The 136,589-nt window shown below is 56.6% G+C and overlaps 8 protein-coding genes across 9 annotated transcripts; 4 read left to right on the top strand and 4 right to left on the bottom strand.

The window, feature by feature from the left end:
- Positions 1 to 21,187: 21,187 nt before the first annotated feature.
- On the bottom strand, positions 21,188 to 22,356 carry CRYBA4 (crystallin beta A4). The gene is made up of 5 exons (XM_062504561.1): positions 22,318 to 22,356; positions 22,087 to 22,205; positions 21,745 to 21,886; positions 21,499 to 21,641; positions 21,188 to 21,335 (listed from the first exon to the last, which is right to left on the bottom strand). Exons 1-5 carry the CDS (start codon positions 22,354 to 22,356, stop codon positions 21,188 to 21,190), a joined length of 591 nt encoding a protein of 196 aa, XP_062360545.1.
- Positions 22,357 to 26,578: 4,222 nt separating this feature from the next.
- Positions 26,579 to 29,991, top strand: CRYBB1 (crystallin beta B1). Its single transcript, XM_062504511.1, has 5 exons — positions 26,579 to 26,719; positions 27,429 to 27,547; positions 29,119 to 29,251; positions 29,382 to 29,524; positions 29,811 to 29,991. Exons 1-5 carry the CDS (start codon positions 26,579 to 26,581, stop codon positions 29,989 to 29,991), a joined length of 717 nt encoding a protein of 238 aa, XP_062360495.1.
- An 11,770-nt stretch (positions 29,992 to 41,761) lies between these two features.
- Positions 41,762 to 45,173, top strand: TPST2 (tyrosylprotein sulfotransferase 2). The gene is made up of 4 exons (XM_062504421.1): positions 41,762 to 42,618; positions 44,063 to 44,261; positions 44,979 to 45,029; positions 45,144 to 45,173. Exons 1-4 carry the CDS (start codon positions 41,783 to 41,785, stop codon positions 45,171 to 45,173), a joined length of 1,116 nt encoding a protein of 371 aa, XP_062360405.1. The 5' UTR covers positions 41,762 to 41,782.
- Positions 45,174 to 46,714: 1,541 nt separating this feature from the next.
- TFIP11 (tuftelin interacting protein 11) lies at positions 46,715 to 54,882 on the top strand. Of its 2 annotated transcripts, XM_062504262.1 has the most exons (12): positions 46,715 to 46,977; positions 47,321 to 47,474; positions 48,148 to 48,304; positions 48,801 to 48,928; positions 49,393 to 49,545; positions 50,259 to 50,768; positions 51,555 to 51,661; positions 51,894 to 52,062; positions 52,260 to 52,503; positions 53,091 to 53,233; positions 53,698 to 53,863; positions 54,496 to 54,882. In XM_062504262.1, exons 1-12 carry the CDS (start codon positions 46,781 to 46,783, stop codon positions 54,849 to 54,851), a joined length of 2,484 nt encoding a protein of 827 aa, XP_062360246.1. In that variant the 5' UTR covers positions 46,715 to 46,780; the 3' UTR covers positions 54,852 to 54,882. The 2 variants fall into 2 exon arrangements, with proteins under 2 accessions (XP_062360246.1, XP_062360247.1); XM_062504263.1 differs by lacking the exon at positions 49,393 to 49,545.
- Positions 54,883 to 56,095: 1,213 nt separating this feature from the next.
- On the bottom strand, positions 56,096 to 57,892 carry SRRD (SRR1 domain containing). Its single transcript, XM_062504265.1, has 7 exons — positions 57,756 to 57,892; positions 57,641 to 57,681; positions 57,424 to 57,560; positions 57,246 to 57,344; positions 57,001 to 57,155; positions 56,742 to 56,787; positions 56,096 to 56,466 (listed from the first exon to the last, which is right to left on the bottom strand). The coding sequence occupies exons 1-7, from the start codon at positions 57,890 to 57,892 to the stop codon at positions 56,260 to 56,262; spliced, it is 822 nt and encodes a 273-aa protein (XP_062360249.1). The 3' UTR covers positions 56,096 to 56,259.
- A 136-nt stretch (positions 57,893 to 58,028) lies between these two features.
- HPS4 (HPS4 biogenesis of lysosomal organelles complex 3 subunit 2) lies at positions 58,029 to 71,118 on the top strand. Its single transcript, XM_062504264.1, has 13 exons — positions 58,029 to 58,063; positions 59,238 to 59,328; positions 60,006 to 60,149; positions 61,157 to 61,264; positions 62,268 to 62,384; positions 62,510 to 62,604; positions 63,839 to 63,911; positions 64,565 to 64,598; positions 65,168 to 65,264; positions 65,699 to 66,578; positions 68,838 to 68,970; positions 69,256 to 69,364; positions 70,947 to 71,118. Exons 1-13 carry the CDS (start codon positions 58,029 to 58,031, stop codon positions 71,116 to 71,118), a joined length of 2,088 nt encoding a protein of 695 aa, XP_062360248.1.
- A 4,448-nt stretch (positions 71,119 to 75,566) lies between these two features.
- Positions 75,567 to 79,727, bottom strand: ASPHD2 (aspartate beta-hydroxylase domain containing 2). Its single transcript, XM_062504617.1, has 3 exons — positions 78,848 to 79,727; positions 76,502 to 76,615; positions 75,567 to 75,676 (listed from the first exon to the last, which is right to left on the bottom strand). Exons 1-3 carry the CDS (start codon positions 79,725 to 79,727, stop codon positions 75,567 to 75,569), a joined length of 1,104 nt encoding a protein of 367 aa, XP_062360601.1.
- An 8,014-nt stretch (positions 79,728 to 87,741) lies between these two features.
- On the bottom strand, positions 87,742 to 102,591 carry SEZ6L (seizure related 6 homolog like). The gene is given in 18 exon segments (XM_062504667.1): positions 87,742 to 87,771; positions 88,055 to 88,157; positions 88,326 to 88,440; positions 88,559 to 88,591; positions 88,928 to 89,122; positions 89,358 to 89,549; positions 89,669 to 89,863; positions 90,960 to 91,156; positions 92,839 to 92,977; positions 93,062 to 93,256; positions 93,749 to 93,915; positions 94,603 to 94,768; positions 95,141 to 95,326; positions 95,812 to 96,004; positions 99,240 to 99,373; positions 99,990 to 100,743; positions 100,745 to 100,839; positions 102,567 to 102,591. Coding segments are annotated over 18 exon segments (3,114 nt in total).
- Positions 102,592 to 136,589: the final 33,998 nt, after the last annotated feature.

The following is a 136,589-nucleotide window of genomic DNA, read 5'->3' as shown; positions in this document are numbered from 1 at the left end:
CCTGGGGGTGTGAGTGCCCAGGGAGCCACGGTGGGAGCCGTGCCCGTGCTGGTCCTGAGCTGTGCCCGTGCCAGGGGAGCAGTGACGCTGCAGCTCTGTGGCAATGCAGAACTCGCTTCTTCCTTGCTCCCTAATGAGACAAAATAAATTTACGTGGTGCTGCATCCCCCCCTCCCTCCCCTCACTGAGGCAAAGGCATCTGATGGTGGTTTAGACAACCCCAGCTCTCGCCTGAGCCTCCACGCTCTGAGCTGCCTGCATTTTTATGAGCAGACTTGTTATATGGGGTGAAAGTATGCAAAATATGTCAAGCCCAAGCAGAGATTTGAATCAAAATGACTCTAATTACTTGTAATATTTTTTTGCATTCCAACATAAAGCAATGTTAAAAAAAAAAATCCATTACAATGGTTAAAAGACAAATCATTTAGTGAGTCCCTCACTTTATCGCTTTATTAGACAATTTCCTTTGCCACATTTGGAACATGCGGCTGGGTGATTGCCCAGGGCTATTCCAGTGCAGGCAGCACCGACAGAGAGTTCATCCTGTCATTAGTCAAACACCATCACTGCAGGACCAACGGCCTTGTCAAATTAGACACCATCTCCAGGCGTCAGTGTGGCACCAAATTGGGAGGAAAATTGGGTTCTCTCCCTTCTCTCCTTCCTTTCTTCATCTCTAAAATAAACCAGTTCGATTCTTCCTTTGGGTGAGCCCCGGCGTGGGACGTGTGAGCAGGGATGGACCCAATTTACTGTCACTGGTGTGATCCCTGGGGATTCTGTGCAGCTGGGAGCTGACGTGGGCGAGAGGAAGAAATTCTCTACTAAGAAGAAGAAATTCTCCACCTTGCACGGATCAGTTTACTCCAAGACCTGTCCAGCCTGGCCTTGAGCACTTTTAGGGATGGGGCAGCCACAGCTTCTCTGGACAAGCTGTGCCAAGCCCTCACTGCCCTCTGAACACCTTCCCAACACCAAATCTAAATCTCTCTTCTTTTAATTTAAAACCATCCCCTCTATTCCTATCGCTGCCTGCCCACGCCACTCTCCATCTCTTCTTAAAGCTCCTTTAAACACTGGAACTCCTAGAAAACCCCAGGGACACACTGTCAGAGCCGGGGCAGGACCCACGCCCCCCAGCCTGCCCATACCCATTCCAGCAGCCCCATCCTGGGGTCCGGCACCCCGGGAGCTGCTCGGGGGATGTGACCCCGCTGTCGCGCTGGGAGGTGCCGGGCAGGACACGATGGGGACAGAGCTGTCCCGGGGTGACCGTGAGCACCAGCTCGTGTCAGCGCTGCCACCCCGGCCGCGGCTTTGGGTAGATGAAGCAAGTCGCTCATTGCCTGTGACATAATTTAGATGAATGGGGTGGGTAATCCATCAGGCAGAGAGCCCCAGAGCAGCCGGAGGAGGGGGGATCCCATTACCTTACACGTGTTAACAGCCCAACTCCTTTGTACAAACAACAAAGTGTGGCTCCTGAAAAAGCCCGATTTTCCCTCATTGTGTGCGGGAGGAGCGGCGGGCCGGCGGTGATGGATGGAGGCGCTGGCGGGGCCGTGCCGCGGGGGAAGAGGGACACCGTGTGGGGACACACCGCGACACCTGGGCAAGGCAGAGCAGCGGGCACTGCTGGCGGTGTCCGCAACCCCGAGAGCCGGATGGCCGCGGAGCCAGCCGAGGATGGCTGGGAACAGCGTGCTGTGAGAAAGAACAGGATGCGACTGGAGAAGGAGCCGCAGGGAGGGGGGACAGCACTTTCCGGGACAAACATCCTTGTTCTGGCTCCTGGAGATAAGCGCAGGAGAAGGAGTTGGGTAGAGAAGCAGCCTGGAATGTAGGAGGGACCCTTTTTTATCTCTGCAGCTCCCTGGAAAGGGGTTGGAGCCGTGTGGGGGTCGGGCTCTTCTCCCAAGAAACAAATGACGGGAGAAGAGGAAACGGCCTCAGGAAGAATTTCTTAATGGAAAAGGTGGAAGGGGGTAGTGGTGTCCCCATCCCTGGAGGTGTTCACAAAACGTGCTGGACGTGGCCCTTGGGGATACAGGTTAGTGGTGAGCCTGGGCTGATGGTTGGATTTGATGGATTTCATGATCTTGACCTTTCCTGGGCACCCCAGCTCACAAGGACCCCCAGACTGGCACCCCTGCTAGTGGAAACACCCCCGGACATCCCAGCTCAAACCATCCCCAGGAGCTGAGACCTCTCTGGGGTCTTGGGGAAATGTGATCCCTGTGCCAACAAGGATGTTTCCCCCGTGCCAAGCCTTCATCCTGTGAAAGGTCATCTCCATCAGCAGAGTCCTTAAAACCAGCCTAAAAAGCCATTTCTTGCTCCTCAACTCCCCACCAGGAGCATTATCCCTTAATTGCTGCATTTATCCAGACTTATTCTGTATATCTCCCAATAATGAGTATTTTAGAGATGTAATTATTGCTGTCATAAACGTAATAGTGACAAAACAAGAATTGAAATAGTGGCAATGAGAATAATTCACCGTTGCAATTAATACTGCCCCGCTTAGTTAATATGTCACCACTTCAAATAAATGCTGTCATTATCCCATTACTAATTCTGTGGTATAATAATTATTGAGGTCATAATTAAGTGTCTATAATCATCATGGGGTCGGGATGGGTGTGAGGATGCATGGAATTCACAGGATCCTTGCTTTCCTGGGATGCCCAGGGGGTATCTGGGCATCCCAGGAAAACATGAACCATGGGATAGGATGGCAAGATACTGGGAATTGCTGGATTAATTCTCAGCTTGACTGGTTGCTCCCAATGAATCTTTAAAGCGCCTGGTGCTGCCAACATTATCAATTCTTCCATTTTTTTTACTCTTTTTGGTATGAAAACATCAATATAATCCCTGTTGCTGCTCCACCCCTTTTCCCACCCTTTCCTTTCATCCCTCAGCCAAGTGCATTTCTTACCCAATGCAGGTAACTCCACGTTAACTCAACTTTTACTGGAGTTCAACTCAATTTTCCTCAGATTAAATAAAATTTCCAAGTGTCACTCAGCAGCAAATGATCAGTGGGAAGGGGGTGGATTTTTCTAACCCTATCTCTGGTCCAATTACAATTTTTAATCTATATGTAGATAATGGTGGAGAAAACCCCTGTAGAAATGTCAGGAGTGAGGAGGTTATTAGCTGAGTTTTAATTACTGTCTATCATTCAGAGAAAACCACTGTGCCCTGAGAAATTGGGTGACAGCTCTGGCTGTAGGAATTTAGGTGTGTTTTGAAGGCAGGTGAGTTTCAGCAGAGGTGTTTGGGAGGGTTTGTCCTTCCAGGTGGGCAGCACCAAGGCCAGCAGGTTTTTTAGGTCTCCTGTCACCTCCCCATCCCTGGAGGGTGCACTGGTCCCACACACAGCCCTGATGGCTGGGAAATCCTGGAATGACCTGGGTTGGAATGGGCCTTAAAGCCCATCCTGCCATGGGCAGGGACACCTCCCACTGTCCCAGGTTGCTCCAAACCTCATCCAGCCTGACCTTGGACACTTCCAGGAATCCAAGGGCAGCCACAGCTTCTCTGGGCAATCTGTGCCAGGGCCTCAGCACACTCACAGGGAAGGATTTTTTCCAAATACCTGGAGTTGGAAGGGGCCCACAAGGATCCTCAATCCAGCTGCTGGCCCTGCTCAGGGCACTCAGGAATCCCACCAGCAGCACATGGAGAGCAGAACTGACACAGAGCCTGCAATCAGAACATGGCACCAGAGGAGAAAACCCCACTGGACCCCAGATGTCTTCCAGGTTTTATTCACCAAATTAAAGGCTAAATCCAGCTCTGGGGGTGCAAAGACCTGGCTGGGGCAGGAGCCCATTGCCAGGAGCACACGGGAGCTATGCCAGATCTGGCACAGTGACTCCCCACTCTCTGTACCCCATCCCGGGGCATCCCCTCGGAGCACGGGGTGAGTGTGGCCACCCCTTCAGCTCCAGACCCTGCTCCTCCACCTCCCAGGAGCTCTGGTGTAAATAACCAAGTATTACAGGCTGTGATCTGCCATCAGCTCTGCTCCTGTGCCTCCTGCTAGGAACAATGTCTGTGTTAGAGCCGACGCCAATGCCAGTGGAGATAATTCCCTCCTGCAATGAGCTGTTTATTGGCTGATGGATACAGCTCTGTCAGGAAGGGTGGTCCCCACAGCCCAGCCAGCCCCTGCCTGGGGACAGGAGCATGGGGTGTGCTGGCTGGGGCCGGAGCATCCCCTGATATCCCTCAGCAGCCCTGGCAGCCTGGCCCCAGGCAAGGAGTGGAATGAGATGGGCTTCAAGATCCCTTCCAACCCAAACCAGTCTGGAATTCCATGGTTCTGTGATTTATGAAAATCTCAGTGGCCAAGCACCCAGCAGCCAGCAGGGGTGGCTCAGCTGGTGCTCAGGAAGCCAAGATCCCTCCAGGAATTTTCCAGAAACAGCCTTCATGGCATTAAGTCCCATTTTTGTCTGAATCCAACATAAATGACCACGTGCACCCTGCCCTGCCGCTCCCTCCGAGCCCCATGGGACAGCAAGAGCCCAGAGGGGTCAGGAACCTGCTGCCACCCGGCCACCTGCCATTGTCATGGAAATCCTGACGCCCTTCTGCGCTTCCTGAAATTAAAATGTGCCTCCGCTATAAGTTGTTATCAAAAATAGAAGCATTTTATCTATCTTTAATGCAGAACACAGATTGCATGGAGACATTCAATTTGGAGTCAATTTAAATTTCAATTGTCTGTGAAATCTAAATCAATAGGCTATAGTTCAATGGTGCTTTAATAAAACAGGACATAACGGAGGAATCATTAGGGATTACATATGATAAGAGATGGAAAACAGAGTCTGTGTAATGGTGGAGGAGCCATTAGAGAATTACCTCGAGCATTTGCAAGTAAACCAACAGCCTCCTTCTCCTCCTGAGACTAACGAGAAGACTTAATTGTGCTGCAGCAGCTAAAAATACATCTCTGACAGCCCTGGGATTGGTGGGTGGGTTACAGAGAAGTACAAGCACCAGGATGTTCCATGGCTCCTTGGTGTGGGTCGGACATCTCCAGCCACTTCCTGTCGCCTTGTCCCCCTGGCCACCTCCCTGCACTGTCCCCAGGCTGTGTCAGAGCTGTGACTTCCCCCCACATCCCCCACAGTGTCATCACTGTCCCTGTTAACAGGGAGCTAACGAGGGTCTGGGTAGCTCTGGACACCTGAGCAGGCGTTCCAGTGATGCATTTGCCCCTGATTGATGTGGATGGTCCATCACAGAACAGCTCCCAAACAGCTTTATTTAACTTTTATTTGCATTCAATAATAATTCCCCTTTGCTTAGCTCGTGGTGAATTATCCCGATCAGACTGAAGAGGAGATTTGGTCAGCCTCAGCTTCCTGAATGAAGGAATCACCTGCACAGAAATGACATTCAGGGGTGTGCAAGGACTGAATAATCACACAATATCCATCACTGCAATCCCTGTCCCTCAATCCTCGTCGCTCAATCCCCATCCCTCAATCCCCATCCCTCAATCCCTATCCCTGCAATCCCCATCCCTCAGTCCCCATCCCTCAATCCCCAATCCCTGCAATCCCCATCCCTCAATCCCTATCCCTGCAATCCCCATCCCTCAATCCCTATCCCTGCAATCCCCATCCCTGCAATCCCCATCCCTGCAATCCCCATCCCTCAATCCCCATCCCTGTAATCCCCATCCCTCAACCCCCATCCCTGCAATCCCCATCCCTGCAATCCACATCCCTCAATCCCCATCCCTCAATCCCCATCCCTGCAATCCCCATCCCTCCCACACAATGTGGAGCAGTTTCACGACCTTGGGAAGACTCCAAGCTCCAGGGGCAGAGTGCTCTACAGGACAGGGAAGGGCCAGATTTCCCTGTTTTACCCCAATGTGATAAGGAAAACCCCTCAATCCAAAATGAATAGTGTCAATAACAAGCCACGCAAAGTTAAGGGTGTTAGAAAAGTGTTTTTACAACCTTTGGTTAACCTGCAGTAACAGCTGGTGGAGTGCAGATAAATAAAACTATTCTGTGGAGGAGACAGGAAAAATTGGTTTGATTTTAAAGGACACTGCCTGGCTCCTGCAGTGCTGTGGCATCCCAGGAAATATTGTGTGGTGGCGGCTGCGCGTCGTGTTTAATACTCAGGGATGCAGCCATGAGAGCAATACATCTGCTGGCTCCTGACAGCTGCAAAGCTGGGCTGGGTTTTAACAGCAGCTTTTCTCTTAGAAGGAAAATTCTGGGAGGGATGTGGATGAAAAAAAAAAAGAACAACAACCTTTGGAATAGCTAGGTTGTGCACTGCCAGGCAGGGATGAAAGGGTTTGGGTTCTTAGGGGCACAGAGGGGGTTTGGGAGGGACTGCCACACTCTGCCCTTCCAGCCATCTCATCCTTCCCCCACCCTCTGGCACTGCCACCCACAACAGCCCCTGGAAATGCATTCCCTGGAAAATCTGCTGTAAAATGCAAATAATCCCCATCACCCCTTTTGTAAGAAAAACTCCTGGCCCAAGCTTGGAGCCAGAGAAATTCTTTTCTCCACCTGAAAATCCAAGTGTCTCACTGCTCAGCACTTCCAGCCTGCTGTGGAGGACCCAAGAGCCCACTAAAGGGGAGGCTTTCAGCCTCGCCATTAAGAATTCCAAGAGATCCGCTGGGCAGCATGGAAATGCAAGAAATACTACAATGCCAGTGCTAAAACCTAATGAGAAATGGAACAAGCTGAGACAGAAGCTTAACAAGAAATACTGGACAAGTCCCCTAAGAAAAACTACAGGCAGCAGCAGCAGCAAGGAGCTGCCAGTCGGCTCTGCAGCTGTATTGATCCAGGCCAGAGAAATAGGGGGAGGCCTTTGGAAAGTAGATAAACAGGGAGATATACAGCAGGAGAGGGCCAGAACTGATGAAAACAGGAGAAAATGCAGCTTAAATCAAAGGGCAAATACACAGAAAGAGAAAAGGCAATAGGATTTGTGTTCATGGCTAAAGAGGAGAGTTGTGAGGTGGTGATCCACCCTGGGTAATTGAAAAGAAATGGAAAATGGAGCTCAGGATAAATATTTTCTTCAGAGGAAGTGAGCTGAAAGCTTGAAACAAGCCATTATTAATATCAGCCTGAATCTGGGGAGAATATGCAGGGAGTGGGTTGTGGGTGAGAGATGTGGAGTGGAGGTGAGGGATCAGGGTATAGAATGGCTTCTACCTTCCCAAGGAGCCCCACCTCTGAGCTGGGCTGGGGCCAGGTGGGAAGGTCTCCTCTGGCTGGCCAGAAGGCTGAGGATGTCCTTCACCTGCTCAACAGCAGTGGCCTTGTGCCCCTGTCCCAGCCTGTGTGCACAGCTCCCTGCCTGCCCTGCAGCTCAGGGCATCCTCCACAGCAGCTCCTGGGGCAGGGATGGTGTGGGACAGAGAGGGTGTGGGACAGGGAGGGTGTGGGACAGGGAGGGTGTGGGACAGGGATGGTGTGGGACAGGGAGGGTGTAGGGCTGGAATTTTGTGCAGCAGGCCCACGGGACCCTCTGCCCACCCTGGGGCAGGAGATGAGCACACACCCTGATCCCTGACCCCTCTAACCATGCAGGGGGACACTGGTGGCTCTGGTGACCAAACCCCAGGGTTGGGTTCCAGTGCTCAGGACTGAGTGGAGGATCCCTGTCCCTCATTCAGGGACACAGTGGGGCCAGGGGACACAGTGCCAGCACCTGCCTCCTCCAGCTTCCAGCCCCTGGTGACACCAAGCAGGGAGCCTGTACACAAATTCTCCAGCTCCTGTCTATTAAATCTCCCCTGTCTGTGCCTGCTGCAAGGTGCTCTCTCCAGCAGGCAGAAAATACGGGCTGGATGTGGGAATTTGCAGCCACCCGGCTCTGATCGGTGCCAGGCAGGGCAGGGGCTCTATGCAGGGGTGAGGGGGCATGGCACAGGGGCTGGGGGCTCAGCCTGGCACCTTGCACTCCTTTTCCAGGAGGAAGAGATGCAGCCAGCTCTGCCTGCTGTCCCAAGGATGGATCTCCCATCCTACCTGGCTGTTTCCAGGGGGTTCTGAGCCCCAGGTGGGCTGGGTCTGGCTGATGGAGGCCCTTGACATCCCAGAGGGTGTAGCCCATCCATCCCTATCTCAAAAGGGGTTTTGGGGGTGTCTCAGCAGCCACCCCTGCCAGGGGTCTGTGTACCAGGAGGGATGCATCCCCCCAGGCCCCTCAGCTCTCCATCCCTGTGCACGGTTGCTATGGCAATGAGGGATGAAGGCTCCCTCGCTCCCTGGCGTTCCTCCGCATGGCCGTGGCCGCTGCTGAAATACTCGTCAGAGATAATTGCCAGGGAGCCACCTCCGTGCTCTGGGCCAAACGTCGTTCCCAGCCCGCGGCTTGTTCTCCGTGGCACTGCACTGTCCCCAGCGCTGTGGGGTGTCCCCAAACCTGGCTCAGACCAGAGCCAGCATCATCAGGCTGATCCCATCACTCCTAAACATCACCAGACCTCCACACACCCACTGCCAGAGAGCCGAGGCATTTCCCACATGTAAAAAAAAAAGTAATTAAACGGAAAGGTCGTTCTTATTTATTCTTTTGTTACACAACCCCCGAGCTACCAAATGGTGAAATTAAGTCTTGGAGTGTTTAATGAAGTATCAGGGAAAACAGCTCATCGGTTCAAACAGCCGTTCCCAGAGCGAAGGCACCACACGGAGCGGGGCTGCTCCGCTGGGCACTGCGGGGGCACCGGGGAATCTGCCCCGGGCACCGGGCAGGGCTGGGCACCGGCAGCGCCACGGCCGCAGCCCGGTGCGTTCCCTGTTATAGTCACAGGGGAAGGATTTTTTTTTAATAGGGCCCCATGGAGACATCAGAGCAATTTTCAAGGAGGTTTGAAGCCACCGGGAAGCTTATTAGATCCGTTCTGCAGAGTTAATTTGATGTTGGTAATCAGCGAGCAAGTTAAGCAGTTAAGGAGATGGTGGCTGCTGAAGGGTTGGGCTGTTTAACCGCCTTGTAAGCAGTGGTTACTAATGAGAGGCTCATGAATAGAGATGAGGGATGATTACAGCATGGAAAGGGCAGTCGGCAAACCATAAACCTAATTTTAATCTTTTTATTATCAAAGTCACGTTATTAATAATAGACTTTACCTTGAGACCGAGCTGCATCAGGCAATTCTTGTGCTCAGCAATGCCCAGCACCAGGCTCCAGGAGGGACAAGGATGGGAGCCACCACAATGTGATGAACCCCCATGATTTGGGACCTCTTCCATCAGCACAGGATGGACCACCAGGGACCCTCACCCACCTTCCTTCCCGGGCTGGTGCTTGGACAGAGGCACAAGGAGCTGGACACTGAGACCTCCCTGTCCCTCTCCTTGCCCCAAGCACAGCACCCCTGTCCCACCAGCCACAAGCCACTGCCACCATGGTGGTGGCATTTCACAGCTGGGCACTGTCCCTCAGCCCTGGAAAAGGACAATCCTAATTGTCTCCATATCTAATTAATTGTAATTATTCTCTTATGGCACCGCTCATATGGCACTGGTGTAACGAGGCAGCAGCTCCTGTGTGAAATGCTGAAGCAAGGGATGTAGAACATGTTAAAAGATATTAATCTACAAATGAAAATGATTTTAATTGGATTCTGCTTTTGGGGTCGGGTCACTGCTCCATTTTCAATCAGAGTTGTCCAGTCAGCAAAGCAGCAGCACAGCCCTTTCATAGGGAAACAGCGAGTGGCTCGCAGAGGTTAATAGGAATGTTGGAAAATAAATAGGTTATTGATTGATAATAACAATAAGCTGACTCCAGTCCTACCTTGGTGACCTTCCCTCACCCAACTTAGAGAAAACTCAGTTAGCATCTAATTATGGATCGCCTCACAATCCCACATATTAATGAGAGTGTGGCAGTGCAAGCCTGGAGCTGCTCCCAGTGGAGGCAAGAGCCCAAACATGGTTGATCCTAGAGAAATCAGGATCTGCGACCCTTTGGCATGACATGGAATCTCAGAATGGTTTGGAAAGGACCTTAAAGCCCATCCATTGCCACCCCTGCCATGGGCAGGGACACTTCCCAGGTTGTTCCAAGCCCCATCCAACCTGGCCTTGGACATTTCCAGAGATGGGGCAGATAGAGCCAGGGCTTCACCACCCTCACAGGGAAGAATTTTTCCCTGATACTCAATCTAAACCTGCCCTCTGCCAGCTGAAAGCTTTATCCTGGTGCTCAACCAAGCCCCAGCCTGTGTCTTGTTCTGCAGGATGGAAGAGGGAAGGACGGCAGCTCAGAGCTCTGTAACTGATACTTTAATTGCTTCAAGACGTGCCAGGATGTCCTGCCTTCAGCTCCAGCTTCACTCAGTATTCCACATGTGACTCTTGGCTCTGCTTGCTGCAAGATATGGAATATGCAGAGCTAGCTGGGAGAAAAGAAGGTTGCAGACGATGGGCACTGATGGAGTTAAGGAGGCTTTTCCTTGCCCCAGGTGAACAGCCACGCTGCCTGCCCATCCTCACCTCACCGGCCCCACAGGGAGATGCCGGCAGGCTGTGACAGAGGTGATGCCCACAGTTAGCAAGTTTTCCCACTTAAGGTGGACCAAACACCAGCTGTGTCCCTGTGAGGTGCTGGGGACAGCAAACACACGATGCTTCCCGGGATGGAGCTCCAAGATCACAGAAAAACCTGGATAAGGTGCGACTGTGGTGAGCTACAGCTACATTTGCCTTCTGGTTAAAAGAGAGGGAGGGGAGAATGGAGGATGTGTGGGGGTTTTTAATGTCCTGTTGGTAGAAGTGGGGACGGAGACACTGAAGCTCCCCGTGCAGCGCAAGACCTGGGCAGAGCTGTGGACACGGACCTGCTCCCTGCGCTGGCTCCCTGCCTGCTTCCCTGGCTCCCTCGGCAGCTCCATGGCCAGCGTTGGGGCATTTGGGAAAGGCACTCGGGGCATTCACAATCCCTCCGGCAAAGCCCTTCCCTCTGCGGCAGAGAGCCCCCCGCTCCCCAAAATCCCCCGGATCCATTTCACAGAAGCGCGGCGCAATTTGATGTAAATGAACATCATTTCTCCTGCTCGTACGCATTCCCTGTCAACACGGGCTGGGGGCACACGCTGTGACAAAACAAACAAACAAAAAAATTCTGGGAAAATAAGCACGACAGTTCGGTTCCTGTCCTCCCGCTCCGCCGGGAGCAGCCGGAGCCAGGACCCCTCCCCACAGCCAGGGGTGTCCAACCTTCCCCTTCGGAAAAAGGCAGGCAGGAGCCGTGTCCTGCTCACTGTGGCCGTCGTGTCGCAGTCTGGAATCGCAGAATCTTGGAATGGTTTGTGGCCGAAGGCGCTAGAAGCTCGTTCGTTCCATTTCCCGGCCATGGGCAGGAGGGACAGTTTCCACTATCGCAGGGCGCTCCAAGCCCCGTCCAGCCTGGCCTTGGACACTTCCAGGGACTCAGCCGGGCCATGGCTTTGTTGGAGCACGAGCTCCACCTGCCGCCGCCCTCCGAGCCCGGCCCGGTACCGGGGAGTGCCCCCCTCATCTCCCGCATCCCCCTCATCTCCCGCATCTCCCGCATCCCCCGCAACTCCCGCATCCCCCGCATCTCCCGCGGCTCCCCCCGGCGGTCCCCGGGACTGCGGGCTCGGTCCCGGCTGAGAGGCAGCGTGGGCTCCGTGCCCGCCCTGCTCCCCGCACTGGGCGATGGCTCCGTGCCCCCAGAGCCACCAACCGGGGGTGCCCGGGGGTGCCCGGGGGTGCCCCCGCTCCTGCGCCCCGTGGGGCCCTGCCCGACACGAAACCCTTTCTCGCCATCGCCCAGCCAGGGCAGCTCCGGTCCCGCCACACCCCCAGTGACTCCGGACCCTTAGCAGGATGACAAGGAGGCTGCAATGAGAATGGCCTGTCCTGGTCACCCCATGTTCCCATGGGAGCACCCCCAGCCCAGCCTCACACGGTTCCCCCAGACCCCCACACCGCACAAAGACAGAAGACCGTGAAGTGGTTGCACACTTGCCATGTTCACAGTAGACATTACAGGCAGTGGGGACATCATCGGGGCTGTGGGGACATCCTTGGGGCTGTGGTGACTTATGGGGCTCCTGGCCAGTGCTCAGCCCCACCGTGCCCGCAGAGCAGGGGCGGCCCTGACCAGCTTGTCTGGAGCACCCTGGGCAGGACGGTGCACCCAAGGCTGGACCTCTGCCCATGTCGCTGCTGGGGTGCCCATCCAGCACCACAGCAGAAGGAGGATCTTCACATTTTGCCCCTCTCCAGACAGCTTTGGGGACACCAGCAAAGGGGCATGGACAGACAGAGAGATCAACTCCTGCCTGCCACGGGAATCTGGGAGCAGGGACAGGGAGCCCTGAGGTGCAGGAGCAGAGCTGGATGTTGGTGGAGCCTCTCTGCTGTCCTGCCCTGCTCTGAGGGGGGAGCAGCCACCCATGGGCACTGGTGACCTGTCCCCACAGAGGGGTCTGTGCAGGGTGACACTTGCCAAGTGCATCCTTTGGGCCATCGAGGTGACTTGTGGTCCCGTGGCTTCCCCGGGTGACCAGCCTGGGGAGGTCCCCCTGTGCACAGAGGGGCTGCTCTGGAGCAGAAGGGGGGGGGGGGGGAATCTGTGGGGCAGGGAGGAGAGTCTCTCACAGTGGTGGGCTCTGACAATTCCAGCCCAGGGCTTGTGGTGTTCCTGTTCTGTGCAGGAGCCCTGAATCTGCCCACCCCATCCCCAGCTGGCTTGTCCTCCTGTCCCATTCCTGTCCTTGTGCTCCCCACTGTGCCCTGTCTCTCCCTCCATCAAACACAGGATCTTCAGCCCAAAAACCCATCCTGGTGCCAGCCGTGCAGAGGAAGGGGAGTTGAGGGATTAGTAGGATAAGGTGGAGGTTGGACAGACGCAGAGCTGAGTGGGGAGGGAACCCCCATCAGCCTGAGACAGATCCCCCAGCTAAAGGAGCAGGCTGGGGTTAGTGCATAGCAGGGGTGGTGGCAGTGCCATAGGGCCACCCAGGAGACTCCACTCAGCTCTGCCTTCCAGTGCAGGCAGGAGAGCTGCTGTGAGGGGACAGTGACATCAGTCAGTGACACCAGGTGGTCTGGGAAGCCCACGACACAGGAGCAGTGAGCACAAGGCAAAGCCACGAGACAGCAGCCAGAGCTGGGCCCTGCTTGGATCTCCCTCTGACAGAGCTGCCGTGACCCTTGGTTGAGGGGTGCTGTGTCCCCACAACAGCCACAGTCTGGGATGTCCTCGTGAGCCAGCCTGTCCCTGCCAGCAGCACAGGGCCACCATCCTCTGCTGGCACACAGAACTTGGCTGGTCATGGCAGCCCTGAATGTTGTCAGTGCTTTGCCATGTGCCAAACCCACACCAGCAGCCCAGAGCCAGGATCCTTCACTCTGGCAGGATCCCTGCAGAAGCCAGGGACATTGATCTGGCTGACAGACGGACAGAAAGCAAAGCTGTGCTGTGCCCCCATGACCTGATGGCAGAGCCTGCTGTGACACCCACTGCCCACCCCTGCCCTTGGCTGAGGACAGGGGACCCTGCAGGTACCGACACAGAGCTGTGTTTGTCAGGGCCACGCTGCCAGCAGCAGCTTCCACATGCACCAGGCACAAGATAAACTGTGAAGAGACAAAGGGGGTGAAGAGAGGAGCCCAGGGGCACCAATGCTGGGAGCAGCACGAGAACATTCCCCATGACAGGTGATTCAGGGCCTCAGAAGTGCCCCAAGCTCAGGCTCATGGCAATAACTTTGCTCTGTGGCTGAATCTCTTTGCAAACTGGGTTTGCTGGGCCTCTACAGCCATTACTAGTCATTATTAATGGGTTTGTACTTTCCTATTGCCACTCAGCCTCTTTTCCTCATTGTGCCAAGTGAAATTTGTTGGAAAAAAGGCCGAGAGGGAAATATTCAAAGTGGCCCAGCCTGAGCATCTTCTTTCCCATGGTACCAAATGGGAGACAGGGATGTTCAGCAGCATGAAAAATCAGGTGCTGCAGGTGAGTAAGTCCAGGAGGAGCCACCATCACTTGTCATGGCAAATAGCACTCGAAAGGCAAAGTGCAAAAAGAATTGTTAGTAGCAAGAGAGAAACAGTCAGGGAGGATTAGTAAAGTGGGAACAGAAGTACGGGTTAGTAACAGAAGCAGGGCACTGGTCTACCTTAGAGGACACACACACTGGAAGAGAAATGAAGAGAAAAGCAGCAATGGTTAGTTTGTTTAATTCAGTTCAGGAATGTGTTAGTAACAGAGATCTACTGGCTTAAAAAGGAACTGAAAAGCTTCTGCTGATAAAACCGTTTTAGGCTCCTAGTCAGCAACAGGCTCCACAGGCAGAGCTGGACAGGGCATGTGGGGAGAAACCCTCTCCTCGTGCTGCCGAGGGCTGCCCAGGGCAGGGGCTGCTGGTCCCCTCTGCTGCCCAGGGCAGGGGCTGCTGGTCCCCTCTGCTGCCCAGGGCAGGGGCTGCTGGTCCCCTCTGCTGCCCAGGGCTGGGGCTGATGGTCCCCTCTGCTGCCCAGGGCAGGGGCTGCTGGTCCCCTCTCCTGTCCAGGGCAGGGGCTGCTGGTCCCCTCTCCTGTCCAGGGCAGGGGCTGCTGGTCCCCTCTCCTGCCCAGGGCTGGGGCTGCTGGTCCCCTCTGCTGCCCAGGGCAGGGGCTGCTGGTCCCCTCTGCTGCCCAGGGCAGGGGCTGATGGTCCCCTCTGCTGCCCAGGGCAGGGGCTGATGGTCCCCTCTCCTGTCCAGGACTGGGGCAGCCTGCACAGGCAGGAGCTGCCTGATCCCACTCCTGCCCAGTGCTGGGCAACCAAATAACCTCTCTCTCCTGCCTGCAGCCAGGGCTGTCCCTGCCTGTCCCTGCCTGTGCAGCCTGGAACCAACGCCTGGCACTTCCAAACCCCTTTTCCAGCTTTTCTGTTCCCCTTTAAAGGCAGCGCTGCTGCCATGGTTAGTGGGCATGAGGCAGGGCCGCTGTGGGTTAGTAGGGCATGCGCTGGGCTGGTTAGTGGGTTAGTCTGTGTGTCAGGGGCTCTGGCAGCCCCAGGGAGGGCACAGGGGTCCCAGCAGGTTAGTATTAGGTTAATATTGGCAGCATGCAGAGCCAGGCCCATCAGCAGCAGGGCTCTGGCTCAAAAGAGCAGGAGGTGTTTTTGGGCTTTGATACTTGGGAAGGTGTTAGTGGAGGGTTTAGCTGGTGAAAGAGAACCTGTCTCTGAATTAAATGCTCAGCAGGCATCTGCCCCTCTGATCCCTGCCAGGGAGGTACCAAAGGCCCCAGCATGAGTGTCCCACCACAGAATGTACTTCCCACCCCTGGGACTGGGAAAGGTGAGAGTCAGGATGCATGGAGGACACAGTCCCAGCAGTGCCTAAAGGACTCTTAAGGAGGTGGAAGAAGAGAAGGAGGGGGTGAAATAATCACTGACAATGTTTGGATTAAGGCTTCAGCCAGCTCTGCAAGAGCAGGGCTCCAGCAGAGACCATGACAGATGTCCAGGTCTGCACCAAGCTCCCACTGCAGGTGCAGGGAGGAGGAGGTCCAGCAGGGAAAACCACCATGGAGCAGAGGAAAGGTGTCCCACATCTTACCCCCTCCTCATCAGAAGCTGCCTCTCCATGGAGCTGAGCAGCGCTCCAAAGGCTGCAGGAACACTGTACCCCAAGAAACAGGGCTGTGATGGGGTACCCAAAAAAATCTCTGCCCTGTGTCCCTTTGGGTCACCTCCTCCCAAAACACGAGCTCCTCTGGTCCCCAAGAGGATACTTTTCCAGTTTGGACTTCAAGGCTGTAACCCCTGCCATGAGCTGTGCCTGCCCTCAGCCCCCAGCCCACTGCAGCCCCTGCCCTTCTGCCAGTTTGGGGTCATGGGCCCGAGTGGCTGCTTGGGCAGAACATGGAGACAATTCATGGGGCCACTGCAGAGCCCACAGGAGGAGGATTCACTGCCCATGTTCCTCCCCAGGCTCAAGGATTCTCCACAAACCGAGTGTTTCTCCAAGGGGAGCAAAGGCAGGATCCTGCCAAGACATGGTGCCTCCAGAGCAGAAAGCACCAGGACTTCACCAACAGAGGGAAGGGCAGGATCAGAGGGGACAGAGTCCCTTTGGGCTCTGGCCATCATGTCACCATGAGGAGCTGACACAGCTTCATCCCCACTCCTTTTTCCTTCTCCCTCCTCCTACACTGTGCTCAGGGAAAGGGACAGGCCTGGGGGGGCAGCAGCAGAAGGCCAGGACACCCCAGCACCTTGCAGGGAAAAGGCGTGCATGTGCAGCCCCGTGTCCTCAGGTGTCACCACCGCAGTCTCCCGGGCTGTGTCCCCCGCAGTGGCAGGGCTCGTGGCTCCATGCCATGGCAGTGGCTACTGGGGTGCTGTGCTGAGGCCAACCCCGCTCTGGCATCGTGTGCTGGTCGTGATGGCAGCTCCTGAGCCCGGCTCCCTTCTGGATATGGTCAATCAGGCCAGGCAGGAGCTGGGGCTGTGCCTCTGGGGTGGTGGCACTGAGGAGCAGAGATTCTGTGAGACTCTGGGCTGCGGCAGCCGCCCCCTCCCCACTGCTGGGCACACATGGGTGACACATCCTCTCATGCAGGTGGCCCTGGGGATGGTGCAAACCCCTGCACCCCACTGGGGCCTGGTGAGAACCCTCAGGGAATGAGGCCCTGGGGAGGAAGGCTGGTCCCAACAACCCAGCACCCTCCGTGCTCACAAGGGGTGGAAGAGCATGAGGCTGGCACTAGCTGTGTCCCCTCCCCAGAGTCCTACCTGTGGTCGCCAGCTACAGGAGTGCTGTGCAATGTCCCCTGTTCCTTGTTGCTCTGTGCCGTGGAGGCAGCGAGGGGACTGTGTGAACAGACCTCAGGTCAGTCATTAGCAGCTGCAAAAGAAACAACCAACGCAGCAAGGGAGAGAAACCGGGCACTGTCCTCAGGAACAGCCCAGCCGAGCTGGCAGGAGACTGGCAGGAGGGTTTGTCACGGACCTTCCTGTCCCTGTCCCTTGCAGAGTGGAGGAGCTGAACCAGGCACAGGGGGGCATCGGAACCACCACACCAGGAATGGTGGTAACGCCCCAAAGCGTCCCTGCCTGTCCCCATGCTGGAGACAAAGACTGATTGCCACTGCAACTTCTGCTGCCGCCTCTGCCCCTGCCGTGTGGTGAAGCTGAGTCATCGGGACCCTGCGGTTCCACGGGCACTGGTCAAACTGGGGTCACTGGTGATCACAGCCGGGCTGCGGTGGGTGGGTGCTGTTCCACCTCCTCTGGGATTTGGGGACACGTGGCCGGTGCCAGCAGCCAGCCCATGTCTGTGGCCTGCCCTGTCCTGTCCTGCCCTGCCCGCCTGGGCAAACCGGGACGGCAGCAGGTCCCGAGGGAGTGGGGGCCGTGATGAGTCTGCAGTTCAGCTGCGGAGCCGTTCCTACTTCCCACGGCTCATTGTCACCACACGCCGCAGGCACTGCCGGCAGGACAGTCCCTCCCGTGGGGACAGCACGTCCAGGCGGCATTTGCAACCCAGCTGGGGTGGGACCGAGCAGCGGGAATGAGCTGCGGAGATGCCACTGAGCATCTGGCAAATGGATGCCCTGCCTGGATCCGAGCGGGAGGTGCCTGTGGTGGGGCAGGAGGGACGTGATGGCAGCAGGGTGGCGTCTCTGGCCTGGGAACGAAGCACATCCCAGAGGACAGAGGGGGAAGAACAATTTTGTGCAGACAGAACTCACCTAAACACTCGTCTTGGGCACGAGCTTGAGCTGCCTTTGCCACATTCCTGGGTGGCACATACAGTGGCCCTGGGGGGTTGGACACCCGAATAAAATGGGAGCTAAACCCCTTCCTTGAGTGAGGAGGGAGGGAGAAGAGAACAAGCTCCACCGCAGGCAGGAGCATGGCAGGAGATGAGGGCACAGCACTGCCGCGAGAGATCCCAGAGAAATGATCTCTGGGATGCGGCATCCGGGCACCCTGACCACATCCCAGAGGGGTGGGCAGACACCAAAGCCCTGTGCCCTGGCAGCACTTCCCGACCCTCACTGCCATGCAGCAGAGCCCAGGCTCCGGCACAGCCCAGGCTCCGGTGCTGCTGCATCGGTGCCAGGCACTGCTGCCTTTGTCTGCAGCTCTGGGGCTGGGCACTCTGGGAGAAGGGGGGTGTGAGGGTGTGAAAGGCTCCTTGCAAACCCACAGAGACTGAAAATCTGACTATTTCTGGGCTCCCTCTGGCTCGCAGGGCAGGACCTACCCGCACACACAAAAGGCTGGGAGACAATGAGGGAGAGAAAATGGCTCCGCAAGAAGAACATCTGCCAGGTTAACTCTAAGAGGGGAGGAAGGGCTGTGCTGTGCCTTGGGGCTGCTGGCCCCAGCCTCGCCTCTAACCCCCGCCTAGGATCATCAGCTTTAGGAGAAAATGGGGGCTTCGAAACAATGCAGTAAAACACCATTTTGGCTACGAATTCTCCCGGGAGCATTGATTATCAGGCAAGAATCCATTTACCTGGCAGAAGCCCTATTCCTGATGAGGATTCTGAAAAAAAAAAAATACAAACAAGCGGTGCAGCAGTTAGTTCTGATTTGGGCCGGGGGCTGCAGGCAGTGTCGGGGGGGGGGGGGCAGGCAGGCTGCCCAATGCTGCCTCCAGACCGGGATCACCGGGATCACCCTCCGGGCCGGGATGTGGCCGGGAACACACTGCGGGATGCGCGGCTGCTCCTGCCCTAACAAAGGGAGGGGGCCCGGGCTGACCCGGCCTGGCATCCCCAGGGAAGTGAGGGTGGGGGGTCCTGCCGAGGGGGGCCTCTTGGGGGATTATTTATAACCAATATATTTATTGAGAAGGGGGGTATTTTTTGGGCATGGAGAGGAGGCAGAAGCGGCGTCCGCCGGCTCCGCACCTCCTGCAGCGATGCCCCCAGCACCTCCCGAGTCCCGGGGCGACATCGCCTGCCCGGAGACGGGGGCAGCCCCCGGGCTCCCCAGACCCCACCGACGCCCCATCCCCGTCCGCAGGGAGCGGAGCCATGTCCGCGGTGCTTTACCTGCTCCCGGGGGATCGGGCTGGGGCTGGGGGCGCCGGCTCCGCTCGCTCCTGCCCGCCGCGCCGCTCCTTTGTGCTGGAGCTTTCCCAGAGCATCCCTGAGGAAGAGGCGGCCAAGCAAACTCCTCCTCCAGCAGCCCCCGACCCCCCCGGCCCTACCTACGGCGCAGGAGGATGCTGCAACTCGCATTAAATTTTAATGGTGGAAATGCGGCCGAGTCACCTTTACCCCGCACCGCTCCCGCATCACTCCCCGCACCGCTCCCGCATCACTCCCAGCACCGCTCCCTCATCACTCCCCGCACCGCTCCCGCATCACTCCCAGCACCGCTCCCGCATCACTCCCAGCACCGCTCCCGCATCACTCCCCGCACCGCTCCCGCATCACTCCCCGCACCGCTCCCGCATCACTCCCAGCACCGCTCCCTCATCACTCCCCGCACCGCTCCCGCATCACTCCCAGCACCGCTCCCTCATCACTCCCCGCACCGCTCCCTCATCACTCCCCGCACCGCTCCCGCATCACTCCCCGCACCGCTCCCGCATCATTCCCCGCACTGCTCCCGCATCATTCCCAGCACCGCTCCCGCATCACTCCCCGCACCGCTCCCTCATCACTCCCCGCACCGCTCCCGCATCACTCCCCGCACCGCTCCCGCATCATTCCCCGCACTGCTCCCGCATCATTCCCAGCACCGCTCCCGCATCACTCCCCGCACCGCTCCCTCATCACTCCCAGCACCTCTCCCGCATCACTCCCCGCACCGCTCCCGCATCACTCCCCGCACCGCTCCCGCATCATTCCCAGCACCGCTCCCGCATCACTCCCCGCACCGCTCCCGCATCATTCCCAGCACCGCTCCCGCATCACTCCCAGCACCGCTCCCGCATCATTCCCAGCACCGCTCCCGCATCATTCCCAACACCGCTCCCGCTGCGGAAGACCCTGAGAATGCCTTTGCGGCGCCAGCCGCTGCAAAAGCCGCTGTCAGCCCCTGCCAGGACAGCCATGGGTGTGACCCAGGGGACACGGGACAAAGGGCGCTGGGCAGGGGCTGTCGGGCACACCCCTGGGGACACGGTGGGCAGCATGCGGCCGGGCTCCGTGGGGACGGATGGCAGACAGGCCAGCCTGGCTTGGGGACACATCCCCGTCCGAGGACAGCCCCACACGCCGGGGATAGCTCCCCTCCCGTCCGAGGGTTGTGACAGCCCCTCCGCAGCGCTGTGCAGCTGCTGAGTTCACTCATTGTTCTCCAAGTCCGCGAGGGTCCCCGGGGACCTTTGGCTTCTCCGCCAGCTGCCCACCGTGCCTGGCCATGTGTTGGCCCCGCTTCTGGGCCCTGCGTCCCCCCAGGGCTCTGGAGCTGCGCAGGGACAGGGAGGTACCCAGGATGGGGGTCCAGCCCAGCTGCGACTGTGGATGGAGGTGACAGGAAGCTCTGTTCCTCGGGTCTCCCTGTCTGCCGGCCCCGGACGGGTTTGCCCTGGGGCGCAGGAGGGTTCCATTCAACCCATCCCAAAACTTTTTGTTTCTTCTATTTTGCCTTTTTAATTGTGATTTCCTGTGGAGAGAATCCCTCCCTGGGCAGCATTTCCTCTGCTGGTGGCCTTGCTGCTGCAAATGTCATGGATGGGACATTTTCACCATATCAAACCTTTTCTCCAGAGCTCCTCTGAAATGAGGAATTGTTCCAGACCAGTCTTTCCCTGCTGCATTTCCAGCTTTGGCTAGGTGTGCGGGAGTGAGGGGTGGGTGCTGGGGTTTGTACAGGAGTGTGAGAGTGCTGGGATGGGTGCAGGGTGTGCACGGATGTGGGGAGAGGTGCACACTTGCTTGATCCTGCAGCTCTTTTCAACCCCTGTCAAGTGCTGGAAGAGCAGATGGTGTCTGCGGGGTGGTGGGGTGTAGCACTTGTAGCCGGGCAGAAAAATTCTGCTCCACCTCACCCCTGCCCCTGAAGAGCCCCTCTCTGCCTCCGAGAATGGCATCGCTCCCGGCCACGCACCCCCATGTTCCTCATCCCCAACTGCCAGCGCCGCCTTGGACAACCGAGCCTTTATTGAGCTTTGTCCCCACCGCGCCCCGGGACAGACGGACGGTGCCCGGGCGCGGGGGCTGCGGCACCGCGGTCACTGCTGGACCCTGCGGATGGACTGGACCTGGCCCGTCTGCGCGTGGGACCCCCACTCCCGCACGTGCTTGTACTCGCCCGCGGGGCTGTCGCTCTCCAGGAGGTACTGGAAGCCCCGGTACCCCGGGTACTGCGAGCAGACCCACCTGCGACAGAGCAGAGAGCGGCGGTGACTCGGGGCTGCCGGCACCGCGGAGCCCCCACGCTGCGGGCACCGGGCAGAGGGAGGGTCCCGGCAGCTCCCAGAGCATCCTCGGCTCTGCTGCGTGCCCCGGTGGTCCCGGCAGGCTGCAAGCCCAGGGTACTCACGCGCCGGAGCGGACAAGGAAGGAGCCCACGGTGCTGCTGCCCCAGCCCAGGGCGGGCAGCGAGGGACAGTCGTCGCTCATCTCTGCCCGCTTGCCCTGGAAGTTCTCCTGCTCAAAGAGCATCAGCCTGCTCCGTCCGTGGTCCTGCGGCCGAGACGGGCACGGCTTTGGCACTGCCATCCTGTCCGTGGCCACCGGTGGGCTCCGGGGGTCGCCCCGCGGAGCGAGCCGGGGCGGGGGGACTCACGGCACAGGCGATGGGGCGGAAGGAGCACATCCTCTCCACGTGGTAGGCGTTGCTGCCGCTCCACGCCTCCCAGCACGGGTACTCGCCGCGCTCCAGCACGAACTGCTGCCCCTGGAAGCCGCAGTGCTCGAAGCCTGCCCACCTGCCGGGGCGGGAGGGGTGAGACCCCCGGGCTGCCCACCGCCCCACTCACAGCCGGGCTGTGCTCGCTGCACCCAGCGGTGCCCAGAGGAGGCAGCTCAGCTACCAAAAGGCACTGGAGGCCTCCATCCTCCAACCCCCACGCTATCCGTGGGGTCCCGCAGCACCGTGGGGTGGCAGTGCCCCGGGACCCCCACTCACGCCCCGCTCTCGATCTTGCAGGAGCGGACGGTGCTGAAGCCGTGCTCCGGGGTGCTGTAGCAGTCCGTGGTGAACTCGTGCTTCTTGCCCTGGAAGAAAGGCTCATCCCACACCACGATCTGGTGGGGGGGGGGGAATAGGGGGAGTCAGGGGGCTCTGGGGGTGCCGAGGCCCCCAGCAGATACTGCAGCCCCCTTCCCGGGTGTTCACAGGGCACGGTGCCACTCCTACCTTCCAGAGACCGGAGGACTTCTTGCAGCGGTGGGTCATGGTGGCTCTGCCAGAGCACAGGGGATGTGGACAGTTAAAGCTGCCTCTCTGTCCAGATGAAAATGACCTCATGAGCCCAAGCACATCCCTTCAGCAACAGCATGGGGGACAACAAGGGCGTTGCTCCATGCTGGAGCAGATAAAGAACTCTGTGGCTCTCCCTGCCTGGCTGGAGCTGCCACCAGGGCCATGTGGAGCGGCGGGAATCTGGCCCAGTGGGCACCTGGCCCTGGCAGACATCCCTGCCCGTGCCCAGGGAAACTCCTCCTCCCACTGGCAGCTCCCTGAGCCAAAGCCCCGGCGCTGACAGCCGGCGCAGGCAGGGCAGTGCTGAGCCGGGCAGTGCTGAGCCGGGAGCGCTGAGGAGGCGGCTGCGTGCCCACACTGAGCATTAACACCCTGCCACTGCCACAGGCAGGGACAGCCCCCGATCCCCCAGTCCCCCACCACAGTTCCCGGTGATGAGGAGAGGTCTAGCCCCGGATCTTGGATGCTCCTCCACCTGATCCCACAGCTGCTTGATCCCAGGCCCCAGCCATGGGCACGGGGCAGCTGCCCCAGGCTCCAGCGCTTACCTGGGGTGAGACACTGGTGCCCAGGGAGGTGACATGTCCGGCAGCCTCCCGCTGGGTTTTTATAGCCTCCAGATAGAGACAGAGCCCAGGGGAGCATTACTGAAACCCCTAACTCAGCACATGGCGGGGAGGAGGGACCGGGCAGAACAAAGGCACCGTGTCAGAGACGCTGATGAGCAGGGACATCGAGCTGGCCCACCGGGCACAGGCTCTGACCCCCGCCCCACAGCTCCAGAGCTGGGGCATCGCCCCCAGGCTCTGCCAGCGCTCCTGCCATGTGCCCTCCCTGATGTGGGGCTGGGCTGGGGCCGTGTCCCAGCTCTGGCAGCGCTCCCCCTGCCCGCAGCCAGCATTGCCTGCACTGGGGGCACAGAGAGGTTTCCTCACCTATTTCTGGGAAGTGGGACGAGGGACACGTCTCCACTTGCTCTCCCTGAAAGGGCAGAACACCTCTCCCTGAAATCTGGGGCAGCTCGTTGGAGGTTGGGCACACAACAGCCATGGACACCGTAAGAAGTGGGGACCAGGGACATGGAAAGGGGTGAGGGGTGTTTGCAAAGGTATGGGAGGAACTGGCTTGGGAAGAGCTGCAGCAGCCTCATGCCTCTGTGCACTGGAAAGAGTCTGCTGCCACCACATTTTGGGGACCTTCCAGTTTTGCTTACAGTGACCCATGCACCTCACAAATCATCCCAGGGTGGTGCCAGGGCTCCAAAGGCCAGGCAGAGGCACTCACACACCCTGTCCCTTGGAGCAGGCAGCAGGCAATGGACGCTCTTGATCTCAATGGGAAAACCCATGTTCCCAGGGAATGCTGCGTTTAGGGATAGAATTTGCCAGAAAACTGCCAGGAGGCTGAGCCAGAGTTCCCCTCATGCAGCTGTAGCAGCCCTGTGAGCCTCGGGCACCCTGGGGGAGGCAGAGCAGGGCAGCTGGGGAGGCTCAGCACAACCGGCTGCCCCAGGGCACAGCGGGGCTGCACGAGCTGTCCCTGCCACCTGCAACCCCAGCAAAAGCACTCTTGGCACTGGCACTATTTTTCCCTGGCCTCTCACTGTGGCCTGAGCTCAACTCAGCTCACACTGGCCACCAGCACGGTGAGCACCACTCTCTTGCTGTCCACGCCGTGTCCTGGCAGTGGGACACAGGGCATTGAACCTGAGCTGTGCCCCCACGGTGCCACTCAGTGCCAGGCAGGGATGCAGCAGCAGGAGATCTGAGGGAAATGGGACTCACCAGGGCAGAACAAACCCTCGTGCCCATGCTCTCCATGGCCTCCTCTGGCTGTCTGCTGCTGGGGCAGCTCTTTGCTGCGCTGGAGCTGTGCATCCCACAGGCTTTACCCATGCCAGGGAGGGATGGTGCAGTGAGGGGCTTTACAGGGTCCATGGCAGGGAAGAGATTTTGTGTCTGGGGGGCTCAGGAATGGCCAAGGATCAATCCAGAAAAACCCACAGAGATGCTGAGTGCTCAGTAAGGAGCAAAGCAGTCATCAGGAGCAGAGCTTGGCTCCCTCGAGCTGGTGTTCCAATGCCTGGGTTCAAAGGTGCTGGGGGTTGGGAGGGGAAGCAGAGTCAGGAGCAGGAGGTGGGTGAGACCAGCTGAATAATGCCCAGAAGACACAGGGGAGGCAGCACAGGGAGAACACCCACGCTGGCTCTGGGAGGAAGAGAGGGCAGGTTGAATTAGAAAACCATGGAAACGAGCACAAATTGAAATCGTGAATCATAAAACACTGCCCAGTATCAAGGTGAGAACCAGACTGGGCCAGTGCCCAGGGTAATGGGGCATCAGACCTAGCACCCAGCCATGTCACAAGCACAGCACACCTCCTCAAAAACCTCGGGAAAAGAATACATCAGTACATTCTTTTTGTTCTGGATTTTGCGCAATAGCCCAGAGGGTGCAGCTGGATCCCACCATTGCTGGGTGACACATGAGAGGAACAAAAGAGGAGGGCAGCACATGGGGCTCTGAGCCCTCTGCCCACACAACCGCAGGCTTGGCACCATTGGTGCTGGATGCTGCGGGAAGCTGGGGATGTTGGGCAGGGGTGTGGAGGTGCAGAAGAGCTGATCAAAGGCTCAGAGAGACTCAGGGGAAAGTCCCTCCGAGGTGCAATGGGGTGGGGGGCATGTGGCACCAGAGGCTGAGCTGCTGCAGGACTGCTGCCAGCGTGTCCCCAGCCAGTTACCTCACGACCCTCCTGTGCCAGTCAGACAGAGCTGACGCCCTAAAACCATGAGTGTGGTGGTGGCAGAACCAGGTGTGGTACAGGGTGACTGCAGCATGGGGAAAATGAGCTAAAAAGCACAAGAAGAGCCCTGGCAGTGAGCAGGGACATTCCCAAGGGAGAGCAAACACTATTTTCAGGCACTTGGGTGGTTGGGAAAGTGTCAGCTTCGATTACACATCATTCTGGAAAAACCTAACTCCTTTTCATTTCAGAACACTCAGGTCTCGCTTTCTGGCATCTCCAGGGCAGCGCTGCCGGCGCTTGCAGAGGCACGGAGTGATACTCAAAGCGAGAGGTTCAGTGTTTGGAGGGGACAAACGAGCCCAGCGCGGCTGCAGGGTGGCCAAGGCACGGCTGCCGCACCCTCCGCGGTGGCACCGGCACGGGAGCGGGGTGTCACGGCGGGCCCGGGGCCGGGGCGCTGGGCAGGGGACGCGTTCCTGTGCTGGTGCCGGAGCCGGCCGGGCCGTGCCAGGGCTATATATGCCCTGTCGGGGCGGCCGCACGAGGGGCAGCGGGTGCCGGGCGCGCTGCAAAGTGGCACGGTCAGGTCTTCTGTTGTGCCGGGGGCACAAAGGAAAGTGCTGGGTTCAGCGGCTGGGCACGGGGCCGGGGAGAGGCTTCCAGCTCGCCCAGCGCTTTGCAGGATGTGATGACTGGGCGGCCGCGCAGACACTGATGAGCTGGCAGTTCCTTTGTGCGCCCGCCTGGGGGTCTGCCCTTGCCAGGCTATAAAGTGGGGGCCTCGCGGCGCCCCGAAACACAAGCCCGCTCACTCCAACAAGAAGCAGCAGCTGCCCAGGTAAGAGGACAAAGTCGCCGGGCATCGGGCTGCAGCCGGACCCGAGGTGGGGAGAGGGAAACTCAGGGTCTAAGCCGTGGCCACCGCTGTGGTTGTCATGTCTGGGAGCAGCTCTGTGCTCAGCATCCCACTGCCCTCCACTCCTCGGGGAGCTGCTGGTGACACTCACCTGCGGGGTCACAGCAGAGTGCCAGCTGCAGGGCCTCAGCAGACCAGGGTTGTCCCCTTCCCACCCCTCACACGCTGCCTCAGTGCCCCCTGGGCTTCCAGGTGCACCCCATGCGGGACATCCCCCCCATGCCTGGCACAGTATCAGGCCCTATCCCTGGGCACCCCTACAGTGCTGGGACCATGCTCAGGGCTCTCCTGACCACAGAAGGAGGATGTTGACTCCAGGACCTCCTGTGATCCCCCTTGGTGAAGGCAGGACCCCTGCCTGTGCCTGCTGGAGAACCTTCCAGCAGCATCTCTCCTGGTCCTTCTCACCCACCCCATTGACAGTGCCCATCCAGATGTTACCATTCCAGGGGTGGGTTGTGGGTGCCCACATCCACGCCTCCCTCTAACCTGCTGCTGGTGCCCTGACACAGACTTGAGCCCACCACCGCGATGTCTGAGACCACAAAACCCGCTGCTCCCAGCCAGGCTGTGGATGAGAAGGAGAAGGCGGCTCCTGCGCCAACTCCATCCCTCGACCCCGCTCCTGTCGCAAACAGCAAGGGCGAGGAGCCCTCCCCAGAAGCCTTCAGGGTAAGCCCTGTGTGTCCCCATGTGAAGGAACATGCTCTGGACTGAGGGACAAGGGCAGCATCTTTGGGGCAGGAGGAGATTGTTCCAGGGGGAAAGAACATAGAAGTGTGGGTGATGCCATCCCTGCTGTGTCCCTCTGGCAGCAGGCACGAGATTTGGGCATCTGCTCCAGGAGGAACAGCTGAAGGTCCCTTGGCCAGGACAGCTTGTTGGGGACCATGGGCTTTGGAAGTGCTCTCACCCGTTGTCAGTGCTGGCTGCTGTCACCTGCTCCCTCTGGTCACCCCCTGCATGCAGGGGTCCTGTGGGGAGGTGGAGGGGACACTAGACATGACAGGGCCAGCACTGAATTGCCACAGTGGTGCCAGGTCAATGTGCCACCAAGGCACTGCAGCAGGGCTGGCATGGGGGGCGGGTGATGCAAGGGCTCCGGTGACACCATGCTAGGTTGAGAAGGTCACAGTGCAGACAGAGCACCTGGAGAAACAGCTCCTTCCCACCAGCGTGGGCACCGGCAGCAGCAAAACCAGGGGCAGGTTGAGGCTGTATTGGAGCAGGAACAGCTCAGCATGGGCGGGCACCAGACCTGAGAAGCTGCAGGAAGGCTTGGAGAGCCAAGGGGGACACATGGAGCAGTGGGGTCACACAGCAGCAGCCTGCTCTCCCTGAGAATGCCTGTCCTCATCCAGCCCTTTCTTTGCACCTCCAGATCATTGTCTTCGACCAGGAGAACTTCCAGGGCAGGCAGATGGAGTTCACTGCCGAGTGCCTGAACCTGGCTGACCGTGGCTTCGACCGGGTGCGCAGTGTCATTGTCACCTCTGGACCGTAAGTGACCCCAGCCACGGAGGGGGCCGTGTCCCTGGGGGTGTTCCTGGCGGGTGGGGACACGGCCCTGGGGGCGTCCTGGGCACAATGTGATGTGCAGGGGGATTTCCCTGCTACCTGGGCAGAGTGCAGCAGGGCCAGCACAGGAGCAGAGCGGGCATGCTGGATCTCCTTCGAGAAGGACAGGAGGGCCAGGATGGGTGGGAAGGATGCCAGGGCCACGTGCAAAGCAAAGGGCACCAGAGGCAAAGCTGAGGGCTGAGGAAACATGTTCATCATTTCAGCCACCTGGAGCTGTGCATGGAATACAAAGGACCTGCAGATTTTAGAGAAGTTAAGGTGAAATGATGTGGGATCCTTGAACCAGGTTGGAGCAGGCAGGGATGGGAGGGGACAAGCACATGCCTGCACCCAGGCAGCTGAGCAGCAGCAAGGGGGCTGGGCAGGTCTCAAAGCCGTGGGAACAGTTGACACAGGCAGGGACAAAAACGATCCCCAAAGCAGATAACTGAGCAGACAGATGATCTCCATGCTGAAAGAGCATCCCACCGTGCCATGCCTGGCTGGAAAGGGCATGCCCAGGAATGCAGGGGTAGTGCTGTGGGGAGGATGCACAGGACATGGCTTGTCCTGACAGCATCCCTGAGGGACTGGGAGGGTGACGTGGAATGACACCATGCAGCGACGATGACTATTTTATTAGGAACCTAGGATATTCAACTATTCGTGAAACAAATGGGGGATGAAGCAGCCTGGAAGGAGCTCAGATATGATACTTGAGAAGCTGCACAAGACATAGAAGGGGTGAAACTGGGAGGACAGAGAACTTGGGTGTCACTGGGGCCCCTGGAAGCTTCTTGAGAGTCACAAATGGGACTCTGCACCCAAAAATGTGCTTAGGGAAAGATAAAAGCAAAGCAACCAAGCTGACCTTTAGCAGTCAGCTTGAGGCCGTGCAGCCTGGGGTACCTGAACATATCTCCTGCCAGCAGGAAAATCCCTCCTGGCATTTGCAGGAAGAGCTGTTTTGCAGGGAAAGGGGAAGCAACAAATGCAGGACTGTTGTGGTGCTGGGGGCTTCTGAGGCCCCACACCCGTGATATTCCCAGCACTGCAGCACCTCGTGGTTCTGCTAAAGAGGTGACATTGCAGCTGAGCAAGCCCCATGCTCGGCAGTGGGACTGGTGCCAGCGCTGGCTGGCGCTGGAGCAGTGAGGCGTGCCAGGATTACACAGCCAGGGAAGGAGGGACAACAGAGTCCTGAGCTGACTCTGTGGGGTCACCAGCTGTGCAGGGGTCCTGCTGCTTCCCAGCTGAGGAAGAGGAGCACTGTGAGTGCTGGTGCCTGGTGCAAGTTTGGGCACACACACACCAGTGAGCTTCCAGCCCAGAGTCCATGTATAAGTGCTGGCTCTGCACAGGCCACAGTGCCTGGGCTGGGAGAAAGGTGGGAGCAGGGTGGTGGGGCCACAGCCTTTTTGGAGACTCCTCCAGTGTCCTGCAATCTGGCTGAGCAGGAGGGAAACTGCTGGGTAGCACCTGACCCGCCCTTTGCCCACCTCTCTCCCCAGCTGGGTGGCCTACGAGCAGGCCAACATGCGTGGGGAGATGTTCATCCTGGAGAAGGGCGAGTACCCTCGCTGGGACACCTGGTCCAGCAGCTACCGGAGCGACTGCTTCATGTCCATGCGTCCCATCAAAATGGTGAGTGCTCGGGAGCAGAGAGCCCCGCTGGGGTCTGCCCAGGGCTGGGCTGGGCTGCTCAATGCCTCGCTGCAGCAAAGTTCCAGGGCTTCAGCCACACTGCCCAGCATCCTCCCTCTGTCTTCCCCAGGAGGCTGAGGACCACAAAATCTCCCTCTATGAGTCTGCTGACTTCAAGGGCAACAAGATGGAAATCCAGGAGGATGATGTGCCCAGCCTCTGGGCTTACGGCTTCTGCGACCGCGTGGGCAGCGTGCAGGTGCCCAGTGGAACGTAAGCTGGGCTGCAGTGGCAGCTGCCTCATGCCAGGCTCCCTGTCCTCCCCAGCCAGCTGCCATGGGCTCTCAGGCAGACAGAAAGTGCTGCATGGCTGGTTTTGGTGGCACGGCTGTTTTGGTGGCATGGCTATTTTGGATGGTGTGGCTGTTTTGGTTTGTGTGACCCATCCCCCAGAGGTTGGTGCCCAGCACAGGGAGGCCCCACCAGCCCCCTGAGCGTGTGGCTGCTGCCTAGAGAGGCCAACCCCGCTCAGGTTCCCTGTTGTTTGCTTTTCCCGCAGTTGGGTCGGGTACCAGTACCCTGGCTACAGAGGCTACCAGTACCTCTTTGAGACCGGAGACTTCCGACACTGGAATGAGTGGTCTGCCTTCCAGCCCCAGATCCAGTCCATCCGCCGCATCCGGGACATGCAGTGGGACCAGAAGAGCACCTTTGTCACTCCCGACGCGCCCTCCGACTGAGCGTGCTGCCTGCTAGCTACGAGTCCCGGGCCCCGTGGGGCACCCCCGCCTCCCCTCGCGCTCGCCTGCCCAGCACTTTCCTTGTACATTGCACATTCCCTGGATGTACTCTACCTTGTGAGGCAAATTAAAAAAAAAACCAGAAGATTAGAACCGCTCGGGGGTCGGTGGTGCATGAACGCGGCTTTGCTCGGCCGGGGTGTGCCAGCCTGGCGCTGGAGCCGGGTGGGACACGGTGGAGGGTGGTTTTGCCGGGGAATTTGTCTCATGCAGGAGCTCCCCGCGCTAGGGCTGGCACACAGGAGACCCCGGGTGTGGGAGAAGGGGGTGCCAGAGTGCAGCCCCCGTGGGAACCCTCTCAGATGGGGGGTCAGGGTGCCCCAGGAGCCGCGGAACCAGGGTGGGCACCACGCCTGCGGGATCGGGGGACTGCGAGGGGTCCCTGCCGATGGGATCCACCTGGGTACTAATCAACAGCCGGCATTGCAGTCAAAGACCAATTCACTTTCAAGGAGTTTATTTTTTTTTTTCCACTCGGACGCTGTCCCTCCCCACCGGACACTTCTTTGCGGCTTCATTCCCCCTTTCCCATACCGTTGCTTCCCGGTGGGGCACCTCGGGCGGCATTTCCACGCGCTCCCACGCCGCTAATTAACGACGGCGGTGATTAATTACAGCGATAGCAGTGACGGCAGCGCTGCCGGGCGCTGCACACAGGCAGCACCGGGACCGGGGGCGGGGGGACAGGGGGATAACGGTGAGGCCGCGGGCAGCGCGGTGCGGAGCAACTCGCGGGGACGGCTGGTACCGGAACGGGAACGGGCAACAGCACGGGCACGGGGACGGGTACGGGCACGGGCGGGGACACGGGCTCGGGTCCGGGTTCGGGTCCGGGTTCCGGTTCGGGTTCGCGTTCGGGTTCGGGTCCGGTTCGGGTTCGCGTTCGGGTTCGCGTTCGGGTTCGCGTTCGGGTTCGCGTTCGGGTCCGCGTTCGGGTCCGGGTTCGCGTCCGGGTTCGGGTCCGGGTTCGAGTTCGGGTTCGGGTTCGGGTTCGGGTCTGGGTCCGGGTTCGAGTCCGGGTTCGGGTTCGGGTCCGGGTTCGGGTTCGGGTTCGGGTTCGGGTCCGGGTTCGGGTTCGGGTTCGGGTTCGGGCTCGGTCCCCCGGTGCCCGGCGCGCGCGGCGCACGCGCGGAGCGGCGGGCGGGGATCCCGGCCCCGCGTGCGCGTGACGTCGCCGCGTCTCGCGCCGCTCCGGGCCGGCGGCGGCCCCGGTGAGTGCTGGGGGACACGGGGGACACCGCGGGGACACCGCGGGGAGCGGCCCGGCCCGGGTACCGACTGCACCCCTGCCGTTTGTCCCCTCCAGCCGCGCCGGCCGGCAGGTGACAGCGGCCGAGCTGCGCGGCGCGGGCGGTGCCTGGTACCGGCTCGGGGCTCGGTGGGTGGTGCGGGCGAAGGGAACGGGGCACGGAGCGGCGGGGGATGCTCGGTGCGCAGTGCGGGGGGTGCGCGGTGCTGGGGACACCGGGCGGTGATGCGTGATCGGAGCGGTGCTGGGTGTGCGGTGCTGGGGACACAGAACGGTGCTCGGGTGTTGGGTACAGAGTGCTCAGAATAGTGCTGGGTGCCCAGTACAGGAAGCTCGGTGCAGGGTGCTCCGGGCAGGATGCTCAGTGCTGGGTTCACAGAGTGGTGCTGGATGCAGGGTGCTCAGTGCTGGGTTCACAGAGTGGTGCTGGGTGCAGGGTGTTCAGTGCTGGGTTCACAGAGTGGTGCTGGGTGCAGGGTGCTCAGTGCTGGGTTCACAGAGTGGTGCTGGGTGCAGGGTGTTCAGTGCTGGGTTCAGAGAGTGGTGCTGGGTGCAGGGTGCCCAGTGCTGGGTTCACAGAGTGGTGCTGGGTGCAGGGTGCTCAGTGCTGGGTTCACAGAGTGGTGCTGGGTGCAGGGTGTTCAGTGCTGGGTTCACAGAGTGGTGCTGGGTGCAGGGTGCTCAGTGCTGGGTTCACAGAGTGGTGCTGGATGCAGGGTGCTCAGTGCTGGGTTCAGAGAGTGGTGCTGGGTGCAGGGTGCTCAGTGCTGGGTTCAGAGAGTGGTGCTGGGTGCAGGGTGCTCAGTGCTGGGTTCAGAGAGTGGTGCTGGGTGCAGGGTGCTCAGTGCTGGGTTCAGAGAGTGGTGCTGGATGCAGGGTGCTCAGTGCTGGGTTCACAGAGTGGTGCTGGGTGCAATATGCTCAGTGCTGGGTTCAGAAGAGCTGCTCAGTGTAGTGCTGAGGTTGCCCCAGGGATGCTCCGTGCACAGAACACAGTGCAGGATGCACGTCAGGTGGGATAAGGTGCTCAGCACAGGGTCCTTCTTGTACCTTTGTCCTCTCATTCTGCTCTTTGGCACACCGTCTCCTCTTCCCCCTCCCATGGCACTCCTTTGGGAGCCCAGCACTGAGCCGTGCCCCCATAACCTGAGCACTGCCATACACAGAGGCACCCATGGGCTGGGGCTGTCCATCTGTCCAGGTGTCCAGAGCTCAGTCAGGATTGGGACTGCTCTCCTATACCACAGTGAGTGTGGTGGCCTGGACAGGTGGGTGCCCAGTGAGAGGCTGTGCCTGTGAGTCTTGGGCAGCGTCAGCCTCTGGTGAGGCTCGAGATGTGTTGTCAGCACCGAGGTCGGGGTGGCTGCAGGATGTAGGTCCCTTGGCAGGGGGTGCAGACAGGCTCCTGAGCAGCTGCACTGGCACCTTGCAGCCCACCCAAAGCACTGGCACTCTGCTGGCAGTGCCCATCTGTTACTCGGCTGTGCCCTGCATGGCAGGGATGTGACATCCATGCTTTGTCCAGCTCAAGTTCCTTGGGATTCGTGGCTGGAGTTGCTGGCATCAGGGCCGGCAGCGTGAGCTGGGCTGCCCTCCTCTGCAGGCAGGGGATGGTTTGCATCACAGAGGCCTTTGCTCTGTCCCTCGCTGTGTTTGTTTGCATGCTCGGGCTCTGTCCAAAAATCATCTCACAGCTTGAAACCCCTTCAGACACCTTCCTCTGCCAGGCCCTGCCGGCTGCTTGGACCCGGTTTGGGGAGGCAAGTCCCTGCTTGGCACAGCTGTGCTGCTCCCTCCTGCTCAGGCACTGAGCAGCGGTGAGTTGGGAGATCCGAATGATTGGTGCTAACAGGTTTCCAGATTTGCCGTGTGTTTTGTGGGAATGCTGTGGGGAGCTGTCAAGAGCCAACGTGAGCGCCTGCGAGCAGGGTTTGCCATCCGTGCCCTGAGGCTGCTGCATGTGGCACCACAGAAGCAGCTGTGCTGCAGAGCCCAAAGGGATCCCAGGGATCACACGAGGGAGGCAGCCCGGAATGTGGGGGGAAGCAGCTGAACTGGGCACTGTGTGGGTCCTTCCCAGTATCACCCACAGCAGCTGGCATTGAGGGGCTTCACTGAGGGGGATGTGGCAGGCTGGGGCCTGGGTCTCTGCAGGACACTGGTGGGCTCAGCAGCATGGGCAGGCTCATGCCACCACCATCCTCTGCCTGTAGGTTTTACAAACTGTATTATTAATTTCTGTCGCTAATTTAAGGAGATTTTTTCCAAAGGCAGTTTGCATTACGAGTGCGCTGAGCCTTCAGGGATGTGTGGGATGGCAGGAGCACTGTTGAAACGCGGGGACTGTCAAGAAGATTTTTGGAGAGAGAAAACAAACCCCCAGCAGGTGGTTTTATTTGGCACCGTGCAGATGCGCCTTGTGATGAATTTGTGATGCCTTGAGGAACCTCAGCCTCATGCCTCAGCTGAGCACGCTTCCCTCCAGATTCCACAGGCAGCAGGCGTACAGAACCCGGGAGAAGCTTGCCCTGCTGCCTGCTTTGCTTCATTGTTTTCCACGCCTTTAGTGCCCTGTCTGCCTCCGGAATTCCTGCAGGAATTCTCTCAAAGATTTCCTCTCTCAAGGTGAGAGGTGCCTTTCATCCCCAGTCTGTGTCGTGGTGCCTCGTGGTGTGGGTGCAGGCAGGAGGGTGGTCAGGGCTGGCCCTGCTGCAGGAGCCCCTTGTCCCCTCCCAGGACAGTAAACAAGAGCAGCAGCGGGGGTTGCTCAATGCGCAGCGCTCGGAAGTGAAGCAAGCGGCTGCTTCCCACCACACATTCCCAGACAGTGACCCCAGACTGAGACTGGGGGTTCTGAAGGGGCTGAAGCACACAGGTGCTTCTCCACGGAGGAATGACCACAGGCATGTTGGCTCCAGAGCCACAGGCTGCTCTGCTGGGGCAGGAGAAGCTTTTCCAGGCTCCTGTTGCTGCTGGGTGCTGGGAGGGATCCTGTGGTGTGAGTGGTTGTTGCTGGCACTGGCTGAGCTGCAAGGAGGGTGGGAAAGCAGCCACCCCTCCCAAGCAGCTGTGCTCACAGCTGGGCCAAAGTGGCTAGGTGGCACTCAGGGCACGAGCACAGGCCTTGGTGGCCCAGCGTTTGCAGACGCAAGTGGCAGCAGAGGAGAAGCAGGGCTCCCAGCTGGGCTGGTGCAGACAGGAAGGCGCTCGGATGTTCCGTGCAGGGTGGTTTGGCTGACAAGGCAGCAGCGGCGCAGGCTCGGAAGGACCCGGTTCCGTTTCTTCCTTCGGTGGTTTCACAAGGGCTTCTCCCGTGCCAGGGCTTGGGGGTGGTCATTGCCCGTCCTCGCTGGGGCTGGGAGTGGGAGGCCGCAAACTCACACATAGCTGAAGTGGATGCTGTTGCTTCCCGAAGTTTCTGGCTTTGTGGAGATGCCAAATGCTTGCCTTTATGGCGTCTGTTGTGCCAAGCATGGCTGGGCATTGCTGGAGACCCTGGGGCTGGTCCGTGCTCGGGATTGTTCCTGAGGGAGCTGCAGGAAACAGGACAAGAAGGAGCAGAGGAGCTGGGGAAGATGGGGAGGTGCAGCAGTGTCCCCTCTCCCCTCCCTGCCTGCCGGGTGAGCAGCGTCACCTCCGTCCTTGCTGTCTTGCCTTACCCTGCCGTCAGGCAGTGCCTCCAGGGCTGCTGCTGCTGCACGGGGAAATAAAACACTTTGATTTTGTTTCTTAAGCAAATTTGAGGTTTTGGGGTTTGTCTTGCAGAAACAATTTTTTATTTGCAGATCCTGATCTTTGTGCGTGCAAGAATGGTGTTTGTTGAGACTTAGGGTTTGGCGTGTGGATTGGGAAAATATTTTTTGAAGATACTTAGTGTTTTTTCTAGCAGTTCCTCTGACTTCTCTTCCTCCCTGTTGTATGGCAGGCTCTGACCACCCACATTCCTGCAAGGGAATATTTGTCCAGTTTTGTGAGGGGAGAGCTGTGTTTGCATCAAGCATGGGGAGTGAACAGGGGGGCTGCAACCCTCAGCTCCCCTTGCCAGTGCCCCTCTCCTGTGGGAATCCCCAGGACATGCCCTGAATGAGGGGTGAGAGTTGGAGGGACCTGATCAGAAGCATAGAGAGGAATCATAGAATTGTCACGGAATCATGGAATGGTTTGGGCTGGAAGGGATCTTGAAGATCTTCTAGTTCCACCTTCCTTCCATGGGTAGAGACACCTTCCACTAGACCGAGTTGCTCAGAGCTCCATCCAGCCTGGCCTTGGACACTTCCCCAGGGATGGGGCAGCCACAGCTTCCCTGTGCAAGAGGGGCTGAGGGAGAGCTCAGTGCTTTCCCAGAGCACCATCCTCCAGCAGGACAGTGGAGTCACTGGCCAGGCACAAGTGGGAGGAGGGAGTGTCACCAGCAGTGACACCTGTGCTGGCTTTGCCTTTGTTCCCCTGAGGCAGCAACTGCAGAGTAATTAAGGAAGGGTGAAGCTCTGTGAGTTAATTAAAACTCAGGAGCTCCCTCTGAAGTGCAGAGCTGGTGTCCCATTTCAGCACAAGCATGTCTGACATGCTGGAGCCTTGCTGCAGTGTGGGGACACGGTGCCAGGTGCTGGGGAGTGGGTGGGTGTCTCCATCCCCGTGTCCTGCCAGCAGCTTTGCCCTCGGGCATTCCATAATTCATTTACCACTGTGAGCTGAAGGCTGTATCCCTGTGGGTTTGGCAGGGTGAATGCTGAGGTTTACATCTCCAGATGCCGTGTTTGGAACGAGGAATGGGCAGAGGGGACTTACTGTAAATAGGCGGGATTTTTATTGTTTGAGGAGCACTGTACCATCGAGCAGGATAATAAAATGTTTCGCTGATCGTAACAGCCTTGAGGCAATAAACCAACAGTCTGTTTGTGCTGTGCAATGTCTGTGGATTCTCTGCTGATAGCTGGAGCTGGCTGGCACACAGTGCCCATATCCCTGGCTGGGCTCTCTGGGACACAGGACAGGGATACTCAGCTGGAATGGGTGGTGTGGCTCAGGGCTATCACCTTGCAGGCTTTTCTGAGCCAGAGATGATTGAAGCTGGCACATGCTGCCTTAATCCTCGGGGCAGCAGGTTCTACTGGTTAATTTTTCTAGGTCCTCAGCAGTGAGAATAAATTCCCCTTTGCCCCCTGAGCCTGTTGGTTGCTAAGATGCAGGTGGAGCAGCCTCTGTGTGGTTTCGGTGCTGAGGTGGTTGCTTGAACACTCATCCCTGAACTCTTTTGACTGTTAGTTTTTCCCTGGGATGATGGCAGCGGTGCAAGTGTAAACCACAGGGCTGCCAGTGCTGTTTGGGGATTTTCCAAGGGACACAGAACTCCAAAGTGCTCCCGATCCCAGGTGTTTTTGCTGGGATTGGTTGTGTTTTCACTGGAATTGGCCTCTGTTCCAGTGGATGCCCTGAGTTCATGACCTGCAGTGCAGCTTCAGTTTTAGTCACCAAACCTGTCCTGCTCTCAGCGGTGCCGCTCTTGCCACGTGGTGGCTGACAGCAGCTTCGTTTTTGTTGTGGGGCTTTTTTTGAGTGCTGCAGCTTCATTTTCATATCTTCCCTCCGAGACTTAGGGCCATGGCTCAGCTGCAGCAGAGGTACGTGCTGAGCCCCTGTCCTAACACTGGGGTGGGTGGGTTGAATCCTGTTCCTGCTGTCCTGTGGGATCGATCCCAGTCTGGCCAGTGCTGGGGTAGAGGAGCAACAGGGCTGGGAGTTGTGCAACAGGGCTGACACCGCTCTCAGTGACCACAGCCACCCCCGAGGTGCTTCTGTAGGCTCCTGGTGGAGACTGGGGCTGGCCCCATGCCCCATGCTCAGTGAATTCCAGTCCTGCTGAGAGAGATCATTTGGAAATGTGCCATACAAGTTGACAGCAGGAGCATCCAGGAGGAACAGAGCTGCCATCAACAGTGCCAACGTTGAATTGAGCTCAGGTTGGGATGAAGCAGCAGCCCTCAGGCAAGCTGTGTTTATTTTTGTAAATGAACTGGAGACTATCAATTCAGTAATTAAATATTGCTGATTTGTAAAGATGCTAGTTGGATATGTTGGGACATTTCTTGCTGACCACAGTTTCTGCTGCTGTTCCGCCACAAGGGCGCCTGCAGATCCTCATCCTTTTATTAAGCACCAACAAATTGAGCTCAAATTTTCCAAGCCACACCTACATCTTTTGGGGAGGCTGCACTTAATGACAGTCATTTCTGGGAATGGTTTAAATAAAAATGCAGCTTTTGATCATATGGGGCTTCAGAAGCTGTTTTTGTGGTTGTTTATAGCATTTTAACAAATGGTGTTTCCTCACTGCTGAGGGTGCTGTGCAGGCACAGGGGCTGTTCTGGGGGTGGTTTTTACCCGTTCCTAGCACAGGTGCCAAGGTCAGGGGTTTCACTCAGGGGTTTTGGTTGGGGTTTCGGTCAGAGCTGTTGTTGGAGCCCAGCTGGTGGTGAAGTCCTGCAGAGGCATCAGGAAGGAAGTCACAAACAAGTGTGTGTCTGTGTGTCTGTCCGTGTGTCTGTGCCCAGGCAGGATCTGGAGCTGTTTCTGGAGCAGGATGAATCAGGTGGGCTCTTAAACCACCTCTGTCCCTGCACCTTGGCACTTGTGGCACTGCAGAAGCACATCCAGGGATGCAGTGGAGCTGCAGCCTGGTCTAGAGCTGGAATCCTGCTGTCCAGGGAGGCCATGCTGAGCAGGAAGCCTCGCAGGGAAGGCCTTGCAGAGTTCATGCTGGGTGGAGTTTCCCTCTGGTTTCTCCTTTGTGCTGAGGCAGAGGGGCCGGTGACACGCCGTGGCAGGAGAGGAGACTCGGGTGACTGGAATAGCCATTAGTGTCACTACTGGAAATGTTCTCAGGAACGCCCTGCGAGACCAGGACCTGCTGTGCAGCCAGGAGGAGCTGACCGGGAATGTCCCAGCAGCAGTGACCCCCTGATGGTCCCATGTCCATGCTGTGGCCCTGGAAGCAGAGTGACATTGGTGATCTGCCAGGTCCTGGCCCCTTGGGGTGCTCTGCTGCAGCTCTATGTCCTAGACTGTCCCCAGGATGCTCTGTGCTTGCAGGATGGCTTCAGCCAAGGCTGCTGGGCTCCCTGGCATGGAGCAGTCCTTGTGGGTGCAGGTGCTGTGTCCTTGTGGGAAACCTGGTGTCCAGGGGTTTGGTTCCAAACCTGGAAGGATTTCCATGCTGTGAGGAGCTGGTGCTGCTGCCTTGGCAGGTGGTGAGGCTGGAAAGAGCTTTATTCCTTGGGCTGGAATTGGGAGGTCTTGCCAGGCCCGCAGGTCCTCTGGGCTCTGTCTCCTTTCACTGTCACTGATTTTCGGGCTCTGGTCATAATCTGATTTGTGCCTGATTTCAGCATTTGCAGCAGGTGAGTCTGGAGCTGCTTCCTCTGGTCAAGGCTGGTGTGCTGGACTTGTGCCCTGTTGGATTGTCGTCCCTTGAGCCTTAAACATTCCGACTGCTTGAGTTCCCCTGAGGTCTCTCCCTTCCAGAAGGCTGCATTTCCTAAAAGAGCAGCTGTCCTGTTGCTTCCCTCTGTGTGTCCTGGCTTGGCTGTGCTCTGTGAGCAGTGCTGGTCTCTCAGGGCATGTGTGCCAAGCTCAGTTGCTAGCAGGGCCCATGAGCTGGGACCACCAGCTCCAGCAGGAACATCTTTCCCTGGGGCTCAGAGAGCAGGAGGGGAAGGTGCTGAGGAGGAGAGCAGATATATGTGCTAAATAAACAAACCAACACTGTGGCTTCTCTTCCTCATCAGGTGTTTTGGTGGCCACGGGTGCAGCATGAAGCTCAACTAACAGCACAATGACCTTAGAGGGGAAAGGTAAGAGCAAGCAGATGGATGTGTGGTTCCCCTGGCATGCTGGGTGGCTGCTGCACATCTGTCTGATGATGTTTCACATCTGTCCGTGCCCCCACTGGTGTCCCATTGATCCTGTGTTGCTTTCACAAGCTGGCAGGACACAGTGTCAACCTTGTTCATGCTCAAGTCCCATCAGCATGTGAAAACTTGCTGCCTGTAAGATCTCTTGTCACCCCGCTGTCACTTCCCCACTGATTCCCATCCTCCTCCATGCTTTGGGTGCCAGTCTTGCCCTGATGCTAGCCAGGGACAGAGCCCCTGGCCCTGAGTCACATCCCTGTCCTGTTGTGTGCAAGCTGCACTCAGGAGCTTCAGCCCTGGATTGCTGCTGGCACTTTGATTTCTGCTCCCATGTCAGCATCCCCTGCCACCATGTGCCAGAGTAGCCTCTGAGAGCTCCCTAATTCCTGCTGGAGTGGGAAGGTCTCAGACCCAGCTTGGGCATTTGAAGGGATGTTGTCTCTGGAAGGGCTGTCTCTGCTCAGACAGCCCTGCACCTAATTACACCATGTTTCCAGCATAGTGTCTGCTGGGGAGGAAATGACCCATCCGCCTTCCCTCATAGACTAATGAGACCCATAAATTTTAGGAAATTCCCAGTGGAGAATTGCACAAAAGAGCTGAGAACCAGCTGGGCTGTTTGTGGTTTCTTCCAGTCCACAGCCAGACACGCTCTGGGTGTTGTTCAGCCCTCCCAGCACATTGGGGTGATCCCAGTGGAGAGGTTTGTCCCATTCCAGCCCTCCCAGGGGCTGCTGTACAGGGGCAGAGCCAGAGCCCAGAGCTCAGCAGTGAGGAGAAGCCATGCTCCTGCCTTTCCCATTCCCCACACAGGGGAGCTTCCCCATGCTGGTGGGATTGGGTGGGAGCAGTGGGGCTGTGTCCCTACCTGCTGGACAGTCAGGGACTCACAGAATCCCAGGATCATTCAGGTTGGAAAAGCTCTCCCAAGCTATCCAAGCTGTGCCCGGTCCCCACCTTGTCACCAGCCCAGAGCACTGAGTGCCACATCCAGCCATTCCATGGACACCTCCAGGGATGGGGACTCCACCACCTCCCTGGGCAGCCCCTTCCAAAGTCTGACCACTCTTACCATGAAGAAATTCCTCCTGATGTCTGACCTGAACCTCCCCTGGCACAGCTGGCAGCCCCATCCACCCTCCCATCACACACAATATGAGAGTCCCTTTGTTCCCTCCGCAATTCTGCCGGTGGGAACTGCTCCCTGTCAGCTGATTCTCCTGGAGAACAGAGCACTTCTGTGCTCCAGCCTCCTTTCCCGATACAGCCTTTGCTGCTAATTAGCCTGTCTTGGTCTGCATCACCCTAATTATTCCAATTTGCCCTAAATCCTGCCTGCTCCTCTGCCATCTATTGAAATGGATCTTGTGGCATTTGCAATTATTTTAGGGTGAACATTTTAATATATTTACATGACTGAAACAGATGAAGAGAGCAGGAAGGAGCAGCACTTGTCTTGTTAATGGCTCTGACTCTGCTTTGTGCCACAAAAATGCCAGAGCTGTTGGGTGTCCCTCTGATCTACATCCCAACAAATCCACCCACTTTATCTCATACCTGGGGATGCAGTTGAGGATGTTTAGCTTTGGTATGGAGCAGCTCTTTGGCCTGTCAGCAAAACAGAATCCATGCACAGCCCGTTCCTTCCACTCCATTCAGCTCCTACCCCAGCCACATAATCACAAAGAACTGGAAATCCCGGGGTGAGCCCAGGGGAGGATTGCAAAACCTGCACTCGCAACTGGGGCGGACGGGGGGGAGGGGGTGGGAAGCGGTGCCAGCATTCCCGGGAGTCCCTCTGGGCACGCAGCTGAGCTGGGCATTTCCAGAGGCTGCAGCCTTCCTGATGGATGTCCTGCCGAGCCGTGGAAAGCCCTAAAAAGTCTTGGCGCCAGATGAAGTTTCACGGATTTCTCCATCAGGTCAGTTTCTGAGGCAGGGCAGGGCGGTGAACGTGTGGCTGTTCACTCTCAGATGGTTGAATTTCTCAGTGTTTCATTCTAATGGTTTCTCTCGACTCAGACCCTTAAAGCCGGCATGAGAGGCTTTTGTTTTTCTCTTACTTCAGCTTTCCCCTCCCCTGTGACCGCAGGGTTAAACTAAACTAAACGTAGGGAGGATGTAGGTGGCTGAGAGGTGAGCAGTGCTGACTTGGGTTTGGGAGGAATAACCTCACCAAGTGTCTGAGCTTCATCTGGGATGGAACAGGCTCACTGTAAAGATTTTGTTTTAAGGAGTCCCTGAGTAAACATGGCCTCTCCCCTCCAAAACGTTCCTGGAGCTTTGCTCCAGCTGTAAACTTGTGTTTCTGGGAGCACAAACAGTGCAGAAATTCTCTGTTTGGGTGTGCACCGAGGCAGACTTTAATTACCTGCTGGGTGTAAGGCACCAAGCCTGGGAGGTGCTGATAAGTGAAGGAGGTGATGAAATCCTGGGATGGTGTCAGCATCCCGTGGGAGCAGGGCCTGCCCCGCTGCTCTGACTGACAGTGCTGTTCTCTTGCAGATGCCCATGGGGTTGGACACTCACTAGCAGAGAGCTGAAGCCCCCAGCCTGCGCCCGGGAGAGCAGGATGAGGGTCACCACGCGCAGGGTTCTGCTGCTGGTGGGCTCGGTGGCGGCCCTGATGGTGACCCTGCACCTCGGGCAGCAAGTCCTGGAGTGCCAGCAGGTCCTGAGCGAGAGGAGGCACAGGCTGATGAGGCCCGAGAACGAGGAGCTGGTGATGGTGGACGCCAACCACGTGGAGTACCGGTACAGCAAGGACATGCCCCTGATCTTCATCGGCGGCGTCCCCCGCAGCGGCACCACGCTGATGAGGGCCATGCTGGACGCCCACCCCGAGGTGCGCTGCGGGGAGGAGACCCGCATCATCCCCCGCGTGCTGGCCATGCGCCAGGCCTGGTCCAAGTCCAGCCGCGAGAAGATGCGCCTGGACGAGGCGGGGGTGACGGATCAGGTGCTGGACGCGGCCATGCAGGCCTTCATCCTGGAAGTGATCGCCAAGCACGGCGAGCCCGCCAGGTACCTGTGCAACAAGGATCCCTTCACGCTCAAGTCCTCCGTGTACCTGTCCCGGCTGTTCCCCAACTCCAAGTTCCTGCTGATGGTGCGGGACGGGCGCGCCTCGGTGCACTCCATGATCACGCGCAAGGTGACGATCGCCGGCTTCGACCTGAGCAGCTACCGGGACTGCCTGACCAAGTGGAACAAGGCCATCGAGGTGATGTATTCCCAGTGCCTGGAGATCGGCCGTGCCCGCTGCCTGCCCGTCTACTACGAGCAGCTGGTGCTGCACCCCGAGCAGTCTATGCACAACATCATGAGGTTCCTGGACATTTCCTGGAGTGACACGGTGCTGCACCATGAGGAGCTCATCGGGAAGCCCGGTGGTGTGTCCCTTTCCAAGTGAGTCTCGGCTCCTTCCTCAGCTTTTCGAGGAGTATTTTCATTGCACAAAGCAGGCTGAAACTGGGGACAGAGCTGCGTTGCTGGTGTTTGTGTGTGATTTTAAGGGCAGAGGGACAGCACGTTGTACCGCAGTGGGGTTTGTGTTCCTGAGTAAGAAATGGCTTTAATGCTCCCAGTCTGCTGTACTCCGCAGAACAGCTTGTCAAGCAAGGATTTCAGGAGCAGGTGACTGTTTAATCTCTCTTGACACTGCAGAAATTATTTCAGTCTCTAATTTGCAAAGAGCTGCTTGCTCTGAAACGTGAGCTCTTTAATGCCTTTCTCCACCCGTCCTCAGATGCCTCCTTGGTGTGATTAGTTGTGCTGCTAATGATGATGAGCTGCAGTTCTTGGCCAGGTCTGGGGCTGGTATTGCAGAGTAAAAGCAATACCTGCCTAGTGGAGGCACACCCAGCACTCCCTCCTGGCCTCTCTGTGTTGGTGGGGGTGGTGTTTACCTTCTCCCACTTTCTTTTTCCTCTTTTAATGCTGTTTCTTTTCTAAATGGAGGCTTAAGTCAGGCTTAGCAAAATTTAATCAGCCATGTACGGGAATTATCCAAGTCTCCGTATCAGTTGCTGGTGCCCTGATGGTGAGGGCACAGGAGCCACAGGGGATGTGCAGCTGCTCTGGTTTTCTGGGTTGCCCTAGGAATGCAGCCGGCTCTGCTTCCCTGTTTGCTCACAGTAAATAGGTCCAGGTTGCTTTAATCAGGTTTTGAATATTCATAGGGGTCACCGGGTGTATCTGTGCTACAGCCCACACATCTTACACTGTTTTCCTCTGATAAGCAGAGGTGTCCTGGTGGAACCCCCTGTCCCGGTGCAGGATGGATCCCTTCTGTAGGGAAAGAGGAAGCAGCCTCAAGTTGTGCCAGAGGAGGTTTAGGTTGGATAAAAAGGAAAATTCCTTCCCTGAAAGGGTAGTTAGTCATTGGAACAGAAGAGTGGTAGAGTCACCATCCCTGAAGGAATTTAAAAGCTGTGTGGATGTGGCAGCTGGGGACATGGGTCAGTGGTGGCCTAAGCAGTGCTGTGGCGATGGTTGGACTCCCTGATCTTAGAGGGCTTTTCCAACCTCAATGATTCCATGATTCTAAACAGGAGGACCCAGCCTCTGGAGCTGTGGAACCCCCTGCCAGGGTCTGCTTCCCCAGAGCAGGGCTGTGAGGGACAGAAGCTGTGGCTATCCCACCCGAGGAAGTGCCCAAGACCAGGTGGAACAGGACTTGGAGCAACCTGGGATAGTGGAAGGTGTCCCAGGGAGTAGGACAGGTTGGGATTTAAGGTCCCATCCCATGGTTCTCTGTGGAGGTGGCAGCAAATTGTGCATTAGCTCAGCGCATGCATGAAATCCAACCATTGTGTCTTTCTTTTTTTTTTTTTTCCTTTATTTTCCCCAGGATAGAAAGATCAACAGACCAGGTGATCAAGCCGGTGAACATGGAGGCGTTATCCAAATGGATCGGGCACATCCCGGGGGATGTGCTGCAGGACATGGCCCACATTGCCCCCATGCTTGCCAGGCTCGGCTACGACCCCTACGCCAACCCCCCCAACTACGGCCACCCCGACCCCCTGGTTGTCAACAACACGCACAGAGTGAGTGGCACTGCCGTGGTGGGGACGGGAGAGGGGTCATGGAGCCCTCCAGAGCAAGGGGAGCTCCTGAGCTGGGTCGGGGCGGGGGGGGGAAACAGGCACGCAGAGGGGAAATGGAATCGCAGAACTCTGGGAACATTCAGGTTGGAAAAACCCTCCCAGAACCATCGAGTCCCCCCTGTGCCTGATCCCCACCTTGTCACCCAGCCCAGAGCACGGAGTGCCACATCAAACACATTCCTTGAACACCTCCAGGGATGGCGTCTCCAAACTGCCCTGGGCAGTTCCAAGCCCTGACCACCCTTTCCATGAGGAAATTTCTCCAGATGTCCAACCTGAACCTCCCCTGGCACAGTTTGATGCAGTTTCCTCTCCTCCTGTCCCTGTTCCTTGGGAGAAGAACCCAACTGCCCCTTACTGCCTGTCCTGTCAGGGAGTTGTGCAGAGCCACAAAGTCCCTCCTGAGCCTCCTTTTCTCCAGGCTGAGCCCCTTTCCTAGCTCCCACAGCTGCTCATGTTGTTCCAGCCCCTTCCCCAGCTCTGTTCCCTGCACATGCTCCAGCCCCTCCATGTCTGTCCTGGAGAGAGGGGCCCAGAGCAGGACAGAGCACTCAAGGTGTAGCCTTTTCCCTTGGAAGGTTGGGAATGGCTGACAGCAGTGACCCAGGGGTGATTCCACTGCCCCAGAGGGTCACTCCAGCTTTCTCTTTCCCACAGGTTTTAAAGGGGGATTATAAAACTCCAGCCAATCTCAAAGGTCACCTGCAGGTAAAAGCTGGGCGTACCCTGAGGGTGTGGGACACACTGGGGTGCCTAATCCCTGCTCCCTTCCCTGAGGAGTACTGGCTCAGAGCTGACCCTTCTCTTTTGGGGCTCTTCCAGGTGACTCAGAACACGTCATCTTCTCACTAAGAAAATTAATGATTTCCAGGTAAGACCTTGTTTACTTAATTTTGGGATTTGGGCAAATCTGCTTGCGTTGGTCCAGGACCAGCACTTGGTTTGTGTGATTTCTGTGGATCAGCTGGGGTTCCAGGCACACTCCTGGTGCCAGGGATCCTTCACAGTCGCCTCAGATCTTCCCACACAATGCTGCTGTGTGGGACCATTTGTAAGGAATTCTTTTCCTGAGCTCTGGGAACAGGATTAAAGCTGCAAAATGAAACTCAGCCGCTTGGGAGGGTTATTGCAGCCCATCCCTGCGGGCAGCAGGGACACATGGAATGTGTGGATGAGCTGAGCTGCTCCCCAGCTGCTTCCAAGGACGTGCCATGGACCTGAGGAAGGGGATAGAAAACAAAGGAAAACATGATGGAAAACAAAGCTGCTGCCTTGGGCTTCTACTCCAGAGACAACTGTTGATGTGTTGGATGTTCTTCCTCCATGCTAAAGGATAAAATAACATTCTTGGTACTAAAATCAATCCTTTAAGAGCAAGTTTCTGTGTACAAGCAGATGGTTGGGCTAGAAAAAAGATCAGAAGCACTGAGGGAAGATCAGAAATTGTGTGTCCCCTATCCTGGGCTGAGAATTGGTTCCTTTATGACCATTTTTGTGTCACAGGGGCTTTAAACCCTCAGTCGGGTATTGCTGTCTAGTCTGAAGGGATTCTGCTCCTGAGGGGATCCTGCTCCTGAAGGCATCATGCCCCTGAGGGGATCCTGTTCCCGAAGGGATCCTACTCCCGAGGCGATCCTGTCTCTGAGGTTCTGTGTTTTGTCTCTTCCAGAACGCTGCCAATGGCCTTTCGTTGCTCGAGAAGGAAGAGTGTGCAGTGGGCCCGTGGAAATCGGTTCTCCAAGCATATTGCTTGCTCCTAGTGTTGCCAAATGACTGCGCTCCAGGAATGTATTTGCATTTATTTGCAAAGGCCAAGCGTGCTCCACGGCGGGAACATCCCTGGCCTCTCCCAGCGCTCCCTGGGGAAGGCAGCTGTGGAAATCCGGACTCGGGATGGGGCGGGAGGAGATTCCCTGTGCCGTGCCTGGAGGACTCCGTACATCGCGTTTGTGTCTCGTGATCTGTCCCCCGTTCCCTGTGGGGGGAACGGCCCTCCCATCCCTGCTGTTCCGTATTCCTGGGATCGGGAAGAGCCACCCTGGTCCTGCTGTTCCCAATTCCCAGGGTCAGGAATGGCTGCCTGGCCCTGCACAGACTTTGTGGTGCGTGTGCCCTCCTCCCCACCCCAACCCTGACCCTGCAGAGGCTATTGCAGAGTTAATATATGACCCCACCCCCGGTGTCGGACACCATTAAAGTGTTGATTTGATATTTAATATCTTAATTATTAATCGCGCGGGCCCCGCCCCCTCTACCCCGCCGGGCCACAGGGCGGCTCTGCCGGCGCGGCCGCTCCGCTCCTCCTGACTCTATGGTTTGGGGGCGGAGCTTGCGCTACCGGAAGCGGACCGGAAGTGAATGGGGCACATCCGGTTTGGCGGTGCGGCCGGGCCTCCCGGGTCGAGGGTCGAGCGGGCCGAGGGTCCCTGAACGGGCCGGAGCATCTCGGCTGTGCCACGATGTCGATGTCGCACTTGTACGGCACGGACGGAGACGATGGCGTGGAGATGGAGAGCTTCGAGGTGTCGGACTGGGACCTGCAGAACGAATTCAACCCGCACCGGCAGCGGCACCGCCAGACCAAGGAGGAGGCGACCTACGGCGTGTGGGCCGAGCGCGATTCGGACGAGGAGCGGCCCAGCTTCGGCGGGAAGCGGTACGGCTGGGCTGGGACTCACGACCCGCTCTGGGACCCCAGGACCGGTGCCGGCCGCGTAGCTCTGGAGCTTTGCCCCGTTCCTTGGGCCTTTCCCTGGCGTAAACATCCACCCGAGCAGCCCATCCCGCGCAGGGCTGCCCTCGGAACCCCCTCAGCTGTAAAGATTTTCGCTGTGTTTGCTCCCTGCCATGTGCTTGGGGGAGGATGGGAATTGCCAGGGAAAGCAGGGTTAAACAGCTCGACAGCCTTTAATATCGCATTTTTGGGGGGTGTAAGGCACAGCAGCCCCCATGCTCCTGCAGGAATGTTCTCTGGAGCAGAATTCCCTCTCGTTTTGCAGCTCCAGGGATTACTCGGCCCCCGTGAGCTTTGTCAGTGCTGGGCTGAGGAAGGCGGCGGCCGAGGAGCTCTCGGACGAAGATTCCGATGACGATGAGAAGCCTGTGAAGCAGGAGGAGATTCCCAAGGAGTTTGTGCCCAAGAAGTTAAAAACAGTGAGTTCTCCCGGAAATGTACTGTTTTATGTTTATGAAACTCAGTCTGTGGTCGAGGGCAGTGAAACTGTAATGGAGCAGTAGAAGGGGGAAGTCATTAAACCAGAGGCCCAAATGTGTCATTAAGGGAAGTGTTTGCACTGGATTTTGTAGCACTGATAAAACAAAAATCAGAATAATAGATCACTGGTACAACTGTACATTGATATGATGATTATGAGTCCTTGTGAGTCAGTCCTTTCATTTTTGTCAATATTCCCTTTGGTCATTGGAGGTTTAACAAAGAGAATTCCTGTGGTTTCCTTCCCTTCAGAGACTTTATTTTTACAATGTCACAGAATGGACAAACCCAGGCATGTCACAGATTAAAACTCAAACCCTTATTTTCAGTTAAAACCCAAAAGAATCAGGAATCAGCTTCAGATAAATCTGACTGTGGAACCTGAGAACTGTCAGGTTGTCAGCCAGAGTTTTTTAGGACTTTGCTTTCCCATTTGAGGAATTTCAGCAGTCTCCATAGCACTTCATGGATGCACAGGTGAGGTTCCAGTGAGCTGGGAAGTGTGGGGACAGCAGAATCACATCTGGGAAGAACGTTCTGAGGGGAGTTTTGCACCCTTTGGTTATTTGAAGCCTCAGAGCTACAGGTTTTTATTGTGTTTGCTTTTGACAGGGTGGAAATTTCAAGCCCAGCCAGAAAGGCTTTGCAGGAGGCTCCAAGTCCTTCGTGGATTTTGGCAGCTGGGAGAGACACACTAAAGGAATTGGGCAGAAGCTTCTCCAGAAGATGGGATACGTCCCTGGAAGGGGTCTGGGGAAGAATGCTCAAGGTACTGTCAGTGTGTTTGGTGGTTTATTATTAACTGGGGGTTTGGAGGAGAGGTTGGATTCCTTAAAGAACTGCCAGCCCCAGGTGGCTTAAACTCCCTTCTTTTCCTTCCAGTGATCCAGGCCCTGTGGTAGAGTCAGGGGTGTTCAAACTGACCTGTGGCCATTTCCTCCTCTGGTTATTTTGCAAGAGAAAAAGAACAAGAAAAAAGGCAGTAAATTCCAAAGGTCATCCTGTGGAAAATGAGATGCTGTTTTACATGGCAGAATAGAAAGGCAGTGAAATGTGGTTGGGAGCAGGGCTGTGCTTTGGCAGTTTGGAGTGTGCTGGGATGAAGTGGTTTTCTAGAGAATTGTCATATTGGAAGGACCACAGTGGTGGAGGCAGTGCCAGGGAGGATGTTGGTGCAGATCTGGTAACTTGTAGGGAAAGCCTGGCTGTTCTGCTCTCTCCCAGCACACAAACTGGTCCTCCTGACCCCTTTCCCATCCTGCCAGGAATCATCAATCCCATCGAGGCCAAGCAGAGGAAAGGCAAAGGTGCTGTGGGTGCTTACGGCTCCGAGAGGACCCCGCAGTCTTTGCAGGACTTCCCTGTGGTGGACTCAGAAGAGGAAACTGAGGAGGTATTTCTAGGGTTCTTGCTGTTTCTTTGCTGTGTGTACAAAATTCAGTTTTCTTAATTGCTGTGTCAGAGAAGACTGTTTGGGCTCATTTTAGATAAGAAGCCAAACACAGAACATGTTGATTTTGTTTAGGCAAATCTTTCTTGTCAGTGTAATGTTCTTTGTTGTTTCTGGCTCACTCTATTTCAGTAGCTTTGCTAGAATCCCTCCTCTGAAGAGTCCCCCACGTAAATAGCCTTTGTCTTTTGTTTAAATAAAAAAAAGATCAGGAACATCCTGTTCATTTAATCCATAGGATGGGTGACTGGCCCACAGCATCTGAGCTGGTTTGGCATGAGCTTTTTTACTTCCCAGTTATTTCCTGTACATATTCCTCTTTGGTCTGATGGTTATTTTCTTGTAAAAAGAGGCAGATTTGGGGTGTGACAAAGAGCAGCCACCACAGCTCTGCTGTTTTTGTCCAGGAATTTCAAAAGGAGCTCAGCCAGTGGCGGAAGGACCCAAATGGAGGCAAGAAAAAGCCCAAGTACAGCTACAAGACAGTGGAAGAACTGAAAGCCAAGGGCAGGATCAGGAAGCAGCTTGCAGCCCCTCAGAAGGAGCTGTCCCAGGTCAAGGTGAGGTTGATAAGCCAGGATTGATAACCCCTGAGGAGCAGTTTGGGCCCTTTGGTGTCACCAGCACATTTTAGCCACCAGTAACCTCAGTAAAGCCAGTCCTAGGAACTGCCTGTGCAGCCTCATGGAACTCATCCCCGAGTCATGTAATAGCTCTGTGTCACCTGGATGTGGTGACAGATTAAATGTGAGTGTGTGTAGAGGGTTAATTGCAGTTTAAGTTCAGTTATTTCACATTTGTCATAATCAACATGCACCTACTTCTAAAAGCACAGTTGTCCTTTTTGGGGTTGTTTGAACCATCTTTTACCTCAGAGGGATGGTAAAGCATTTGTCTGGTGTGCGCTCAATATAAAACTATAAATCTGAAATTAAAGTGTCTTTATAAAATTATAAAAGTTCTAAGTGAAGTAACTAATAGTGTAACTAATGGCAAGATCACTGCTTGTAGAATCATTCAGTGGAATTGGGATGTGGTGAGGAGATTCTTCCTTTGATTCCAGATTGTCTCTTATTCTTTCTAACTCCTTGTGTCTGGAGAAGGCTATTGTGGAGGCAGTCCCTTCATTCAAATACAGTGTATGTTAGCAGCCTCTTGGACTAATTAAGATCCTTGGAAATCTCCAGAATTCAATTTGGAGTCATGGATTTTCTCCTTTTGCAAAGATGAAAGAGGGGTTTTTGTAAGAGAGTTCATTGTTGCGTGCTGGCAGGTGATCGACATGACGGGCCGGGAGCAGAAGGTTTATTACAGCTACAGCCAGATCAGCCACAAGCACAACATCCCAGATGACAGCCCCCAGCAGCCCCTGGGCAAGGACTCCAAGCCCCAGGGCTTTGCCCTGCCCGAGCTGGAGCACAACCTGCAGCTGCTCATCGACATCACGGAGCAGGAGATCATCCAGAGCGACCGGCAGCTGCAGTACGAGAGGGACATGGTGGTCAACCTGAGCCACGAGATCCAGAAGATGGCTGAGGTGCTGTCCCACGAGGAGAAAGCCATCAGCAACCTCAGCAAGGTGCTGGACATGGTGGAGGAGTGTGAGAGGCGGATGCAGCCGGGCTGTGAGAACCCTCTGACCCTGGATGAATGTGCAAAGATCTTTGAGACCCTGCAGGACAAGTACTACGAGGAGTACAGGATGTCAGACAGGGTGGATCTGGCAGTGGCCATAGTTTATCCTCTCATGAAGGAATACTTCAAGAACTGGGATCCCCTCAAGGTGTGTGTTGGTTTGAGTTATCTGTAGTTCTCACTTGATGGCTCCAGTAATCTTTGTTGCCTTATCCCAAGTGTCCTGGTCTAGTGGGAAGTGTCCCTGCCCATGGCAGGGGGTGGAATGAGATGAGCTTTAAGGTCCCTTCAAATCCCAACCAGTCTGGGATTCTAAATTCCTGATCAGTCTGGAGAAAAAGAAAAAAGAAAAGAGAAAAATGAAACCCTGTACTGTCCTCACTCTTACGACATTTGCTGGGTAAAAATTTAGGAGTTTGTAAGGTTAAAACCAATCCCTTTTATGAGTGTTGAGATGAAAAATTTGATGAAAAACAAATCTCTAGTTGTTTTTTAGCAAAAGAAGGAAGTGTTTGTCAGGTCTCTGAGATGCACAGTCTAAGTGCCATTTAGGCTGGGGTAGAGTCTGGATCTCTCTGTACACCTGGAAAAGTTCAAACTGTCCTCTCCCTGGAGGTGTATTAATACTGTAAGGTGGGATGTTTCTCTGGCAGGACTTTACTAAAAGTCATTTAAGAAATTAGAGCGGTGGCACTCGGTGCTTTGGGCTGGTGACAGGGTGGGGAGGGGTCACAGGTTGGGCTCAATGGTCTGGGAGTTCTTTTCCAACTTCAATGATTGTGGGATTCTGGAATTAGAACTGCAAGCTCCTGGTTTGCCCTGAGAGGAGGTGAGAAGGCTGGCTGTGCTCAGCACACCAACAGCCTGCTCCATGCAGATCCTAGCTGGAATTAATGGAAAAGGATAAGGACCATTTGTGCTCTGCCATTCCCAGGACTGTACATATGGCACAGAGATCATAGCCAAGTGGAAAAGCCTTCTGGAAAACGATCAGCTATTATCCCACAGTGGGCAGGACTTGTCAACAGATGCTTTTCACAGGTAAAGAACAAATGATTTGTACTTTGTGCAGCATCTTCCTGTGCTGCTTCCTCGGGGAGGGAAAAGAACAGACACAAGGGAGCTTTTCCCAAGGATTGCCTTTCTGGGCCTCCTTAAAATCCAGTTTGCAGCTACAGAAAAGAAGCAGCTTTAACTATCAGCTTCCATTTGGTTTATTTAGGCCTGGGCTGTAGCTTTGAGCTTTACTTTGATTAATTTGGTTTCTTCCCAGACTGATGTGGGAGATCTGGATGCCATATGTCAGAAACATCGTGGCGCGGTGGCAGCCAAGGAACTGTGGATCCATGGTGGATTTCTTGGATAGCTGGGTGAACGTTGTTCCTGTGTGGATACTGGATAACATCCTGGATCAGCTCATCTTCCCCAAGCTGCAGAAGGAGGTGAGAGAAGAGGGCTGGGTAGAGCAAAGCCATGCTCTGAACCGGTGTTAGAATTCCAGCTGGAACTCCCAAACGCTGGTGTGCAGCCTCTGCCAACGGAATGAGGAGTCGGAGGCCACATCAGAGCTCTTTGTGCTTCTGCACAAAACTTGCTGCTGGTGGCTGGACTCAGTTAATCATTCCTGTTGTGCCCCAAGGTGGAGAGCTGGAACCCACTGACGGACACGGTGCCGATCCACTCGTGGATCCACCCCTGGCTGCCGCTGATGCAGGCGCGGCTGGAGCCGCTGTACTCGCCCATCCGCAACAAGCTGGCCAATGCCCTGCAGAAGTGGCACCCCAGCGACTCCTCTGCCAAGCTCATCCTTCAGCCCTGGAAGGATGTGTTCACTCCTGGCTCCTGGGAGGCTTTCATGGTCAAGAACATCGTGCCTAAACTCGGTGAGACAGTAGGCAGTGCTGGATTGGTGGCACCTTTGCCTTTACACCAAGAAAAGATCCTTGCTAATGTGGGGGCCAGTGTTACATCAGATTGTTGTTAGTGAGGTTAGACCAAGCTTGCCTCTGATTTTCTGCTACCAGTCCTGTGCAGAGGCAGAAAGATTGGAGAAATGTGAGGAATTACTCTGGTTATGCTCCAGGTTTTTTGGTCTTATTTTTTATAAATTATCTGTCTTCAGCTGATAGGAATATTTGAGAGCTGTCAGGTAGGACCAGGCTGTAAGATGACTCCCTGTTTCTCCTGAATTCCTTGGTCTGTTCTTATGTTTCACCATGAGTTTTGTAATGTAAAGTGGCTCAAAGGTCCAAAAATAGTCAAGTGTTTTCTAGTTCCTCACTTCTGGCAGCAAATTGTAATCACTGGATGTGGTAATGTTCCCTTTTGTGGCAGGATCACCCAAAGATTCCCACTGTCCCTTAGGATAACAAAAAGGTGCTGCTCAAGTTATGTGTCTTGGTAGTGAAAGAGGTCAGGGAACTGATAAAACTGAGTGAGGCTCTTTTCTAACTGTCCTCTCCTTTCCCAGGAATGTGTCTGAATGAGCTCATCATTAACCCCCACCAGCAGCACATGGATGCCTTTTACTGGGTGATTGACTGGGAGGGGATGATTTCTGTCTCCAGCCTGGTTGGGCTGCTGGAGAAACACTTCTTCCCAAAGTGGCTGCAGGTGAGACGCCGAAGGCTGAGGAAAGAGGTTTGGTTATCTGGGGAGTGATTCCTGTCCAGGAATTGCTGCCCTGGTACTGAACTGGGCTGGTTCCCACTCCCAGCTCAGCAGTCATTGGAATGGTTCCTCCTTTTACTGACACTCACTAATAAACCAAGTGGTAAATCATGCCAGGGGAGATTCAGGTCAGACATCAGGAGGAATTTCCTCATGGAAAGGGTGGTCAGGCAGTGGAAGGGGCTGCCCAGGGAGGTTTGGAGTCCCCATCCGTGAAGGTGTCCAAGGAATGCCTGGATGTGGCACTCAGTGCTCTGGGCTGGTTAATAAGGGGGGGATTGGTCACACGTTAGACTCAATACTCTTGGAGTCTTTTCCATGTTAAATGGCCCTGGGATTCTGTGGCAGAGAGGCCTCTCCTGCACGAACATCCCTGTGCTGCCTTTGACCTGTCCCTTGCTCTGCAGGTGCTCTGCTCTTGGCTCAGTAACAGCCCCAACTACGAAGAGATCACCAAGTGGTACCTGGGCTGGAAGTCCATGTTCTCAGACCAGGTGCTGGCACATCCCTCCATCAAAGACAAGTTCAATGAAGCCCTTGACATCATGAACCGGGCTGTGTCCTCCAGTGTAGGTAGGTGGCTCATGGGGGTGGCTCTGCTGCTCTGGGCTGGCAGCACAGTCATGTGTGACTCCTGGGAGGCTGACTGGGGCATGGCCCTGCTGGCAGCATGGCAGCAGCTCCCATGAGCAGTGAAAGTCAGTAGGCTCTGTCTTGCTCTGTCCTTAAAGAACACCTCTGAGGTGCTGCTCAACAGTTCTGGACTGCACTGAAGCAGAAACAGATTTTTGGTGGCTTCCTGGACCACTGAACAAGTGATCCCCTTCCAGTCTTGCCCTGTCAGTCAGACATCATCCTTTAGGGCTTGACTTCTAAAACTATCATTATTGGGTATTTTTTTCTTTATGCTGAGATACCGGCTCTTTTCCTTATCTTTAGAGCAGTTCCCTTCCTTTCCACATGACTCTCCCTATCACCTAAAAGTGATTGTTGGGAATTCACTGAGAATTACACTGTATAAAAAGAGAAGGGCATGCCTGAGGGAGCAGCACCTGAAATATGCCCTCTTTCCAAAAGTGAGAACTCCCTTCCAGAGCCCAGATTTGAACACAACACTCCAAACATCTTGACTGACTGTGTCCTGGATGGAGCTGCTTCCCTCTGGGAACAGCTCAGGACCGTGTTCTCCCCTTTCTCTCCCCCAGGTGGGTACATGCAGCCGGGTGCCCGGGAGAACATCGCGTACCTGACGCACACGGAGCGGCGCAAGGACTTCCAGTACGAGGCCATGCAGGAGCGGCGCGAGGCAGAGAACATGGCCCAGCGTGGCATCGGCGCCGCCGCCGGCTCCGTGCCCATGAACTTCAAGGATCTCATCCAGACCAAGGCTGAGGAGCACAACATCGTCTTCATGCCCGTCATTGGGAAGCGGCACGAGGGCAAGCAGCTCTACACCTTCGGCAGGATCGTCATCTACATCGACCGGGGAGTGGTGTTCGTGCAAGGGGAGAAGACCTGGGTGCCCACCTCGCTGCAGAGCCTCATCGACATGGCCAAGTGAGGCAGCTGGGTGCCCACCTCGCTGCAGAGCCTCATCGACATGGCCAAGTGAGGCAGCTGGGTGCCCACCTCGCTGCAGAGCCTCATCGACATGGCCAAGTGAGGCAGCTGGGTGCTCACCTCGCTGCAGAGCCTCACAGACATGGCCAAGTGAGGCAGCTGGGTGCCCACCTCGCTGCAGAGCCTCATCGACATGGCCAAGTGAGGCAGCTGGGTGCTCACCTCGCTGCAGAGCCTCACAGACATGGCCAAGTGAGGCAGCTGGGTGCCCACCTCACTGCAGAGCCTCACAGACATGGCCAAGTGAGGCAGCTGGGTGCTCACCTCGCTGCAGAGCCTCATCGACATGGCCAAGTGAGGCAGCTGGGTGCCCACCTCGCTGAGGAGCCTCACAGACATGGCCAAGTGAGGCAGCTGGGTGCCCACCTCGCTGCAGAGCCTCACAGACATGGCCAAGTGAGGCCCTGCTGGATTGAGTCACCCCCCAGGAAAAGCCTCCAGGTAAACCTTAGAATAAACAAGTTCCAGGTCTGTAAATAGTTACAGTGGAGCTGGATGCCAGGTTTTATTGGAAGAGCTGTTCAGGCAGTGGCAAGAGGATGGAGGGCTGGACTTCCTGACCTCAGAGCCCAGGCTAAGGGAGAAAAAGCAGTGCTGAGACTGGTAATTGCCACTTGAGATAGATGTTTACCAGCAGGTTTGGAGGGATCACATTCCCTGCTCCAGCCAGAGTGAGGGCTGGCCTAGCTGAGTCCCCTGAGTCTAGTGACAGATGTCACAGCTTGTGCTGCCCGTGTGCTGTGCTGGCAGTGAGTTACTGTCCCCACAACATCCCTCACACAGTGGGCTCCTCTTTGCTGCACACAGCCAGGTCCTGTCCCAGCTCCCTCTGCTTGCTGTAGGATTGCAGTGGTTTAAGAGCACAGAGGTGAGGGAAGGAGTCCTAAGGCTTTTTTTTCCTGGAGGGAGCTGACCTGGTTGTTCTCAGAACTGATCAAGAGCTGATCTTGGCAGCTGAGAGCTTTTTCCAAGCATGCACTGGGAACTAGACCTAAATACCTCCCACTGCACAGCCCTCAAATAATTTCCCCTTCCTGATGCATTGAAATGTGTTTAGGACAGGGAAATACCTTGAATTGTTATGGAAGGGGAGGTCATCAAAGAGCAGTCACTGCAGTGCAGATGGTTCTCAAGGCAGGTTTTGGAGGAATTAGGTTGCTGTATTCAGTGGGTGTAAATCAAAGCTCAGCTTTACTTTTTATTAAACAAGATACAAAAATGTCCCATCACCTCAGAATTCAGGTGCTGCCACTTTTGACAGAGCCTGATGCCACTTGAGCTCCACATCAGCTGCACAGAAGCTTCCATGGGAAGAGATATGGATCCCAGCCCTGCCACCACAGGCATGGTCAGGACTTGGCAGTAGGTCCTTCCCCCTTCCTGATGATCTCCAGGTCTTCACAATCTTGGTACATTGGCTCCTCCACAAAGTCCCAGACCTCCGGGGAGAGCTCCTGCAGTTTATCCAAGGGAAACCAGTGCACGGAGGTGTCATTGAAGGTGTCCAGGTAGCGGGGGTGACTGGGGAATGCCACTTCCTCCACTCCTTTCAAGACCTAAAGATCATTTGGGGAAAAAACCGACAGTGCAGAAGCCCCTTCCTGCAAAGCTGAGCCAGTGAGGATAAGAATGGTGTTACATTACCCTCAGCCCCTGTGTGCAGGATGTTCTGCAGATGTTCAGCAATCCTAAAGTGATTAGCTTTTATATTACAGTGTCTAGGAAAAAGGTTTTAAAAAGAATCCTCCTTTCCAATTGCATTTCATTTCCTTTCTCATTAAAAGGTGTGTTGTCAACATGAAACAATGATGTTAAAACTGTTGCCTCATACCTTTGCTATGTAAGTGTAATCTCTCTCCAATATTCTGGACAGCAATCTGCAATAACAGAAGATGTCCACGTTACACACGATGTTCCTGTGGATTTAGATAGGTTTTCTACAGGGGACAGAGAAGGGGGGAGTGGGGTGACGACTGAAAACTTTATAGCAACGAAAATGCGCAGAACAGGGGAACTGCTGTCGGAAGCAATAAAAATCAAGAGGAAAGCAGGGTGGGAGACATTAGAGCTTGACCAGGGTCTGCCCAGACCTCTCCTCGATTCCTCGGAAGCTGTTCCCGATGATGACCAGCTTGGAGAGCGCCGCTGGGCTCCAGTTGCTCCACAGCAGGTTATTGTACAGGGCCTTCCCGCAGTGCACCATGTAGAACAGCGTGGCCGCACCCTGCACGCCGTGTTTCCCCTCCTGCCCGGGAACGGCCGAGCCCGTCACGGCCCGAACGCTGTCCGCAGTGCCCCGCGGATCCCGGGCGGTCTTACCCGGGGCTCTCCTCACCTCATTCTCCTGGAGCAGGCACAGCCCCAGCGCTCGCAGCGCCGTTGCCTCCCGCGCCGAGAAGGCTGGGTCAAACAGGGCACAGCGGGCGGGCGGCACCTACCGGGACACGGCGGTGTGAGCGGGGACCGGCCCGCTGCTCACCCCGCTGTTCCCCCCTCCCGGTGCCGGTGCTCACCCGCAGCTCGTCCAGCAGCAGCAGCAGGAAGGCGAGCTGGTACCGTGCGGCGGGGCAGCGCCCGAACCGGCCCAGCCCGTAGCACACGCAGCGGGCGGGCGGCTCCGCGGGGCCGCTCAGCGGGGCCCGCACGGCTCCTGCGGGCGGCGGGGTCAGCGCGGCGGTGCCGGGGCTCGCTGGCCCCGCTGTTCCCGCACCCCCCTCTCCCCGCACTCACCGGCGCTCGCCGCCCAGAAGCCGGAGCTCAGCAGATCGTCCCTGCGGGGAGAGCGCGGCGTTAGCGGGGCCAGACAGCGCCCAGCGGAGAGCGGACACGCGGACCGGGCACTCACCGCGCCTCTCGCAGCCGCCGCAGCACCGCTTCGGTTCCGGGACCACCTTCCTCTTCTTCTTCCTCCTCCTCCTCCTCCTCGCCCCGGCCCCGCCGCCGCCGCGCACGCCCCACTCGCCACCCCCCCGCCGCCGCCATGCCGTGCGCGGTCACGTGCGCGGTCACGGGACCGGGGGCGCTCCCGGAACCGGCGGCGGGAGCGAGCGGCGGGATCCCCGGAGCATCCCGGAACCGCCCGCAGCATCCCCGAGCCGGGCCGGAGCCTCCCGCAGCCATGGCCCGTCCCGCCGCGCCCGGCCCCGCGCCATGGTGAGCCCCTTCCCGTTCCCCGCTCCCCGCTCCCAGCCCCGTTCCCCGCTCCCAGCCCCGTTCCCCGCTCCCCTCTCCCAGCCCCGTTCCCCACTCCCAGCCCCGTTCCCTGTTCCCCTCTCCCAGCCCCGTTCCCCGTTCCCCGCTCCCAGCCCTCTTCCCCGCTCCCAGCCCCGTTCCCCGCTCCCAGCCCCGTTTCCCGTTCCCCGTTCCCCTCTCCCAGCCCCGTTCCCTGTTCCCCTCTCCCAGCCCCGTTCCCTCTTCCCCGCTCCCAGCCCCGTTCCCCGTTCCCCGCTCCCAGCCCCGCTTCCCATTCCCCGTTCCCCTCTCCCAGCCCCGTTCCCCGCTCCCAGCCCCGCTTCCCGTTCCCCGTTCCCCGCTCCCAGCCCCGCTTCCCGTTCCCCGCTCGCCGCCTCCCACCCACGCGCGCCGCTGCCCCGGGAAGCACCTTCGTCCCTTTGCTGATTGCTGTCCCCTCTCGTGGGTGAAGTTTGGCGGTCCCCGGGGCTCTGCAGCTCGGTGTCTGTCCGTGGGTCGCTCCAGGGCTGTGGGGCGGATCCAGCCTCTCGCTGCTGGCCCGGCAGGTTCCTCGGTGCCACCTTTGAGCCAGCCTTTGCTCCGGACCTGGGCTGTTCCTGCGGGAGAACTCCCGCACCGAGTTCGTTCCGACGTTGTGTCCTGGTGCTGACTGACAGGACAGGACAGGACAAAAATGTTATTGAATACGTGCGCTCGAGAAATTACGAGCAGAATGACATCACATCTTCAGAGGGACCCCACTGTCTCCTGCTCCTGCTGCAGGCAGCACCCAGGAGCTGTTTGGGGTGGATATGGGTAGGAATTCTTGATAATTATAATGATTATTGTACCCTCAGCACACGGGATTGTTATAAATTATCTGGTGTGCTGAGCGTACAATAGCTCACAAATCCACTTCTTCCACATGTCTGAGAGGTGGAGTTATAGAACCTCTTTTAAACTCACAAAACTGGTTAAATTTAGTAATGAGAGACCTTTTTGGTGCTGCTTTTGGGTGTAAACTCAGTGCGATTGTGCAAAGAGTCATAATACTTCCATTTGCAATAACCTTTTGTTGCTCTTCCAAAGAAATAGAAAGGAGAGGGAGAAGGGTAGCAGTTTTCAAATACACAATAATTTCTGTCAATATTTTTAGGTGGAATTATTTTTTCCTTTATGATGGCTCAAAAGTGAAGGAGGAGGGGGATCCTACGAGTGCTGGGATCTGTTATTTTTACCCTTCCCAGGTAATGTCTGCTTTATTTCATACCTGTAAAGGAGTGCTGATGGTTTTGGATTGGGAGGGGTGATTTGGATTAATCCTTACTTAGTAGTCACAAAAGTTCTAAGAAATTTTTTAAGAAATCCCGATTATCAATTAGCTCCAGGTGGAGCAGGGCTGGGCTCCATCAGGCTTGGGGTTTTACAGCAATGGAGTTACACTCTGCTCCCTCCCTGAGGAATGGGCCAGCACAGCCCAGGTCTGTCCTGGTGATGGAATAAACACACACAAGGCATGAAAGTTCCTCTCTGTAAGCCCCAGGCCCTTGTGCTGCCTGGAAAAAGCAATCCAATTATTTTTCTCCCAGAAATTTGCCTGTTCTACTGAGTTTGATTTATAGAATCCCAGAGCTGTTAAGTTTGGAACAGACCTTTGAAATCAAGTCCAGCCATGAACCCAGCACCCTCTTCATCACTAAACCATGTCCCCAAGTGTCACACCCACACATTTTCTGAACACTTCCAGGCATGGTGCATCCACCACTGCCCTGGGCAGCCTGTGCCAGTGCCTGACAACCCTTCCTGTATATTGAGTTAAAACGATAATTACTTTTTATTTATACCTAAAACCAGCAGTGATTTTTTTTTTTTTTTTTTTTTTTAGTTCTTTTAATGGGAAGTTAAATCCTTTGCTCCCTGACAGACCATCCCAGAGCAGCAGGAGCTGCTGTGTGGGCAGATGGCCGGGGTTGTTCGCTGCCTCACTGAGATCTCTGGGGCTCCTCCCAGCCTTGTCCGCCTCAGGAAGCTCAAGTTTGCCGTGGTGGTGGATGGAGACTTTCTGTGGGTGAGTTCAGCAGCTCTGGAGCAGTCACAGTGTGAAAACAGCCAGGGGCTGAAGGACTGGATGAGACAAAGAGGGTTTATTTTTCAGGGTGTGGGCTGCACTCAGGAAGAGCTAGGGAGAGTCCTTGCAGTGCAAAAATTTCACTGCAAGGTAACTTAAATTCTGTTTTCTGTGGCCTGGCAGTCGCTTCAGCTTCCTGCAGAAAAATTTCAAGTACCTCTTTTCTGTGCCCACACCCAAAGGGATTTCTTAAGATATTATTGGCCGGAAAAAGAGTCCCAAAATCCCAGACTGGTTTGGGTTGGAAGGGACCTTAAAGCTTATCTAGTTCTACCCCCTGCCACAGTCAGGGACATCTTCCACTGTCCCAGGCTGCTCCAAGCCCTGTCCAGCCTGGCCTTGGACACTTCCAGGGATGGGTCATAACGGGATTCCATGTGCTGCAGTTTGTAAGGACACAGTCACTGTTTGATAGTCTGCTTGTTCTTTTCTTCTGACCTTCAGCATGCCCAGAGCTTTGTCAGTGTCCTCAGGCATTTAGTATATAAAGAGCAGCATGTGGCAGTTGTGACAAAGTGCCCCAAACCATCCCCTGGGAACTGGGCTAAGGCCAGTCAGCTCCATTTAATTGGCACTGCTGCTTTTGTTTCAGCAACTCAAAAACTAAATTGAGCATCATCATAATATAAATAATGAGTTAATTTGAATATTTTGAAGTACTTAGTTTCAGGAAAATGTTCTCAGCTATTAAAGCACCAAGTTAGGTCATCTAACGTGGGAAGGGAGTATGTCTGAAGTGCTGCATTTCTGATATTTATTTATCCTGTCTGTGCCAGGACTCTTGTGTGGGTATGTTTGCATTTGCTTTTCCTGTGACTGTGATTCCAAGGGGTGTTTGCCTGCACAGAGTTGCCTGTCCTTGTGTGAAGGCGATGAGAGTTGCTCTTACTTGTCGTGCCCAAGTTCTGTCAAGCAACGTTCTCCATCCCTTGCTGTGTCTGCTGCAGGTTCTGGGCTGTGCTGTGGAGCTGCCTGACGTGAGCTGCCAGCGGCTCCTGGAGCAGCTCATCGGCCTCTTCACCTTCTACCAGGGCCCTGTGCGTGGGGCATACATGGTAATGAGGGGTTGGGGACATGGGGACATGGTGACAAGGGACTGGGGACATGGTAATGAAGGACTGGGGACATGGGGACATGGTAACGAGGGACTGGGACATGGTGACAAGGGACTGGGGACATGGGGACATGGTAACGAGGGACTGGGACATGGTGACAAGGGACTGGGGACATGGGGACATGGTAACGAGGGACTGGGACATGGTGACAAGGGACTGGGGACATGGGGACATGGTAACGAGGGATTGGGACATGGTGACAAGGGACTGGGGACATGGTAATGAAGGACTGGGGACATGGGGACATGGTAACGAGGGACTGGGACATGGTGACAAGGGACTGGGGACATGGGGACATGGTAACGAGGGATTGGGACATGGTGACAAGGGACTGGGGACATGGGGACATGGGAACATGGTAACAAGAGAGTGGGACATGGTGACAAGGGACTGGGGACATGGTAAGGAGGGAATGGGGACATGAGGACATGGTAACGAGGGACTGGGATGTGGTAATGAGGGACTGGGGACATGGGGACAAGGGACTGGGGACATGGGGACACGGTAACAGGGGACTGGGACATGGTAACAGGAGAGTGGGGTAACAGGAGACTGGGGACAGGGTAACAACAGTCTGGGACATAGTAACGAGGGACTGGAGACATGGCAATGAGAGACCTGGTAACGAGGGACTGGGGACACGGTGATTTTTGGGGAGATTTAAACACTTCCCAGCTCTGAATGTTCCTTTGTGTTGCCCTGCTCTTGCCAAGGGTCACACATCCAAGAAGTGGGACCTGGAAAAGTGACCATTGCTCTGAGGTCCTGTGGGGCTCTGCTGAACCTTTCCCAGATGTTCACCCTAAGCAGTTTCCCCCTCAGTATTGTCTCCCACCATTTCCTGACCTTATCCTGGCGGGCCCTGTCCCACGTGGATTGCATCTCCCATCCTAAGTGCATGGACACTTTGCAGTGACAGTGTGGGGGTTTCTGTCACCCACAGGCGTTTTCCCAGGAGAAGCTGAGCAGGGAGTGGGACAGGTACATTGAACACATCCAAAAAAACACTAGTGACCTCCACAGGATTTTCAATTCTCTCTGGCACCTGGACAAAACCAAGGTAAGAGCCTGTCCTCTGCAGTGCCTGGCTCTAGAGCTGCCCCAGTGCCACTGGGGTTTGTTTATTTGCTGCTTTGAGGTTTTCCAGGGTACTGTGGCCTCACTGCCCTGGTTCTCCCTGTCCAGGTGGATCCCCTGCTTTTGCTGAAGGCAGCTCTCATCCTGCAGACGTGCCAGCGCTCTCCCCATGTCCTGGCAGGCTGCATCCTCTACAAAGGCTTGTAAGTAATCAGGTGTTCCCTGGAGGGTTAAATCCACCCCTTTCCAGGGCTTGGATCCTGGAGTGCATCCAGGGAGCAGAGCGAGGGGTCAAGGACTGCTGTTGGTTATTGGCAGGAATATTGAGCTTCAGGCCAGGCAGTCCCTGTCTGTCTGTGTGTCACTGAGACTGAGTGGTTCATGGAATCATGGGATCATAGAATGGCTTAGATTGGAAGGGATCTTAAATCCCATCCTGTTCCGCCCCCTGTCGCAGCCAGGGGCACCTTCCACTATCCCAGGCTGCTCCAAACCTCATCCAACCTGGCCTTGGACACTTCCAGGGATCCAGGGGCAGCCACATCTTCTCTGGGTAATCTGTGCCAGGGCCTTCCTACCCTCACAGGGAAGAATTCCTTCCCAATATCCCATCTAGCCCTGCCCTCTGGCAGTTTGAATGCATTTGCCTCCTGTTCTGTCACTCCAGGCCCTTGTGAACAGTCTCTCCAAGGTTATCTGTGCTCATCACCATGAAGGAGTTCAAGACTTGGGTTTTGGTAGAAATCTGCTGGTTTTGATACTCAGCAGGATGTGAGGACTGAATTTCTGAGGCTTTTTAGGGGGAAGTCACCAAGGAAAAGGGAGATGAGTGGATGTTGTGCTTTCCCAGCTATGCTTTCCCTGCAGATGTGCAGCTCAGTGCAGGTGTGTCTGTGTGTCCCTGGGTTTGTCTGACGTGCTGGCCAGGACCACTGTACTGACAGGAAATGAACAGGGGGATGAGCCAGGATTTCCCACGAGAAATTCCAGCTTCAATCAAAGATGACTGAATGACTTCAAGGAAAGCCTCCAAGGTGGCCTTGAAAGACAGGAGGTGGGGAATTCCGAGAATTCCTTGGCAGCAGGACTCATGTGCCATTTTCCTTTGGCATCAACTGTTCCAGTGACACCTTTTACGAGCACTGGAAATGTGCCAGAGGTAGAGCATCTGCCAGGGAGTGACCTCATAGCTGCAGGCAGGACACTGGAGTGAGTCACTGCAGCACCTGAGAGTGCAGGCACCTGGACATTTGACTTGAGGAGGGACCTGGGAGCCTTGTCCCACACCAGAGTGTGTCTCTTTGTGTCTCTGGTCTGTCTGGTAGAGATATTTTGTCACCAAACGTCATTATCAGAGTTCTCTGAACTGATGGTCTCTTAAGTTCCCTCTCAAGCGAAACTATTCTCTGTTTCTCTGACTTTCCTTTGTCCTTTCAGGATTGTGAGCACCCAGCTGCCACCTCCACTCACTGCCAAAGTCCTCCTGCAGGGCAGCGAGTCCCAAGGCCAGGTAAGGTACTGAGCACATTCCCTGCAAGCAGATTCCTGTAAGGATGTGGTGTGGGAGCTCTTGTCCCACAGTTCTGCATGTGTCACCACGGGGAAAGACAAATTGGTGGTGCTTAAAGCTTTTATTAGTCATGATTGAAAAAGGTTCCAAGACTTCTGCACTAGGAATTAGGTTTTTTTTTTATGTCTTTAACTTACTGAATTTGTGAGTTCTCATTTATGTGATGTTTTGACTGGCTTTTTACACAAGTTTTGGTATTTACTGGGAAATCCACCAGATGAGTGTCTGAAAGGAACAAACAGCAGTTATCATTTGCCTTAAAACTTGTCAAAAATTATTTATGTGATCAAGATCTTCTATAAAAAAGCTATCAGTACACAGATATGAAGGCAGCCTTTGCTGTTCTTCTGCTTGAATAAAGGGTGTTTCTGTACCCTGAGCAGGTGGTGATGATAAATCTGGGCTCTCTCCTGACTTTTAGATGTATTTTGGTTCTTGGGAAGGTCCCCTTGGCTTTGAGTGCTCCCTAAGACAAAAACCCTTCCCAGCGTTTGCTGGGGGGTCTGCTGTGGCCTTGGGGAACTGGGAGGATGACAGAGGTGTCCTGGTGTCTCTGATCTGTCCCCAGAGCTGATTCTTGGCTTTTGTTGCAGAGTGACCCTGGAGCTGAGGAGCTTCAAGAGCCTGGTGAGCATCCAGCTGCATCCTATGGGCTGCCTTCCTTGCATGGGAGCACAAGCTGGTTCTCTGGGATTCACAGAGAATCCCAGACTGGGATTGCTGGACTATCTCCAGAATATCCCAGAGGGTGTTGCTGCCACCAGCCAGCCTGTGCTGTGTGATCAGATCCGGCTCCTTCTGCTGGGTTTGCTCTTTTGGGTTTTATTCCAGTTCTGCAGATTCCCAACCACGCCTGCCTTAATTCCAGTTCCCCACGTGGCCACTTGGCCACTGCCAGGCCATGACAACAGATGGCTGGTGCTTGCAGTCCAAACCTCCAGCCATCCCCACTTAGCATCAGTGTGGGGATGATCTGCCAGGGTGGAAACACTGAGGGGAACTTTAACTGTGCATGAAGGATATGAGTAGGATGGCAAAATGCTGGAAGGGTGGGAAAAGGCTGCCCAGCTCAGCTGGGATGCAGGATCAGGGCAGGCCTGCAGCTCCTGCACAAGCCTTTGGGCTGATGAGGTTTGGTTTCTGTTTTTAAGCTGGGACATGTTTGTTGACTCCTCACTCCTCCCCTGCTCTTGCAGAGTCTCTGCTGCCGCCGGGTGTCCGGATCATCCCGGTGTTCCTCACAGGAGAGGAAGTCTCCGTGCTCCGGGACTTCCCAGTGGAATGGATGGCCAGGTAGGAGCCCAGCCTGACCTGGGGGCAGAATTTGCAGCAGGAGCACACACGAGGCACTGTGTCCCTGTTGCCATTGTCACTGTTTTCCCTAGAGCTAACTCAGGCTCTGACACTGCATTTGGAGCTGCCTGAGGCCTCTCAGGCTGGGCAGAATTTCTGTGTCCATATCCCTGCTGTGAGCAGCTGTGATCTGTTGTCCCTCAGCTCACAGCACTGCTTTGTGGACAAGTGAGGGACATTGCCAGGAGCCTGCAGTGTAAGATTCCCAGGCTTTTCACCTGTGTTAGATCTTGGCCCATCCTTTTCCCAGGTGTCTTTGTAGCAGGGGATGGATCAGCCATTGATCAGTGCCAGGAGCCAGTGGGGTTATCAGCTATGGGATAACTCCACACAGGTCCTGCTCAGTGTTTAATCCTCTTTTCATCTCCCACTAGGTCACCCATGTCCCCAGCAGGCCCCGGAGGAGAGGAGAGTGCTCTCTGCTCCCAGTCAGTTCCAGAATCAACAGGAGCTCTTGAAAACCAAGCCCTGGATGGAATCTCTGTGCAGGAGTCCCATGAGGATGCTTCAGGCACACCTGCCCCAGGAGATGCTGTGCAGTTGGGCAGCCCTGCAAGTCCTCTGATGGACTTCTCTGGAATGGGAGCCGGCTCAAGGAATTCTTCAGCTGCAAAACTGAGTGGAGCAGGCAGTGAAAGCTCAGAGCTCAGCAGGAAAACGTCCTTCCCCTCAGAGAGCGACACAGAGCAGCTCCCAAGCCCTTCCTCACTCCAGACTGAATGTGCTTGGACTACAGGTCCATACCTGGAAGGCTTTTCCTTTCCCAACCCTTACTCCTGGGAGCAGGAGAGCAAGGACACGGCGGAATCCCCTGCAGATTCTGATGCTGGTCACTGTGCTTCCCAAAATTCCCTTTCAGTCAGCCACAGTCCAGTTGTTCCCTCTCCTGCCAGGGAGCTGAGCAGAAGAAAATCCAGTGAGCAGGACAAGCCATGGAGTGTGAGCCAGGACCATGTGTCTGGAGGAAGTGACAGCACAGCTGGTGACCAAATGTGGGGCTTGGATTGTCCAGGCCCTGCTGGACACGCACAGCTCCAGAGTGGAAGGCAGCTGCTGCTCCCAGGGGTTCAGGAGGCTCTGCCCGGTGACCCTGCAGGGGACAGGCCGTGTCCCAGCAGCAGGGAGGACAGGCTGGGTAGCAGAAGCAGTGAGCCAGCCCAGCTGAGCCTCTATGTTCACTGCATCCAGGGGCTGGTGCTGTCACTGCTGGCTGAGGAGCAGCTGTGCCGGGACCACCGCGCCGTGGAGGATGTGGTGAGTGGGAAACCTCTGCACTGCTGGGGGGCACGGGGGTCACAGCTGAGGAGGGAGCATTGAATCGTGCTCCCCATGCCTCCGTCACCTGCTCGGAGCTGTGCCAAGCTCCGGGCTCAGCAGCCGTGGCTGCGTGGGAGCTGTCGGAGCGAGCGGAGCGGGGACAGCCGCGTCTCACAGGCAGCTCCCGGTGCTGCTGTTGTCTGGCAGTGCCGGCACCGGAGCAGAGCTGTGTGGGTGTGACAGACACCCGCGGGCTGCCAGGGGCCCGCGCTGGAGCTGGGATTTGCTGGGGATCCCCGTCAGCTCGGTGCTTTTTGGGAAGCGAGGATGGTTCTGTTAAACCCCCGCCCTGCGCGTCACCGCCTCTCCCTCGGGGAGCACCGCAGACAGACCTGGAGAGGTTCCCTTGGCTGTGGGAGCCTCCAGGCTGCTCCCCGGGAATGGGGAGAGGGATGCCGTGTGGCCACTGCGCCCGGGTAACAACAGAACAATCCCAGATTTCCCTATGGTAGGGTTTGGGTGCCCAGGCTCCCCTGTGAGCAGAGCTAATAGTGCTGCAGGGACAGGATGTGCCAGCCCCCCATCTTTCCTGGGAAGCATCAGCTGCAGAGCTGCTGCCTGGCCTCTGCCTCCCTACCAGGAGCTGAGTCAAAGCTGCAGAGCCCTGTTTGATATGCCAGTTGCCATAGGAACAACCTAATTTCCTTACCCAGCCAGACTGGAAGGTGGAGGGAAGCTCAGACTAATGCAGAGCTTCAAGGTTGCTCCTTCCCCTCCGGGCGGTGGGACACCTGGGACCCCGGGAGCTGGGGAATGTCTGCTCTGCACAGCAGGGCTGGTGTGCCTGGGTTGGGGTTGCTGCCAAATCAGCTGAGCCCAGATGATGCAGCTGGGGCCCTTTGCACCAGACATGGCACTTTGTCCCCTTTCTGCTGGTCTGGAACAGCAGGGGGGGACACAGGCAGGTGGGAATTGTCACGCTGGAGAGTGGAATCCCTATTGCACAGCTCATTTTCCTTGGTAGCTTGCCCTGGGGCTGACAAGCTCTCCTTCCGTTCCGGTTCCTCTTTTCCCAAACATCCTGCTTCCATCTTAGATACCCTTCTTTTGGATCTCACCAGAACTGCACTGTCACACAACTTGGATTTCAGCTGGGACTGGGCTCTTCTGCTGCACCCTCCCATGGGTGCAGGTGTGTTATTCCTTAGGAGAGGTGCCCTGCATGTCCCACTGTCCCAGAAGGGAGAGCAGTGCTTGAGGAGGTGCAGCTGTGCTCTGCTGCTGATGGATTTGAGGCACAACCTCAGCTTGTCTGTGCCTTTGTTTATCTGTAGGTTAAAAACGACCCTCAGCTCTTAGGGATGTCAAAGCTGTGTTATAATTAATGTTTTTTTGAATGCTTTGAGGCCCCCAGATAACACCAAAGAAGGGTAAAATATGCTACTTGTGCAGCTGTGAACCTCTGGGAGGGCGGGTTCTATCCCAGACTTTCCCTGTGGAGTGGGAGGCTCTTGGCCTCGCCTCCTGCTGCTCTTTAGGTCTTATCCCTCCATTTCACTGCACAGAAGGGAAAATCTGTGCTGTGACAGGGGTCAAGGGCAGGCCAGGCACTGCTGTCCTGCTGAACAAAGGCTTGATCCTCTCGCCAGTAGGATAAAGCACATTGGCAGGATGAGGATTATGGAATTAATCTTCCCAGGAGTGGTGGAGGACTCCTGCCTGTGCCGTGCCTGTGTCCAGGGAGCCTCAGCATGGTCAGGGCCTCTGGGCTACTGAAAAATCCATCCAGAACAGCAGCTTGGCATTCATTCAGTGCTTTGTTGTGTGTGTTTGTACTGCCCGGTGTAAGCAAAGGAATGTCCCTTGCTGGGGCTGTAAATCATGTGAAATGAGCCCTGGAGAGTAATGGTTGATGGTAAATTAATGAGGCCTTGAATTTTCCTGTAATTAGTAGCATCAGGTGGCTTAATGGCTGCTTTTCATATTGGAGGGCCCTTTCCTGAGTCGTAGAATCCCAGACTGGTTTGGGTTGGGAGGGATCTTAAAGCCCATCCTGGTTGCTCAGAGCTCCCTTCACCTTGGGAGCTCTGTGACTCCCTCTGTGCCAAAATTTCCCAGACATTCTAGGTGGAAGCCTGGACAGCAGAGCGGGGAAGGGTCCTGTCCTTCTGTCACCTGAACTGCCTCCAGCACCTCCTTGAAGCCCAGGTGAGGCATAGGTGAGGCTCTGAGCTTTCCCTTTCCCTCTGCCTGCAGTACCACAGCAGCCTGGCCTCCCTAAACGGCCTCGAGGTTCACCTGAGGGAGACTCTGCCCAAGGACTCCTCAGCCTCAGCCAGGACAAACTACAGCTTCACACACTATGACTGTATCCAGAACATCCTCACAGGTGAGCTTTCATCTTCTGTAGGAGGGAACAGTGAGGAGAATGGGGTTTATGGGAACCATTTCTCATGCCTCAGACACCTTCTCGGGAGCATTTCTCAGCAGAGCTCCCACCACAGAGCCCAGATCAAAGGCACTTTTGGGAGAGCTTTGTTGGGATGGAGGGTGTCCCCAACCTATTCTACAGGTGTCCAGGGTGTGTGGTGAGCTCCAGAGCCTTTTCCTGCTCAGTGAGCAGGGACACACTGCAGAGTGGTTTTTTAACACCCTCTTTTCTCCTGTTGTGCAGCCAACTTGCCCCACACCCCCGGGCCCCTGGACCGGCACTTCCTGAGGGCAGCCACACTCATCCACTCTGACTTCAGCCAGCTCCCCACGGCCTCAGAAGTGATCATCAGGTAAGGGCTGCTCACAACCCTCCTGTCCCAGGCACAGGGGTGGTCACAGAAGGGCAGAACCCCTTTCCAGGCTTGCCTGGGTTTTGACACAGGTTGTGATCACACCCAAGGACCAGTCACGTGGCTTTATTCCATAAGTTTGCTTTGATTTGTGGGTTCCTTCCTGCTCTGCCTGAATGTTGAGAGGTTTCAGTGGCACCAGGAGGGTGGACTGAGGGCACAGCTGAGTGGTGCCATGGCTTGGATTAAGATGCAACACTCACACAATTGCCAGTTCCTGGCACCATAAGGTTCTAAGACGCAGTTTTAAATTTAGCTGTTCCTAATAAAATTGTGTCTCGGCAGGGAGCCAAAGGCTCCCAGAATTGGCAACCTAGATATTGTTTTCTTGCATGGCTTGTTGGGTTGGAAACACACTGTGATATGTGTGGCAAACTCAATTGTGATGCGCCAGGCAGAATGTTCTTATCACAGCCAGAGCCCTTCCCAAAATCCAGGGCTTTTCCTGACACCCATGGTCATGGCTGAAGTGGACACCCCTTTCCTCAACTGAGCTGGGAGTGCACAGATTCCACCTGCCTGGTCCTGCTTGTTTGCCCAAACCATGATGAATTAAAGATGCTCCTGGGAATTACACAGTTTCACTGCTCTGGCACCGCTTGCCAAGGGAATGTGAATCACACACTTCAGTGCTGGAGAACTCCTTGTTCAGCATGAGCTTCACTGGCTCCTTAAATCCAATCTAAACTGACTGGCTAAGCTGGTGTGTTCCCTGTTACCCCGAAAAAAGCAACTCCATGTGTGAATCAGCCTGAGTAACAAGATGACTAAAACTGCTTTCTTTTATGGAGAGTTGTCACAGAAGGGTGTCAGCAAACATAGCAGTTGCTGCTTTCCTCCTTCAAGGAGGAATCCAGGGTCCTTGGCTTTGCTCCCTGCCAGCCCTCCTGCAGGGAATACTCTGGGAGGGGGAATTCTAAGTCTTAATTAATGTTTTTGATCATAGCTTTGGTGGTTACTGAATCTGACTCTTGTCTGAGCTTCATCACAGCTGTGACTGAACACCATGGTTCCTGCTGCAAGGTGCTGTGCTGGGATTTGGTTGTGGCCAGCAGCAGTGGGAGAGGAGGGATGTCAGGCACAAGAGCGTTCCAGGCTTGTGGTGTCCTGGGCTGGGCTGGCAGCAAGGGCAATCTTGGGAGTGTGGCCACACACAGAATCCCAGAATCTAATTTGGAAAAGCCCTCCCAGACCATCGTTTCCAACCTGTGACCAATCCCCACCTTGTCACCCAGTCCAGAGCACTGAGCTGGACTCAGTCACAGGTTGGACTAGATGGTCTTGGAGGTCTTTCCCAAACAAAATGATTTTGTGATAGCCCACTTTCCCTTTTAAGGATGCCAGGACTCTTTAGAAGGAGTGTCTGGTTCCCTGTAGCTTTCAGGGGTTTGGTGCCTGTTCAGCTCCATGTTCCTGTGCTGAGACACCTGAAACTTCCTCTCAAAACTTGAGAGCCCTGTGCCCAGCTGTGAATCTTGCCCAGAGCTGTCAATCTGACCCCTGCCTTTCCCTGCCCCTCCAGAAACGCCTCCACAGCTGTGTATGCCTGCAGGAATCCAGTCCAGGAGACCTACTTCCAACAGCTGGGAGCCCCACTCCGCAACTCAGGCATCCCCAACCCACATGACAGTGCCTTCAGCCTGCCCAGCAAGGCCAAGCAGAAGCTGCTGAAGCATGGGGTGAACCTGCTGTGAGCTGCTGTGCTCGGAAAACAGCTCAGCCCTGTGGAATGTTCATCTCCAGTAAGGAAAATCTCAGCTGTTCATGCCAACAGAGGCAGGAGGCCCTGCCCTGCCTCTGTGGAGTCTCCAGCCTGCCTGGCCCTGAGGAAGGGACGGTCCTTGCCCTGTCCTGCAGCACGTTTTGGGCCAGTACAGGTGTCATTGACAGCATTTACCAAAGACTGAGGACAGAACGCAGCATCTTGGGGTGCTTGGTTTACATGGACTTTACAGGGACTCTCTTGGTGCTCTGCAGACTCCCCACGTGCCTTGATCTGAGGTAAAGCCTCACCTTGCTCTGAGTTACACAGCACCCAGGCAGCGCTGGCTTTCAGAGATGTCAGTCAGCCATTTTCTGTGCCTGCATTTGCCCTGGTCAGACTTTGGCTTTATTTATATCCCTTAATCCATGGGAATGATCCTGCCATGACCTAGTGCCTTACTTTGGTTAGTGCCTGCCTGTTCTCACACGGCAGTAGAACAAGAGCTGCAGAGCTCACAATCCCCCTTTGGCTGCTCCCAGAAGGTTTTTATGTCATAGGTGACTCTGGAGAGATGTCCCTGTCCCTCCACACCTCCCTGGTCAGTGATGGTCCAGCCCAGCCCTGCTTTCCTTGTGCCCACTTGGACATGCAGGGGCTGGTGATGGTGGTGCCAAGTGTCCCTCAGCCTTGTGCTTTGTCCCTTCTGCTGCAGGACCTCACTTCACTGCTCTTACTGCTGTTTGCCCACACCCTGCAGACCCTGAAGCTGCCTCTGAGCTGATGGAACCAAAGAGGTTTTGTATCCCCTCAGCAGCTGTTCCCTTTCTGCTGCAGTATCTCCAGTCAGTGGTGGCCAGGGGGGGCCTGTGGTGGCTGCTTAGACTGAGGGATGGATACCTGTGTTTGGCTGGGCTTGGAACCTGCTGCTGGTGCAGACACACCCCTTAGTGTGACTGTGGAAATAAAGGAGTCTCAGGGCTCATCCCAGCACTCTGTGTCAGCAGCCAGAGTCACGTTATTGTCACATTTGTGGTTCCTGGTGTCATGGCTGGGTTCTCAGAACTGTTCCCTGTTTAGCTCCGTGCCAAGGTGTTTCCTGCAGTGCTGGGGTTGAACAGGGAGAGCCTGTTGGTTCAATCATTCTTGCAGAGCAGCTGCTTGGAAGCTTCCTGAGGGCTAGATGTGTGACTGATGTCACTAAGAGATGGTAAGCAGAGACATCAACGTGGGCAGGTGCTGAGCAGGCTCATGCCAGCATCAGAGCTGGGCACGGGAAGGTCACCACTGCCACAGCTTCTGATCCCACTCCAGCACAGACAGTTCCCAAGGTCACTCTGCCATGCCAGGGCTGCTCCACAGCCATTGCTGGGAATTTCAGAGGACTCCAGAGGATGAGCCAGTTGCTTGCTCAGGGCTGGCTGGGCACAGGCCTGGCAGCTGAGGAGGTGTTTCAGCAGGAGCAGAGTTGTGTGGCACTGCTCCCATCCTGGGCATGGAAGGACTGTCAGGAGTCTGTTGGCAGCGTAGGAGTGAAAACTGTGAGAAGCCTGAGCTGGAGCCACCCTGGTGACCTCCTGCTTCAGTGACATCCATGTGGAAGATGGCACAAGATAAGGCGCTGCTTCCCTGGTGACTTCCCTTCACACTTCCACTGGGTGATGGACAAACTGCTCTTGTTCTGGAGGAAGCACAGGGAACATTGTGAGGAAGAACATCAGGGATGCTTCACGGGGTGGGAGGGGGCAGGAGGGATGAGGGTTGTGTGCTCTGGGATCCCTGCTCAGCTGAACCAAGCGACCCCTCTGGGAAATGCTGCTCTGCCTGTCCCTTCTGTGCCCTCAGCAGATCTGGGTTCCCTCTGCAATTCCCAGGAGAGGAAACCTTGGAGCACTAGGAACAGTTCCAGCCTGCTCTGCTCCCCAGGAAGATCTGCCTGGATCCTGCCTGGGCGCTTGGGAAGTGGTTGTGTGTTCTAACAAGAAACACAGAGAAGTGGAAGGAAAAGCCTGAGAGGGACAGGAGGGAGATTTGGCACAGCAGCAAAGCACAGGCACGATGGATGCTGCTGCCTGCTGTCATCAGGGATCTTCCACTGCAATCTGCTGAGCCGTCTGCCGGCCGGGAACAGCTGGGCTGGCTCTGCTCCTTCAGCTACTCGGGCTGCATCTGCCCACCCAGCCCCTGCCTGGCCACCCAGCCCACGCCTGCCCTGTGCTGGTCAGGAGGGAACAGCACCCAGAGAGCTCTCAGCCCACGGGGTGATGACTGTGCTGGAGAGGATGCTTAAAAATGGGGCATTTTGAGCATCAGGAGATGAGGAGTAGCTGAGTACTGCCAGGGAGGGCCAGGGGGGCTCTGGGGAGCAATTTCTGCCCTCCAAGCTGGCTTTGTTCTTAAGCGGGTGAGGCGTTGGTTTTCAGGCAGTTGGGTGGGATTCGAGCAGCACCCTCTGCCCTGGGGCTGCTCCTGGGAAGCTGCTGCCTTTGATGCATCAGTGCAGACAGCTGGAAGCAATTCCTGAAATGGTTTGTGGATGCTCTGGCAAGGCTGATGGCTTCTGTGGGGCGTGGGGAGCTTCAGGCATGCAGCTGCTCCTGGGGATGGCTGGAGACAGTCTCTGCTGCCCTGGGCCAGGCAGCAGGGCTGGAACCCACAACTGTGCCCCACTGGCAGGCAGAATATGCGGGAGATGTTCCCTGTGCTCCTTGGTAGCCTGGGCTTCACTGACATCACAGAATCCCAGAACGGTTTGAGTTGGAAAGGAGCTCAAATATCTATTTACAAGGATTCACCCACGAGACCAGGTTGCTCAGGACCCCATCCAACCTGGCCAAGTCCAGGTCTGGGAGGCTGTAACTGGTCAGGACAGAGTTTCCATGGGTTGGGCATTTTCGAGCACTACCCTCACTCACTGTACCACTGGCAAACAGGCCCATGCCCCCTCCAACCATGCAGCTCCTGCTCTTTCCAGGTCATTTTTCCCCACCAACAGCCAGATAAGCAGAACCCAACCCCTCAGTGTTTGCTTGACCCTTGACTCATTAGAGCAGCAGGCAAAGCCCGTTCTGTTTCCAGCACAACTGTTTATTGATAATCTTTGCTTATCCACTGTATGAATGTTACCAACCTTTGGACAGAGCCAGCCTGCTTCCCCAGGGCCTGTGTCCAGGTAGCCAATGCGTGTAGAAATCATGCACTTCAGGTAGTCTGTAACAAGACGGGTGTAAAAAATATCTCAGATGTATTTGAAATCTCTGCCTTATCTTGCAATCGAATCACTGAAAAGTCTGTAAAGAAGTTGTTGGGGAATAGGGCTGGTCCCTCCCGGGCAGGGCAGGGAGATAAAGGATCCCCAGCCAGAGCTGTCAGCATCCACCACACACTGTGCTTTGGGGGGGTTGTTATAAACCAGCCCCCAGACCCCAAAGAGACCCTGGTGCTGGGGGACTGCAGGAAAAGGGTGGTGGTCCCTGGGTGGGCAGGACCCCAGGGTGGGGGATCATTGCTCAGGCTGCAGAATTAACTCCCCTTGGGAGCCTCTCCTGTGGTGGTGTCAGGTCCGTGGGAGCTGCTGCTGTGTGTGCCTGCCCTGGCTTGAGGAAAGGAGAAGATGGAGCAGCAGAAGGAATGGTGACCTCCTTTCTTCCTACAGACAGACAAAACCCCCATTCTCTGTTCCCAAACAGCATCCCTGCCCCTGCAGGGCCTCCCAGCTGGAGCTGGGAAAACTGAGGGTTGCAGATAGAGCAAGGAAGGGATTTGGGCAATTGCTAATGCCCAAAATGGTCAGACTGAAGAGCACGACTGCGTGTGCTGTTCCCTCAGCAGGGTGGAGGTCAGGGCTCCTGCCTTGCTGGGCTGGCGATGGACTCTGCTCCCTGCCTGGGTGACAAAAGGGGTCTCTGAGAGCAGGAGGGCTGGGGAGCCCCAGCTGGTACAGGGAGGAGGAAACAGGAGTCCTAGGACGGCTCTTTGTGGGCAGAGCTGTGCCCTGCCCGCCACATCAGACCCAGCCTGGGGGAGCACAGTGCCCTTGGCAGCCCCCAGTGTCCATCTGTCCGTCCATCCAGGACCGCAGCCAGGCAGGGCAGGCCGGTTGGCTGTTATGGTGTGTGTGTGTGTTGTTCCTTTGATGACCACGAGAAAAAATTTACATTACATTCAAACGAGCACCCTTGGGTTTGTTACTCTACTTCTGAACACCGCAAAACACAGTAGCAACAGAACACGAAGGAGCAGGGGGGGCAGCGAGCCCCAGCAGGGCCGAGGCGCCGGCGCTTGGAAAAGAATCCCTGAAGCCAACAATGGAGGAAGGAGATGGGCACGGATACACGTCACAGTTTCCATTTACAAGACCCCCGGGAGGGAGAACCGAGGCCGTGTGCCGGGAGAGGCCCCGGCCGAGCTGCCCTGAACCCACCAGGCCGGGCAGCGCCGTCATCGTCCCGGCGCGAAGATGAAGTCGAGGGCTTGGCGCTCGGCCGCGGCCACGTTGGGGTGCCACAGGTCCACCATGAACACCACGCGGGGACCTTCCTCCGGGGCACCTGCAGGGATGGAAGTGCAGGGTGAGGGTGTGAAGAACAGCTGGGAGCTCCTCCCTGCCAGGGCTGCTTTGGGCACCCGGAAGGTTCCTGAGGCAGGGTCTCCTTGCAGCTCTGTCGTGAATCTGTGCGGGGAGTGGCTGCTGTGCCACTCCAGCCTTCCTGGCTCTGCACGGAGCTGTGCTTCCCGATCCTGCAGTAGGTCTGATGTGGAAGCAACAGCTTTTGTTCTCCCACTCTCTCCACACGTTCCCCTGCGTAGAACAGCTCTGCCTGATGCTTTTATGCCACGGGCGACTAATGCCGGCTAATCCAGGAGAGCTGGAGCGGAACAGCCTCCGTCAGCGATGGAGGGAGGAACAATCCAGCGGGCGTGAGGCTGTTCCCCAGCGTGGGAGACAAAGGAGAGCTGGCACGTCAGCACCGATCTGCAACAGGGCCAGAGGAGGCCGAGGCCGTGGCATCGCAGCCCTGCAGAGCTCGGTGATGAAGGAAGCTGAGCTGCTATGGCGGGGACAGTGTCAGCAGGCCCTGCGCTGGGCTGGGAGTGCTGTGACAGCACCACGAACAAAGTCAGGATGGGAGCAAGCAGGGGCTGGCTGAGGGAGCTCCAGGGAAGGGGTTGCAGGATACCCCAGCGCCCTGAGGCAGAGGGAGCGTGGTCATGGGGAGCCCTGCCATAGCAAGGACAGGGCTGCTCCCACCTAGGGACAGGACACAGTGCCCTGCTGGGGCAGGAGAAGGGACTGGGCGTGGGTGCCTCCCCCAGCTCGTCCCCTGTCCCCGACACCAGAGGGGACACCACGAGGCTCCGCACACTGAACTCACCTTCGTGGAACGCCGTGTGCAGGAAGGAATCGTCGAAGAGCAGGCACCGGCCCTCAGCCCAGCACTGGGGCTCGCCCCCCACCACCAGTTCGCAGTTGCTGGGCGTCTTCAGACCTTCAGGAACAAAGAGAGAGGACAGGGAGGGTCAGGCCGTGCTGAGTTCCCTGTGGTGGGGCAGCAGGGAGCTAAGAGTGAGCTCCATGTGAACCCCACGCTGCTGCTGAGGGGCCGCTTCCCTGCAGGGAGTGACCCGAACCCCAAACGCGGAGCAGCTCAGCCCCTGCGCACTCTCCGTCTGCTCCCTCCTGCTCTTTCACTGTCCCCAGCAAGCTTGGCACCGCAGGCACTACTTTCATATCTGGAGCAGCTTCCCAGTCCCCAGAGCCCACGGCCCCGAGGTGTGCACAAGGGAGCCAGGCTCCTGGGATATTTTCCAACTTCAGGACCAAAGGCAGATCCTGCCTGCTCCTTCCTCCAGCCCTGCAGCGATGACCCTGCCCCAGGTCAGGCTGGGGGACCAGGAATTGTACTGGGGCTGGAAAATGGGCTCAGTTGTGTCTCTGCCACAAGCTCTCCATGGACCTGCCCCATCTCTCAGTCCCCACCCAAGGTGCTGCCTCAGGGTGACCCATAGGGCTGCAAGGACAGAAATCCAGGGGAAACAGCTCTGTGAGGGCCACATGAAGGACAATCATAGAAATAAAATGGGTCTTCTCTTAAAATACCAGCACAAGCCAAGGCAGTTTGACAGGGGTTGATCACATCAACTCCTGCACCGGGGCTGTCACCACGCACAGTGCTGGGGACGCTGGAGCTGCTGCAGAGCCATCCTGCCCTGAAGATGCAGCCATGGCAGAGAAAAGGGTCAAGGCTCACGTGGCTCCCAAAAGGTAACGATGCAGCAAACAAGCAGGATGGATCCAAGAGCGATGCCAAACCCAGCAAGCACAGCAGGGACTCCCAGCTGCCCAGCAAAGCTGGGACTACAAAGCTGCTGTTTCAAAGGCTGCAAAACCCAAAGCCATTTCCCTGCGCAACAACTTCAGCTGGAGATGCTGGAACAGGGAAGCTGAGCTGCTGGGGGATGCGGGGGGGGGAGCAGCCTGCAACCCTTCCATCCCCCCCACACACCCTCAGGATGCTGCCCTGGCCTGTGAATGCTGCCTGTGCCTGGAGTAAATCCTTGGGAGTGCCTCGCCCTACTGATGACTGTGCTGTCTTTGCAGATCGAGCTACCTGAAAGGGCAGGTTGTGTCTTAAACACAACGCTGGGCACAGCAAGAGCTGCGTTCCCAGCACCAAGGTGGAGGTACCAGTCTGCTCCTGGCCCAGTGCAGAGTCCCAGAGGAGGGACAAGCAAATGACCCATGTCCTTCCTCTGCCCAGGGTGTGTGTTCTCCAGCTGTGCTCACCTGAGCCCACTCGGACATCACTGCTTCCTCCCAGGAACCTCTCCCCGCTCAGCCCCTCATGAGGGGAGCACATCCCCCAGCACCCCAGAGAAAGGGGTCAGTGACAGGCTTCCTCCTGGCACCAGCAAGGGCAGATCCCCGCTGCCCAGCAGCTCCTGGGCTCAGCTCTGAAATCAATTGCCATTCCAAACAAATGGCCAGCACTGCCTGGGTGTGTTTACCCGAGCTGTTGGCTGAACAGGCGCGGTTGGTGTTTGCCAGCAGGGCCCGTGCGGTGCCTCCCCCGGCACGGTCGGTGCTGTGCCAGCCCGGCCATCTGTGCCGTGTGGGCTCTCCCCGTCCCTGCCCGCCGAGCGGGGAGCACTGTGCCATCAACCCAGCGTCTGACCCACCGCAGGGGACACCCCAGGAACCACCCCCACCCTCGCTTGCAGCTTTGCAAACCCCAAAGCAGTATCTCTGCTCCCATTCACCCATGTCCCATGCACAGCACCCGAGATTCCAGGAGAGGGGAGCTGTCAGTGGCACAACACAGTCGTGGAGCAGCACCCCGGGCTGCCCTACATCCCGGGATGGGAGAGGAGCCTGCCTGAAGAGAGGGGGATGTTCAGAGACCCCTAAGTAAAATCAGCCCTGTATTGCACACCAGCAAGAGTCCACAGCCTTGCGTCAGCAGGAGGAGGAGGTGAAGTGAAACCCTCCTCCTGCTGATCTGGAGACCCTGGGTATACGAGGAACCCAGGGACTGAGCACCAACCTCTCCTCAGGAGGCTGTCACCACCAAAACCCCCAAAACCTCCATCAGGCCCAAGCACAGCAGGTCTGAGCCCCAAGAGCATGGGGTGCCAGAAGCTTTTTCAGGGCTTCTGCACCCAGACGTGGCCACAGCCCTCCACATCCTCCCGACACGTGAACCATGGCACCGGACACTCACCGAGGTGGCAGCGGATGCGGATGTTGGTGGGCCCGTAGTGCTCGGCGATGACCGTGCCTGGGCTCAGCACAGAGATGCAGGCGTTCCCAAAGACATTGTTGCCAATGCAGGTACGGAGGCTCCCGAGCAAGCGGTACGTCCGTGGGCATCTCCGGCAGTTCCTGGGCACGCACATGCCCTGGTTCACCAGGTAGAAGGTGAACCACTCCCCGCTGGGCGTGCTGTTCATTTTCCATCCTTGCGGGAGGCTGCAGTTTGAGAACGCCTTGTACAGGGTCTCAAACTCGCACAGGATGGTCTGGAAGTTGCGCTCCAACAACTCCACGTCGTGCTTTTGAGCGTCCCGGGAGAAGTAGGGCGTAGTGGGCAAGTCGGGCAGGAAGAAAACTTCTGGCTTCTGGATGGAAGGCCGGCTGTTGAGGTAGCGGCCCTGCTCACGGATGCCCTTGTGGATCCTGCCCATGCCGGACCAGGAGTAGCGCTTGGCGTACTCCTGCAGGTTGTGGTAGAGTTTCTGGTTGAGGCCGTCGTGGTGCGAGCAGCGCACACACTCGGGCGACTGGCAGTACACGAACCCGTTCTGCACCCCGTTGGCCTCGGCGCTCTGCATCAGCGCGTTCACCGTGGCGTAGGCGCGGGGCTGCTCCCGCCCCACGTGGTAGCAGTACCACACGAAGAGGACCAGCAGGCAGGCGACGGCCACCAGAGCCGTGGCGTCGCAGTCGCGGAAAGACTGGATGCCGGTGGCGATGAAATCGCGGAGTCCATCCAGGGACCAGCTCCAGTCCATCAGCCACTCCAAAGACATGGTGGTGGTGCTGGGGGTGTGCAGCGGGGCCCGGCGGTCACTGCTCGTGGGGCTCAGGGGCACCCACACCATGCAGCCGGGCCGGGGCGTGGCAGGAAGGGGCTGCCATGGGCGAGCGGAGCGGTGGCTCGGCCCTGCACTCCCGGGAGCTCTGCATTGGCAGCGGTGCCCAGCAGCACCCCTGGGTCAGCAGCCACGTGGCCGGAGAGTCCCCGCTGGTGTTCTTTGGCCCATCATCCTGAAAGACCGTGCTGGAGGGAGGTTCTGGGGAGAGAAACCCAGAGGTGTTAGGGAGAGGGTTGCCCCATGGGGTCACTGCTGGGGTCAGTGTACAGGACACAGCCAGAGCTGTGTAGGGCACTGGCTCCTCAGGGAGGGGATGGTGGATAAGGAGCCCAACATCAGCCCCTGCTGAGTAAATCCCTCAGTGCTCTGAACAGCACCTTCCACAAATACCCAAATAAAAGGCAGCAGGGAGACCCAGACCCCATCTCCCACCACCCCAGTGACCATCTCCCCTCCTGCATGTCCTCCACTTTCTCTTCTAAGTTGCTGCCTTATCATGTCTGAAATCTGGATGCTAAGTGAATATACACTGAGAGTAAACACTTCACTGCCCTATCGGCAGTACATCATCTTATCCCCTCCATCTGATGGCTCTGAAGTGACTCTCCCTCCAGACTGAGCTGTGGGAGAGCCAAGAGCTCATGGCCACAGGAGCAGGTCGGGGTGGTGGCAACAGGGGCAGGTCAGGTTGGTTTGTTTGATTTCACCAGCTCATTGGTAAGAGCACTGACTCTAAGTAGCAGGATGGGTTTATGAGCCAGGGAAGCCATCCAAACCCTCTCCAGCCCTTCCTGCCAAGGTCCTGCAGCCTCTCAACATGCATTCCCTTATCAGTGGTGATGGAGATGGGCTGCAGATGGGATGTGACCCTACAGCAGGGACGGACGTGCTGCAGGGCTGGGGACCCGGAATTCAGGCAGTGTTACATCCCAGGGAGGAACATCCACACACCTCCCTCCACCCTACTTCCTTGTAGCATGCTGCCTGCATGCCCCATCCCAGGATCTGCAGTCCACGTGGCGTGTCAGAACCTCCCGGGAATCTTAAGATAACTTTTTTCCATCTCCACGGCTGGCATCCCTCCAGACACTCCCGTTTCTCCCGCCCAGGCCTCAGCTCCTGGGGTGCAACCACAGAGTTGGTCCCAGGGGTGTCCCCGGAGGCTAGCACAACCCCCGTGCTACCAGCAGGACTGGGGCATGTTAGGGAAGGAGCAGAGCCCTGGGTGATGTGTATTCAGGGTGGCTCCTGCCCTACAAGGGGAACTGCTCAGGCACAGCAGCCATGCTCAGTCAGAGCCGATGGCAATGCAAAGGCACAGGGGGAACAGAACTGGGGGGTCCGACAGCCTCGGGGTCCCCAGGTGAGAATGCTGCCCTTCAAGGGCAGCACAGCACAGACATGACCCCAGTGTTGCCCCAGGGATGCAGGCAACACCTCAGATCGGGGGGGAACCATCAGACCATCAAGAAATCCAAGCTCCCATGCCCACATGCCACCTGCCTGACCCCAGAGAGCCCAGGAGCCTCGAGCTGCAGAGCCCTGGGGTCCTCTGGGCACAATCTCAGTGGGACCAGCCCAGGAGCTACCACCCGAATGCAAACCTGACCAAACCCACCTCCAGAGGGGCTGTGCCAGCGCTGGGGCAGGGCTCCAAACATCGGCACTGCTCCCAACACACACGCGTGGCTGGGGCTGTGTGGGGCACCCAGCGGGTGCTGTCACCTCACCACCACGGCGCTGCACCGAGACGGGTCACATCCAGCACCCCTGGCCCGAGATCCTCAGCTAATGATAATGGCAGAGCCATTCCAGCGAGCGGAGATCAATTCCACGTTGCACCGAAGTTGTGCAGGACGTGGAGGCGAGCACCGTGCCAGCAGCAGCCGTGTTACATAAGGAAGGCAGAGGCTTCGATGCAGCACAAAGTTGCATCTCGGTGGTTCCGTGGTGGCCCCGGCATCTCCTGGAGGCAGCGGGTTCTGCTCAGCCCGGCCAGGGTCCCCGGGCCGTGGGCCGGCAGTGACGGGGACGCGTGGCGGGGATGTCCTCGGCTCGGCACGGCTGGTGTCGCCTTTGGGAGCAGCACGAGGAGCAGGAGCCTTGGGGTGAGGCGGGACGCCCGCTGCCACTCCGGAACCGGAGCAGCGGGTGCTCCCTTCACCCTCTCCTGAGCACGCCACCCCGCCGGTGCCACCAGAGTAAGTGCCACCCTCGCGCTGCTCTCACCCGGTGTGACGGTGTCACCCAGCGTGGCGGCGTCAGCGGGTGTCACCGCTGTGGCCGCATCACCCGGCGCGGCAATAGCACGGCCGCGCCGGCGTCCCATCACCCGGCGCTCCGGTGGCACCTACCGCCGCGCTGTCACCCGGCGCGGCCGTGCCACCCGCCCGACGCCGAGCCGAGCTCCTGCCCCGGCCCGGTCGGGAGGAATTCGGGCTGCGCCCCCGCCTCGGGCCCCGATACCGCCCCGCGCCCCCGCGGCCCCCCCGCGATGCGCTGCGGAGCGCTGCGGTACCGACCTGCCGCCCGCGCCGGGCCGTGCGGGGCCGTGCGGGGCCGCGCGGGGCCGCGCTCCCTCCGCGCCGCTCCGCCGCCGCCGCGGACCACAACTCCCAGCAGCCCGGGCAGGAGGGGCCGCGCCGCCCCCGCCGGGACCGCGCCGGGCGGCAGCTGCGGCCCCGGCCCCGCACAGCCCGCCCGCCCCCGCCCCCGCGCCCGCCCCGCGCCGCGCCCGCCCCCGGCCCGCGCTCCCGCCCCGCGCTGCCGGGAGGGGCCCGGAGGGGCGGGGGAGCCGCGGGGTTGCGGCACTTCGGGAGGGGTCCCGGGGAGAGAGAGAGAGAGAGAGGCGGGAGGAGGCGGCGATGGTCCCCGAGGGAGCGCCCATCCCGGCCGCGGGCACTCCGGGATGCGGGGATAAGGCCCCGGGGAGGCGGGGGCTGGGTGGCGGAGGAGAGGGAGGTGCGGGGCCACCGGGGGTGCAGCGGGACGCGCAGGGACAGTGACTTCAGGGATTCGGGCGCTGGGGGCTGCAGCAGTCTGGGGACGCTGGTCCCAGGGGTGGGAGCACGCAGGGATGCAGCCACCAAGGGAATGGGGACTGGCTCCAGGGACACAGGCCATTAGGGATGCAGCAGTTGGGATGTGTAGGATTCTGGCTCCAGGCATGCAGGAACGCAGGGATTCAGGGAATACTAGCTCCGGGGATTCCGGCCCCTTGTGCTGCAGCCCTCGGGCTGCCAGGGGTTGCTTGTCTCCGAGAATAAATGCATCTGGCATGCAGGGGACAGAAGCTCCCAACGATGCAGACAGCCAGGGAATGCCTCAGCGAGGATGTGAGGGTGTGCTGCGGCACCAGGGATGGGGAGACACTGTTCCCAGGTTGGAGCGTCCCTTTGCAACTCTTAAGTGCTAGTGGACAAACTGTTGTGAGTCTTCCTTCTTGCCTTTTTCCTCCCCAACCCATTTCCTGTTCCCCTAAGCCTATGCTGTCAGTTCCTGGAGCCCCAGGGGATCTAGTGCTCTGCCCCTCACTCCTCCTTTGCCCAGGTGAGCGGCTGAGCTGAGCTGCCTGCAGGCAGATCCCTGGTCCAGGTAGATCCAGTGTCCAGGCAGATCCTGTGTCCTGTGTCCCTGTTAGTGCTGCCCTGCCCTGCCCTGCCCTGCCCTGCCCTGCCCTGCCCTGCCCTGTGGCAGTGCCACGTAAACCATGTGGGACACGTGTCACTGCTCCTGGCACAAGGAAAGCCCTGCCTTGTTTTGCAGATTTTACCATCCGGTGCCCACGCATCCTCCCCTGGCACTGCTCAGGCTGGGCTCTGGAAGTGGAAGCAGAGCTGTCCTGCACAGCCCCTCAGGTGTGTGTGTGCTTCCTCTGAGCAGCTTCATCCCTGGCAATCTTAAACTGCGCCCTGTTTTCCATCCTGGCACATTTTTTGCCTCCTGCTGCTTCCCCAGCACATTCGCCAGCCCGGTGTCCTGCTGCGGGGCCCTGGCAGTGTTGGGTGTTGCAGGGTGAAAGGAACGGGAGTTTTTTCCACCCTGCTCCTTCCCAGACCCCCCAGCCTCAGGCACAGCTCCTGCTTCTGGCAGACAGTGTGTCCTTCTGTCGGCACTCGCAGGCTCCGCGGCTCTGGGCTCTCCCCTCCTTTCTCCCCTTCCTCTGCCTTCTGAGCTCTCTGCTGCCTCTGGACCAACCCCTGGTCCCCAGCTCTACTGCTCATCTCTTCCCTGCAGATCAACCTGGCTTTCCTGCAGGGTCCCAAGAGAGCTGGAGAGGGACTTTGGATGAGGGGATGGAGTGACAGGACATGGAGGACTGGCTTGAAAGTGAGAATGTGTTAGGATGGCATATTGACAAGAAATTCTTCCCTGGGAGGGTGGTGAGGCCCTGGCACGGGCTGACCCGAGAGCTGTGGCTGCTCTATCCCTGGAATTGTCCAAAGCCAGGTTGGAGAGGGCTTGGAGCAACCTGGAATAGTGTCCCTGCCCAGGGCAAGGGCTTGGAAGAAGGTGAATTTTAAAGGTCTTTTCTAACACAAACCAATGATTCCATGATTTTGTGATTCCTCAGCACAAGGAGGTCCCCTCCAGGAGTGCTGTCCCAGCTCCAGCCTAAACATTCCAGGAAATCCCAGCCCTGGCAGAACACAAGCACAGTTTTGGCAGCAGCTGAGGGGAGGACACTGGCAGTGTCTGCCCCAGGAGAACATCTCAGGAAAAGGGAGAAGGAACCACTGGAGCCTGTATGCTGCCCACAGACTGGGCTCCTGCCAGGGTGTTGCTGGCAGAGCTATGCCAAGTGCATCCCAGGGCTTTTCCCAGCCTTCTGGGCTGGGCAGGGATGCTGTGCCTGACCTGGAGTGGGCAGGGATGCTGTGCCTGACACAGGCTGGGCAGGGATGCTGTTGCCTCACCAGCCTCCAATGCAGCTTGCAAGGAATCAAGGGGTCTCCGCTGCTCCATCCCTGACCTCGGGGGTCCCTCAGCTGTGTGACTGCTGTGGCATGGCCCCGCTGTGTCCCTTGCCCGGCCCCAGGCAGGGGGAGGCCGTAGTGGCCGAGACTGCCGTGCCCAGACAAAGCTCCATCCGCAGCACAACGCCTGAGGCCAGAGATTGGCTCTGGCTTTACGTCACCGAGGAGGAACGGCAGCATCAAGGGCTTTTTTTTCCCCCCTTCATTTTAATTCTCTTGCAATCTCTGTCCAAAAATAACCCAATCTCCCTCCCCCAGGAATGCTCTGCATCAGAGCCTTGGCTCCCTCGCCCCCTGTGCATTAGCCTGGCAGCTGCTGAGCAAAGCCATTATCGATGTCACAGCGTAACCTTGGTTAAAAGCACATTTGGGGAAGGCAGCGCTGTTGCATTGTTTTGGATGCAGAGGGGCAGGGACAGATGGGAGGCTCCAGGTTTCCTCGGCCGGGCATTTCCCCGAGTATGGAGTGGGCTGAGCATCCCCTCCCTCCCGGCTGCCGGGGACACTTGGGACTGCTGGCATCAGGGAATGCTGTTCCAGCTGGAGTGTCCCGGTGGCGCTGCTCCTTGGCGAGGTGACAGTCACCATGCTGCCACCACGCTCTCAGGCAGGGCCGTGCTCGGGGTGTCCCAAAGGCACCTGGGGTCCCCCAGCAGGACCTTGCCCTGCCCACCCCTGATGCTGGAGGAAAACCTCGTGAGGGCTCGTTTCTGCCCTCACCAGGGCAGCTCAGCCTGGAGAGGCTCCCGGGGAGCAGGGGGGGATTTTTCCACCGAAGCCCCTGGATCCCCCTAAGCTGTGCTTGTTGCTCTGTGTGGGATGCAGCCGACACGAAGCCATAGCGGGGGCAGCTAAGGCAGCCCCTTCTTGTCCCCTCAGTTTTCTCCCTGTAGCTCTGGGGAGCTGCCCTGTCCCAGCTCCCATAGGAGCTGCCAGGTGACAGCCACAGGTTGTTGGGCAGCCAAGGGGTGAGCAGGGCACAGGCAGGATGGGTTCCCACAGACCCCCTGCCCAATGGGGTTGGGCTACCAGGGCTCCCCAAAACTTTCTGCATGTCCTCTGTGACAGGACCAAGGGTTTCCAGCAGGGTCCCAGTGCCTTGGGGCAGCACCCAGATCCCCACCCTCTCTGCGAGGCAGCACTGGGCTGGGCTGGCACGGGAAGAGGCAATGCTGAGTTCAGAGGGCCAGCACTGGCTTCTATGGGGCAACCCACAGAGGGGAGATGTCCCTGGGACTGTGCCAGGTCACCTCATGTCCCAGCAGGGCTCAAATGCCTCCATCCCACGGGAGCAGGGGGCACTGTGGGGCTGCACCAGGGCAGGACCTGGCACTCAGGGCCAAAAGAGTGGCATTGGGCCATCATCCCACAGCGAGGCATGAGGCACGGCCAGCCCTCACCCTGCCCTTCATGGCTGCAGCCTGAGGCCAGAGTCTCTGCAAACTGATTTCAGACATTTAAAAATACAGAGCAATTGTTATCAAGGTTATACTGGACGCTAGATCTTCCCACGGAACTACTTTATCGTGTTCAAAAATATTTAATCCCAGCAATTTTCACATTGTTCTTATAAAAACAGACATGTATGAAGGGAAATGAAATGCTTCGTACATTTTTTGGCACTTTTTTCTTTTTTTTTTTTTTTTAACCATTACAAATTACAAACACACATTCGTTGTTTTGAAAGGAAAACCCCTAAACCCCAGCTGTACACCACAGAGCTGCAGCAACCACCCCGAGCTCACCCAGCCTCCCACGCTTGCGATGGTTCTACAAGGACAAAAGAAGGACACCAGCAGCCAAGGACGTGGCAGTGGCTTCGCTGCCTTCTCCAGGGGCTGGCTGGGAGACAACGGGGACAGGGTGGCCCTTTGGGGTCTGTGTTCCCATTGCTGCGTGGCTCTGGCAAGGGTGATGCAGTGAAAGAGTTCAGGTGATGGCAAGGGTGGGACTTAGGGGCTGATTTCTGCCTGTTCTGCTCCCCACAGAGCTCCTGTGCTGAAGCCTCCACACATTCCCCCTGCTTCTTCTTCCCAACACCTCCACCTTCATCCCCTGCCCGGCTGTGGGACCCAGCCAGGTGTGAATCCTGGGAAGTGCGGGGTGGGCAGCACAGCACAACCCGCCCCGAGCCCCTCCCGCAGCAGGAGCCAGGGAGCCCAGCCCATCCTGCTTACCCTGAGATGCTGCCGGGGGACAAAGAGCGACCTCTGGCCATGCCGGGTCGGGGTGTTCCTGCCAGGGTGACGGGAAGTGCTGCTGGAGAGGAACAACGGGCAGAGAGGCATCGGCTGGGAGCTCTGCTGGCTCCAGGACGGTTTCCAGGATGGCTTCCAGGGCTCACAGCTGTGCTGGGCCAGGGGCTGCGTGGCCCTGGTTGGTGGCTTCTCTGCAGAGCATCACCCCAGAGCCCTGGCTCGCTGTCTCTCCACATCCAAAGCGAAGTGGGAAAAGAAAGCAGCACGTACCTCGTGTGTGCCAGGCTGTCCCTGCTCTCCTGAGCCCTGCAGTGAGGACGGTCCCTGTGCCAGTGCCCCCCGAGCCCCCTGGGCGAGGGTCCCACTTTGGGAGCCGGGAGCTGTGGGATGGGACCCTGTGGGGGACCCTGGGCTACCTCAGCTCCCAGCAATCAACCGCAGGCTCTTGCAATGGAGACATCTTTAATTTTTAACAACATCAGAACCGCAAAAAATCCCCCTGCGTCTGTGTGGGCAGTGCTGAGGGACGCTCTGCCATGGAGGGGGACGTTCTGCCATGGAGGGGGACACAGCAGTGCCCCTGTGCCCCCCCTGGCCTCACCAGGACCCAGCTCTGCCCCAGCTCCCGCTGCTGCCTGTGCCCAGGGCTGGGCAGCACACCTATCGCAGTTTAAATAGAATAAATACAGTGAAGAAAACAGTAAAATCTTCAATAGAGAGGCAAAAGGAAAGACAACAGCAGGTCCGGGGGTCCAACCAAACTCCACGTGGTCTCTGGATTAGTTACTGAGGAAGTTCTATGAGAGCACATTAAGTTCACTGCTGGAGACTCTCTTACCGCTGTCCTTATATCGAAACCTCATATTCTCGTGTTTCCTGCAAGCGAGGAAAAGCCAGTTGAGGGCAGCAGTTGCATTTCAAGATCATCTCTCCATTCCCAGGCAGCAAGAGAGATCCTGGGTGTTGTTTTGTTCCCAGGAGAGCAATGCCCTCAACAGACAGGACCCCTCAGCCCCCTGCACCTCCCAACCCACACAGATGGACTCTTGCCCCATTGCTCAGTGCTCCTGCCGAGCCTGGCTGGACTCAGCCCGTGGTTGCCCAACCAGCCAAGCCCCTCAGCAATGTCCCTAGTGAGGACAGGCACAGCAGGACTCACCCCTGTCTCATAAATCGGGTTGTCAAACTCCGTTTCTACCGTGATCTGGCTGTAGGGGTGGGAGTACATGAGGGGCAGGCGGAGGCTGGAGTAGTACCGACACCTGCGGGGAGAGGCCGAGTCACTGGGCTGCATGGACTGATTCCAGAACCACATCCCAGCTCCTCCCAGCACCCCGGAGCACTCCCAGCACCATGCCCAGGGTGCGTGGTTGGCGAGGGCGATGCCGAGCCAGCCCTGGCCGTGCACCACAGCTCTGTGCCAGCCCCACCTGGTGAGATAGATGTACGCTCCTCCCAGCAGCAGGGAGATGATCAGCACTGGGATGAAGATGGCCAAGGCCATATTTCCCCCCTCGAGCGACGTCTCTGCAGCAGCTTCTGCTACTGAAAGGACAAGATCTATTGTGTTGGCATTTGCAGGCACCGTGTGATCCCCTCTCTGCCTCTCCCCCTCCCAGGCTCCACCAGGATCCTGCGTATCCAGGAAACCCACATCACTCACCTTCGAGAGCATGTTCAAAGCTGTCTTGGTTCACTGGAAGAGAGATGGAGAGTTATTGCTCTGTAGCTGCATTTGACTGGGTGCTGGCAGCTGTTGCCTGCTGGGAAACCCAAACCTGGGATCTCCTGCCTCATTTGATCCCAAACCACGCCATGAATTCCCAGTTTTTAATAGGCTCTTGGTGTCTGTAAGCATGTGGCCAGGACTGGGCAGGCTGGGTTGAGCAGAGCCCAGATCCAGAGAAGCTCCAGCTCTCAGCTGAGTTCAGCTCCCAGCCAGGGCTGCAGCCAGACCAAGGTCCCCAGGCTGTCCCAGGTTTGGGACAGAGGTGTTGGCTGTGCCCTTTCCCCCCATCCCCTTCCCTGTTACCTTTGCAGATGGGCAGGGGGCCACTCCAGTGGGATGGCTGGCCCAGGATGCATTTGATGGTCACCTCCCCCATGAGTTCAAAGCCTTCATAGCACATGAAGGTCAGGGACTCTCCTGGCAGGTAGAGGCGTTTATAAAGAATTTGGTACCCATTTTCTGGCAGTCCTGGGTTATCACAGGCCAGCGACTCCTCAGCTGAAAGGGAATGAAACACATCCAAGGTGAGCCCAGGGCTTGGGCTGCCGAGGGAGAGAAGGAGCCTAGGGGCAGTGAGGAAGTACCCAAGCTCTCACCCCACTCTGCTTCTAGGTAGCTCAAGGATCTGCACCACCCCTCACAGCTGGGCAGGCTCTGGCTGCAGGAAAGTGCTACCCAGAACCCACAGATAGGAGCTGGACTGCAGGGGAGCAGGAGAGACCCCCAGACTTACAGACGCAGTGTGGGAGCCGCGAGGTCCAGATGGGGGTCCCGGTCTCACGGCTGTAGCAGGTGAGCAGGGAGCTGCCCTCCAGCACGAAGCCAGGGTTGCAGGTGTACTGGATGGTGGTGCCCACCAAGAGCACCGGGTCTGAGATGAGGCGGGTGGAGTGCTCCACCTCCCCTGGGTCCGTGCAGTACATAACTGGGGACAGAGGATGGCTGAGCAGGGAGCCCCTCGGAGCTGGGAGCCCCTCTGAGCAGGACCAGCACTGTTACAGAGTGTGGGATGGGGACAGCAGCACCTTCCTGTGGGGCACTTACTCTTTTCACAGAAGGGTGGGTCACTGCTCCAGCTGAGGTCCCACTGGCAGGTGAGGGTGTCACTGCCCACGATGTCATAGCCTGGGTCACACTGGTAGGTGATCTTGGCCCCTCTCACCAGCTCTGTGTGTGATGTGGTCTTCCATCCATTTTGGATCTCGGGCAGGTCAGAGCAGGAGTCGTTGCGGGACACCTCTGCAGCCAAGAGGGATTCTGGCTGTCACCCACTGAGCAGGACCCACGGCACAGCCCTCCCCAGAGTCACCCCAGCTGGACACATGGCTCTCCCCACAGCTCTCCAGCCTCATGCTCCACAAATGGCACACCTGGTCAGCAGGCGGCCTCCCATGAGCATGGGGAAAGGGCAGCAGCACGGGACAGGAGCTCTTTGAAGCCTCCCCACCCCTGACCCTACGGGCAGGCAGAGGGCTGGGCTGGTGAAAATGGGATCTGTGCTGGGGTCAGGAAAACCTGGGAACACCAGGCTTTGCTCCAGCTGTGGGTGCAGGAGAGGTGCCAGGGCCACAGTCACAGCACAGCTGGTTTGCTCATGGGAGGATTTGTTCCATGCTTACCCCAGGCTGGTTTGCTCAGGTGAGGGGTTGTGCCCTGCCCTCAGCCCCGCGTGCTGCAGGAGGAGCCCTGCAGCCTCGCAGGTGCTCTGCATTGCAGCTCACTCTGTTTGTCATAGCCAGGGCTGTCAGCAGTGCAAGGAAAACATGTCTGGAAGGAGTCTGGCATGGGAAGCAGGGTGGGGGAGAGGCAGCCAGGGGCAACAGACAGCCGTGGGGATGGAATGCCCCTCCCAGTCCTTGTTCCTGCGGTGGGCACCCACAGCCCCAGCCTGGCAGGCACAGCTGCCCCGAAGGACAATGGAGCAGATGTCTCCATGTGCAGCCTAATCTGCACTGGAGCAAAGAGATGGGAACATACATCTCAGGAGCCCACCCAGGGACTGCCTTCAGTGACCACCCCTGCCATCAGCTCATGCTTGACAGGGCGTGTGCGGGGATCTTGCATCCATGTTTCCAGCAATTTCTTTCCCTCTAGGCAAGACCAGGGCTAACAGGGACCAAAACCGCCTTGTTGCCAGACTGAAGGAGGGGAGACATACAGGGACACCCCAGAAGTGACTGACCCAGAGACCTGCAGTGGGCTGGGGGTTCTGCAGGAGATTCAGGGCGGGATGTGAAGACAGTGCTGGTGCCACAGTGACTCTCCCTGCTCCCACACCCTGCACCTGGACAGTCTGGGCTGGCTGCATGTCACACCAGCACTCTGCTCCCCGTACCTATGTAGTTCATGATGAATCCTTGCCCCTTCCCAAAGATGAGCCCAGCAGGGTCCGAGTGGAACTGGATGGTGAGGTCAGGGCTGGAGGAGTAGAGCTTCTGGGGGCCGCCGCTGCCAACATACTGCCCCAGGATGCGGGCAGAGAGCTCGTCCCCGTCGTAGATGGTGAGGATGTCGCTGTTGGTGATGTTCAGGCTGAGAGGAGAGTTTGGTTAGAGAGAAGTGTGTGCCGGGAATCCAGGCAGGACACAGCAGCAGGGGGTTCAAGCAGCAGCCTGGTGACCTCCCTCCGGGTCACCTCCCTCCGGGTCACCTCCCTCCGGGTCACCATCCTCCGGGGGGTTCTAGGCCGGGCGGTACCGGCGGTTCCCGGGACCCTGCGCTTGGAAGTGCCGGTCCCGGCGGAGCCGCGCTTGTCCCCGCGGCCACCAGAGCGCAGTGGCGGCCCGCGGATGGCGGGGACAGCCGAGGACACCGGGCAGGGCTGGCTTCCGTCCACCCCGGGAATGCGGCTGCCCTGGAGCCGAAGAGGATGAGGAGCCTTGCTGCTCTCCACCCCGCTCCGAGGCCAAGGGTCGGGGATGGATGCAGGGGAACACACAGCTCTGATGTCAGGAGGGTTCTCTGGCTGCCCGGGGCTGGCAGCGTGGGTGAACGATCACATCAGCCCCAAGGGTGGGCAGTGACGCCCCTTCCCTGCTCGCTGTCCTGCCGTGTCCACGCCCCAGCAAGGCTCCCCAAGGCTGGGGAGTGCCCTGCTGCTGGGGGGCACAGGAGGGACCAGGGCAGGGACAGCCCTCCTGCCCTTCCCGGGGGAAAGAGGGACAGAGGAGAGCACCAGGATGCTCCCAGCCACACAGGAGATGCCTGAGCTGATCCCCAAATGTTTTATTAGGAATGTTCTTGGAGGGAGCCCAGTTAATCCCCATGGCAAGCTGACATTTGTAGTAAATCTCTGCTTTCCGTCAAACACGATTTTCTCAGTGACATTTATGCCTGATGACTTCAAATCATTTGGCCTCCAGTTCTGCTCGGTCCAAGCACCCACAGAGCTGGGAGAGGTGTGCTGGGAGCTCCGACTTGGGATTTTATGGGGAGCTTTAAAATCTTTATGACTTTAAGCCTCTACTTGAAACACGTCCTCCTCTTGGAAACCCAAAATAGCATCAAAGGAGGCTCCCGCTGCAGCAGCAGCAGCATTACCATGCCAAGAGCTCTCAGCCTGGCACTGGATCCTATTCCCCTCTGACCCCAGCATGTTCAGCCTTGGCTTGCTGGGTGGCTCCACTCCCTTAGTGCCTGTATTTCACATTCAGCCCAAAGATTGAGTTGTTTCCATGTCATGGATGCCTCCAGGCTCTCCTAACCCCATATGACCCAGCTCCTGAAGTGCTGGGTGTCACCCCAGTAGCCCATGGCCACGTGCTGCTGTAGCACTGCTCCCTGTGGATAATTCCAAACCCATTGGAAAAACAATTAACTGCTACTATGGATCCTGTAATGGTGCTTTGAAATCAGGGAGCATCACTCAGTCCTGCCCAGGGTGCCAAGTGCATCAAAGGGGATTACGGAAGTTCTGAGGGGGAGAACAGGACATGGCAAGACTCTTCCCAGTAAGGGAGGCGAGGCCCTAGCAGAGGTTGCCCGGCTAAGCTGTGGCTGCCCCATTACTGGAAGTGTCCAAGGCCAGGTTGGAAGGAACCTGGGATAGTGGAAGGTGCCTCTGCCCATGGGAGATCAGCTTTAAGGTCCCTCCCACCCAAACTGTTCTGGGATTCTGTGATTCCATGGTGGAGGAGAGGGGAGCAGGATATTGCAGCAAAATGAGGTGAGCATTGCTGGGGCAGAGACAGACACCGAGCTCCTGGGCTACTCACACCTGGATGTCCAGGAAGAGCCGCTTCTCCTCACCCACATGGATCCTCCAGATGCAATCCTCCCCCTCCGTGTAGGGCTCCGGCCAGTTGGGGGACAGGATCACCCCAGCCACGGCAGTCAGCTCACCTCCACATGTGGCTGTGGGGGCAAGGGGAAGGCAGGGCTCAGGGGTGCCCAGGGCTGCTCACCCCACAGCCAGCACTGCCCAGGGGCAGGACTGACCTCGGCACAGTGGCTCCGTGTCATTCCAGTAGGGATCCCGCATGTTGATGCACTCGATGACAGCGGGACCCTGCTCCAGGGAGTGCCCGGGGTCACAGGTGAACTCCACCGTGGTGCCCAGGTTGTAGGTGGGGTCTGAGGTGGTGAAGTTCCCATTCTGGATGTAGGGCTCATAGCAGTGGCCCCGCTCAAAGGCTGGAAGAGATCCCTGTTAGCTGTAGGGACACCGAGTTTCCCCCTTCTTGCTGAGCTTCCCTGGGTGACCCCCCAGCCCTGCTGCTGTCCCCAAGAGAACCTGACCCCTGCATCCCCACCTGCATGGGTGGCCTCTTCCACAGAGTATTTTACAGGCGACTAGGGTTACAACAATTTATCTGTTCTGATCCATGAAGGCCTAACCAAACCCCACTCCCATGGTGGATCAGCACTGGGGATGTGCTCAGGGCACTGCTGGGCACTGTGTTTCCCAAACTGAGGATGCCAAGCCATCCCCCCCCCCGGGACTGCTGCATGTGACTGAGGCTGGTCAGGTCCACAGGGAATGATCCTACAGTGGGATCCACTTCAATGACAACAAGAGCTACAGAGGGGTACCAGCGCTGGGGACAACAGCCAGCTGTCCCCTGGGGCTGTGTGTGCTGGCTGAGCCAGGCACTGCCCTCAAGTCCCAGCATGGGGACACAGCACCTTCAAAGCGGATGTTGAAGGCCGTGGTGGCCGCGGGCTCCTGGGCGAGGAAGTCGATCCTGATGGAGGAGCCTTCGCTGATGACGCCCTCGAAGGGGACGCTGTCAGCACGCCGGGAGTCGTAGAGCACGGCCGAGCGGTTGGTGTCACCACTGTACACCACCATCCTGTGGGACAACAAGGAATGTCACATGGGACAGCGTCCCCGAGTCCCGCCCGGACACGAGGGTGGTGAGATGGAGTAGCTGGGACAAGCTGAGAGCTTCCAGATTTTGGGATATTCTGGGCATTCCTCTCCAAGACAGATAGGGAGGGGATTGAGCACGTGCAGGGATGGGAATGGAACTGGGGAAGGGGCTGGAGCACCAGGAGGGGCTGAGGGAGATGGGAAAGGGGCTCAGCCTGGAGAAAAGGAGGATCAGGGGGGACCTTGTGGTTCTGCACAGCTCACTGAGAGGACGGGACAGCTGCTCACAGAGAACAAGGGACAGCATAAAAGGAAATGGCTTGTGTCAGGGAAGGTTTAGACTGGATATCAGGGGAAAATCCTTTCCCAGAAGGACTGGCAAGCATTGAAACAGGCTGCCAGGGGCAGTGGTGGAGTTCCCATCCCTGGAGGGGGTTAACAGCCATGTAGATGTGAACACATGGTTTAGTGGTGGCCTTAGCAGTGCTGGGGGAGTAGTTGAACTCAGTAATCTCAGAGGGCTTTCCCAACCCAGATAATTCAGCTTTTCTATCTTTAGTACCCAGCAAAAGGCCCTGCTCCTCACCCCATGCAGAAGAAGCCCCCTGGAACCCCTTGGAAGCTCTGCAGTTCCAGGGCTGTGGAGAAATGGCTCCTGGAGCCTCACCTGTCCTTCTCAGTGAGCAGGAGCTTCTCGAAGTGCAGGTGCAGCTTCTGGCCCGGGGGGGCCCCGATGGCCCACACGCAGTACATGCTGCCAGACTGGTTCCCACTGTAGCTGGGGGACAGCACGCGGCCGATGGTGGCATTGTGGATTGTCCCTCCACAAGGAGCTGCAACACAGAGCAGAACCCCATCGTGATGGGCACGGGGACAGTGGCATTTGTGCCCCCACCAGCCCAGGGGTGAACCCCTCTGAAACCTCTTACCTGGCTCTGCTTTGCTCTGCCTGTGCATATTTATGCTCACAAGTGCATATTTATACTCACACATAAAATCTTGATTTCCTTTCCCTTTGCTGCCTAATGAGGGGACAGATTCTGCTGTCACTGCCTGAGCACCTGTGGCACCATGATCTGTGCTGGGCTGGGCATTGTTCTCTCACCCTTCTAGGACCACATTCATCTCATGGGGCAAAGAAAGGGACTCATGTTTCCCCCAGTGGAGCCCAGTTTTCCATCCCTAGGGCTGGGATGTGCAGGTACCTGAGCAGATGGGCTCGGGGCTGCTCCAGTGTGGCCGGGACGCGTTGATGCAGGTCAGCATGCGGGGGCCCTGCAGCTCATAGCCCAGGTGACAGTGGAAGTGAGCAATGCCACCCGAGTGCAGATCCATCACCGTCACATCTCCAAAGTCAGGTCTCCGTGGGAAGTTGCAGCTCAGCATAAACACTGGAACAGGCACACGTTGGGAGCTCAGGGCTCAGCTGCTCCCAGCCACCCCATGGGGATGTGCTGGATGTGCCCACGTGTCAGCAGCAGAGCACCGCCAACCCCCCACTGCCGCTGCTTCCCCACCTGTTACTGCTCTTGCCCAGACCCAGTTTCTATTTTAAAAATAATTTGCTGGAACTCATTTATTTTTTAAAGCTCTTCGAGGTAAAAAATAGACTGTCAGTGTGAGTGTGTGCAGGAGGAGCTGCTGCACGGGGACAGAAATGGAGCAAGGTGGGTGTGAGAGGCACAGCCAGCACTGGTGTTGGGGACATCAGGGCACAAGGGACCCTCTATCCTGGGCACAACAGCTCGATCCACCCCAGCCAACGCTCTGGGCACGGGCAGGTGGTGAAACAGGAGCGTGGTTGGTCTACGGGGGCACAGCCCACTGTGCCCAAACTGACCCCAGACCCCCGTCCCCATGTCGGGGACACACCCACCCTGGTAGTGGAGCTGGAATGTCCCCACCACGTCGTCCTGGAAGGTGCGGAAGTAGACAGAGATGGTGTTGGTGGGGCTGCGGATCACCTGGCCTTCCACCAGAAGGGTCTGGTTGGCCAAAACCACCAGGGCATCACCGTCCACGCCACGGATGGACAGCACCTCCCCGTCCGACAGGTTCACACTCTTCACCTGCGGGGAGCAGAGACCTGTGAGCTGTGGGGGCAGAGGGAGGGCCCCAGTGGTCACATCCCAGCCCTGTCACACAGACACACAGAGCATCACAGCAGCACAGTGCTGCAATAAAACCAGGCTGCTCCTCAGGGTTTGGTGCTCACCACCCATCCTGTGCACCAGGAAAACTCCCCAGGATCCCTCACCCCACTGGGGAGCACTTGGGGAGCCACACAGCGAGTGCATCTAATGAGTAGCTCCAAAAGGCTTTAATTATTATTTGGAAATAGCTGAGCAGTAACCTCACATTTACATTTCACGTCCATTTAACTTAATAAATGGGCTCATATTTCAGCAGAAAGATGCTCATCAGACCGTTTGTTTCCCTGAGTGTGCGAGGCCCAGGGCTCTATATTTAGCACCAGCCCAGCCGTGATTGGGAGCGCTCCCGACGATGTTGTGACTGGAGGGATTTGTGGCTCTTGTCACCGCCGTGCCCACCTCCCCCTGGCACACAGGGCTGGGATGTGCCCTCCTCCAAGGGCACTGCATGGAGCCACGCTTGGCCTTCAGCATCCTGAGCTTCCTCCTGAAGGAAAATCCCTGGAAAAGCCCGTTCCTCGCTGCAATGCTGGATTAACATCCCCAGGCTGGTTCAGAGCATGCCTGGGCTCACCCCAGCCCATGTTGCAGTCCAAGAGGAGCTGGTTTTGCCTTATTTTTCCAGCTGGGTGCTGGCAAAAGCATTGTCCGCAACCCTGACCCCCCAGCCTGCCCTGGATCATTTCTTCTTTTGCTGATATTTTCCCAAAAATGTTCCTCCCCAGCTTGGCCAGCACACGCTGTGCCCGGTGCGATGGTTCAGATAATAAATGGGATTAATTAAGTGAATTATTTGGAGTCCAGGGATCCAAGTGGGCTCCATGCAATGCTAACTATTTCCCCCAGCTCCCACCGGAGCAGAGCTTTGCTTCTCCAGCTGGGTCTGGATCCCTGCAAAGATTTTCCCAAGGTGTTTCTAACAGATTTCATTCTGCAATCACTTGAAGCCAAACCTGTTCCCCAGCTGGCTCCCTCCAGTGCTGGTGGCACCACGCACATGGCACGGAGCCAGATCACTCTGGGAAACTGGGAAGGGGATTTGGGGGAGCAGCTGGAGCAGGCAGAACTCTGCGGAAGGGAGGAAGCTGGGGATCAGTGCTGGGCATCACGGGACACGCACACACTCGGTACCACCATCAGCCTCCCCTCGGTAAAGCCAGGGGAGCAGGGTGTCACTGCAAGTGCCATTCCCTGTGCCAGCACCAGGTTGGCATTCCCAGAGGAGCCTGGAGTAACCAGCGAGCTCAGACGCTGCCGTGGCCCCACGCCAGGGACCGTCAGCCCTGCGAGAGGGACCGTATGTGTGAGCTCCTGCCAGGGGCTGGGAGCACGAGCTCTGACTTCAATCACAGCCCGCACTGACAGCAGCTCCTCCAGAGCCTTGGGAAGGCAGGAGGGATCCTCGAGTCAGGCTGCCAGCCTCGCTCACCCACTGGAAAACCTCTTTAGGGAAATTCAATTTAGTGCCAAGAAGATTCAAGAATTTTAAAAATAAATATAATTTCACTAAGCATTCGGAGAGCTGGCTGCTCCCAGCTGCCAGGGTTGCCACAGCACAGGCAGGGACACAGCTCTCCCTGGAATGCTGCGAGGGGTGCAGAGAGGGGCAGCGAGCTGAGCAGGGACCCTGAGCTCCCACACAGCCCAGGGCAGCTCCCAGCCTTTCCCAGGACCACGCCTGACATCCAGGCTTTGTGTCCACTCCTCCCCGAAGGCAGATTTCCCTGCAGTGAGTGAGGATCTGGATCCAAAGGAAGTGGAGGGTCCCTGTGTCTTCCTGCGTGGCTCCGAGCGCCTGCAGGAGCAGTTTGAGCAGGGCTGGAATGCCACAGGCATTCCTTCCACCGCCAGGCTGCCCCACAGCCCCTGCAGGGAGGGGTGACTGCCCATGCAGGGCAGTCCCAGGGGCTTCTCTTTGCTCCTGCAGGTGCCATTAATGAGATTCCCAAGGTAAGAGGCAGCACCTCCCCGCTGCAGGAGCTGGGAATCAAATCCAAACCCCTCCATGAGACCCCACACCCCAGGTTATCCAGCCCCTTCCCTTTGGAATTCACCTCCAAGCCCCGAGCCCACAGTGCTGCAGCACAGGACACTGCCAGCTGCAGATGAAGCCGTGCTCCACCAGCACCGACCTGCTGTTGTGATTTAATTTGTCTGAAACGCTCCGGAGCATCAGCAAAGCAAAATGCAAAGCTTGGGGGGGTGGAGAGGCCAATTTTATGCTCCATTAAAACCTCAGCTCGCAATGGAGTGAGGTCAGGAGTGGTGTCACCTGATGGATTATGGACAGAGGCGAATTTACAGCAGAGCAGACTTTCTTTAGCACCCTGTGGATCTGAGGAGACAGTTGCTGTGTCCATTTACTTTTCCACTGCCATGGAAAAGTGGCTGAGCTGCTCAGACTCTCCAGTGCTCAACCTGCACCACTGCTGCTCCCAGGGCAACCTCCCCACCAGGGCAGGCAGCCCTGCACCTTTTAATGCACACTTTTAATTAAAAAATTCAAAGTGAAGGGGTTTTAATTGGATGCAAATGGTGATATGGAGAAAGCACAAGAAGAAAGGATTGCAGGGAGCATGGACACCCTGGGCTGGCTTGACCTGGAGAGTGTTTGGAATGTGCAGAGGCTCCTGCCCTGCTTGCAGCCTCCCCAGGCTGAAGGATACTTATTTTGGGGGGAAGTGACAGTGCAGTGGTGGACCTCAGCTTGGGTGAGACCCCCTGCTCTGAATGGTTGGACATTTTCTGGGCACCTACACCAGTCAGAGAAGGAATCAGGGCTGCCCTCCTGGGCTTCCTGTACCCTCAGAGCCACCCAAACCCCTCCCAGAAAAAGGGAGGTGCAGCAGGCAGGGGGCTGGTGGCCCCTTCCCATCAAGTGCCTTTTTAACAACCTGCTGCCAGCGCCTCCCGCTTAAATTAATTGCGTGACATTTAAAAAGCTTGATCATCGCTGACATTCAGCATGTTCCAGCTCCCTCATAGAGTTCATTTATTACAAGGCCCCAGAAAAAAAAAAATTTTTTTTTTTTTTTTTTCCCCCTGGAAAGGGGTATTTTATCAAGTGAAGGTGCCCAGGGCAGGGGTGCCTAAGGCTTGCTTCAGTGACCGGTGGGTCTGGCTGTGGGGATCCCCTCAAGGCACGGCTCACCTGCAGCTCGACGCCGTAGCCGGTGTAGACGGTGACGTTGTAGGTGCACTGCAGGTACCCGTGCAGGGGCAGTGGGGGATAATCCGTGGAGTCGATGTAGCCCTCGGGGTCGTGGAAGCTCATGCTGCAGAGCACTGAGGGGACACGTAGCAGGGTCACACCGATGGCACTTCCCTCCCACACACCAAAACCCAGCACCCCAGTCCCTGCTCCATCAGTGATCCCACAGGGTTACAGAATCCCAGAGTGGTTTGGGTTGGAAGGGACATTAAAGTCCAATCCCTGCCATGGCAGGGACACCTTCCACTAGCCCAGGGTGCTCCAAGCCCCATCTAACCCAGTCTTGGACACTTCCAGGGATCCAGGGGCATCCGCAGCTTCTCTGGGCAACCTCACCACCCTTACAGGGAAGAATTTCTTTTCAATATCCCAGTTAACTCTGTCCTCTGGCAGTGGGAAGCCATTCCCCCTTCTCCTGACATGCCAGCCCCTTGTCTAAATTCTCTCTCCAGCTCTCTTGAAGCTCCTTTACGCACTGGAAGAAGCTCTAAGCTCTTCCTGGAGCCTTCTCCCAGCCTTTCCTTCTTGGACAAGTATTTCATCCCTCCAATCATAAAGTACCTGAAGAGCAGAAGATTTTAGGCAGCCCCCAAACCCTGGTGGTGCCCTGATTTTGGGGGAGGGTTGCCTAAACACAGGCATGCTCCCCACCAGTGCCATAGCCCCGTGCCCGTGCTCAGCTCTGCTCACCTGGAGTGGGCTCTGTGGTTGTGACAGTGGTGGTGATGATGGTGGACGTGGTGGTTTCCTGGCTCTCCTCTGATGCAGAGCCGTGCACATCCCTCTCCGAGCTCTTTGTTGGGATAACAGCAGTGCCAGCAGGAGCCACGGTCGGAGCCTCTCCAGCATCCCCTGTGCTGTCAGGGAAGGGCCGGGGCAGGGCTGGGGGCAGAGTGGAAGGGGAGATCTGCAGCGTGGGGCGGCTGGTGGTGGCCTGGTCCTCCCAGGGCAGCTCTGGGGGACTCTGCTCTTTGTCCTGTGCTGGCACCCCCAGGCCCGGGATGGCCGTGGGGAGCCTGGAGCTCCGTGGGGTGGCTGGGGAGGCAGTCCCGGGGGACCCTGCCAGGGTGGGCTTCAGCCTTGGGTGCTTCCTTCCCGTATTTACTTGCTTTACAGTCGGTGGCTTTTTCTTAACATGGGAAGTTTGTTTGGCATCAGGTCTGGGAGCAGCAGTGGCCACTGGCAGGAGCGGTGTGGTCATCTCCGCCGGCGTGGCACCGTCCTCTGGGGCTGGCAGGAGGTTGAGGGCAGTGCCCTGCCTGGGCTCTCCAGCTCCAGGGTCTGAACCCATGGCATTCCCAAAACTCTCAGCTCCACCAGACAAACCCGTGCCGCGCCCCAGCTCCGCAGCTCCACCGCCCATCTTCTCATCAGCAGCCCGAGGGTCCGGGCTGGACGGCACCAGCACCGCCCCTGATCCGCTGTCTGCAAAAAAAAATTGGAAAAGTGGGACTTGGGCAAAGCTGGGCACGAAATTAGAGCTGCGCTGCCGGCGTGAAATCAGCCCCCTGGGAAGCTGTGGCTGCAAGAACACCCACCACTTCCCAAAGAAGGAACAACCGGCCCCCACAGCACAGCACACCCGCCTTGGCAGAGCCCCCTCAGGCACCGCGGTGTTGGGCAAACCCAACCCACTTGTTTGGAACAGGGATGGGCAGGAAGGAGTGAGGGACCAAAGCTACCCAGCATCACTCTGCTGGGGTCATTGCATAAGTACACATTTATCCACCCACCGTGGGCTGACCGGGCTGTGATCCATGGGCTGGAATTTGCCGTGAGCTCTGAGATGTAGCAAAGAGAGCCCAAGAGTCAATGCTTTCCATGGAAACAGCAGTTGCCAGGGAAAGCACTTAATGCACGGTACTTAAAGACCGTAATTCCAGCCCCCTCATATCCCCTGGGAAGGTTTGAAGCCCCTGAAACGCAGGTTCCCTGTCGCTCTGTGGGCACAGGGGGTCTGCAATCCCCCAGCCCCACTGCTGGCCTGGGGCTGCCCAGGCTGGTGCTCTCCTTCGTGGCTGCACACGAAGGCACTGAGTGATCCCTAAAGCAGCTCGAGCTGCTGTGACATTCCCGTCGTAGCAGCCACGACCTGTGGCCACCACAGCAGCAGCTCTCCGTGGGATGGGGGTTGGAGCAGCAAGCCAGGGTTTCCTTCCCAAGCAGACCCCAGATAAATCCTGGCTCACCTCAGTAGCACAGGTGCTTTAAACAAAAGCACAACTCTTGGGCTTCGTTTAACTTGATGTTTTCTGTTTCAATTTCTGCTACTTAAGGTAGGATTGGAATGAAAAGGGGTGGAAAAAAGGGAGCTTTCGTATGCGAATCCTGAAACACAGGGACACTGCTGGGTGGCATTGCCCAGGGGGCCCGAGGGAGGGCACAAGCAGCCTGTGCAGAGGGGCTGAGCAGCCCTGAAAATTGACTTTGCTCCATCTTCTGGAAAATAGAAGCAGTTTCTGGCAAGAACTAAAGATAAGGAACACAACCGGGAAAGACAAATGTGGTGAATTAGCCTGAAGGATGGAGCTGCCAAAACTCTGGCAGTCCCTACACTGCTCCTCGGTCCCGGAGAGTCCTTGGACACTCTGCTGGTGCCTGGGCTGGTCCCTTGCTATCCCCTGGGATAACTGGGGACAGGGTTGTGCCTGCCCCAAGCCACTGCACCCTGCTGTCACCACCCTGCTGCAGCCATCAGCAAACCTGTCCCATCCCCCGAGGGGTTCCTGGACGATCCCGCTGTTTGCCACAAGTTAAAACATTTATTCCTTAATTAGCAAGTGGTTCAGCAAATCCATCACTGATTCGCTGAGCACATTAGGAGACATTTCACACACATCATCTGCAATCATCAGCTTGTATCAGCTCTGAATAATCTCCCCCCAGGAAGGTTGGGTGCCACAGTATCCCCACACTTCTGGGGCGGGGCAGACCAGGAGCTTCCACACCCTCTGCTTGTTTCTTGGTGTCTGCTTCCCTCTCCATCCCACCCTGGGTTGATCTCGGCCTCCATGGGCATCCTGCCGTGGGCTGATGAGGTCAAATGTCCCCAAGGCACCTCTCCTTCCCTGAGAAGTTTTGTAGGGCTCTCGTGGGCTCTTCGCTTCCTCTCCCATCCCAACTCCAGGAGGAGCAGTCAGTGGTTGCTCTCCCATGGCCCAGGTGAAAGTTTTAGGGCTCTGCAGCAAAAGGTTTTGTCCGTGATGGGAGAAGATGAGGCTTTCAGACAGAGGGGAGAAAGCACAGCCCTGGGAGGTGACTACCTACTGGCCAGTAGGACACGGTGGGACATGCTGGGACATGCTGGGACACCAGATCACAGAAGGACAGTCAAGGATCCCGAGTCTTTAAAGCCAACGCATTCCCAAAAACACCAGCCCAGGATCCCCAGGCTATTTGTCACGTGAATCCTAATATTTAATGGATTGTGCCTTTAAATCATATTTTATCCTTTTGGAAAGCTGACTAATTCCTTATTAGATCCTTTGCCAGGATGCATTTACTAGATTCTGTCCTTAACAAAGCATGAAATAAAACACTCTGTAAAGCGACTCCTTAATGAGACACCAAACATGCTGTAGTTTGTAAAGGGCAAATGCTCATTCCAGGGAAGTGGAGAGGGCAGAACTCAGCCAGGCTGGAGCAGGGGAGGGGGAGGCACAGGGCCCTGGCATCCGGGATCAATAAGGGCTTATTCTGCCTTATCAGAAAGAGAATTGATTGTCCATCTCAGCTCCTGATTGATCACCACTCCCAAACCCAGGCTGTGCTGCAGCACTTCCCTGGGCTGCCAGACCCTAATCCTTCCCTTCTTGGTGCTGTCCCACAAGCCCCGCTCATTCCTGGAGCCCATTTGGGAAGCAGAATGCTCATCCTTAAGGAATTATTACAGTGACTTTCCATGTTTGCAGGGCCAGGGTGGGTTTTGGTAAGATCCTTTCCACACTGATCCAAATTCCGACCTAAATTCTAAGATCTAAATTCTAAGTTCTGCCACTTGCAAGGCCCATGGGGTGATCATGGATAGGATGATAAGGATAGGATGATATGGATAGGATAGTGAACATATCCATATCCATATCCATCCTATAATATGGATGGATAGCAGTGATGGATAGGATAGAGACCACACAGGACCCTCCCCAGCTGCCAAAACCCATCCTGCTCTTTACAGGTGATCAATCCAGAACTGCTGGAAGAGAAATGGTCACATTTGACCTTGACCTTATCTGCTGCAGCAGCTCTGGAGGAAATAACCACTAGTGAGATGCACAAGGGTTTTATCTTGTATCTCGATCAGGAGCTCTCCACAGGTGGTTCAGCCCTGGAGAACCCTCTCCAAATCCATGGAAACCTCAGTGGTGGCCCTGCAGCCCTCGCTACTCCCGAGTGTGGCACCGGGGACTCTGTGCTCTGCGCGGCAGCGTGGGCACAGCAGCTGCTCCTGCAGGGTGGGCCCGGCAGGGCTGGGACAGTTTGGAGCATAAAGTGACCTTAAGACAGAAGGACAGCTCGTCTCCAGGTCTATTCTGGGCTGTGCCTGGATACCGGCTGTGTGCAAACACAGTGCAGGAAGCTGGGCTCCGGGGAGGATGGCTCCAACCAGCCTCAGCCCCCACGGTTTATACTTAGCCAAGGAGGAAGCGCCAGTGCCGAGCCTGGGCTGTGTGTGGGAGCTGCCAGCGGGCACAGCCCCGGCCCAGGGCTGGGGTGGCGGCACCTGGCTCTGGAGAGACAGCAGGACAGGAGAGGAGGCAGGACAGGGACTCCCAGAGCATCTCCTCTCACCCGGACACGGTACTGAGTGTTTGCAGGGCGCCGAGCATCCGCCCACCTGAGCAGCGGCGGCACCAAAATGATGATTTTGGAGGCGCCAAAATCATCATCCCCATCCTCAAAGCTTTATCCCCATGTCCCCAGGACCCCCAGCCAGAGTTTCGTGGGCAGCCGTGGCCAGCACGCTGCTCCAGAGGTGCAGCGGCGCCAGGAGAGCCTGATTGCCAAGATACCTCAGCCAGAGGGGCTTAGAGGAATCAGAGAGCTGCAATTGCCTGATAAAAGGGTGCTGGAATAATCACAAAGGCCTCGTTTCGCTGCTGTGCTCCTGAAAAAGCCAAAGCAGGAGTAGCCGTATCACACAGTTCCCATTACTAATGCCGATGGTATCGCCCTGAGCACTGGCTCCAGGGAGGGCAACTGGATTGCTCCAGCTCAGGAATCGCTGCCTGGAAGGGTTTAGGATCTGATTGTAGCAGAAATGAATAAAGCTGATCCAGGCACTATTAATGGTGGCGTTCAGCTCTGCCTGTGTGACGGGCTCAGGCACATTCATGGGTGCTGGGCTGGGCTAATCCTGCTGCTGGCATCATATCCAAGGTCTTGTGGAGAGCTGAGATTTATCCTGCACTGCCCAGCACCCTCTGCACGCAGGAGTTCCCCATTCACACATGGTCACTGCAGGATGGTTGGCAGGAGCTGCCGTGCACCTCTGTGGAGGAACAGGAGCATTCCTGCTGGGGATGAGTTCGCCCAGGGCTGATCCAGATCATTGGTAAAGCAGGGATGGATGGGAAGGGGCACCCTGGGCACCTCCTGATCTCCCACCTCTTCCCACGCCGACCTCCAGCGCACGCAACACACATTTCATCCTCGGGAAGGAAAACAGAGGGTTTGGGTGGGAAGAGGTGTTTGAGAAAAAGCAGTCTGTATCCATCAAAACACTTAACTGTGATCAGTTTGTGCTCGGATTATAAAAGCTTTCGGCCTTGAATCTTGAAGAGCAGAAAAACCTTAATTGAAACAATCTTTCATTTCCCGAATGTCCCCGCAGGCGGATGCAGCCTTGAAGGCTGCCTGCCTCCAAGCAGGAGATGTGAATTCCAGGTTTTCCTGCAGTTACAGTTTCAGCAGATTAAGTTTTTTTCCAACAGGAAAGAAAAAAAAAAAAAAAAGAAAAAAGTTTTCCTCAAGAGCATCCTGTCAGCTCCCCCCTTTCTAAGCAAATAAAAGCGTAGCAATCCGATCTGGGTGAGTCATCCCCGTGGGAGCTCCGGGAAGCGCAGCCGGAGCAGGGGCTGCCCGCGGCACCGCGAGTTTGGGAGCCGCGCTCCTGGCAAAGGTGAGACGGGGACGGGAGGGCTGTGGATGGATTGCAGCCGAACGTTCCCATCGCTGCTGGAGAGAACAAGAAGCTGTTGTCCTCTCTGGCACAAGGATGAAGGAGCAGCGCTGTCCCCGAGTTCCTGCCCAACGCGGGTGACTCTGGAAACGCTGCGAGCTTCCAGACTCCAGTGGGAAAACCTGGGGTGGTCCATGGAGAAATGAATGGGACGTAATCCAGAAGAACGAAGATGCCCAGCTTTTGCTCAGGAAGATGGTGCAGCACAGGCCAAAAAAAGTTTGGAGCTGTTTTCCTCCCATTCCAGGGCTGTCCCTCCTGGGCTGTCCCTCTGTGCCACATCCTCTGCAGGGCAGGTGTGACCAACACCTTGTAGATTTGATGCTGCTCTGGACTCAGGCTAGGATGCAGCTGGGTGCTGGGATTCCTGGGGCAGAAAGTGGTCAGGATGCTTTTATTTCCATTCCCGTGAATTTCCCACTGCCACAGAGACTCCGCTGGCTCTGGGGAGTTTCGGATCTGCTTTAAAATGCTGTTAAATTGCCCATGTGCAGGGGTTTATTTATGCTCATAGGACTGTGGTCTGAATATTTCATTTTAAAATTTACATCTGTGTCACTCGAGATGCTCAAATAAGGTTGCCATGGAAACCCCTCATTACTGGGTGAGGATGCTGGCAGTGGTGCCCAGCCCGAGGAGCCGTGGCCGGGAAGGACCAGGCTCTGCTCCCTCTGCCCATCCAGCTCCCACACCCAGCGGGAATCATGGAACCACCGAATCCTGGAATTGTTTGAGCTGGAAGGGACCTTAAACATCGTCTCATCCGCTGCCTGTGCCACAGGCAGGGACGCCTTCCACTAAACTGAGTCACTCCAAGCCCCATCCAGCCTGGCCTTGGGCACTTGCAGGGATGGAAGGGAGGTGTTTCACTGGCTCCAGCTGCCTGAGCCGAGGGGCTCAGGGACCTGCTGTGCTGGCAGGGGACACAGGGCTGGGACCTGGTCCAAGGGACACCCACACCCACATTTGGTCCCAGCCCTGGGATGAGACAGAGGGAAATCCCCCCGAACTGGCCATGGGTGAGGGGGCTCCTGGTCCAGGTGGGAGCAGGGGGTTTGGGCTCCACATGGGGGCTGCTGCAAGTGGGGGCAATATTCCAACAGCAAAACACTCCTGGAAACCTGCTTTAGTGGCAAATTAATCCTGTTTGTGCCTGACTGGAGAATCCACGCTGCCTGTGCCTGGCTCGCTGGGCTCAGGATCAAGGACACCACAAGGAATACAGGAATTAAACTCACAAACCTCTCCCCCCTCTCCTGGTGCTAGGGAGGAGCTGTAGCTGCTCTAACGATCCAAGCAGCCCTGACAGATGCCGGGAAATTACACACTTCTCCAAGCTAGGAGGAAAATGGATTTTCCTCCCAACTGCTGCTTCATGGAGTTGGAATCAATGAGACTTTGATTCCCGGGTGTCCGTTCTGGCCACGCCAGCTCCACACAGGCACCTGTGGCTTTGGGAACCTGCCCATGGTGTCCTGGCTCCACAGTCTGTGTGTCGCCAGCCCTGGCACCCTTCACTGCAGCATCACCCCCAGCACGGCCCAAATCCTCAGGGATGAGCCCAGCTCAGGCTGGGAATTGCCCAGCTCCTTCCCAGAGGAATGTGGGAGGAGCAGCAGCAGCAGCTAAGGAGGAAGAGGAATTTAAGAGGCTCATCCAATTATGGAGGAATCAGGACATTTGCAGCATGGAAGTGATACAATCTGTCCCATGCTGGCTGGATCCCTCTGCATCCCCAGCTCATGGGGACAGGAATTTTCCTGATATTCCCGACTGGTAGGGACCAGGGAGCAGGGGAGCAAAACCATTAGAGAGAGAGGAAGTTTGATGCAGGTGATAATTCGAGTTTATCACAGGAGTTCATGATACCAAGTGTAAGAAAGGCACATTTGTGCCTTGTCCCAGGGAGACAGACCTGGCTGAAAGGAATTAACAGGCTCAAGGGAGAAATATACAATTTTTTTTGGAAGTTCACTAGGAAAGAACTTTAAATATCATCCACTCCCACCCCATTCTATGGGCAGCAACACCTTCCACTATCCCAGGTTGCTCCAAGCCCTGTCCAACCCGGCCTTGGGCACTTCCAGGGATGGGGCAGCCAGAGGGATGAAGGAGGGGAAGAAGATCCCTCCTGTGCATCTCCTGGGCTCCCCAGCTGGAATGTTCACTCCTCAGGGCCTACCTGGGGAGAGAAAATCGAGGGTTTTGGCAGCTTTTCAGGCTAAAAATTGAAGAGGGAGAAGCGAAGCTCCTCCTTTCTTTACCAATCATCTAGCCCAGCCGTCTACATCAGGGCATAAAATTAAATGGGTTCCTAAAGAGAGAGTATATTTAGCTACAAAACCCCGTTCTAGTCAGCTCTCTGCAGCTAAAATAATTAATCTCCCATCACTGTTAAGATGCAGCGGAGCAGATCTGGAGAAGCAAGTACTGGTATTAACTCTTTGGCAGCAGGTCAGCCCTGTGAGAGTAGCTCCTGCTCCACTCCTGCTGGGATGCCAAGGGAGATCCTGGGAGCTCCTGGGGACTCCTGTGGGTCCTGCCTGGCTGACTCTACTCAGCTGTGTCCCCTGCCATGCCAGCGCCTCTCGGTGCCAGTGCACGAGCCAAGGGCTTGGCAGGGGTGCTGTGCCCTGGCACTGCCTCTTGGGTGATGGAGGGGACGCAGGAGGGACGCAGGAGTGGGTTCAGCCAAACTCACTGCTCCTGGAAACACTGGGAAACACTGGATGCACAGCCCTGGAACATCTGGAGAAGAAAAGTTTACAATCGCTGACTGTTCTGTGTCCGTAAATCATTGATGGGCTCACTCCCAGGCTGTCACATCCATGGAATATGTGAATATTCCCAACCTCCTCTGTTGTCCCACCTGTCTGCAGTGTGTTCATAGCTGGGTTTGATTTGATTTCCACTCCAGCACTGGAAATACAAGGTGACAACGTGACATTCATGACATCCGAGGTGCAGGTGAACAGAGCAGCATCACAGCCCAGCTCTCCCTGGCTGGGGCAGCCTCAGGATTCAGGGATTCAGCTCCTGCCTGAGCTCCCAGCACAGCCCCTGCAGCAACTGGGGGAGAGCTGAGCTGCCTCTGCTAAATCTGTTTGGCAGCTCTTTCTGTTTCTTTCACAGGATGTAACAGGAATCACAGCGTGGCTCCAGTCCAGACTGCTGAGAGAGGAGCAGGGACTGGCAGCACCTCGGGGGGTGTCACTTGTCCCCCATGGCACCAGGGCAGGACGTGGCTTCAACACTGCAGCCCATGGCTGCTCTCCTCTGTGGGTTCATCCAGGGATACCCCAAAAGATTATTATTTTTTTTTAGTGCCCCAAAAGCTGTCCTGGGGCATCTCGAGGCAGGATTTGAAGGCCATCAGGTCCTGGCCACCTTCCCAAGGTGGAGAGGTGCCTCAGAGCAATGAGGGTGGCACAGGTGACATCTGGCACAGGGCACACACGGAGTCTTCTGCTCTCCCCATGGACTCCTCTGGGCTGTTCCCACCATGCAGCCACTGGGATCACACAGGGCAGAGGAAGCAGAGCTGGAGCTGCTCAGGATGAGGGAATGTAGCAGTCTGAGTATTCCCCATGCTCCAGGCTGTGCCTCAATCCCCTGCACCTCCCAGCCCGTGTGCAGGGCCCATTTCTCCCTCCCGGGGACCAAGAGGGGTCTCAGCTCTGCCAGCTTGGTCAATGTGTCAGGACAGGCATGGGGATCAGCGTGTCCCAGTTTGCAGGGGGGAATCTTTTTTCCAGGCAATTATTTTCTTTGCATTTTCTCCCCTCACTGAAGCCATGTAGGAACCATGCAGGAACCTGGGCTGCCTGGTGCTGCCTGGTGCCCTTGAAAAGACCCTGCTGCCTGCTCTGAAATGATGGAGCTCTGGTGCCTAATGATTCCTGACAGCTTGGGAAGGGCCCTGCTGCTGGCAATTGGGAAGGCAGGAACAGGGAGGGTTACTGATGGCTGTGGTTATTACAGTTATTGGGCTCCATCGATCATGGGCACAGCCCGGCGCTCCCTTTTCCCACCCCCATTCCTGCTGCCAGCCCCACGGGCCCTGGCACAGCTCAGAACTGCCCGGGATAGCTGAGAGATGGGGCACACTGGGCTCCCAAATGTTCTTCCACAGCCTGGAGTGGTGCCAGATGTGATCTGAGAACCACAGAACCCAAAATGGTCTGGGTTGGATGGACCTTAAACCCATCCAGTTCCTCCCTGTGCCATGGGAAGGGACACCAGGTTGTTCAGCCTGGCCTTGGTGCAGGTTGTCACCCCCTCCATTCCTTGGTTTTCCCTTCGAATAGAGGAGGGGGGAAAAAAGCAGTATCCTGCATTTTTCTAAAAAAAGCAATATCCTGCATTTCATTGCTGGATCCCGTTTATGTCAGGCCAGTTTGGGGGGTGGCAGCAGAGCATCTCCACTGGCACATCCTGCCAGCAACTCCATATGGGAACTGCAACCCCCAGCACATCCCCGTGTGCAGCCCTCAGATGTGCCCCTGCACTGGCTCACTTCCTCAGAAACAAACCCCTTTTCAGACAAGATATGGCTGGAATTTAATTTTTAACTTTTAAAAATGCTTCTCACTAGAACCAGAGTTGTTCTAGGAGGCAGAGCAGCAATTTGGGGCTGGCACAGGCTTCACCTCCCCTGCTCTGTGTCCCAGACCCTGAGACCACCCAGCCCCCCCTGGGCCCATCCCTGGGCTGCTGCTGGTGCTGCTCAGCCCTCACCTCATTCCAAGTGATGTATAATTTTTACATAATTAATTGTCAGCTGTATCAGCCATCAGTGATTTGTGTTTTAAAGATGGCCTGGCAGAACTAATTCCATCGCTGCACGATGCTGAGCTGGATGATGATAACCCATGTACAGCTTCTCCCACAGAGCCTCATGACGAGCTGCTGTACTTTGCTTTAATTAATACAGATAGTAAATATATTTTCATTAGCCATCAGAATGTCACAAGAGAAGCAGGGTCCTCCTCCATGGTGAGCAGCAGCTTTGCTCCTGGGGCTGGATGCAGTGCCTAATCCTGCTGGGTCTCCTGCTCCAGCCACCTTCCCATCCCTCTGCCTCCCTCCATGTCCCCCTGCCTCCCTCCATGTCCCCCTGCATCCCTCCTCATCCTCCTGCATCCCTCCTCATCCTCCTGCATCCTTCCTCATGCCCCCGCATCCTTCCTCATCCCCCTGCATCCTTCCTCATCCCCCTGCATCCTTCCTTATCCTCCTGCATCCCTCCCTCCTCATCCCCCTGCATCCTTCCTCATCCCCCTGCATCCTTCCTCATCCCCCTGCATCCCTCCCTCCTCATCCTCCTGCATCCCTCCTCATCCATGTGTACCCACACAGCACCATCTGGGCAGAGTTTTCTCCCAGTCCAGTATGAGGGGCACCATCAACCCCTGAAAACCAGGTTTTTTTGGGGGGATTAAAAGCTGGTTTAGCTTCACTGCTCCAGCCATGGTGGGAGCTCCCATCCAAAGCTCTCCTCCCTCTCCAGTGCAGGAGGACACACAATTATCAGGCACGTTCATAATTTCTCAGATTTAGAACAATTAAACTGGCTCTTGGTACTTCTGATGAAAGCAGACCCTTGTTCCCTGGGGAAGGAACAGCCTTCCTTGACCTCTGCTCTATTTTTCTGTTTGATTGATCTGAATTCTATCAGAAAGGATAATGACAGGCTTTGGTGGGGGGCTGCAAGAACACTGGGAACAGAGAGGACAATGCTTTGCCAAGGGCTGATTGATTGAATGACACCCAGACCCCTCTCTGTGCCCAGTGCAGCACCCACAAAAGCCCTGGGTTCCCCAAAACTGAGGAATAGAAGGCTAAAAGGATATCATAAACCAGCAAAGGGGATTTGGGCAATGTCCCACCTGTGTCACCTGCACTGGTGGGGTTGTGTCACCTTCCCCTGTGCCCATGGGGCATTGCTGTCACTGTCTTCACCTTGGGAACAGCTCCAAGGATCTGATGGAAAGCCACCTCCCTTGTAAGGCATTAGGCAATGTCACCTTCCTCTACTCCCAAAAATTCCCTAAACATCAAAAATCAGAAACCCAAAATCAGAAATCCACACACGGAAGGGAGGAGCTTGCTGTTCCTGAATCACAGCTGGGTTAAGAGAAAACCTTTAAATCTCACCCTGGAGGGTGGTTTGTACCCCAGCTGTGCCTCGGGGGGATGTTTTGGGGAGGAGCTGGACCTGCTGCAGAGCATTGCCCTTTCTCCTGGGCAGCTCTTTGGTCTCCTTCGTCTCTTTGGTCTCCTGTCACTGCTGGCTGGGCAGATTTCCTCCTGGTGTTATTTTTGACCCACCCTGGTGATGGGGAAATGTGGTGAGGAAGGACCTGGCTCTTCTCCTCAGCAGGTAATGAATGGGCCAATTATACAAACCCGTGTGCCACCCGCCTGGGATGAGGGGTTTGTCACTGCTGCCACTGTTTATGTTCCTAGAGGGTAATCATAATTTTTAATGTCCTTTTGATAGCAGTGTAGTATGATTAAAACAGGCACATCTGAGCCATAAATCTTGGTTTAAGCACTGCCTTTTTGACACACGATGTTGAGAGCTCAGGGATGGGGTTGAAGGGTTCCTGGGCTGTGCCACCACCACCTGCCTCTGGCAAACCACCCCATGGCTCAGCACCATCCTGGACATCATCCTGGAGGGACCCCGAGGGGCAGCAGAGCCTGGATGGAGGCAGGAAGCCCCAGGCTGGGGCTGTTAAACACCACAGCTGATTTCCTGGGAGCAGGAGGAGCAGCACGAATTCAACATAAACACAGATTTTCCACGAGAGAAGGCTCTGGGTTGTAGCTGGGGATGGTGCTGGGGGACTGAGGAAAGAATTTTCAGAGCTGACCCCCTGTTTAAGGTGACTCAGACTCTGGGCAGGCTCCTACCCCTGCTGTTCACTCGGGCTTCTTGTTTGGATCAGAGATGTAACACTGCATAATTTAAGAGAGACTTTGCTCCTGAGGCCAGTTCAGTGCATGCAGAGTAGAAATGTGGAAAAATCCAGCCCTCCCCCATGGAAGCTTGAGCAGATACCTGAGCCACTGAAGGAGATGATGTTTGTGTGACTCAATTGAGTTTGTGCCTTTGGATGACAGCGTGTGCCCATGAGGACAATGAGTCAAGATGGCTCTGTGCTGCATCTCGACAGTGGATCCAGGCTGGGGGAGCTCACCTGGAGAAGAGAAGGCTCCAGGGAGAGCTCAGAGCCCCTTCCAGGGCCTAAAGGAACTCCAGGAGAGCTCAAACAGGACTAGGGACAAGGGCTTGGAGTGACAGGACACGGAATGGCTTCCCACTGCCAGAGGGCAGGGCTAGATGGGATATTGGGAAGGAATTCTTCACTGTGAGGGTGGTGATGCCCTGGCACAGGGTGCCCAGAGAAGCTGGGGCTGGCCCTGGATCCCTGGAAGTGCCCAAGACTGGGTTGAATGGGGCTTGGAGTAACCTGGGATAGTGGAAGGTGTCCCTGCCCATGGCACAGGATGGAAAAAATGGGTTTTAAAGTCCCTTCCAAACTGTTGTTCCACGGTTCCCTGCTGAGCTCCAGCAGAGATGTTCAGGATACCTGAGATGGGTCCCAGGGAGGAGACGTGGGGATCCCACTGGGACCAGAGCCCGGTGATGCTGGGGAACAACTGCGGGGCGGGCACCTTCCCCTTCCCGGCTGGCTGCAGATGAGCCCCCCTGGAGGAATGGAAGCACTTTCGAATTTAGATGTTGTAAAAGACGTTTTGCAGTAGAAAAACTGAAAAGCTCTTCCCCTGGGGAGCGGGCTGCAGCGGCAAGGACTCTTGTTTCGCTGCACCCTTTCCCTCCCTACCTTTCCTAATGAATTCCAAGAAAGCCTCGATGCATTCCTAAATGGGAACACAGCCTGTGTCCTTCACAGTCATCTCCACAACAAAGCCAGCCATCTCGCCGCTGGCAGCCACCGGCTCCTCTGTGAGCTGGAAACAAAAGCTGAAAAGGAGCCTTTCTAGTTGTGATTAGAAAGCTTGAGAAGTTTGGCTTTTACCGGTTATTGCCTCACTGATTTCATCTCCCTGGCAGCTCTGAACCCCTCAGGGGACAGCAGAGCATCCCCTTCCCTCGCCAGGCGACTGCACCGATCCCACTATGGGAGCCGGGGACCCGAGAGCGCAGGAGAAGCAGGAATTTGGAATCTCTGTGCTTTTAGGACTCTGCGCTGTGTTTGGACTCGGGTTTGTGTCAAGGAGGGAGCAGCGCCGTGGCCCAGCAGGTGCAGAGAGCTCGGCACCAGCAGCATCTCTCTCTTCCCGAGGACATCCCTGATCTCTGCACCCATTAGCGCCCAAATATCCCCAAACGGTGCCAGTTATTGTCCCAAATCCATCCCCAAGCCACATCCAACCCGACGGGACGCAAGCGCTCATCCCCTCCAGGACACGCAGCCTGCCGGGGCTTCTCCAAGCAGCGAGGGGTGAGGAGCGACGGAAATTTAATTATTTTTATTATTATTTTTTTTCTAAATAGGAATAGATGAGGAAGAGAGATTATCGGGGAGATTTTCTTCGGGGGAAATTCTGGCACAAAGACAAACTGCAATATCTCAGCGCAGGCTGGGCGCTGAGTCTTGGATAAAAATAAAGCAGGAGGCGGCAGCACCTTCCCGATGACATTAACTCCATTCATCTCCCGCTGCCGCCGCCGCCAGCGTGCTCAGGCATTAGGAGTTACGTTTTCCTCCACTATTTCTCAAATATATTTATGCTGCGAGATGTTTGTGGAGGTACATCCTGTGCCTGGGGGAGAGGATTAATTCCAAACTGTCACCTCGCTTTTTGATGGGTTTGTAAATTTTGTTCTGTTGATTTGCACTCGCAGTAAATTGATAAAATCCTCTTTCCAAAAACCTAATTCACCGTTTAGGGCTCACCAGGGTTTTAGACCTCATTGGCTCACATATTTATGTAAATATAGTGTCCAGCAGCAATTTAAAAACTGCTGCGTGGATAATGTGAATGGATAAGGAGTGAAGGGAGACACATTGTCTGCTGGGGGCTCTGTGCCCTGGAGAGGAGCCTTTCCTTGCCTTGGAGCCCCAGATTTTGGGGTGGTTTTGCTGTGGGTGGCTGCTCTGGGCACTGTTACTCCAGGATCTGATTAACTGCACCAGGACTGATTAACACTGACAGCGCTGGGAATGGTCTGAGCTCTCCAAGGATGGCACTGATGTGTCCAAGAAGATTTTACCAAGTCCTGCAGCGGGCAGGGATGTGCTGGTGTACTGGGAGCACTGGGAGCTCTTAGGGCTCATACCAGAGCGGTCTGTCAATTTAGGGACTTGCTATCTTTGCAAATGGAAGTTCAGGACTGTCAGGAAAAGCCTGGGTTTTCTACTGAAATTGCATTTAGATCAGCATCAGGAGATGCAAGCCCTGTTCCCGTGCAGCCCCATCATCGTGGAAGAGATGCAGGGTGGCAGAGGGGACATCAGCAGTGATGTCCTCAGTACTGTCCCCCAGCCACCTCTCTACCCGAGATGAAGCATCTCATCCACAAAATGTTGCCATGCTCCATTAATCCACCCGAAAACGTCAGATGGAGATTCTCTCTTGAATTTTAAATATTTCCAGCTGTTCTGACTAGCTCTCAGATTGCCCCGAAATGACCACACTCCAGAACATTCCCTCACTCCCCCATGCTGTTCCTGAGCCTGGTCACTCCTGCCTGCTGTGCCCCAGCCCCACATGGCAGTGCCAGGTCCCTGCAGTGGTTCCCTTGCCCTTGGGCTGGAGCACATCACTGAGTGTCCCCTGGAAGCCCTGGGGACCACGTTTGTTGTCCCCTCCCAGGGGTCCCCCTGCAGACCCACCCTTCCTGGGGTGCTCCTGGCCCCTCAGCTCCTGACTTTGGCACATCCCACCCCAGTGTGCAAGACAGAGAGACGGGCCGAGACGTGAGAATCCTCCTTGCTGAGCAGATGACGCCGCTCTGGGATCCATCCCACAGTTATCCCTTCTGTCATGCTCGAGTTTTTGGATGCCTTTGCATTTGGCACCAAATTTCCTTCCTAGACTAAAGCTTTGCACTTGGAATGATGCCTTTGGAGCTGGGCTGAGTGGCCAGGCTGCTCATCCGATCCCTCTGCACTGCCAGCAGCTTGGATTGAGCTTCCATGAAGTCTCCTTGCACCTTCCTGCTGCAGCCATCTGTCCTGGGGTGCCGATGCCTTGTCCTCACCCCCATGGAGAAGGCACAGAGCCAGGCCCTTCCCAGCCTCCTGGGCTCTCAGGGGGTTGAGCATCTACTGCAGTCCATGGAATCCTGGGGCCAGGAAAAGGGAGAAAGGTCTGGACAAAGCCAGGCTTGCCTCTGTTCAAGGCAGGCCTGGGAATCCAGGCAGAGCCTCCTTGCTGTGCACCAGGAAAGCTCCAGACTCAGGGGCTGGTCAGCTGCTTCTCTGGCCTCTTCCCAGAGAAAGGAAAAGGAGGAAAAAGCAATAAAAGAGAGATGTCTGAGTCGAGTCTGTGCTCTGGGAGCAAGCCAGCCACAGCTGCACCACTGCTGGGAGCCCCAGCAAGCAAAAAGATGGAACAGAGGGGAAATCAGCTCCTCAGCAGCCTGGGAACACCGTGCCCCCTGACTGGGGACAGCCCTGAGCCACCATGGGACAGAGCACTGCAAAAAAGAGTCCCAAGGGGGCTGCATCCAGGTGCCCCTGCTCTCTCCCCAGGAGCAGGACCCTGGGCTGCATCCCTGGTTTAGAGCTCAGGGTGGCTCCCACAGCTGTGACAGCGTGACACTAACTCCCAGCAGCACGCTTCAAAGGGCTCGTTATCTCACATCCCTGACTCCCTGACATCCAACAAAGACACGGGGGCAGGAATGGTGTCTTCTCGACAGTGCCAGACACAGCCTCCACTTTCACAGCTCCTGGCAGATCCTCCCTGATGTCCCCTGTTTTCTGGGGAGTTCTGGGGCTGTCCCAGGTCACATGCACTGATCATGGATGCTCAAGGATCCCCCATCCTCAGGGACCATGGATGTAGATCCCAGTCAGAGATAACCAACACTTGCAGTTGGTTTTGAGTCAATGTTACAGGCTCTGCTGGAAACCCACAGCACATCCCTCTCTGGTATGGAAGATGAGCCTCCCCTGCTCCCATCTTTGCCCCTTCAGTCCCATTGTCTCCTGCTGCCACCCAGCTCCATGGTTCTCTGACTTTGGAAATCCTTACAGATGAAATCTGAGACATAAGAGAGCTGAGCAGCAGAGGTTCACTTGTTCCCTCTCTTTTCTCAGCAGAGCAGCTGACCCTGTGGATGTGCTGGGTTGACACTGGATGGATGCTGGGTGCCCACCAGAGTTGGTCCATCACTCCCACAGGAGACATTCTTCCATGAACTTTCCACCCTGAGTCCTTCCCACAGGCTGCAGTCCTCCATGGACTTCTCCAGTGTGGGTCCCTTCCACAGGGTCAGTCCTTCAGGAACAGGATGCTCCAGCCTGGATCCCTTCCACAGGGTCATGAGTCCTGCCAGCAAACATTCTCCAGTGTGGGCTCCTTTCTGCGTGGATGCAAAAATCCTGCCAGGATCCTGCTCCAGCGGGGCTCCTCCATGGACTGCAGATGGATCTCTGCTTCCCTGTGGATCCCATGGGCTGCAGGGGCACAGCTGCCTCACCCTGGGCTGCACCATGGGCACCTGCAGCACCTCCTCCTCCTCCTCCTTCACTGACCTTGGTGTCTGCAGGGCTGCTCCTCTCACAGATTCTCACTCCTCTCTCTGGATGCCGTTTCCATTGTGCAGGTATTTTTATCCATGGGTAGAGCAGGATGTGGATAGAGCAGGATGCAGATAGAGCGGGACCGGCCCCATGGGACAGAGCAAGAACATCCTTAACAACTTGTCGGTTAACAAGCTGTGAAAGGAGACAGACAGCCAGGAGCTGGCAGCCTGTCCCCTGGAATGAAGGACACCTTCCCTCCCTGAGCACTTCGGCAGGAAGGGCTCCTGCTGCAGAGCCCTTCTCCTTCCCTTCCTCCTGGTTCCTGCAGGCTGAGCTCCCTGCCACTGCATCGGGGCTGCAGGGAGAGCAGCTGAGCACCTGCACCAGGCGAATCTGCTCCCTGCATCCCATCAAGCCAGCACCACTCACTCGTGCAGCAGCAGGAAAAGCGATCTCGTGAAGCAGAACCTTTTGGGAAAGGCTCTGGAAAGCCATGGAGCACAGCTACGAGCAGCAGCTGAAAGGAAGCAGCCTGAGCCAGAGTGATGCCAAACCTTCTTTCACCCCACGAGCCTTCCTCCCTCTGCCCTTTGGGGTGCACCAGCTGGGGGATGGCAGGTCCCCTTCCCCACTGCCAGGGGCAGGCACCAGCTGCACCCCAAGGTTTCTGCTGGCAGCCTTGGCTTTGGCCCCACATTCTGTCCTGCCAGAAGGGACCTGTCCAGGTGCTGCCCTTGGTCCCCAAGCTCCAGGGTGGCTCATCAGGTGCTCGTCCTGCTGAAGCCCACAAGGACAGAGGGCTGGGTGCTGTTGGGGTGCCGGTGTCCCCTTGTCCCTCCCATGACTGGGGGCAGGCACATCCCCACTTTGCAGAGCACCCAGTGCCCGGCAAGTCAAGTGGTGAAAGACACACAACTCTCACCACCACATCCAGCAATTTAATGCCCCTGACAAGAGTGTAAATCCATCCTGATGGACTGGAAAATTGGAAAGTCAGTGCTCATGCCATGTTTCCTACAGACATCTCCGAGCTCCTGAAAGATGCACTCGGTGGCAGCCCTGGTTCCAGCCGTGTCGCTCATGTCATGCTAATTAAAATAGAGCCTGTGTTTTGTAACAGGATTTCCTTGGAGCCTATTTTACTCCTCAGTAACCACTTTCAAATATTTGAAAAATAAAATCGCATCAAGTAAATAAGTTTCAGATTGCTCACAGAAGGTTACTCTGGTTTCATTTTTTTTGTTCCCAAAGCCCACTGGAAGCAGTTGCACTCATCACAGTGACAAAGGATGGAAAATACACAGATTTCTGAGGCTGCTCATAGTCTACATCAAAAGCTGTGTGTTATTTAATCAGACAAAGACCAATTCATTAAAAAAACAACTGTCTGTACAAAATGGGATAACAAAGCACCCCAGCGCTCGGCACTGACCTGGAATACCCAGGGAACATTTCTGCCTGCTGGCAGGATAGGCCATGCTCACACCAGCCCATTTTGATGCCCACGTTACCTGTCCAGCAATGCCCTGGCACTCCTCTGCCTCATCCATCACTTATTATCCATTAGCTCCTGAACCCAGCGCCACCTGACTTCCCAGGGATGGATCACACACTTCCCTTCTTACAAGGTTTGCTATTCCAAGATCTCTGCTGCCGTTCTGGATGCCAAGGGAGCACATTCAGCTGACTCGGCGCAGCCTGGCTCCTCAGCCCTAAATCCTGCTACCAGATTCCTCAGCGAAGGAGAAGTTAAAAATGTAAAAAGGAAATGTCTGTGACACTGTGACATCCACAAAACTGCGCTTGAAATGGCATCTTTGTATATTCATAAAGGCAAAAAAATACCGGAGGAGCAGAGGGCTGAGAGACACTAATTTCATTTAGTCCTGATCTAGGCTCTCCTCATCCTTTCTGCCAAGAAGGAGAGAAGGAAGAGGAGCCATTTACCATGGCCTTTGATAGCTCTCCATCAGACAAGCCCCATTCCTGTTATCTGTGCTGGCAGCCTGGCTCTGTGCTGTTATCTCGTTGCTCAGAGTGCTGCCGCGAGAGCTCACCACGCACTTGTTGCAGTGAGTTCACGCTCGCTTTTCCTTCCTGCCGGACACACCTGATCCTCTGGAAACAGCCTCCCCTGGTGCTGTGCTCACCACAGAGCCAGGGGCATCTCTGTTCTTTCTATTGGGCTGTGACAGCCACCCCAGGACTGCCCCAATGCCTCGAAGAAGAGAAGGGAGGTTGCAGACTTTGGGGGTTGCAGAGGAACCCCAAGTTCAGCACCTCCAGCTGCATTTCTGCTCCCAGCAGGGTTTGCTGGCCTCATCACAGCCTATACTGGACACCCCAAATATATTTAGAAACCTTGGATATCCCAAAGGTTCAGCTGTGCCCCTGCTATCCCCAGTGCCGGGGGCTGAGCCTGCATGGGCATCATGGACAGTGCTGCCCTCTCTGCACTCAGCTGCCCACATCCCCCGTGTTTGCCCACTGCATCATTCCAGGGTACAAATCAATTCTCCTGTTGGTGCCCACGTTCCTGGGATGCTGCTGGTCTGCACAGGCTGCCCGGAGCCTCCTGGCACAAGTCCCTGTGCAGGGACGTGCCTCTGCTGCCTGCTCTGCTCTGCTCTGCTCTGCTCTGCTCTGCTCTGCGCCGGTGGGTGGGTGCGAGCTGATGCCGAGAGCAGAGGAGAGGCTTTCACACCTCCTCTCTGGTGATCTAAATGGCTTCACCAGTGCAGAGCACCCAAAGCCACCAGCCAAGTACCCGATGGGTGCAAGTCATGTGAAAATGATTTTTTCTTGGACGCATGAACAGAAAGAGCAGCAGATGGAGCAGAGCAATCTGTCTCTGCGGGGTCTGATCCTGCTCTCCCCCAGCTGGAGAACAGCAGGATTCACTGCTCTGCACCCCTGGCTGTGTCTCACTCCACACAGATGGACAAGACTCCCCCCAGGCACGGGCAGAGCTGCCACATCGCCGCCGGCTCCAGGCTGCGTAGGCAGGAGTTGGGATTTTACTGCAATAATTCACCAAACCTTGTAAAGGGTCAACAATTTATCAGCTCCCTCTCTTTGCCAAGGAAAGAGGAGTTCAGCACACTGTGTTCTTCCACCATGAGATTTATGGCAGATTGTGCCAAATCCTGTTCCCGGGAGCTGGAGTGCCTGCTGATGCTCCCAGTGGGACTGGGGTAGCCCTCCTGCCTCAGCACACGAAGCAGCGAGGGAGCTGAGAGCCCTCGCTGGGCCTGTGCTTGCTGGCTTTGCTTCCCAGCTCCTGCAGGCCCCCCGAGAGCCCGGGATCATCGCCGCTCTCACACAGAGCACCGGCAGCCCGGCCCAGAGCGTTTGTGTAACACGCCAGAGGAACGCGCCTCTCTCTGTGTCCCCGTGCTGGAACAGGATGCCAGAACTGGCAGGGACTTCGCATCTGATTCCTCCCCACGTACACAGAACACAAACCCGTGCAGGTGAGGGAGAAATGCCACCCTCTACATCCATTGCTGTTTCACTGCCCAGAAAGGATGGATTCTTTAATACAATCCCTGTCTGGAGAGCCGGGTTTCAGACCGAAAAGTCAAAGTCATTTAACGCAATCTGACCGCAAGAGCAGGGACTGGAGTGGGCAGACAGCACCGCACAGCACTCCTGACACCAGGAGCTGCTTGTGTTTGCTATAAACACCCGGCCAGCCCCGGAGGGCAGCCTCAGGCCCCGAACACACTGCAGCGCCAGCACACACCGGCCTCTCCCATTCTCCCAGCCAACAACCCACACCGGGAACCCCACCCAGACGCACACCTGGGCCCGGCTGCCTCGTCCTGGCATCGCAGCAGTGCCAAGGGACTGGGGACAGGCACCGCTTCAGTCATCTCCAAGCCCCACACGAGTTTGCGATGACTTTGCCAAGTCACCCGCGAGTGCATCCCGGAGCCTGGCACGTCGGCAGTGGGAGAGGGAATGGGTCTGCGTGGAAACGGGGGACACGTGCTACGAACAGGCAGCCCCTGGATAAACACTCACCCCGCCCCCCCCACGGACCCCCCCTGACCCAGAGGGGGTCGGGAACACCAGCGGGGACATGGAAGTGGGGGACCGGAGGGACAGCGGGGGCGGGGACATACGGAGGGCTGGGGGACACATGGGGCAGCTCTCACTGCGGGAGAGAGGCAGAGGGTCCTGCACGGCTCCCGGGGAGGCCGCGGCCCCGTTCGCGCTCGGTTCGCGGTGAGGACGCGGCTCCCGGAGCGTTCCCGGGCGGCTGGAGCTGTCCGCCCCGCGGTGCTGAGCGGCCGCTCCCGGTGCCGCTGCGCTTCCCCGCAATGCCAGAAGTTTCATCCCGGCCCGGGGAGCAGCAGAAGCGAGGGGTCCCCCATCGGAGGTGGCACGGCCGGTTCCAGCATCCCTTCCCGCTCCCACCTCCCCCTCCGCGGTCCCGGCTGCATCCCCCCGCTCCGGGCGGTGCCCCCTTTCCCGGAGCTCCGAGGAGCCCCGCAGCCCCGACCCGCTCCGCCCCTCTCCTCCCCGCTTACCTGGGCGCGGGGCCGCGGGGGTGCCCAGCAGCAGCAGGGCGAGCAGGCACAACCCGCGGGGCCCCGGCATCCTGCGGCGGGCGCGGCGGAGCCTCCGCGCCGGGGCGAGCTGGGCGAGCGGAGCCGATGCGATGCGATGAGATGCGATGAGATGCGATGAGATGCGATGCGATGCGAGCGGCTCAGCGCCGAGCGGGGCCGGGCCGGGCGGGGGCGGGCGCTGCCGGCGGAGCGGAGCGGAGCGGAGCGGAGCGGAGCGGAGCGGGGGCGCGGCGGAGGGCGGACCGGAGCGGAGCGGAGAACGAGGGGAGCGCGGAGCGGCGCGGAGAGAGCGGCGGGGGAGGGAGCCGGCGGCCGCCCCGGCCCCCGCGCAGCGCCGAGAGCTCCGGCCCCGCCCGCAGATCTCCCTCCCCGCCCCCCCTGCTCCCCCCGGCCCCACCGACCAGCCCGGGTACGGCCCCTGCAGCAGCCCAGGGCACACGGTTGCCCGTGGTTTTCTCCGTTCTTAGCGGGTTCTTCCTGCCCCGGGAGTCCCGGTGCTCCCCTCCAGCCTGGGCAGTGCTCGCACTGCAGGCCCCCCATCAGCCTGTGGCCAGTGTCTTGTCCCATCTCGCTGCCCCTTGTCCCCACGCTCCCTATAGCATCCAAAGCCCCTCTCAGCATCCCGACTGTGCTCAGCACCGCACCCCCTAGACCCAAAGCCCCCCTCAGTACTCCAAGCCCTTCTCACTCCCTCCTCAATCCCAGATGTACCCTCCTTCCCCCTCCTCTGGCTCCCCCAAAGCAGGCTGTGAATAAGGCAGAGGTGCTCTGGGGAGGCTGACACAGGCCCCATTGCTCCCTTGGGATCACGGATGCTCCAGGGCTTCTGGCCCTGCTGCTGGAGCCAGCAAAGCCTGGCTTGGAGGCAGCTGCAGCTGTGACCTGCCTGATGTCCATAGGGTGGGGACACTAGGCACACAAAAGCTCACAGTTTGTGGGTGCTGCTTAGAGCCCCCCCCCCCCCCTAATTTTGGGCTGGCACCGTGGCCGTGGGTGAGCACTGGCTAAAGAAGCAGCACACAGGCAGTCCCTGCTCAGGACCTGGCCCCGGAGCTCCTCAGCTTCCTTCCCTGCAGGGGAACCTTGGCCTGGATAGCTCCCAGGAACTCCCTGCCCATCTCCCTGCCTAGACCACCAGCAGGAGCAGCGAGCCCAGGGCTCCCAGCAGGCCCCTCCTGAGCCCATACAGCACACGGTGTAATTACACTGACTTTGAGAAGAACAGAAACAGAAGCTGCATTCTCTTGAAACCCCAGATCCTGCCCTGAAATGTTTACTGTGAATCACCTCCCAGTGAGAGCGCCTCGTCCTCCCAGCTGCTCTGCCTGTCAAGTCAAATAGCAGGAGCAATGTCAGGAATGCACAGCACCAGTGTCAAACAGCCCAGCCTCTTTGCCTAAAGAGCCAGTTTGTTGATGCTGCCATCCGAGAAGTCCCCGTTACCTTTGCAGGAGCAATCACACTGATCCCGTTACCTCAGCAACAACCATCACGCTCTGGTGTCACTACCAGTGCCACCACGCAGAACGCACCGAGTCAAGGAACTGTCCAAACACGGGACTGATCCTGCTGCCGTTTGCCCTGCTGGGCTCCCTCCTGCCCCGGATCCGCTGGAAGCAGCCCGGGGATGCTGGGGAATGGACAGCAGGTCATTTGCATTCCCGGTGTCACTTCGAGGCGCTGCCAGCTGGGAGCAGTTGGGCAGCAGGCTCGAGGAGAACAAAACAAGGAAGCGAGACAAAGCAGAGAGAGGTGCAGCGTGTTATTTAACACTGTCACTCTCGTACCCAACTGGGACTCGCCTGCTCAGAGGTTTAATTTCGTCGAGCAGAGCTTCCTGTGGCACAGCCAGCACAGCCTGCACCGCTCCCCCTCCACTCCAGCCCGCTTCCCTCCCGACCTGCCGGTGCTAAAGATAAGAGTTGTCTCTCATTTAGCTGTTCTCCTTGAGTGATTTTTATTGTGCTCATCTGCATTGTAGTAAACTCCTAAGATAGCCAGATAATAACAGCAGTGCCATGGAAACAGGCAGGAAAAGAGACCAAACACTGTATTTGTGATGCAGAAATGTCCACAAAGTGGTAAAAGTTGTTAGTGATGGAGAGGGAATGGTGAGGCTCAACCCTCAACCTCTCAGACATGTTTAGGGGTGCGGGTGGGCCCAGCTCCCACGAGACCGCACCTCATGGCTCCAGGGCATCACAGCTGGGGAAGGGACCTGCTGCTGGGAATTGTTCTGCCTGGGGGTCTCACAGCAGTGCTGGGGTCCTCCTGTCCCTCCAAGAGCTTTGGGAACTCAGGTGAGCTGGGAGGCAGGAGTGTGTATAGGGAGATGGGCTGGGATGAACCAAAGGATGCACCATGGGATTCACTCCCCAGAGTTGCTGTGATTGGAATAATTTCCCTCCTGCAGTCGGTGCTGAGGCCTAATGGGCTGTGAAACCTCACCCGGAGAAACAGCGGGATGTGTGAGGAGGGAGAGCAGCAGCCTCTGTGCTCCCGGGATCTCCGTGCTCCTGCTGCTCCCCAAAACACCAAGGTTTTTCTGCCCGCAGCTGAGACCTGCCACCCTGAAACACCTGCAGCTGCACCAGCTGTTGCAGCCCTGGCACAGCTGGGCACGGCTGGGCACGGCTGGGCATGGATGGGCATGGCTGGGCACGGCTGCATGCACAGCCCAGCTCCATACCAGGAGCAGTGCCAACAGGAGCGAGTAAAATGTGGCTTCTTGAGCTCCTTCAGCACTCAGGGCCAGATATGTTTGCATGGTCAGAAACCTGAGGTATTCTGAGAAGTAAGACAAACATCTCCTGAGGCCACTTTATGGACACTGCTCTAATTAGCACCATGTTCATCGGCCGTTACCTCAGACCTTTGATTAACAGTGGAGAAAATCAATAACTGCTCTAAAAACTCAGATAAGTTTCACAGCTAATTTTAATTTCACATTTTAATCTTGTATTAATGTCAATCTTAATTACCATAATTAAGTCAGATGTGACTTAGCAAGAGCAGCTTGGAGATAAGATGTTAAAGGCAGACGGTGCCTTTCTGGTGCTGCTCACTGCGGTTTGGGAAGGGGCTGATGACAGGGAGCAGGGGGTCCCACAGGGAAAACAGGACATTTCCCTGTCCTTCTCAATGTCCCCAGCCTCACCAGCTCCCTGCCCAGGGTCTGTTCCCTGCACTGCAGTGAAGCCCTGGAGCCTCTCAGAGTTTTGGCAAAGAGTTGCTTTTATTTTGGGTGCCTGAGCGCCCAACCCCTCACACACACACACACACACACACACACACACACACACACGGCTGCTCCTCAGCACCAGGGAGTGAAGGGAGGTGACAGCCCCACTGCACCAGCAATGCCTGCACTCCACTTGTCACGGCAGCTGAGATCCATGAGATCCAAACTGACCGGAAAATCAATCTCTCATTTATTTTCACGCTGGTGCTGCAGCCACATTTGCTCTGCAGTTGTGCCTATTGATCGCTGCCCACTCGCAGCTCCCCGTACCCCACGGGGCAGGGGCAGTGCTGCCAGGGGCTCCAGCCAGGCTGGGCATTGCCTGTGGAACCCTGGCACACACACATCCACCTGCTGGGATCCTGCAGCATGTGCCCTGCAGCAGGGTGGGACAGAGCCTGTGGCCCCCAGAGCTCCCCAGCACCTCACAGGCAGCTCCTGTCCCCCCTCACTGGTGCAGCACCACGTGGGAAATGGGGACAGAGGTGCTGGGGGGACAGACCCCAGCAGGACAGACCCCAGCAGCCCTGTCTCCTGGCTCTCCAGATCCATGTGAGCCGTCCCCAATCTCGCTGGGGATGCTGTTGAGGATGCAGCTGCTCCATGGGGCTCCCATGTGGGCACAGGGGTTGGGCACAGGGTGCCAGGCTGCTGCCTCTCCTGCCCTCTGCTCACACAGGGGACCAACCTCCTCCCTGTATATCCCTCGGGATGCTTTCACCCCTCCTCCACAGTGCCCAAGGGGGGCTTCAAGGGCAGAAGGAAGCGGAAAAATAACCTCAGCTTTAGACTTGGAAGCAGAGGTGCCCCGTGGTGCAGCTGAAAGGAGGCTCTGAGGAGCTCTGCTGGCTGGGGGCACTGCTGGTGAGTGGCAATATTGTCCCAGGGCAGAAAAGGCCTTTGTCCCTCCGAGATGGCAGAGCCACTCCAGCCTTTGGCTTTGGGAACGGGGCTGATTCCCTTCTTTGCCTTCCAAACACGGTGCTGAATGAGGGGTTTGAGCCGGAGGCCAGGCTGGGATCCAGCCCCTTTGAGCCAGTGCCAGTGGGCACAGCTGGGGGCCCGCTCAGGAGGGAAGTCCTTGTTCCATGTCAACAGAAGAAGACTTTGCACAGCTCGAAAATAGGCTCCCTGTTGCCCACTGGGGTTTGGAGGAGGCTGAGGGAAACAAACCCTCTGAGGGGAAGGCAGGCAGCAGCATCCCTGTGGAACTGGAGGGAAGGGACAGCCTGCCTGGGGTGCTGTGTCCCCAGCATCACCTCTGCACCTCTCAGTGTCCCTGTGTCCATGGGCCCCAGCATGACCCCACAGTCCCTGCACCACATCCCAGTGAGCCATCCCCTCGTGGAGCAAAATTCCCCCTGTGCACCAGGATCGAAGCTGGGAGCTCCTACCTGAGCCCATGGCTCTTCAATTCCCCAGCCAGAAATCAGGACATTGTTTTATGCTCTATGCATAATTCATAATTCAGAACTTAATTAACTAAAGTTCCTCATGGCAATGCCTGGAGAGGCTCCCACCAGCTCCAGGCACTTCCAGCCACTCCAGTCCATGGCTGCCAGGCTCCTTCCCAAGGCAATGGTGCTGCTCTGGTTGCTGTATCCACACCTCACTGCTGCACTGTGATGTCCCAAAAGTTTTCAAGACTTTTCTGTTGTGATTTTCAACTCTTTTCTCCGGCAGGATTTGCATCAGTTAAGGAGCAACCAGTGGCTCAATGGTCCCCCCCATCCTGACCATCCCCACAAATCCTGGAGAAATCTGCCTTCTACAAATCTGCCTTTCAGCTGGGAAAACCCTGCTCTGGGGAGGCTTTCCTACCTTGTCCTCCATTCTCTGCATCTATTCCAGAGTCAGTATTCCTGCCAGGACTGCTGGTGTTTACTCATTGCATCCCATATAAATTGCAAGAGAGATTACACTGATACATAAAACAGCGTTTGTAAATCCAGGAGTGCACAGAACTGTTGTCCTCTCTTGCAATTCCTCCTTGAGGAATAACAAGAAGTTTTTATGAAGTGAGGCAGAGTGCAGCATGATTTTACTGCTATCCCACTGCCTCTGGAGAGAGGGATTTCTTTGTCTCTGCATTACTCTGCACTCTCTGTAATCCATTAATTGTCTTCAGGAAAATGCTCTGGCTTTTTCCCACTGTCTCCCCGCGCATTTCAGAGTCCCCTGATCCAGGCAGGAGGGCTCAGAACCAGTGCTCAGTACCCTGAGCCAGGCAGGAATGCCCAGGAAGGCTGGAGCTGTCTGCAGGACAAGATGAGCTGGATGCAGACCTTGGCCCTGAGCACCAACCACAGGTAAATATTTTTCATTTGTCTAGCAAGAAAAAAAATTATTCCATGGGAATCATAAAAGCAGTCCATGAGGAACTGATGCAATCAGCATTCCTAGTGATGCTGATTGGGAATAATCCCTGACTTGTTGGAGACACTGGAGGGAGGGGGTGAGCACCCGTGTGTGGGAAGGGAAAGGAATAGGAAATAAGGGGAAAGAAGGAAATCACAGATTACAATCGGCACCAGTAACCATGGCACTGTGAAAGCCAGGCTTTGTCCAACAGCTGATTGGGATCTTTGAGGGGATGATGCATTTGAGGGAGGGAGGGAGGGAGGTATCCGACGGCTGCCGTGGGTTGTTGTGATGGATTGGATGTGGCACCAGGCACATTCTCCTGGAATCAGTGTGATGCAGTATCAGCACAGCGCATCCTAAACGGGAATGAACTGGCTCACTGACAGATCCCCAGAAAAGACAGATGAGGAGAATCATCCTCACAAGGAGGAATTAACAACGAGCTCAGACCTGGTGTTTGCTCTGTCACTGCTCCGAGTTCCCCACGACCTTCAGGCAAACACCAAATCCCCAGAGATGCTGCACAAGCCCGGATCAGTGACTGGTTATGGGGAGAGGGGATGTGCAGCCACCCAGCACAGCCCTGAGCACAGCGCAGAGTCAATTATTCAGCCAGAAGCACTCCTGCCACTCGCATCAACTCCTTTCTGTGCCATGAAACAGGGGGTTTGGAGGGTCCCAGGGACTGGAAGGTCCCTCTGCAGTGGCTCAGCTCCCAGAAACCCCCTGCAGCTGGAGCAGGGAGTGGTGCTTTGCTCCCCCACCACTCTGCAGAGGTTGTGGCAGCCCCACAGAGCCCACTCCTGGTGGTGTCTGTGACCTGGCCAGAAAAGCCTTCGGCCAGCAGGGCCACACCTCCACCTCCCCTGCTTTGGGCACCACCCAGGTCCCAGAATCCATGAGCTGGGTGGCATAAGGAGCAGGACAATGACACTGATTGTGCCCCACAGGAGAGGTGACAGCCCCCTCCCAGCCCACCCCTGAGTCCTCCCTGGTGCCTCAGGCTTGGCTTTCTCTGCAGAGGCTGCTTGCTCTCTTTGTGAGGGGGAAAAAGGATTTGTACTAAAGCTCTTTGCATGAAAAAAAATAAAATCCATACTGTGCTGCTTTGCTCTGCCCCGGCTCCCAAGCTGTGATGTTTCATTGATTAGCTTGTAAGAGCTTGGAGCAGAGCCCGTGCTTTGCTGGGAGCATTTCCGCAGCTCCTGCAGGTGGAAAGCCATTAACCGCCTCCAGCCTCGTCCCTCCGCCTCCCGGGAGACTTTGGGTGCAGGCTTTGGGGCTGTGTTCGGAGGAAAACCCCCAAAACCAGTCCTCACACCATGGCTGGGATCATCACACTCTGCCCTGAGCTGGGGACCTGAGGGGTCCCCACATACACAGTGTCACCCCTCAGGGCAGAGCCACTGCCCATCCTGCAGCTCTGTGAGCTGACGTGGATACAGGGATAATAATTCCCAGGGATCCTACTAAAATAACAACATTTCACTTGTGCAGAGCTATTATGGAGCTTGCTGGAACTTCCTGCTGCTGCGTGTGTCAGCGTGATGAGAGGCCAGCAATAAAGCTCCGGCACTCCCTAAGTGCTGCTGGATAAACTCCTCTCCTGGAATAACGGTGCCTTGGCTCCCAGCACCTGCTCAGCATCCTGCGAGCAGGGATTTGTGGGGATGGAAGGTCTAACGTGGCTCCTGATGCTCCGTACAGCCTGGCACGGGATCCAGCAGCATTTCCTGGAGGAGCTTGTCCTTGGATGTCAGCCTTGGGGTTCTGAGCTCCAGGCAGGATCTGGACATGGCTCTACCCAGGGGGATGCTCTGAGTATTTTGGAAGTGTGGGCAGAGATCCTGGCATGGTGCCACAGCAGCTAGCAGGACCAAGGGATCCGCAGGGATCTGGGCAAGACTTGGAGTGGCGGGAAGCGAGGCTGGGGAAGAGGAGGAGGAAGAGGAGGAGGAGGAGCAGCAAGCAACACGTGTGGGGCAGAGCTCTGGCAGAGCTCCAGCATGGCAGCGTGTGCGTTCGCAGGGTGGGAGATGCAGCACAAGCTGCCATGAGATTTTGGGAATGCTCCACGAACACGAGCCCGCCGCCAGGGCAGCGCTCCCAGGGAGCCCCGACCTCACTGCCCGGGGCTGTGGGTGCCGCAGGTTTTGGTGCAGGGAGTGCCCTTTGGGCTCCTGCAGCTTCAGCACGATGGGAGCAGTGCCTGTGCCTCTCGGGAAGGTCCTGCCTCTCCATGGCACGGGATACAGAGCTGCCAGCCCTGCCCTGCTGGCCACACATCCTCTGCCCGCTCGTGCCACCAGGCAGCACCACAGGATGGTTCTGACCACGGTTCCCATCCCAGCCCTCTGGGAGGCATTTCCATTTGCAGATAATGAGCGTGTGAGGCACCGAGCCACCGCGTGTGTCAGCTGAGTGACACGAGAATGTTCCACGGCAGCTCAGCTCTCTGTGACCCCCGGGGAGGTGCCCCTGTCCCCGTCCTGTCACCCGGAGATGGCACCAGAGCTCAGAGCTGCTCAGGCTGTGGCTCAGGCAGGGCTAGGAGCTGGGAGAGAGGGAAGGAGCCTTGGCTGCAGGTTAAAGGAGGTCACTTGATTGCAGTCAGCACTGCTGAGATCCCTGAGCAGCCACGGGGTTAATGGAATAAACCAAGGAAATTTGTAAATCTCTCCCCAGCACCCAGGAGACCAGTTCTTGTTTTGTGTTTGGCAATGGAATCAAATCCTGCTCCACTCTCCCTGACCTGGCCTTTAGGATGACATAGTGAGGACTGGTTTTGATTCCCAGGAGGGGTTTGTGCACCTGGGAAAAGCTCCTTGGGAAAGCTGCTGCACCAGCCCCAGGTCCCCAAATTCTTGGTGGCCCTGAGCCCAGCATGTGTCGGGGCTGGAGGGAGATGAGACACACAGCCCAGCCGAGTGCAGGGAGGACACAGCATCCTGGGGGATTTAATAGGGAAGAAGCCTCCTGGCAGCCCATATGTAGGTCTAATAATTTACTATAACTGCTTTTATGGCAGACCGTAAAAATCTAAAATAAGGCTGGGAATTGTCAGAGAATCCCACACGGAGCTGAATTTTTGTGCAATCAGAAATTCTGGAGCTGAGGTTTTTAGGCTCCAGTGCCTTCCTCTGGAAACTCTGAGGTGTTCACCGGGCTCCTGCAGCCCTGGTGATGGGTGATCTTCACTGATGAAGGTCTCCAGTGGTCCTGTCCAACCTCAGTGTTTTTGGGAGCCAGGGATGCCTCCTCTGCACCATCCTGCCCACCCGCCCGCTGTCCCCAGCCTCCCCACAGGGACCAGCATCCCAGGGAAAGCACAGAGAGGTTTTATTTCCTGGGCACAAGCTCTCCAGCCCTCTCCACGTGGCACAGGGAGGACACAGTCTGTCCCTGGAGGGTGACATTAAGCACCGAGGTAATTCTGCCTCTGAGTGCTAACCCTGAGCCGTTATCACAATTACTCCCAGGGCCACTGGATGATACTTGGTAATTACGTGGCTCTCTCATCTGGGATCTCAGAGCACTTACTGATCAATTAATTACACTTTCAGCAGGCTTTGGCCCCGGTGCCAGATGCAGATCAATAATCCCTCTCCCGAGACCAGGCTGGCTCTGAATGACACAGCCCTGCCATTACAGGGCTCACCCTGAAGGATGGTGTCCAGGCTCTGGGGTGCCCAAGGACCGTGGAAGATGAGGGTATGGAAAGATCATGGGTGAAAATCATAGAATTTCAGTTGGACAAAACCTCTAAGATCTTCGAGTCCAAACCCTAACCAAGCTCGGGAGGGTCCTGAGAGCTGCCAGCTCTTCCCCACCCTCCAAAGGCTTCGTTCCCCTGCTGTTGGAGACAGATGGGAGAAGAGTAGTGCCAACCAGCTCCTCCTGATCCTCACAGCCCCAGGACAAGCTGTTGACTTGGAGCTTTGGACACAACACAACTGGGAGGAGTCCTGGCAGGAGTCAGGACTAGCTATGAGCACGGCTCTCATAAATCTCCTCCCAGAGGGGATCCTGGCTACACCCAGGTCTGGATTTATAATATAAATAAGATGGAAAGCAGGAATTCCCCTCAGGGTACACGGGGTGGAAAATACACGGTCTCCTGCCAAAAACTCAAGTTTTTTCATTGGTTACTGCAGGAGGAGAAAACTCACCGGGCTGGGATGATGCTGGAGGAGGGAAGGATCTGCAGGAGGCTGTGGTGGGAGACTGGGAGGGCAGAAAGCTGCCAAAAGCTGCTGGTCAATGGCAGCCCCATCCCTCCTGGTGGCAGAGGAAGGATGGGGTCAGGTGAGGACGGTGGCAGGGTAGAGGATTAACCCTCCCAGCTGGATCCAGGGGGTTCTGGGGTGTCAGGAGCCAGCCAAGGGCCAGCCATGCTGACAGCCCACGGAGCTTCTCACCTCTCCTTACAACGACCTTTACCTCACAGACTTGTCCTGTGTTGATCTAAATGACATGACGGGGAGAGTTATTGCTCTTATAAAAGTTTTTTTTTCCCATTGCATTTCCCCACTATCGACTCTCCAGAGATGCAAGAGTGGAAATCAAGGGTGTAGGGGCTGTCCCTGGGCAGGGTATCAGAGCCACCTCACAGCTGGAGCAAAACTGCAGCGTTTGCATCCCATCCCTGCCAGAGAACCGCAGGCTGTGCCTTCTCTGTCCCAGCTCATTGCTGAAAATCTCCAGTCACAGGCAGAGAAACTATTCCTCCCCACTCCCCCAGAGCCGCAGGGCTCAGCCGAGCTGCTCTCAGTCCTCTCCTGCACGGCCAAAGAGCTTCATCACTGCATCCTGACATCCTCTCCCTCCTTTCCTGGCTGCCCTCCGCGGTGTGTCCTCCCTGTGTACCCCAGCTGGCAGAACCGGGGCTCCCAGAACTCTTCCCCATACTGGTGGGGACGGTGGCACATGGGAAAGGAGTCTGGGCTGGAAGGAGGACGGGTTTTGTCACCCTGGGACAGTGGTCTGCACTCTTGGCTGTCCTTCCTTCCTTCCAGGCAACCTTTCAGCCCAGATGGAGAGCGCCATACGGAGTTGTGTTTCCTTCCCAAAACACACGACACATTCCCTGCCTGTCTAACAAGATGCCCGTGTGACACGGTGAGAGGCACAACAAGGGATCATCCACATCCCTGAGTCCCTGAGCAGTTGTGCAAGAGGCTGAGGATGTCGTGGGCTTTTACGAAGGTGTGCTAAGGTAAATAGGAATGGCTTTAAGCTGAAGGAGAATATGTTTAGATTAAATATTAGGAAAAAATTATTTTCTGCTCTGGCATCTGTGGGTGAGGGGGTGGCTGTGGGGATGTCCAGGCATTGAGAGGAAATGGTGCCAGCAGAGGGATGGAGGGATGAGCCATCACCTGGGATTTCTCCAGTGCTTAAAAGCCTCCTTCACATTCTGTGCCATGAAACACAGGCGTGATTTTTGCTTTACAAGTGTGATTGCTTATAACAGCATGAAATCACAGTGCCAGGGCTGGTCAGCCTGGCAGCAGATAAGCAGATCTGGGAGTGTGGTGTGTTGGTGCATGGGGAGGGAGGATGGCAGCCCCTGATGAGCCACCTCCCCGGGCAATCCTGGTGAGAAGGCAGTGGGGAACCCAGAGGAGATGGATGCTGCAGGGTTAGACCTGGTGGTGGTGGAGGTGGGCAGAAAGGATTTGTCAAGGGGCTCAAATTGGGAATAAACACGTGGCTGCCTGTCCAGGGCATCCTCACCCTCTCATCTGGGCACTCCAGTTCTGAGCGTCCTGGGTGCTGCTTCAACACTGCTCTGCCTCTCTGCTCACTGCCCTAAATCCCTGTCATTCCTGGTGTTTTCCTCACTTTCATAAGCTTTTTACCACTCTGAGGAAAACGGTCTCTATTACCCATCACTGCTCTAATTCCATTTGCGAGCTGTGGGTGTCAACCAGAGGTGGGCCAGTGAGACCCAAGAAGGATTCCTGGCAGAACGAGCCTGTGTGTGCTGGCTGGGATTGATTTCACGGTGCAGAAGCCACTCAGCAGCAGCCCCTGCCTGTCCTCCTGCCATGCACAGCAGTGTGGAAAATGCACTTATTCGCATATTAGACCGATTCTCTGGAGTTCAAGCCTTCCAGGTATTTCTGGTCCCTCCCAGTCTTGCCATCTGCTTTCATCCCACTGCCCCTGCGCCTCCCTGGTTCTGCTCTGCTTCCCATGTTTGTCAGAGGGCAAATAAAGCAGCTGAGGCATGGCCCAGGGCTGGTAGTGCTGGGGGCTGGGAGCGTTTTCCTGGCAACTGCGCTGTGCCAGCCTGACCTTTCCAGGGAGCAGCCCAGGATTGCTGCACGAGGCTTTCCCTGTGCCACAGCAGCAGAACAGCCAGAAAAATGGCCCATCCCAGTGTCTGGATCAGTGCTCTGTGTCCAGAAAACCTTGAGCATCATGGCATGGGAGATTGAGATTGCGGGGTTGGCAGTGCTGGTGGTGGGACAGGGTCAGGGCAGTGCTCTGGGAAGCAGTAGGTGCCTCTGCCTATTCCTCAGACCCTGACAGCTCCCTATGACTGATGACTGAGTCTTTCACCCTGAACCAAGCTGACAGCTTCCAAAAATCCTGTTGATGGATGATCTCATTAACCAGGGGTGCACTGCGAGGGAGGGAGGGGAGCAAATGACTTATTGCCTTCACTGGAAGCTTTTCTGGCAGAGTGAGGACAGTTTGTTCTCTCTTCCCCAATGCCAGGGAAGCAGCAGGTGTGTTCATTGCTGCAACATGGCCTGGGAGGTCCCTGAGGCACAGGGAGCAGATGCCAGACAGAGGTTGGGGTGCTCCTTGCTGGTCCCTCTCCTGTTGCAGCTCAGAGTGATCCATTTCCAGTTCTCGTGCCCAGAAGGAGCCAGTGAGATGACACAAAGCAGACTAGGAAGTCACAGGGCTGGAAATGTGCCTGCAGCCAAGGAAGACACCTCAGTGTGCTGGAGAGTCATTTCCATGCTCACCACTCATGGTTAGTTCATCCCCATGTGCTGGCAGCGCGGATAACCAATGGGGTGATGATCCAGCACAGGAGTGGGAGGGAATTTTGATTTTTCTTTTGTTTAGATTATGTTTATTTTCTTGACGTGCTTCAAGGAGTTCTGTGCAACAGTGTAGAGGATGAACAGGCTCTCCCCAGGGGTGCCTGGGTGCAGCTTTGGTAGGGGATCAGGGATACAGGAACTCAGTGGAGATGAACTCTGCCTTTCAGCACTGCTGAAGATGCTGGGATGCTCTGGGGCTCATGGCCCAGGGGGACACAAAATTTGGTTTACCCAAGTTTGCTCTTGAAGTGAACAGTTAAAGGAAGAGTGAGGGTTTGAGCAGAGGAAAGTTCCTGGCTGTATTAGAGAGAAGATTTGCAGTGCTGGCTGTGGGAACAAGGACTGCGTTAATATTGACCTCAGGTGTGGTGAGATTTCCTCACTCAGCACAAGGCTGTGCTGGACTCTAAACCTCACAGAGCACTGGGCAGCGATGGCCCCTGCCTTGCAGGAGTGTTTGGGGTTTTGATTCACCAGTGTCTCCTCAACACGCCCATTCCCAGAGGGGAAGGATACTCTGGCAGTGCAGCCCACAGGCCTGGCTGCTGGTTGTGCATCGGGCGCCAAGGTGGCATCTGAAACCAAAGATGGTGCAGATCCCAGCTCCAGTCTCAGGGAGGGAGGAAGATGATTGAGGAAGGCTGGGGTGATAAAACTTCCCTATCCCCTCATCCTGCTGCAGCTCTGCCCTGGCACGGCCTCATGCTGGGCTTCAGGCAGAGCAGGTGATGGTTGTAAAGTCTCATGTTGCTTGCAGGAATGAGTTATCCCGGGAAAAAATGCAGGTTCTTTCCCCCTGCGGCGTCCTGAAGCTTTGATAAGCTCCTTCTGCAAGTGTGAGAGCCAACATAGAATCAGCACCATCTTCCCCCTGGAGTTCTTCTTCAGGCTTCACTTGGTGTCATAATGATCCAATCAATCCCAGGAGGCTCCAAATAATTATTAATTAAGGCAATGATTGGGTGATTTGGCCATCATTGCAGCTGTCTTTCACAGGGAGAGAGAAAAGCCTGTTCCTTTCTTATTTTTCCCTAAAGCCCGACTCTGATGGCATGCGGCTGCTCTGCAGAACACAATGTAATAGCAGGGTGAGTCACAGCCAAGGATTTGTATTCAATATCGGTTCGGATTACATTAGCTTTGCCTAATGCCTGAGCAATAAAGTGCCTCTTCATTGTATAGTTGCAATTTATTTCGGCTCCTGGGTTGGTACAGAGCAAACATCCATCATGCAGCAACACGTGTGCCCTGCAATGGGAGCAGGCTGGGGGATGCCTGCTCTGCCTCTGCTCCTGCTCCCTCCAGGAGCTCCTAATGTCATGGAATCCTGAAATGGTTTGGCTTGGAAGGGACTTTAAAGCCTATGTTGTCCCAGTCCCTGCACCGGACAGCGACACTTTCCATTAGAGCACCTTGCTCCAAGACCTGTCCAACCCAGCCTTGGACACTTCCAGGGGTGGGGAATCACCCATTTGTTCAGCCATAAAACCTGCCCAGGTGTCACAGCTGAACGTGGTGGCCTGCTCTCCCAGTGGGGTGCTGTCCTGTGTGCTTCACTCCAGAAGCAGATCCCTGAATGCCGTGTACCAACCCACAGCTCCTGGAGCAGCATTCCAGCCCGGGGCCGTGCTCCCTGCATTGTGCAGGCTGCAGCTGCTGCCCCTCAGTGCTGAGCAAAGGCTCTGGCTGGGATATGGAGCCTCTGGGTGACCCGGCAGGTCCCCGAGCTGGTGGAGTTCTGACCACACACAGCTCTTCCCCCCTCTGCCAGCCTCTCCTCGGTGCCTTTCCCACTCGTGCCGTTCCCCTGCGTGCCAAGGCTTTGGCAGAGGAAGAGAGATGCAGAAAAGCAGCGAAGGCTGCGAGAGCACAGCCCGGGCTCTGTTCTCTGCTGGCTGCAGCTGCTTGGCAAAGGTTCCCTTTGCTGGGCTCTGGAAGCTCAGCGCCACCGGCACAGCCCAGAGCAAGGGCGAGGGGACAGCCAGGATTGCTTTTTTTAGTTCGCAGAGGTCTGGGAAAACGGAGCATTTTCCTTGGCTGCCCTAACGGGACCCAGCTATGATTCACGTGGGCAGCGGTGAGTAAGAGTCTTATCTTTATTTACTCCATGGTTTTGTGCCGGCGCTGTGGAAGACTG

This window comes from Cinclus cinclus, chromosome 17 (assembly GCF_963662255.1).
Source record: "Cinclus cinclus chromosome 17, bCinCin1.1, whole genome shotgun sequence".
Classification (NCBI taxonomy): domain Eukaryota; kingdom Metazoa; phylum Chordata; class Aves; order Passeriformes; family Cinclidae; genus Cinclus; species Cinclus cinclus.
This window is presented reverse-complemented; position numbering and strand designations above follow the sequence as displayed.

What these genes read in the sequence shown, in the direction of transcription:
- CRYBA4 (XM_062504561.1), bottom strand. Translation starts at nt 22,356, where the DNA reads ATGACCCACCGCTGCAAGAAGTCCTCCGGTCTCTGGAAG. An exon ending in TGCAAGATCGAGAGCGGGGC is followed by an intron (nt 21,887 to 22,086) that starts GTGAGTGGGGGT and finishes CCGCCCCGGCAG; the next exon opens with GTGGGCAGGCTTCGAGCACT. An exon ending in TCCGCCCCATCGCCTGTGCC is followed by an intron (nt 21,642 to 21,744) that starts GTGAGTCCCCCC and finishes TCTCGGCCGCAG; the next exon opens with GACCACGGACGGAGCAGGCT.
- CRYBB1 (XM_062504511.1), top strand. Translation starts at nt 26,579, where the DNA reads ATGTCTGAGACCACAAAACCCGCTGCTCCCAGCCAGGCTGTGGATGAG. An exon ending in CCATGCGTCCCATCAAAATG is followed by an intron (nt 29,252 to 29,381) that starts GTGAGTGCTCGG and finishes TGTCTTCCCCAG; the next exon opens with GAGGCTGAGGACCACAAAAT. An exon ending in GTGCAGGTGCCCAGTGGAAC is followed by an intron (nt 29,525 to 29,810) that starts GTAAGCTGGGCT and finishes CTTTTCCCGCAG; the next exon opens with TTGGGTCGGGTACCAGTACC.
- TPST2 (XM_062504421.1), top strand. Translation starts at nt 41,783, where the DNA reads ATGAGGGTCACCACGCGCAGGGTTCTGCTGCTGGTGGGCTCGGTGGCG. An exon ending in GGTGGTGTGTCCCTTTCCAA is followed by an intron (nt 42,619 to 44,062) that starts GTGAGTCTCGGC and finishes TATTTTCCCCAG; the next exon opens with GATAGAAAGATCAACAGACC. An exon ending in ATCTCAAAGGTCACCTGCAG is followed by an intron (nt 45,030 to 45,143) that starts GTAAAAGCTGGG and finishes GGGCTCTTCCAG; the next exon opens with GTGACTCAGAACACGTCATC.
- TFIP11 (XM_062504262.1), top strand. Translation starts at nt 46,781, where the DNA reads ATGTCGATGTCGCACTTGTACGGCACGGACGGAGACGATGGCGTGGAG. An exon ending in AGGAGCTGTCCCAGGTCAAG is followed by an intron (nt 49,546 to 50,258) that starts GTGAGGTTGATA and finishes GCGTGCTGGCAG; the next exon opens with GTGATCGACATGACGGGCCG. An exon ending in TCCCCAAGCTGCAGAAGGAG is followed by an intron (nt 52,063 to 52,259) that starts GTGAGAGAAGAG and finishes TTGTGCCCCAAG; the next exon opens with GTGGAGAGCTGGAACCCACT.
- SRRD (XM_062504265.1), bottom strand. Translation starts at nt 57,892, where the DNA reads ATGGCGGCGGCGGGGGGGTGGCGAGTGGGGCGTGCGCGGCGGCGGCGG. An exon ending in CTTCTGGGCGGCGAGCGCCG is followed by an intron (nt 57,561 to 57,640) that starts GTGAGTGCGGGG and finishes CGCCGCCCGCAG; the next exon opens with GAGCCGTGCGGGCCCCGCTG. An exon ending in TTCCGAGGAATCGAGGAGAG is followed by an intron (nt 56,788 to 57,000) that starts GTCTGGGCAGAC and finishes CTGTTATTGCAG; the next exon opens with ATTGCTGTCCAGAATATTGG.
- HPS4 (XM_062504264.1), top strand. Translation starts at nt 58,029, where the DNA reads ATGGCCCGTCCCGCCGCGCCCGGCCCCGCGCCATG. An exon ending in GTTATTTTTACCCTTCCCAG is followed by an intron (nt 59,329 to 60,005) that starts GTAATGTCTGCT and finishes GCTCCCTGACAG; the next exon opens with ACCATCCCAGAGCAGCAGGA. An exon ending in GGCACCTGGACAAAACCAAG is followed by an intron (nt 62,385 to 62,509) that starts GTAAGAGCCTGT and finishes CTCCCTGTCCAG; the next exon opens with GTGGATCCCCTGCTTTTGCT.
- ASPHD2 (XM_062504617.1), bottom strand. Translation starts at nt 79,727, where the DNA reads ATGGTGTGGGTGCCCCTGAGCCCCACGAGCAGTGACCGCCGGGCCCCG. An exon ending in CCGCATCCGCTGCCACCTCG is followed by an intron (nt 76,616 to 78,847) that starts GTGAGTGTCCGG and finishes TTGTTCCTGAAG; the next exon opens with GTCTGAAGACGCCCAGCAAC. An exon ending in GCACACGGCGTTCCACGAAG is followed by an intron (nt 75,677 to 76,501) that starts GTGAGTTCAGTG and finishes CCATCCCTGCAG; the next exon opens with GTGCCCCGGAGGAAGGTCCC.